This window comes from Varroa jacobsoni, unplaced genomic scaffold (assembly GCF_002532875.2).
Source record: "Varroa jacobsoni isolate VJ856 unplaced genomic scaffold, vjacob_1.0 scaffold_1410, whole genome shotgun sequence".
Classification (NCBI taxonomy): Eukaryota; Metazoa; Arthropoda; class Arachnida; order Mesostigmata; family Varroidae; genus Varroa; species Varroa jacobsoni.
Window position 1 is genome coordinate 64,261 of NW_019214312.1, and position 144,179 is coordinate 208,439.

At 43.8% G+C, this 144,179-nt stretch overlaps 1 protein-coding gene and 1 long non-coding RNA gene across 2 annotated transcripts; one reads left to right on the forward strand and one right to left on the reverse strand.

Annotated features, from left to right (window-relative positions):
• Positions 1-38,011: 38,011 nt before the first annotated feature.
• Positions 38,012-108,831, forward strand: LOC111269748 (homeobox protein SIX6). The gene is made up of 2 exons (XM_022849561.1): positions 38,012-38,928; positions 105,084-108,831. Exons 1-2 carry the CDS (start codon positions 38,021-38,023, stop codon positions 105,370-105,372), a joined length of 1,197 nt encoding a protein of 398 aa, XP_022705296.1. The 5' UTR covers positions 38,012-38,020; the 3' UTR covers positions 105,373-108,831.
• Positions 108,832-130,650: 21,819 nt separating this feature from the next.
• On the reverse strand, positions 130,651-134,535 carry LOC111269749 (uncharacterized). The gene is made up of 2 exons (XR_002685909.1): positions 134,391-134,535; positions 130,651-131,499 (listed from the first exon to the last, which is right to left on the reverse strand). It is a non-coding gene; the product is annotated as an uncharacterized LOC111269749 (long non-coding RNA).
• Positions 134,536-144,179: the final 9,644 nt, after the last annotated feature.

Below are 144,179 nucleotides of genomic sequence, written 5' to 3' on the forward strand. Positions count from 1 at the left end.
TCAAATAATTTTCGAGAATTAAAGAACTTCTAGTTCCTCCAGCGTGAACGCACTGTTTGTCATTTGTTATTCGAGGAATCGATATGCAGCATCACTTGAGGCCGGCAAAGTATGAAAGACTCTATGTCTCGTTGGAAAAACCCCAAAAGATTCACGTGAAAAAAATTGTCACTCAACAGCTCGATCAGCGTTCGATGATTGCACCGCGAATTATGTTGCTGGTTAAAAAAGGGATTGTTTATAGGGCACGACACCCCTCAATACCGATTCCTCGGCAATGGGCAATGAAGCCCGTGATACCGCATTATTAGAATCTACGTCAACTTACTGCCCGCCGACAGCGACAGAGTTTCCGAGTATTTTTTTTTTTAACGACGATTAAACAGTGAGTAAATTACATGGACCGAACAATGAAATTCGTCTTAGAAACGATATATCTCTATACATGCTCTAGGCCGTAAGTCTAACCAAAATAAACCATACTGTCGCAATAACTAGGAAGTTCAAGTGGTATTATGTGTAACTGCTCTTGATCTTCAAGAGTGCACATATTGGACGCTGTGTAGAAGTTACAACGATGACGATGCTGGTGAACGTGCCGATAATGGACGGATGAGCTCTTCAAGTTGCGGACGTGTGTCTGTTATTACTGAGAACTACTTGATATCGCTTCTTCTTGCAGGTACCATATGCACAATTGGTTTGAAGTAGTGCTACATAAAGAGTATAGAACTGAAGTATCAACTTAATTTTCAAGTAGCATGTAGAATATGCAATCAGCACGCCCGAAGCGATATTAAGCCGTCAACTGGCCGACATTACTGAGTGGGTGGACGATGAGGTCAGCGCTGAAAAATAACCGACCGCGCGTTGGGTCTACTGAATCTCTCCAGTTCTCGGAAGTTGTTAAGTACTTGAACGATTCCCATACCTGCAAAGGCTTCGAGCATAACCAGCTGATCGCAGTAATCAGCCGTGTTCCTCTGTCATATCTGTGCACTGAAGTAATTGATGTCTATTACTTCGAGCTCAAAAACGAGCCTTCTATTAGAACAACTGCCATTCAAAGGGCTCCTTACTATCGTGGAACTGTTATCTTTGAATGAAGTCGATTAATGGATCTGCCAAGTGGAAATGATTACACACTCAACGCTGCCCACCGGTCCCTTCTCTGCTTTAGGCGTCTTAGGAACTCGCTTTATTAGTAGCGTGTAATTGTTGGATATAAGGATCTAAACGGGTTAATTTAGCAAATAACTTGGTTACTTATGCAGCCGTGTAAGACTATGTTTGTTAATCGGATTACGGTACTTCCGTTCAAGTTGAAGTTAAGTCATGTTTTTCAGTTTATCTGACGGCCATTTTCTGGAAAAGAAAAAAAAAATGAAAATATATTTATGTAGGCTGCAGATACGTTTCTGCTATGAACATAGCTTTTTTTTTTAAATTTTCATTTGATCAGCCTCAACCAGTAGTAGTAGTAGTAGTAGTAGTAGTAGTAGTAGTAGTAAGAGCTAGTGAATGTTTAATTAGTAACAGCTAGCCGTATCTGTTCTATACGCTAACGACAGGCAGGTCGCCTCGTAGAGGGGTAGCAGACTCTTCTTACATATACAGGTACAAGTGTACATGTAGCGAAGTCTTGTTCCAAAGCTTTACTATGCACGCCTAGTTTAGACGAGGACCCTCAACTTTCATGCATACAGGAGCTTCCATTGCATTGCATGCCATCTATATATTGTGTTGCCAATGGCGAACCAGGTACTCAGGCCAGTTTTTCCCTGATATACCGACTCTACCCAGCCGGCTGGCGTGCGGGTCAGACCAGGAATGGAGGCTGATCGGAAGCCGGATTGGGTGTCGGATGTCTTCGGGAGCGGTCTATGCCTTTCTGTAATACGCGTCCAATGTCGGCTTTAGCTTTGCGTTGCTATGGCAACTCATAGGGCGGAGCTTGCGATTGTCTTGCTCGTCCGAGGTAGTGTACACCCATCGCTTCATACAGACCGAGATCCCCATCCCCTATCGGTCCCCCAAATTCAACTTTCTTTACACACACACGGACACTCAGTCACCAGCCTTACCCCGCAACAGGGATTGCCCGCTCGCTCACTCGTCGCCGCTGTTTTCGCTTAGAGAGGGAGCGCGAGATCGAGTATACGAAGACGAGTATGGAGGTGAGTATTGCGAAGTAATGCTATCTTGCACTTACTTCGCTTGAGACTATAAACCATTTTGAATCGATATAAGAACAGAGCGCAATAGATTAATCAGACATACAAATCCGAAATAGAATAGAATAAACTTATTTACGCAAACAATAACAACTACGACTCTGATGCGCGATATTTTTGTCTACGAGTTGAGTTTGTTTAAATCGGCCGTCGTTCATTATTGATGCGTGCTCGATCTTCAGTGAGAAGCGCTACGAAGATTCGCAGCTTTAGGTTATGCTACGCAGCTCTTTTTTAGTAAAATTCGAAGTGCCACTAGGGTCATTAATTCATAGATAAACTATTACTATAGCCTTTCATTGCTGAAGAGGAAACTATATTTGCTCTGCTCGAAAGTACACTATCTTTGTAAAAAAGGACGATCGGGATTTTCTGAACTGTACAAATACGATGTCATTGGCGCAGAGAAGCTCATCATCGTCCGCAATTACGATCCTAACGCGTTTGACAGATAGAATCTGATTGAGCTTCGCTAGACAGTCAGACGCGTAGCGAACTGATTCAAAATTCTAGCAAAGAAATAGTCCTATCCGCGAATTACTTCTAGCAAGGACCAAGGCAAAAAAAGGCCGATCTCGTAATCGGTTTTCACGAACCAGCACTGTGGCATTCGATGTTAGTCACCTTCGAGAGTGCACTATGGACTACGTAACAATGATAATGTGACGATATATGGATTGGATAAGGCCTAAGTGTAAAGCTATTATACAAACCCGCTCCACAGGTTCAAGGGTTTTATCTAAGATACACATCTAGAGTGAGGTAAGGGATAACGGTTTAGAGAAAAAGGACTGTTCTCAACCGTACTAGATACTCGAACGTACATTTAAAAGATGTCTGCGTGTCCAAACGTCTAGATGCCTCCAAACTAAAAAGAGACGACGACGACACTGGTAAGGACCTAGATTGCGCAAGCAAATCATCACTACTGTAATTATAGGTCATGTACTATTGCTGGCAAAAGATTATTTGACCAGGCCTTGTCCTTTTTAATTTATCTACGGGAGTATACATTGATCCCGGTGCCATTATTCACAAGACTAGTTCTATAATTTCCGCTCTATAGGCTGCCCACCTTAAATTTTTTTAGAAATTAAAAAATCAACGCTGAACAAATCAATGTCGGTAAGCTCTCTCCCTTCTATAAATAGAAATCTATCTACCGAGAAAGTCTGGGTCGTGTCGGTAGAATCACGTTATGCTGATGGTGTTCAAGATAGTTTTTTCAAAGACTATTAAGACTATCATTAGGCATATTATTGACCTTCATTTAAGACTGTTATTGACGTTGTATTGCTTCACATAGAAGTCGGACTCAAAACTACTATCTCTACAGATCGATCAGAGTCTACCTAACGGTAACCCCTATAAGGAACAACTATTAACTAGGCCAGATCACCAATAAAATTAATTTTAGCCTACAATCACGAGGGAATATTTGTTACCGTTAACCTAATAATAAACGAGCTGGCTAGAAGTTCTTCTTGACGTCTGCCATACTTTGAATTTGTCCTTGAAAATGAGCTATGCATTTCAGCCAAGGTAATATGCTCTGAAAAATGGGTTTGTCAATGGGCTGGTGGAGATGACAGGGCATTCCTCTAACGGAAAAGTTAATTTCGACTGAAGAAGAACAAAACTCTATAGAAAAATACTATTGACTAACAATTGCCGGAATTCGTTCTAAGAAGGTCAAGGGTGATAAAAGTGAACAAAATATCGATATGCTTTTGTAATATTTTTCATTGAAAATCGATTGGACAAACGTACGTTTATGTAACTGTGGGAGATATTCGGGAAGATAAGGACATGTAATGCTCTTGTGTTAAGTAAACCACAGAGATTGGGATACCGATTATGTCGTTTAGCTGCGGCATGTCGCTATGTAAGCTTAGATGAACGGGAGATATATTATAAGGACTCACAGGCCGGTCTATTGCAAGGGAATATAACGTCTCTGTCCGACGACAGACGTGGGGTAGAGCGACTAGTCCCAGGTCGTATGAGGTTTTCCCCATCTCCATTCACTTTTTCTTCTCTACACAGCTTGGACAGACAACGGTTTTCATGGGAAGGATAGCAACTGCTCGGAGAGCAGGGAAAGTGGGTGGGTAATTCTGAGTCACAGGGATTGGCGCAGCGGGGGGCATCGGGCCAACCAGCAGTCGACTTTGTCCGATTTGGGACCACAAGCTGAGGGGGCGCATGAGCAGATCGAGCAGACGACAAAGGCGACCGTCAGCTCAGTTGCGAAATCGGAGCAAGTGGGGTTTTGCGAGGCAACCAACTTGGGTATTGGGCTAAGGAAGAAAACTGACATGGCACAGTCTGGCTCTCAGAGACAGTACTAGCAGCCGCGCTGCGGGGTTGCCAAAGAACGAGGGAATAGGCGAGGAAAGTTAAGGGGCACAGGGTGTGGGCACCATCGACGAGTGAGATACAAAGGAATTGAATAGGGGCCCAAAGGTAGAGCAAGAGACAAGTCGGGTGTGCAGTCGCACTACATGATTCTTTTAGGTGCATCGGGTGGAAGTGTCGACTAAGGTTGAAGTCGGCCGGGGCGTAAGCGAGGAAAATGATGGCCTTACGAGGGTGCAGAATGCAGAGGTCTTCGAGGCGACGAAGCAATACGGAAGAATAGGCCACCCGCCCATCATTTGCTCTGACTGTTCTACTACCGGGAGGAAAGCGCAGGCAAAGACCACATCTAGATTGAGTGGAGGGACTTAAACAGGAAGCTTGGCCCTCGGGAAGTAGACGGGATCGACTACGAAATGCGCCCCTTTCTCCATATCCTCTCCATGGAAGTGGGCAGAGAACAGCGAATGAGGGAAAATAGAGATCTATCTACCGAGTCAGTAAGACATAACGGGAGATCGACTAAGCAAAGTGTCCCGACCGGCGGCACCGGCTGCAGGGGCATAAGGATGTATCTTTAAGCACTCCCCTCTGGGAGAACGTAATCGAGCAGTAGCTAGAATGATAATATTGTACACCCGTGCATTAAACACTGTAGAGGTATACGAAAAAGTCTTGTCGTAGCGGCGCAGATACAAAAACGTCAACAAACACTTTAATACAGCAACTGTCGTTGGAAGGTTTGGCTACTTTATCATAGCGATTTACCTCAGGATTTTGAGTACTAAAATAATCATTCAAACAGGATAACAGAAGGTCTTACTAAAATTGACTTTAACATTTAATTGAATAAACTACTGGCCCTTCTGTACGCTAGACTGACTGTTCAAGTTGAAATAATTTGCAATCTTTTATGAATGATGCCATACTGTAGATTTCTCGTATTTTATTCGGAACTGAACTCACGCGCCTCAACGACATCATGCACGCGTGACCTGCATAGAGAACATTAGCCCAATCAAAAAGAATACGAATTCGTAATGTAAATCTATTGCAGTAAACATTGCGACGTCCGATGGTGATGTTTTCCAACCAAGACCCTTTGTTACTCTTCGTGCAGTACTTCAAGGTGAATATATAGCTCCGCATTGGACGACGTTTTAAAATGAATGGATTCTGTACTCACAGATTTTGATTGTTAGGCTGAATGCTTAAGGCGAAACCGAAATTCTCGCTTAATGTAGGAGGGGCGCACTGTTCACCAAGAGAATACACCTTTAACTATAGAAAGGCCATGCAATTTTCCACTACTTGTTGAATTTCCGACGCTATTCTTTAAAGCGTTATACATATGAAGTCAAATGCCTTATAGGCGGTCGTCTTTACTAATCCCATCTGAGTAACGTTCACTCTGATGCCTTAAGACTGGAAATGGGAAGGTGAGGGACGTCACAGTGATTGAACAGACTTTCGTAATTTTCTATTCAGTCGACGTCGTTTCCGCAAGCAGGAGTGGACCCAATCAGTATAAACGTTTCTCTTTTGTTATCTGACCTCGAAAGGAAATGGTCACCCTTCGCTCACTAAGGTTCAGGATTCTTCCGTTCTATTATACGGAGCGCTTAATCGACAGTATCTGGACCCAGTGGGCGTCAACACTCGATCTTTGCGATAATGGCCTGCCCCACACACGGACGACATCGGCCCACTTTTAGCTATGGACGCTAAGGCCTATGAACCTATTTATTTGTCATTGGACGCGACCCAGTTTTATCTGGTTACTTTTCCCAATTTTGTCTAAAGCTATTTTGACCTTCTCGGCTTGAACCCAAGTTTTGAACCCGAACTCGTTGCAATTGCTCCATTACCGTGTTGGACCACCCCTATTATCCTATTGTAGTTATTCAGCACTGTGGGCCCATGGCAGGTCCTATACTCCTGGGTCAATTATTCCGTTCTATTGCAAGCCGTTATTATGCCAGCATTGAGCTTTTGTTGTTATTCCGCTATGGTAAAATGGAACTGACCCCAATTCTCGAAATTGGACGCAAATATATTCACCGCCTACAGTACCACCTAACAAAAGCGACCCATGTAATAACCCCGATATGCACTAGAAGTTTTCAACGATTTCCTGAAGCAAACATGTCCGAGTCTACGGCAGAGCATCAGACAAATCCTTGTCAACTTGATTTTGCGCTTACTGTGTTGAACTCGAAACCTCTGTAACCTTTGATCTGAAACATCTTTCAACTTCATTCTCGAGAAGACGTTCTCTAATTTAAGAAAAAGCTCCTCACATTTTCACGTGTCGTTTTCGTCAAGACTGCTCCATTTTAAAGATATCGGTGTTAAAAATCACTTTAAGAAATATAATGAACAGCGGTAGTTAAACGGTAAAAACGGTTGTGCAACCAACTAAAATAGTAATATTTTCGATTTAAGACGTATAAGGCAACATAGGACATAGATTTACCACTAAAATGCTGCAGAGAAAAATCGGTCCCGGGTGAGGTCAATACTTACTCATTAATATCATACAACTCTTATTTTTTTCGTTTACGTTATGGTTGGTTATATGAGGAGAAACACGGTTTCTACCGTGTCTCCCTACTGCCAAGGTGTCACTACCAGCAGACGTCTATACCATTAAATTTTCTGAATAGTTTTTTTTTTTTAGGAGAAGCAAAAAGTAGGACTAGTGCGGCAATTTCTTTCTTTCGAAAGGGTAGTTAAATTTACGTTAGACTAATAATAAATAGAAATCAATAATTTTATTATGTTTATCCCACAGAACTCAGAAGATCTAGTATCTTCACCGCCATCTATAGAGATTATCCGAGTACTCGTTGTTTACAACACTGCTTGCGCACTTTTTATGCGAAACATGCACACGTGTGCTGGAATACTATTCCGTTGTTCTGGTTACTTTTTTGAACACACTGAGTGCGTCGCGCGAATGGATGAATCGTAGCCATGTTTATATCATTGTTTATTTTCGTATCCTTTCATTTTTTTTCTATTATAAAACAGGTAGACTTCATAATAACGCACTTATAGCATTTTTACTACACTTCTTTGTTAGGCCTCATTCATACAATGAACATTTTTAACGGACAACTTCGTTTTTTTTTTTTTTTTGCAGTGCTAGCATATATAGCTCATCAACAACGTGGCATTTGCTGTTGATGATGTGCTGGTCCCCCATGCTTTCATATGGACATAAGGTTCATCAAGTTCAAGCATCAGCCATTACAACAATATAGTGAACCATCACGCCTATGCTGATCGCTTTGTGGCAGGTAAGCACCTCATTTTTGTCTTTCACGAGCGTTTTTATGAGGTAAGAGGTACGCACCACTATGCGTCCGCTGCGTGGCGTGGTTCGAGGTGTTGAATAGCGAATGGCGTGCAGCGTCTCCTCAAGAAGCGGACCGGTCCACACTCAAGGAAGAAATTTAGGAACTACTCCCGTGTTGGAAACCCCTTAAGCTAAGGCCAAAGTCCAGTAAGTAGAACGACACACAGTTTGCTATATACGGCTGTTCATCATGGTGTTCCCTACTTTACGCCAGCCACAAGGAGTCCTCATCAGTGCCCTTAAAGAGTTTGGACCCTTGGCCCCATGTGAAACACGAGGTTCTCGGGTTGCCTCTGCGGCAGCTTTGTAGCGATAACAACAACCACGACGACAGCAGCTACACATTCTGTGTTCATGAAGCAAAGTGCATGAAGTGCGTTGAAGAAAAAGGACGAAAAGGACAAAACCGGTAAAGCCGAATGAGCAGCAGTGCAGTAAGCCACCTGTGGTTAGCGGGGTGAGAATGAGACAGGACATAGGGCCGCTGCTGGTAAGCGGCAACGGGAGGTTACAATGAACGGTACGTGAGCAGCTGCAGTGTACAAAACGATGTACCTAAGAGCAAAGCGTGCAAAACGGAAGTAAAGCCTCTGAATAACGCTAGAGTTGGGAGAGAAAGGACAAGGTTTGGCTGTGGCCCAGTTCCTGGATGAACATTTGGGTAAAAACGGCGTCAAAACAATGAAAGATAAAAGACAATAGAGGGCCAGTGATAAGAGGTGGGAGGTATTCGCTATTGGGACAATGTAAGTTGTAGAGAGTTTCTGTGAAACTGCGCCATTCCTAAATCGCAAATCGGCGGGTTAGAATTTTTGTTTTTGTATCTGCAAGTTCATCATCGTCATTTTACCTTAACTTACTTACCGAAACCATTTGTTTGTAAGATGCTATGGGCCAATTTAAAATATAATCACTCAAATGATATAGCTTTCCGTGTCTGTGCTGTGATCTGACAGTTGATATAGGTTTGCAGTTAGGTACTGCAAAAGTAACTGTGCAATGGTTAGGTTAGAGCTAATTAACATTTACAACTGTTCTGCTTGAGTCGTGAAGTGTTATTGAGAAACTCCATCTAAACTGGAATAGGCATAGAAAGTTTACTGGCACCAATCAGTTTTCGAGCTTTCCTCTTGCATAATTTTATTATTGCTAATATGTCATATAATAGCTCCTTTTGCCTTAAGTTCCTTAAGGCTATTCCACACTTTATCCAGTCCTGTAAATATCGCGACCATCTATGACTTTTAACAATTATAGTATGTTGTTGTTCTGCACATATACTAGATTTCATTATGGTAGGATTATTTACGACATTTTTTTTTTTCGTTTTATGTGTTGAGCCATCCAACTTGTCACTAAACAAATCCATGAAATGCAAATGTACCGACTGATTGCCAAAGTAGTTATCATTAGAAGTTACTCCCCCGAACGTTCATGGATAGAATGACTAAGGCAGATCCTTTCTCCTTAGTAATTTTCTTTATTTTTTTCTCTCTAGTTTTCACTTGATCAAAATTGCTTTATAAATTGTCCTGCCTGGAAGCAATATCTGTTGATGATGCGTATTGTGTACACACCGTACTTACCCCAGGCTAATTGTTGTTTAAAGCCAGTGCTTAACAGATTATTTACGGCAATGAATGGACGGAGACTGTTTTTTTTTTTACTTGAACTATTGTGATCTAGCCCCTCTGTCCCAGAATGCTGACTGCTGTTTGGATTCGTACATTAGAATCGTTCATTTGTTACTGCAAGGACATTAAAATGCTTCATCAGTGTTATTTTAGGCTCAGGCTGCATACTGAAACGCTACTGCCTTTTCTAGCGCAGAAACCTTGAATGTTGATATAAGCATGCATTGGTGCAGTAGTATGTGCTCGCTCAATGCGTCGCGCTTTCTCAGCCTACTTCAGTGTTCCATACCTCCATATCTCCCTGTGAGATGTTCCACTTGCGGCCACACACGGATTTGTTGAGTTTACTCGTGCTCTATCGCGGTGCTCCACGATGGATCGGTAGGGCTTTTTTTTGTAAAAGCCTTGGAGATTGTATACCAGCGCACAATTCAATTGGTGGTTTGTCAGTGTCAGGTCGAACACCTTCGCGCGCCACAGCGATCGTCCGGTGCCCATTCTCGACCCCAGCTATTTCTCGCCTCTCTCACTCGGTATCGCGGCCTCTTGAGAGAAGAGGACTGACTTTGTCGGTTCCGGCGCCCGCTGTCGGCGTCGCTTGACTCCATCATAGGCAATTCTTGATTATGACTGGTACTAGCCGTGGCGTAAGCCCACATCACGAAGCTTAGCCAGAGAAGTGGTTGCTGGCGTTGCATTTCTCGCCTCTCTCTCTCTCTCTCTCTCCCTCCCTCTCCCTGCTCCCCCCGGTCACCCGTCGGCAGTCCCCTGCTCTCGGGAGCAACGATTCACCACACCTCTTCTAACTACATTGCGACTTCAAGTGCGAGCCTGTTCTCGGCTCTTAGCAGACGAGTCCGATATGAGGTATGAGGTGTGGGCTCTACCAGCTCTACACATATACAGGAGATAAAGCCGTACTTTGCCTTGGGCGGAGTTTGCCTGGCGCACTCGGTGATGGGAGGCGCTTAGCGGCCAGCGTGCGGGCCCGTGATCAGACGACAGCGACGACATATGGGCCCTATCTTGGGCTGGTGGGTTGCGTTGCACTGTCCCGACCTACGTGTCTTTCATCGATGCTGAGAGTCATACCTATGCTATTTTAACGAGTGTCATTTACGGAACCTTTATGCATATATACACAGAGACGCACACAAAAACGAACTAGAAAGACACAGCGACTGGTTTTATTCGTCAGCACAAACCCTGCATCACTTACAAGGATTGGATTTCACTTTCATGTTTTAGGTTCTGTACAGTGCCGTCGTGCAGGCGCATGATAGGTCTGTTTGTTGGCTTGTAGGATTCAGCAACTGGGGATTGAACAGGCATCGGTGCCACTCCGGTTATCTTCATCGAAGACATGTTGCAAGTTCGTTGGTTCATGTCGAAGCTCGGGTAACCGAAGCCACCCGCTTGTTTCAGTTTAGCGGTATATATATTCCTAAAGGTGTAGATATAAACAATATGTGTGCACTCTAATAGGACTGAGTGTTGTCACACGCAGTCGTTGAGAAGATTTTTATAAACAAGGGCTTAGTATACCGTAACCAGCTGCTCGAAGATTCGTCCTGTTCCATGATGCGGAGGTAGCGGAAGAGCCCTAAATAAAATAGCATGAATGAAATTAAAAAGATTAAATAGTATGAAAAAGTAATAGCCAAGCTTCTTTCACTGTTCTACAATATGTCGGTTACACTTTTTAGTTGAATAAATACGGTGCAGTAGCTGTTTAACGTTCTTCATGTCTCAGATTATAAGGTAGTGAAATTATAGAGATAGTGCTTGTTAATAATAATGTTTGATAACTTTCATCTTTAACAGCGAAGAATAAACCCAAGTCAAATTGATCGTATCCTTCTTGCCTTCCACTTTCTTCTTCTTCTTCTTCTTGTCAATCTGTACGAACTCTTCTCTTTTTGTTACCAATGGATGTCAAAAAAAAACCTATATTCCTTTGACGACCACTGAACAAAGCCATTCGGGTCTACTCGGTTTTCAGCCGATATTAGTTCGAGCCAAACACTCTGCCCGTTCGTATACATCGAACGTAAAATAATTTGCTACGTAAGGCTTTTAGGACTGATACCGTAATCCGTATGGACCCACATTTACGTTAGTGCAACTCCTGTTTGTACCCCGCTGCCGAAAACCTTAAGAAGCGATGAACGGTGTACCGTAAGTGCGGTAGTACCCGAAAGGGATAGAGTTCGCACAACGATTACAGGGCGCTGTAGACGACTGCCATAGAGAAATTGTTTACGGTGAGACGGCAATGGATGAATTTACTGAAAATACGACTGTCGCCGATCAACTTTACGACAAAGGGCTGTGTCAGTTAATTCATAATTCGAAGTCTCCGTTGGCGTCGTGAACGAATCTAATAGCTACTTTGTCTTAAGTACTAAAGAGACAACGGAATGTTGCAGGGATAGAAACTTGGTGACCTTTTTTTACGGCCCGCACCCGGGAAAGAGGGGGAAAAGCATGAAAGAACATACAAAGTGCGCCAATTTTTGTTCGTGAATTAAAAAAATTATTTGATTATAAATAGGATGGACGCGTACGACTAAATGGCTACGAACAAGTGAGTCGGCCATGGTGGAATCACCTCCTTGTACGCTTTGCCATGTTGATAAAATTGATTCTGTCGAAAGTGATAAGCTACATAAATCGCTTCGGTTAATTATATTACTATATAAACACGAATTTCTAAGGTCTAACGCTGATCGTTACTTCGTTGGTCAGTACAGGAACTGCCTTCAGAATAGGGGAAAAAATTACCTCTGGGCGACGTTAACTGGCTTTGAACCAGACGTAGCCTTGGTGAGCCTTAAGTATTTCACTTTAGGTTATATTTTTAAAACGGTACTGAGCACATCAGTATGTGATCGACTTGATTTCGATTTTTTTCAAAATCAGCTATGGGTAACACGCCAAAATTGAACCCCACAGGCGATATTTCTTAATTTTCTAACGCAATTTTATGAAGAACTGCAGGTGTTTAATCGATGTGAAGTATAAGGTACTCATCGTACGAGCAATAGTCATAAGCTAACGTCAAAGAGAGGGGCTCCGATAATTATAGCTTGATTGTTCTTCGAAAAATCAATTTTCTTTTAAAAAGCTTTCAACGCACACAATCTGCCTAAACAACCAGTACGGCGAACGATAGGTTAACATCGGCAGAACTGTAAAGTTAACCTACCACGGCCAGTTATTAGACGACCGATAACACTGCCGTCGGATGGTAACTGGCTACCCCCCAGCTCTCTCTATGTATATATATTTTTTTTTGGTTCAGTTTATTCGATCAACATTTGCTTGTTCACAATTGTTCATTTGTGACGCTGAAAGCCATTGTGCGATTGATTCGGGTTATTTTCGCTATAAATTACTTGCGATGTACACCACGACTTCGCGTGGTGCCTATGGCTAATAGTAACAATGTTGTTGCTCCTGTTATAAACGAGTTTCATTCTGTATATTTTTCGAGCGAGTGCGTCGTCGGGCGACACTCTATCGCTGATAAGCGATCCGTGCGCGTCGTCACTGGCACCGTCACCACTGAACGGACAACGGAAGTAACGATCGACTCAAGCGTTCCTGAACGCTTTGACATTCGTTGTTTCCGTGGCCCAATGGAACCAGAGCTCTTTGCGCTAGCCACATTTTTACGCGGCGTTCACCTGGGAGATTCACGGATGAGTGTTAGCGATGATGGCAAGTTTAGCATTGTAAAACGACTGAAAAAATAAAATTCAATAGCAAAACACGGTGCTGAATGGTCCAAGCGAACGAAGGACAGACGCGGGAGCAGACAAAGAACACAAAATCTAATAGCAAAAGCCCGCACCAACCACCATTGCCACCGGTACCGCTATTATTTTGTCGAGCTGATGGCACTAACAACGGCAGTAAAGAAAAAAAAATAACACGAAAATAATGAGTGGTCGGTCAAGCTACGGTGACCGACAGTGGCACCAAACAGATTTCTGATTTCCTCTTCCACGGGAAGGACAAGCAAAAGCACCAAGAGAAACCGGGCAGGGGGAGGGGGGTTATAGGGTAGAGAGAAAATTAAGCTTCACTCGCGTCAATTTTACGGGCGGCGCGTCGTCGCGCCGACGCTCAGCGCATGCACAGATGCGGCAGACGCAGCAGAAAGAACAAGGCCTGAGGGAGGAACACTCGCTGCTGCTGCTGCTGCTGTTTGTCAACAATAATGCATCTTTCTGCGAGCGTGCGTCCGTGTGTCATGACGATGACGCTACAGCAAGATAAACTGAGCAGCTATCGACTGTTCGAAGAGTCGGCGGTACTTCTCCACGCTGTACGGCCAGGTCTTAGTCGGCCATTTCAGATGCCTGACTGCTGTGTTGTGCTCGTTTACAGTGTCGCGGTCGGGCGCTATTTCTGCTAACGCCACTAGGCCCGCCAGATCCACGTGGAACTTACGGAGCGCGTGCCGTAACCGAAATATAGCCGTAAAGACAAAGCCGCAGCTCGCGACCGCCGACGTAAAGAACAACTAGGAACTCCCGTGGAGCTTTTGTGCTTCTAGCGTTGTTAAATTTTGAGACGCGTTGAAACATTCTGAACCGGCTCTGATCTCGCCTCGGCCGTACGTATCACTGGCGTGCTGCTCATACAGGCTTTATGGAGATATAATCATTATCTTGCTGAGCTAACTACAGGATAACTACAAGACCCAGCGACCCACCACTGCGAAACAAACAGGGCAGCTCTGATGCCACGTCTTCGCTAGGTAATGCGACGGCAACCGACAAATAGTTCGGGGAAAAATTAGTAAGCGAGCTAGAGAATGTTATAGATATAGATGTTCATAATTTATCGGCGTCGACGAGCAGCGGATTCCACGCGAAACATCTGATGATATGATATGATAACAGCTTTGATCTTCGACAGAAAAATATTTTAATTTGCTTTTGTTTTTCCTTTTTAATAAAGTATCTTTTTAAGTTTTCTTTTTAATAAAGCTGACTGAGGCTCACAAATTTGTTCTTTTGCCTGGCGCTATAAGTTACGGTCACGATAGTAGTACATCTAGTGACTAGTTCAACTAATTGCAGGGGATAAAGAGATCAGCTTTGTTGTGATCAGCAGTTGTAGCAGCAAACAATTATAAAATACTTACGGGGCCTTTAGCCACTCCATTTTGCGTCTCTATGCATCTTGCAGCCATTGCATTCCGTATTCAGGAGGGAACGTATACGGGACGTTACGATGTGGGTAGTTTCACAGCTCCCGATATTCGTGGCGTTTGATTGCGACTCATTGATAGAGAATGGAGCTCCCCAGTCGCGAAGTTCGTTCGTATACGATAGATCAAAACACAAATACACGTCCGCATTCCTGTCTGATATTTTACAATGATCGCGAGACATTTTTAATCTCTGCCAGCAATCGTTCCTCCACTAAAAAATGATTTCTTTAGGAATAGCGTGCAGCTCAAGGTGCCTTCAATTGGAAGGTACAGCTCCAGTCTTAGACCTTAAAAATAGTAACGTTAGCACATAGGATTTTACTAAAAAAAGCGAAACGAAATAAATAAATAGGATAAATACGTTCTAATGTAAAGACAAAGTGCTTCCATTAAAATTCTATCATAGAATATGAGTGTATTTCATCTGGATTATTCTACTTATATACTGTATTATACGGAATACTTAACTTTATAGGGCATAAACAGGGACCCGATGAACTTCCTTCTAGCCCGCTCTAGGGAATAGTATCCTTACATAATCGTAGTAATCCCATTTAAGGCAAGACATAGCATAGATAATATGTGATTTAAGTACATAAGCCAATACCCATCATTGATGTTAGCAAAAATCTAGCTATTTAGCAACTACGAGACTGTCAGTATTACGTCCTACTACACGCCAATGCAGCTTACGTGAGTAACAAACATCTTGCTGCGGCCTGGATAGTCAATTTCTGCACCCGTCTACTTTAGCAATGGGGTCTCTGAGGAGTCTCCATGCAAACTAACTGTTGTTTCTCTTAGGACGTGGCAGGTCGTCCGCTACCTTTGTTTCGCCACCGACAAATAATGATCACAGCATAACCGATACACGCCTGACTATCACGTCCAGGGCCTTGTTGGCCAAATGATATAACCCTTCCAATAATGGAACAGTCGTGCATAGCCATCGCATGCAGAAGCTAAAATCTTGGCTGATTAGTATTCTCACAACCTCTGAAGTTATATTTTCTCGCTGATTGTTTCGCGCGCCAGACGCACCTCTCACCTTTGAGCCACTACAATAGATGAAAAAAAAGGCCAGACAACGATCTTGACTGCAATAGAGGCACCAAACAACTGACCGAGCGAAGCAAACACGTAATCGTCGAACAGCCGCCATTTAAACTAGCTCCTCGGAGTACGAGTGCAACGTGAGTGGAGTTCGAATCGTCCCCTTACTACCGCCTAGCACTACTACTTGCTTTTCCAGTTGGGTGGACCTCTTTCGGAAACCTCTTTCTGTTTCGCCGTTTGACCATCTCGTCATATACTTCCAGTTCGTCTAGCTACATAGAGCAGTACCCTACAGTATTCCCTCCCCTTTATCTCTTAGATACACTTATACAAATGTATTCGTACACATCGATCTAGGTGCGCCCACTATCGCGCCCACTTGAACAGATGAAGCACATACGAGTAGACACGAATGCAGTCGTGTGATTTCGATCACACGCCCCATTGCACCAATAAAGCGAAACGACGTGCCTTCAGCTTCGCCGGACATGCGGAGACAGTAAGTGGAAGAAGAAGTGAACGGTGCGTTTGTTACTCTGGCGCTTATTTGCTCGTTTGTTGTTATTTGTTCAATTGTAGAAGGCTGCGGCATTGGCACATTTTGGCAAGGCGGCGACGATACAATGATAACTGGTTTAGTTGAGGTGGTTCAGCAACAGGACGCTGTTGACCGATGCGAGCGAGAATTGACAACATGATCAATATTGCAGCTACGATTGTGTAATAATCCATAGTACAGCTGACTCCTATAGCGCAGCCTGATTGATGTGGTGCTTTTGCTCTCCATCCTCCCACCCCGTCCACTCTGCATGAAGGCATCATCTGGTCTACGTGACGCCGGGATAGAATGGATAACTAGGCAAGGTCTAGGTTTCACGCCCGCCCATTCGACCTTTCAGAGACTACGTGATGTGAGGTGTGCGTGATGCATAATTGGTTTGTTGACGCATTCAGCTGTCTGATGTGGCGGCCTACGATGCGGAGGGGCATTGATTCGCCGATCGAAGCAACGGCCAGTTCCTTTGAGTAGCGCCAAGACTATCTCGCCGCATTTGCCCCGTCTCACCACTGTGTGACGCCATATTCCATACGTAGAGCCCTAGACAAGAGGGCCTAGTAAGGAGAGTGAATTTTGGGGCTAGCACCGGTATATATATTGTGTATGTATGTAGAATTGTAAGAGATATATGAGGCTCTCGATGGAGCGGCTTCCGTAATAGGCAGATGATTCTATTGGGTTACGTACGCTTTGCTACTCCCATTCAAATTGAGTCAAGGTTGACTAGGTTTGAAGCCGTCTTTTTAGAAATAGCTTTTTCAAAGCAGCATCATTCAGTTTGTCGCAAAACCCTGGGGCGTGGTAGTCTCGAACACCTCTCTGTACACCTCCACTATAGGCTGCTTCGCGCACTGCTACCCAGAACAAAAATTGAATTTCTACATGACAATGAGGGATTGTATATGGAGTCATTATGTCTGCCTAAATCGGTCGCTCGCATTTTCACACAGGCAGTCATCGATGACACTACTTTTCCCATTGTATAGCCTAGTGTGAACCATATTACGGGTCCCTATACCATTCATAGTAATCAATAGCAACACATAACTTTCTTTACTTTTAAGCGTTTCATGAGGTGAAGATAGTGTAAAGTGACTATTTGTTGTCGACACTTGAACGACGTTTGTGAACGACGGTGGAGAAGAACCTTTGCAAATTTTCGCATAATACAAGCTAGGCTAGAAGCTGCACGTTGAAGCCTATTCAACATAAACAACACTGATAGACGATATGTACGAACAAGGCTCCAGTTTAACCTCTGCTGAAGGGGAGTGAAAAAGTGTGTCAGCTGTACGTTGTTGCTGTGCTGTTAATAGTGGGCACGTGACTGAGAAGACCGGTTGGGTCCTTGCGTGTACCTTTCAGAGCGCTTCCTCGTAAGGCGGCCAGCGGTCGGTGATTCCCTGGCAGCGGGCAGCGGGTGAGCACTAAGCACGTGACACTGTTGGATCAACAACTTTAAGGCGGAGACAGTGAATCCTACTGAAAGCCTGATTTGCACAGCGAACTTATTCCATGCTTAATGCATAGACAAATATAGTAACATGTAGAGAGAATAAATGACGCTAAATAAATGTTTTCATAGTTCCCTAAAAATTTCCATCTGAAAATGTAACCGTTGCCGCTTCTTCCTGAGTTTATTTAGATGCATGGTACGTTAGGTGGGTGTCAAACGCAAGTAGTGGAAAGGGGTAACTTCCACGACTGGTCAATATGAACGGACGCCTAGTTGTTCTCAGCTAAGGAGCACTACTGGATAACAATATCTGTGCTACATCTACGAGAACCGCAAACCCGTCGTACATGGTGAGATCATTATGAAACGTGTTCTCGGAAAAAATTGTCAGCAGTCGAAAAGTTCCTTCAAATGTTGACCAACATGTACGCGAAAAACGTACGTCTGAAATTGTGAGATCAATACTTGATAGACATCGTAGGTTATTTTGTGTCTTGAGTTAGTATCACACGTTTGTACTACCATTCAATGGAATGTTATTACTGATCCACATGATAATGGCAACGGGACACGATTTTGTGACAAACTGGAGGATAATTTGATTCAGTTAAGGAAACAAGGGCGAAGCTGACCGCTGTCGCTCTATAGTCTCTACCGCCTTCCACTAGTCAGGACACGTGACGCTCTCGTGACGCGTGCGCCCTTCGCCAGCTCCCGTTCGAGCAACGATTGTAACGAAAGGCGCAACTTGTCACTGACGCAGGGCGTCGAGTGTGCCGCTACCTGACTATTGTCATAATCGGGATATAGGAGTTAGATGAATACCCCAACGGAGATACACTTCTTTAGGAGCGACATCATACGGACTCCATTGGTACCTCGACTTTTTCATTTCAGCCTGATATCACCTTCTATACTTAGTTCAATGCATAGACTAGGAATAGCGCTGGACTCGTGTTGCCATAACGCGTGCACGCCAAATCCCCCAAACAATACAACATAGATCGTAGAAGCCGCGTTCGCATGTATGCACAACCCTACGCCATCAATGATGTCTTCAGTGGGCGATTTTTAACGACGCTGCTTCAGTCAGTATATGGAGATATCGCGCATGAAGGCGCCACATAAGTCATAGGTCTGGAACCCCGGAGTGTAGCGATCAAGGGGAAATCCTTCAAAATAGGGAACATAGGGAAAAAGTCCCTGAGACAGATGAGTCAAATTATGGAGATGTCAAAACAATTGCAGCTGAGCTGTTAAGACTTCTGGTAATGAGCAAGTTCGGAGTCTCGCCTGAGAGGGAAGTGACATGGCGCCAACAACTCGAGGAGAATATCTGATCACTGATGAACTTCTGAAAACTAAGCAGAACTTTTCGTAGTACCTTCTCGGTTAAATAATACATTCCCATCTATGTGCGCACCATTCGTCATATACCCGTTTATGTCAAGCGGAACATATCTACTCATTGTAAGAGACCTATTATAATTGGGTCTTCCCATATGTCTTCATGTTTTGCGCACGCAATATCATCGTTGTGTTGCCATTGTGAATTCTGCATGACAAATCATACGGCGTTGTCATAAATCGAGAGAAGGCCAGGAGCCAATGTTGGGTCAAGGGCGAAAAGCTATTTAGGGAAGGTTACAAGGCTCTACGACGTCTGTTTCCTATATTGAATAGGTTATGGGGGATACTGAGAGAAAATAAAGTCGATAAGTCGGAAACCTTTGTGACGAGTTGAAACTTGATTTCTGGCATCGGAAGAGTGTAGATTTTTGTCTAATTAAATAGCGCAGAAAGGAAATGTGGTATTCGATAATTCTACAGCCGCCGCCCCATGCAACATCTCTGGCTGATAACATGCTAGTTCTTAAGCTATTTCTAAATTTTAATTATCATGTTACAAAACTACTAAAAAATTGCTAAGGATCTAAAGTCTTCAGATTTTTAACGGATACTATAAAGGCCATAAAACCCTTTACCCAATGCCTCACCCAAAAAACACGAGCAGGGACAAACAGGCTCAAGTTGGTTCTCTTTCACTCAAAAGCCTATTCTTTACGTTATTATCAACTACAACGCAGATGTGACTAACTCAAGCGACTATTTTGTGAGTAGTCCCATTGTGTACAGAATGGTTAACAACTCTACCAACGCCAGCTTGCATTTATCACACAACATCTAAAATATAGTTTACCGGAAACGTTTGATCGCGTTTCGCTCGTTTTCCAAATCCTCCAGGTACCCCCACTGTGTCCAGTTTCCTATTTAAGTATTCCTACTTACTCGTGCGTAATAAAAATCGCACAGGATTTAATCTTACTTCGTATACACATGTTAAGTAGTCTAGCTACATAGAAAATAGTGTCTTTCTGCTATTCTCCGACTTGTGCTTTCATCATCAGCGCATCGCTAACGAAGCCCACTTCTCTGGCTTCTTCCTCCGCATCTCGTTTCCCAGTCAGTTCCAGCACCGTCAAAGCGTCGTGCTAGTCCCAACAAGCGCGCAACGTTTGGTCGTCGCTCGCCACGAGCTCAGTGGGGAAACACTGCTCCTCGTGCCCTTACTAGGCAAATACGAATAAATAATCAACTAGTAGCTTTACGCCTTACAAGCTCGGCACCTGCAGCTGGTCGTTTTGTGACGCTGTCCAAGACGAGCTAATACCGCCGTCCCTCTTTCCTCCTTTTTCTCAGAGCGTCAGAATAACATCAGCTAATAAAAGGTACATACATTCAACTTGGGATTTGTGGGACTTTAGCGGGCTTTCACAGATGGGGGTCGGGCCGCTGGGTGGAAATCCGGTCAAGCGCGAATGGACGGACCTAGTTAACACTGCCACGGCGTGCGTGTCTCTTACGCATTTTTTCGTCGTCTCTCTCCCCCGATGAGTATACGGCAGCGCCCAGATTGACTCTTAGGCATATGATGATGGCGGCAGGGGGATTGCGTTGTTAGCAATGGACTTTTCGCACAATGAGTGGAAACTCCCCGCCGCTGTGGTCGAGTAAGCATGTCAAGCTGAATGTAGTGGATATAAAATGCGTGGAAGCGAGAAAGAACAGGGCGAGACCTGTTACTCTTTTGCGTCGATGAGAATAAGACACAAAGCTGTGTTACGCAGCCGCAGACGTGTCTTCTCAATGTACCGCGAGAAACGACAGGCAAAGACCCAGAAAGGAGAGCAGGTTACTGAAAGAGTGTCGAGGTTGTGTGGTAACAAGCACTGCTGGACAAACGAAAGTCGCAGTTACAAACGCCAAACAAGAAAGGGGAGCGGCTCTTTCTTCTTTGCAAAGGTGCTACTGCTGGCAGAAATAGTAGCAGCAGCTGTGTATGAGCGCGTTTGTCTATCGGCTGATCCCCCTGTCTTCTCTAAGAATGCGTGCATATAGACGTGTATGTAGGTGGCTATGTGTGGGGTGTGTGTGTTGCAATGTCTCGGGTGTCGCCATGCATTCAGGAGTAACGGCCAATCTGCAATGTAGATGACCTGTACGCGTAGTTAAAGACGCGACTCGGCTAGCGCGCCTGCCCCAATCATGCCTCTGCTGTAGTCGACATGTCCTGGGACGCGTTGGATTAGGCGAGATAGTAAAGAAGGACCAAAAGAGCGTGGTCCTCTCTTTAAGATCATGCTTCAACGAAGAATGCCGTGACGTGTCAGCACTACTCGAGGCGGAAAAGAGCACTTGAAGAGCCGGGAGCCCTTGAGAGACATTGGGGTTCTTGTCAGGCTAATTACTAGACCAGCCGGCCGGAAACCCCCGTCTTTTCGACCCCGACGCTGAGATCCAACATCAATTTCTCCTCGAACAGCCCCTATTAGAGAACGCTATTCGAAGCGTACGTCCCACTCGCAAAAACGTTTTTATGTGCACTACGGCCTACGAAGCTGCCGAGATTTGGACAGGTTCTTTACTTACTATACCAGGCCACCGCGTGGCAATATGCTATATTGGCGGTTGGGTGCGAGACTTTGGACAACACTTGTAGGTGTGCAGATGCAGATGCAGATGTAGGTCTGTACATGTTTTCAAGCATTGTACCACAATAACGGCGGCCGTAGGATGGCAGATATCGAAAATCAGAGCTTGGCAGTAAGAATTTAGAGATGGCATCTTTCTCATTACGAACTAACGTGCGGGTAGGTGGTTCAACTCTTAAAACCACCTACGCATACACCAATTTCAATAAAATAATAACGATTTCTGATTGAAGGTGTTACTGAGCAGTAACAACAGAAATGCTTTATTATACCTAAATGTTAACTTGTTTGACGCATGTCAAATTGTTTGCCCTGCCTCCATTCGACCGTTAGTCATCATAGGAGTTTCCACCGGCCCCTTGTAAGAGACCCATACATTTCGCATTGGACTTGACTTAGCTATAAAAACACTTGAAGCTTAGGTCTGTCTGTATAGCAAGCTACTTGAGCTTCGAAACATCTATATCGTAACGTTCTAATACCGATTTGTTCATTTCTACTGCCATACAATGGCCTGAATTGTGTGCGTTCAAATAACACCTTCCATCTAACTGAACGCAGACTGCTAAGGGACACAATAGCCCTTCCATGTTGTGCCAAGCATTCCGTCAACGGCGCAAGTGTTACTGTTAGTCAGAAAAATTGCACATAGTTTCTTTCATACTGTTACATGCGGAAGGTGGTACGTACATATGTGGTGTGGGACATGCGCTTCATAATTAAAAAAACGATCAAGATGCAATCGTAGACTATCCGAACGAAGACAACTGAAAAACTCAAGTAAACCCATAGAACCAGTCGAAGCTGAAACCGAATGACGGCAAACCACAACAAGGAAGCTGCAATGTATTAGCAAGCCTTAGCAGAGAGACGGGCTCAGGCCGACTAGGTCTGAACTAGGCTTTAGGTTAGATTGGAAAAATTAACGGACTTGAAGAGTTGTGCGCGTGTGTTTTTAAAATATGAAAACATGGCGAATACGCCTATATCGAGCCATTAGAAAACGGTTAACTTCAACGAGCGCAGTTGATTATATGTGCATAGGCAAAGTCGACAACTTTTTTTTATATATTCCCCTGAAGTTCTTCGAATCAGTGAAACAGAAGCATATCTATTATTGCGTTCTGCAAATATTAATACACTCTATTACGATTACCATGATTATTTCTATACGAAGGTTCTACCTTACTCGCTGGTAGTTCTTACTTCTCAAAACATATAATTTACTATAATTGTGGTCAAATCGTTTTGGAATCTGTAATTTGCCTTTCCGCTGTTGTCGGATTTTGTGCCATCAGACGTTGCCGGCCATGCAAACATTCGTATTAGCGTCGAACTCCGTAGCCCAAATGCATATTGTTCGCTGGCTCCGAGGGTAAAAACGTGTTGGTCCGACTATGCTGTCTGCTCTTCCAACAACGTCATGAAGGACTTCGACAGCCGCCAGCGCTGCTGCAGGAATACGCTGACATTTCTCCTGCGCGGTTACCTCGATGACTGCTTCTCCAAAATCGACAATCACACGGGCTGGCCAAGCGAGACGGCGGCCATTTACGAACAAAAATTATTACCATCTTTTTTGTTTCTTTCTCGCAAACAATCCTCTACGCAGCAGATTAAGAAGTAATATGGATTTGTGTATATATTTGTCGTATATAGGAACAGATGCGAACACGAACACGCGCGTGCGTCCGTAGACATAGCAGCGCCGGCACGTCGTTGCTACTGCTAGTACAAGCGTTAACGTCAACAGTACTGACTAGAAGGCCACCAGTCACTGAACGGCGCCGCAGACGCGACCACGCTTGTCTTCTATAGAGCGATTGTGAACAGGAGCGCTTTATGTAATAGAAAAATGGAGTATGAAATGACTGAGTTTGTCGACGCGGGAAAATACCGATCCACTGCGTAAAGAGAACTGTAAAAATAATGTCTATTATTAAAAAGGTATATTTACTTAGAGGCTAAAACCGATATTTAAGCATGGGGATGCTTATTTAAATTATTTTTTGTGCATTCTCCTAATAGATCGTAGCAGTATTCTGGAAATACCTGACGGGTCTTGCTATCATTGCGCAGGGATTTAATGATTAAATTTAATTGGTCCTTGTGGCTTGAAATTAAGCTTACTGACTGAGCGGATAGTGACGAGCTTTTTCTGTACAATTGCATTAAACAAAAGTAAAGCGTTGAACCGTCTATTGCGTTTACGCAATGATACCTACATGAACCTATTTCAAGCCGTATTTCTTAGGCCATTTACACTAGTCGTAATTTTGGCCATACGAAAAAGTGCAGGGCACGTTAATGGCACGCTTCACAGCGACATATTAAACAGCGCGTAGCATTTCTTTATTCAAACGTATCAGGAAACGACGTACTTTACGAGTAGCGGACGTCAAAAGAATTCCAGGATAAGAAGGAGGAATTGCGAAGAATTTAAATAGTATTTAACGTTCCTTGTGTTTATCATTCCTTGTTCTCAGTTCCTTGTTTATACCATTACAGTATCGTGCTGTGAGAAGGCTTCTTACAGGACGATACTATAATGGTACTCATGAAGAAACTTATAACGAAAATGATTTCTCTTTAATTCTACTGGCACCTAGTGTACCTCATTGACAACCTCAGTTATGATTACTTGTCTCAAGCGAAAGTTAAACCGCTAAACCAACTTGCAATACAAATCTTGCCCAGCATTAACCAGTCCCTAATGGCGTCAATCAGTACCTATTTAACATCGTAATACTCTGTATGGATTCGGATGTATTATGTCCCACTAACTGTGCGGATCCTGAAATTAAAAAGCAATCCAGACAGGGAAAATGAGTACCTGAACTGGAAATAGACTAAATGTTCCTCTAGCTTTCTAACTGCTTTCGATCTGAGATTTCTTTTTGTTTTCAATTAAAAACAAATCTCGGCCACACAGTCAGAAATTGTACGATCATTGAAGGGTACATTTCATAAGTTAAGTGACTATTTTTTTAACCCCATTATCAGAACTATTTGAGACATTACCATTAGGCAATAGTTGTACCGAAAACCAGGCTCCAGGTAGACATAAACCTGTGTTTTTTTGAATCGTATTCAGAGAAAGCCTCAAAAATGCATTACTCGTCCCGTATAATTTGGGAAATTGCGCGCAAATATTATGGGCAGTATATTCTAATACTTTAAACATTCGAAAGCATGTTATGATCCCGTTCAATATCTCACTATTGAGATACATTTTCAGAAATTTTCCTCGGAAGCGATCCAGCTAACGTTAGCAGTAACGTAAAACTGAAATATCGCACACTATGTCTGAAGATCAGACAGTCCAATAATAGTGATCGGAAGGTTTCTGTTGATGATGTCAGACGTCCACGTATATTGGATCGAGTCGAACAGAGCAATGTCTATTTAGCTGGGGCCGATAAGTGCGGGGTTCGGTCCCGAGTCGATAATTTGACTGTTTGACTGTTTGAGGAGCGTGGCTAGCAACACCGGTTTATTTATTATTTGCGAACTAAAATTAGGTTGGGGCAACAGAACTCCTAAGCGTCTCATAAACAGTAATTTTTCTCTCCGTTTGAAGGGCCTTTGATTCTCTGGGTCGTCAGTAAAAAGTCTATATGGATTACACATGCTAGGTTATTATTGTTACACCGTAGGGAAGTTATGATGAATTGGGTCCTTAAAAAACTAAATTGAAATACACTTTCAGACTGGCAGTAATGTTTATTATATGCTGTTAGTTAGGGTCAATGTGGCATTGCTTGACTGACGCACTACATCAAACGGACATGCACAAATAACGCAAATAGGCCAACACAGATTTTATCGACAATCGTATTTGTATAACTCGTAGAGTCTTTTATTGCATTGTTACATGCTAGGTCCTGGGGCAAACAAAAGGTATCTGCTAATTTATGTGCATAAAAAATTAAATATGCACATAGTCTAATTCTGTCCAAATCTGAACATTTTTTTTTTGAATTTTTGCAGAATTACCTATACAACATTTATCTTGTTACCTAATTAATTAAACTTGTCCTTTAATTCATTCTTTTTTTACTCCTTCTTGGAATATGCAAGCCTTGCTGGTGGGCCAGCCCTTATTTAAGGTATTTCCGTAGTTGTACGGGGTTTCGACCAGCATTTTCTATCTGGAGCTGTACCTCGTAAAACTATGCAGTTTGGGTTCGAACATCCTCCGGTTACCTACTTCAACTAGGCTTATCTCTGAGCCAATTGATGACTATAAAGGGTAAAAGCTTGGAAACCCTATGGCACCCTAAGGGCTATTGCAAATCTACGGATTCGTCTATATACCATAAAGAGACTAATGAATTAATTACCCTCTTATAAAAATCCCTCTGTATAAACGGATAACACCACCTTCAGCTTCCTTCTAGAGGACAGGATCATGGAAGGAACGCGTGCAGGCACCGAATCCACAGTTGTACAGTTCTGGAAGCCGGGATCCATGGGAACATGTGTTTACTCCAGCCCCAGCAATATTACGGAGACTTAGCGAATCTTGGCCACAAGAGAGCCGTTTGCAATTAACGACGCGACAGGTTTAAATTTGGAGGTAATATATTGCAATGATACGTATGCTTTCACTGTATTTTTAATCGCACGATGATGATGATGATGATGATGATGATCTGATTACATAGTGACTGTTTTATTCACACTTTGTCATTCGTGATATCTAAATTATACTTTAATAACGTTCTATTTTTCTGTTTCCTATTTATCTCACTAGAGGTTGTCTGCACAGCGTTATTTTGTCCGCCAAAGCTCATGTATAAATGTTAGCACACATGGTAGATTATGACATTCTTCGAGAATATGACGAGTCATTGTCTGTTATCTGTTGCTAACTATAATTATCAGCAATTCTGTATCATGTGCGTTTTACCTAAGTTGACATGAAGGCACCTTTATCGGCCGGATGCGCTCCCGCGCGAACCGCCAGTTCGTCGATCCACCACAGATGGCGCCACCAGTAACAGCCGTGCCGTTGTGATCCCGTAGTTGTTTCGTCGCTGTTCTGATTCCAGAGCCCGATGGCAGAGTCATTTGCAAGACATAGGGCGTTGCTTTCGGATGTCGCTGATGTAGCGAGGCGATGAGTGAACAGCGCGTCACAGAGAGTAGTTAAGCAATATGCCCTATGGCGGCCCAATAGATGCCATTGAGACGATCTGTTAGGGGGTGGGAATAGTGGACCAGGATAGGTAAATAGTATATCTGAGAATCAAATGTCAAGAGAAAATCGATCAGTAAGATTACGATGTCTTATCCATGAGGTACTCGTTTAAAACTGCCGATGAACGACAGGTAATCTGAAAATGACTAATAGAAGCTAAGTGAACATTTGGCCTTGGCAATAACCGCACAGATGGTCCATTAGCTATTTCATGATACATTTTGTGCCCCTTTTAGTATCAGTTTACTCGTCCGACTTGACTCAATCCCACACGCTGATATCTCCAGCATACACAACAGCATTCGAATGATCCTGGTAGTTGTTGTTACATTATATCATAGTATTACTATTACGAACTAGTATTAAAGCGCCCTTTGTTGCACAGGTAAACAAAGTTTTATATATTTTCTTTTGTTTTGTTCAGCAGATGTAAACATGAAGACTTCGCAAAAGGTCTGGAGATTTTTCGAATTTTTTAAGGAGTTTTAGCCCAATCGGTGTGCTATAATACGGTGCTAGTATCGTATGTGGTTATTAAAGGTCATGGACGAGTTGATGTTACATTATTGCCCCATTAGTAACTGTCAACATACGTTATACGCAATTGTTTCACCATAAAACTAGGCACAAACTACAGTGTCTCCTTTTAATATCATACCTATATTTAGAAGATATCCTCAGGAGCCTCCTGATGTGGTACGAGATCGCTGCAGCGTTGAAACGAACTGCTATAACCCCGCTAAGAAGATAACCATTTGTCAGCATTCGGCTATTTACTAGGTACGAAACGAGGCGACCCGAAACGAGGACGTATTGTCTATTTTATACGTTTGCGCCCTAAAAAAGCGGATCTGTATGAAAAGTACAGCTAACGTCCACTTCACGTATATTAGAATGCTCTGTCTGCTTAATTTGGGGGGTCTGTCGTCTAACTAGCTTCATATAGGCGTCACTCTCAAGCACAACGAAAACTATAGCATCTATCGTGCTACATTCAACCCCGTCGCCCCCGACGAGTACGCATATCGAGTTTTTGATTTCATACATTTTCGCGCCAACAGACACGTTTAAGCTGCGTCAAATTTTATCGTTTTGACAAAACAAAAAAAAATCCTCCCGTCGTGTTTATACGCCATATGAAAACAAGTGGAAAATACTAATTATTGTTATTGAGTGCTTGACTCAAATTGAATCTTCATAATCTTTGACTTACAGACGGTACACGCTATTCGGGTCACGTTTGATTTAGAGGTGTTCTAGTCATCCGCACTTACCTATAAAATAGCTAGAAAGGCTGATGAACGAGTGATGTTATCATAATGAAGAAGAATTATCGAGAATCGACTGTTCCGCCAAACCTGTATCCTTCCGTATGATCTGAAAATCTTTACAAGGGGTCCAGTTAATTGTATACCGATCGTTGTCGTTGCTACTGAGATTTATCTGTGCAAATTCTACTTCTAGGTAAACTAATAATAATCTATTGACTCGTAAAGCCTATCTATCCCAAATAGTAATTTTGGAAATAATGTTCTTCTGTGTTCCTTCCTTATCACTTTACGACATTTGAAAGTTGCACGCCCAAACAATAACGTCTTTGCTGCATTCGTTGCTGGGTCACGTAATGTAATATCAGTGTTTTTTTGCCGCTTATCGTAGGCTAACATTTTATTTGCTATAGTGATTATATCTAATCGTAAAGTAGATGACGAGCGGCTCATTTATCGGAGTGTTAGAACAAAAACGCTCTTATAAAATAGTGTGCTGTTGACGAATCTATATAGGTACGTAGAGTGAGTGGTGAGTGCTCAAGCAATGTACGTATCATACAGCCTTGTGGCAAAGGTATTATTTATGTGGACCACGAGGGTATTTTCGCGATTGCAATTGACCCGCAGCGACGGCCAGAAGGCCCTGTGCAGACAGGCATCAACAAAAACCGTCCCATAGACGCACCGAAGTCCGCACTATTACACGCAGCCAAAATGTTTAGCTAATGTATGCGCGTCGATCTCATGCGAGACGGTCTAAAACGGACACGTTTATATATACATACATACATATGGAACAATCACCAACTTTGTATGACGCGCTTGCGAACGTTCACGCCGCCCGCTGACCCGCGGCAGGTACATTGCGACGCGTCCTGTAAGCAACGGCAGCAGCAGTCTGTGCGGCGTATCTTAAACGATGATGGTATACATAAAACTAAATACACGCGATACGTGCTTAAGACGACCTTGCAAGACGGATGGAACCGAGTTACGGTGTACTTGAACTTCATTTCAGAGGTCATTTCAAAGACGCGGGTCGAAGTGTCAACAAATAGAAGTCAACAAATAAGTACAACTTACAAGACATTTGAAAAACTTTCCTTAGCTCGAATCGCTTTCCTTTTTCTTCTATTTATTTTTGACACTATGAATATGTCATAAATGCATGTATCTATCGATAAGATGGTTGTACATCTATGAAATATCCATCTAGGTGTGGTCTAGTCGTGCCGTCGGTGATGGTATTGACGCCAAACGCGACGCCAATTCCGGCAGTGTTTTTGTAGTCTCTTGGCATCATAAACGAGTCAAATGTGTTTTTCAAAAATTTTCGTTAATCCTCTGCTTAGTCTAGGAGGAGGCGGTGGAAGGAAACTGAGCATGGTGATAGTTGATTGGAACGTAAATATTCTGTCCATATCCACTACCTCGTTATTTTATTCTGTTCGTTGTTTGTGACGCTTTCAATAAAATGAAATCAGCTTAGAACTTCAAAACGATTGAAGACCTAACTTGATCAATAGCTGAAAAATGAATTTACTTGGACAAATTGGCCATTAAGACTGAACACAACATTCAATCATAGTGCAGATGAACTTTAATAAAGATTCAACTATCATAACATGGGAATATTTTTTAATGGTTTACATGTCAGAGATACAAAATTGGTCGTGTTTGGCCATTGATTCTTTAACGTCAGTTAGAATACAGGCAGACCTGTACGGTATTAGGGTCGCGTGAAGAACCTTCGTGTAACTTAGAAGTCTCGAGGTAAGCTGCACAAACGGTAAGTTTGATAGCTAAAGGTTACAATTTTATATGCAATATCGACAAGCTCTTTACGTAACGTGAATGGAGTTAAAGTACGTAAGCACGTTTAACTAGAAATCTATAGACGTCGTAGAAAGTTTTCACCCAAGAGAAGGAAGATCCACTTAAATATATGATACCCAACATAGTACCAACTCAAGAATTCCCCCACGCGATCATAAACAGACCCTCAAACTTAACTAAATACGTGTGGTATTCACTCTCCCTTCATACAAGTCGCATTCCCCTCCGTTTTCAGGCTACCCATACATCATCTCTAATAAAGGTAAACCTTCCTATCTGACACGCTCGATAACGATAACTAATACGTGTTTGTCACAGTTTCCGATGGGCTACTAGCATCATGCAATGCACTAAATCAGCCCACGTTCCCGTGGCTCTCGGGCTCTACCGCTTCATTTCCCTGTCGCTTAAAACGAAGCCATCCAGTGCTCCGAGCTCGCAGCACCCGACGATCCTTCTATCATTGTATGATGAAGAGTTTCTCGCCAGCTACTCGCTTCAGCCGAGTGATTGCACACAGGGCGGTACTTCACGAGCTGACTACCGGGGTCCAACATTTAATTTCAACTTTCGACGTCTTATCCATTGGCATCACGCTCATCGCCATCATCGAACGAGCGCTGGGAACTCGCCGACAACAACGACCATATCCCAGCCCCAGCAGCAGCAGCAACAATAACAACACGACCGATAATAATAAAAACCACAACAATTACCATAAGGATACTTGCAGTGGCGCGGTCATCAAACATAAGTTGTTCGAGGACCGACATCCTGGGTGGTCTTCGTTTTCTTTTTCTTCACGATTTCTAGGGGATTTGGTCGTCAACTCTCGCTTTATCGCGTTGATCGACAACGTCACGGATCGGTCCACCGACCAGTGGGCCTGTTTGTCGTCCCATTAGCTCAGGGTGCTCGATCCCTCGTCGGACCGTCAGTTGAATTGTACGTGCTTCGGAAATCTTGGGAGAAGCTGCAGAAAATCCTGTTTTTGTTCCTATTTTCTATGTGTACTGGATGAATCCTACAATAATGTAGGCTGGTTCCTAATCATGGATAGATAGTGCCATCTTTTCTTTGGGCATCTTGAGGCTAAGCGGGGCTAAGCTTCACCGTTCGCTGACCGTTAAGTGATGCTGTGTTGTTTACGTTGATGTAGATGAATAGAGTGATGTAAACTCGCAAAGATTTTTTTGGCAGCTTGTAACCAAATTTCGTTACCGCCCAGTCCGACCGGTTCAACTATGCTAACGACGAGACGATTTGTCAGCTGCTCCACAAACGTCGAGGCTTCACGACGAGACAATAAGAACGTGTGAGAAAGTCATATATAGTTTATTAAAGTGCGGATGCGCGTTGCTATCATCTATGCATATATATATCAGGGTTACACTGCAGTAGCAGAGAGGTAGCGAGCTCATCCTAACCGACGCCTGCGATCGTTCAATGTAGAAATGTAGCTTGAAGGCTATCGCAAAATAACGGGGCACGTTCTCTGCCCGCGCACCTGGACAGCCATAGCGGCACCAGCGGTCGCTGAAAAGTCGCGCCTTCTGTTAATTAGAAGGCACAAGTAATTACCTCGGTTGCACTTCGCACACTTACGTTTCTACCTGCAGTCGTCATGGAGCAAGTTAATAGCTTAAACTGTATGAAAACATTAGCGTCTTTGTGTTTGGATGTTTCCGAGAAGAGATGGCGCCAGTGGCACACGCGTAAACGATTTCGGGGGTGGAACATGAACGATATGTTAGGTAGACATATAGCTCCAGCAAGATGTGTATATACACGTCGCATAGCTTGAAATGAATATGTAGGTTCTTCAAAGAGCGTCTGCTAACTTACGCTACAACAGGAAAATGACATCGGATGTCCTATAATACAATTTTTGTAAAAAGGTACCATCGAATGTTATTCCTTAAAACCTGCCCTTAGTGCAGATATTGCGTTTGTGAAGCTTCAGCTCTCGTACTATGAAAAGGATATACATTCGACTAGTTCATTAGCAGGTCAGAACCACATCCACGTGCTGCCACGGGGACGACTCTATGCACCAATAATGATACTCAGCGAAAAAAAAACGCACCTCTACTCTTATAAAAATGTCTCGAAATCAAAAGAAAACTGCCTTCTTTATGTACGCTATGATTTGTGCTATTAAATTATACACGCATCTTCTACGTTGAATGGCGAAGATGAAAGTATTAAAAGTCGAATTTTTTTTCGAATTTTTGAGTTCGGCTGTTTTCTGCAGTGTTGCTTCGTAGACTGCACTTCTTGTGCTAACCATTTCGTTCTGTTATTGGCTATTTGGACCCGCCTCCAAGCTGGGGCTAAGGGGTTTAAAACTCGGTATGGGGGTTACTGGCAGTCTCGGGAATATCCAGACAGGTTGCTGTCACTGCAGCTGCTGCTGTTGCCTAGCAGTATTCACAACGCTTTTGGGTCTTCTTGCGAGGAAATCGATCGCACGTTGCCTAAGGCAGAGGGGGATGAGTCGTAGGCAGACGTCAGGACACGAAACATCATGCCCCTTTCGCCCTAACCGACCCGGCAGCTTTCTCTTATGCGATGGCTCGCGACTCCTGCCTGCCGCAATTTCTCTCCAGCTACGCTATTCTTTCCTTGTACCACTCATCCGTTGCCTAGTTTTGTACCCCTTCTCTTAGAAAAGACCTTAGAAGTTCTTTGACTCTAGCGCTCTGTCGGTCGTGGCAATCTTTCTTCAAAAAAAAAAAAGTTTCGTTTTCATTTTATAGCCACATGTATGCACTGGAATATATGGTACGACTGGCCTAGGTAGGCAGGTGTTAGTACAGTCAGAGAAGTTAGGCCACATAACTTATGTGATTTATGAGAAGACATTTTTGGGTTGTAGAGCTGTAACACCTGCAGCAGTAGAAATTAATTTACCGGCTTTCTCAGTACATTTCGTCGCGAATTATATTTGAAATCCATCCACATAAGTCACCTCAACTGAACAGGTTGATTGAAAGCTTAATTAACGGAAATTTGCAAACACCCCTTATGGACTTCAATCGAGGAACATTTTCTTCTGCGATGTATACGATTCAACAATAGTGTAAATAATCGAATTGGATCTGAAATCGTTTATTTGCATTAGTGACATTTGCGTATTTTCAAGGTACACATTTATCCATGTCCGCAGTATTCGTGCATTATCTAGGTTACCTAAATAGATGGCCTATTTGGTCCTCAACTGTACTGGCAATAGGATTGCTAGTTCGATACCTAAGCCATAATAATCATCTTACGTGATTCCAGAATAAAGTGAGACTGCTGCGAGCATATATCCACCTATCTATTAAAAAACCTTAAATTCTATATTAAAGACCCGCTTTCTTATGAACGGGATCACAGCAGAAAGCCCCCAAAGCAGGCAATCGCTTGGTGGAGAACAAAGGACGTTATTTCCCGTTTGCTCTGCCAGTTTGTATCTGGTAGTTATTTTAGTCTTTCGTACATGTGGTTATTTATAGCCTGGTGAATTCGCATGATAGTGGGCTATACTGTTTATTCTAGCGTAAACTTTATTAATAAACGTGTTGCTTTATTAACATCTATGCTACAATCGGACACAATATGACGCCATCTTCCTACGTCTGTTTACTTTAGTTGAAGACACCGGTTGGAGTCGCGCCAATATACCTTAGTGCCCTGTGTATTCTGCGAAGAATATCAGGACACGTTGCAGACGGAATCACGGATCTGGCAGGTCCGGGCTATGCAGGCCAACGAGCACAAGCCGCTAAAACGCCTTATTCCACCAACAACGGTCTGCTTAGAGTGTCAACTAGTTGTGCCTAATCGACACAGCAGACACGGCTTCACATCCCGAGCTCATCTAAAATCTGATTTGGCATCGTTCTTAAACATATTGACAAGCAACGTCAATGCCCCGTCGGCAAAACACCCAACGCAATCTATTTTCCACTCGTCAAACGACCTTCTTCACACGAATAGGCCGATGTCTGATAATGGCTGTGCAGTTGCAAGCAACGCTGTACAATAGCACCAGCGCTGGATAGCATAAGATCCGCGTTGCGGTTTTTGCCCAAGAGCCAAAGGGAAAGCATGCCAATGAAGCACTAGAGGAATGGCAACAGCGTCCTGTCGTGGAGGTTGTTCTCTGTTGCGGGTGTTGGGTGGAGGATGAAAGCAGGCTCTTTCGTCAGTGTCACTATGCGAGTCTGTAACTGGACCTCTGCGTGCGGGTGAGCGACCAAGCCTATGCCCGGGTGCGCGGTTGTAGTGCGGCCGCGGCAGCCGCCGCCGCGACCTGTATGGGTCTGTCTATCTATCTATCTATATGAGTGAGCGGGTGTATGAACGTTGTCCCAACGCTTCCAGCATCGTCGTCCCACGACCGATCCAGTTGCAGACAGCGGCACCGTTGTTCCCCTCGTCGATCCTGCCTGCCATCCGCCACCCCACTCTCGACGCTTTATCGGTACGGCTGGTCCCTGCTCACTAGTCGGCTCAAGGCTCCTTCGGCCTGTCCGGCTGTATGCGTGCATCACTCTGTTGTATATGCCTGTGTACATGTGTGTGTGTGTGTGTGCATGTGACTGTTAGACTTCGGGTTGTACTATCTGCGTCTCAGCTATTCTGCTGCAGCTCTGTGCCGCCTATGTCATCTCCCTTTCTCCTGGCCGGCGCAGCGGTTCGGGCGGAGCTTGCTTAAGGGCGGCGATTGGCGGCGTCCGTCTGGGCGGGCTCAGGATGTAGCTATCATGGTCGGCCTATCGGATTGCTGTGTCTTTAATGCTGTTTTATCCCCCTTATCCCCCCCATCCCTCGGACTGCTGAGTGTGTCTGTCCGTGTGCATGAGACGTGGAGTGAGACGGCGTCCGCCGCCTTGTTTCTTCCTGCCAGCTCGCCCTGGATCATTCGGTCGGTCGGTCGGTCGGTCTGCCTGCCTGCGCGTGAGTGTGTATTGGATTCCTTGGTTGGGCGATTGGCGCTGCAATAGCACTACTAACGGCAGGCGGGGGGGGGGGGGGGTTGCGCGACTCTATGCCCGCCGAGTAGGAACAGAGGCCGAGAGAACTTGGGACTCGATTCGACTGCTAGCTATAGTCGGGGCACGGCACCGTTTTGTCCGCTTCTCTCCTCCGTGTTTCAGCTCGAGAAGGCCCACTACTTCGGGCTGAGACGTTGCGGTGTTCGGGAAGAGGCCGTGTTGTGCTGCTGCCACTGCCGTCCTGTCCGATTGTAACGGGTCCAACTGCTTTGGTCGACTCACTGTCCGCAGACTCAGAACCGACTGCTACTCACTACTGCTATTACAACGAATACGACCGCTGCTTTTGCTGCTGCTGCCGCTGGAGGAAAGGAAGGCACCAGTCGGCCGTCCGACCGGCCGCATTCTGAAGGAGAGGAGAGAAGGGATCGTTCGTCCCCCAGCCGGCGTCGCTCGCACGTTCGTAGTCAAGCTAAGTTAGGCTGAGCCGAGCCGAACGGCCTGCTGCTGCTACTGCCGCTGGTGCCGCAGCAGTCGCCGCCGCCGCCGCCGCCGCCGCCGTCGCCGCTGCTGCGGCGACCACGAACGCCGCCATCACTACCACCGATAGACGACCGCTACAGCAACGGCAGCAGCCAAGAAGACCATCCTCTCGTTCTCGCTAGCAAGCGGCGAGGCGAACGCAGGCACACAGAGAGGCAGGCAAGCAACAGCCGTACGCATCAGCCAGCCAGCGAACGAAAGAATTGACGGGCGGACTGACTGGGTTGCTGCTTGTGCTGCTGCCGCTGGGGAGAGCCTAGCTGCTGCTGCCTCTGCTTTAGCTGGCCCGCTACGGCCGCTGCTGCTGTTGAGCTGCCGGCTGAACTGTCTCTGTTGGGAGATAGTTTTCATGGGGCTCCATTTCACCACTGGTCGCTGGCGCCGCCGGGCCACTGCAGCCGCTCCGCCACGGGCAGCAGCAGCAACTAGAACAACTAGCACGGCAGGACGACAAACGCGACGGCAACAACAGCAACGGCACTTCAATCACTGCCGCCCCCGCTGATTTGTTTCTGTCTTCATTCGACGACGAGGAAACAAACCAATGATACCACGACAAGCATCAGTGGTACGAAGACACTCAGAGAATAGGTCACTTCGGAGTGGAAACAACAACGGCGGATTGCTTCCTGCGTAGAAACGTACCGCTTGTACAGTAGCAATGACGACATGTAACTGCAACTGTCCTCGCCCGAAGTCACACTGAAAAAGTGTCGCGTTAGCTTGACAGAGGGCCCCAGTTGTGGTGCTGCTCACTGGAGGGACGCCGTTGGCAAAAACTTTACGCGAATCCCCAGCTGCTACGCCAGCACGTACCACAGCAGCGTGAATTAGATAGCAAAGGACGGGACGTACTGAAGGACTAGACACCGCACTAAATGCTTGCCACTTCGATAGCGGCTTTAACGTTAATGACGTGACGGCAACGTGTTTCTGCTCAGTCATTGGGCGAGTGTATATGTGTGTTGGTGTGAATGCTCGATTTAATTGACGTCCATCTGATTGGGTCGACGAACAGATATCCTCTGGCCGCGACGCACGATATCGTGATCGTCGTAGTCGTTGTTAATTTCGCAAGAACACAGAATGGTATAATCCGGGTGCTGTTGCTGCAACGGCTACTATTTGATGACACCATGCCGATGCTGTTGATGCTGCTGCTGCTGCTGCTGCTGCCGCCGCTCCCGCAGCTGTCCTGCCCAGTGATCCTGCTGACCAGTACTAGTGATAAGTATATGGTATCGTTGTGTCATATCGGTTATTGATAGCGGTGTGTATATGTAAGGTTATACCAATGATTCATTGCCGTAAGCAGACCACTGCTATACGAACTACGAAGGCAGTTCAACTATCCCAGTGACGACGGCTATCGTAGCAGTTAAGCAACCTTTTACGCCGTTTTCTTAACTGTTTAACATCGACGTATGAACGAACATTCAACGAATAAGGAAATTCGAGGCGTTTCCTGAGATCGCATGTCGATCCGCACCCGAAATTCTCACGCAAGTCCTTTTTACATCCTCAATATTCGTGAGCCATCGACAACCTCCAGCGTATTTTCCAGTCGCTGACGTCAGCTAGGGAGAGTTGGACTGGAGGTGTTTAAAGGAAGCTACAGCAGTAGCATTGAATTCAAGTTAAGATGTGTTTCACGAGTTTCAGAATCAGAGAACATGCCCGACCTGATGGACTAGTGCGGATCAGTGTGTGATATCAGTTGTTACGTTGCGGTGGGTAGCCTTTCGTGTGCCCCCCGCTGAGTGCTGCAAAGGGTTTTCAATAGTTCGTTTTTCTTCACCTTTTTTTTTTTTTTTATATTTCGTTCTGTTTCTGTACTCAGAAAACAGTGTCTATGTGTTTTCAGTGCTGTTGGGGTAAAATTAAAAGAGAGTAAGAGGTGCGATTGTGTGTTGACAACTTGTATCCACAACCAGCTAGAAATCGTGCGACTACTAATCTCAGGACTACCCTCCTACGTAGACCTTCAGGCTTCATAATTGATTTTATCATCATCGTTAACGAACCCTTTTTCACCATCCATATCTCGTTCAATCATTATTCTGTAACGAGACTTCAAGCGGACCCTAACTAAAACTACTGAACAACATCTGTTTGTCAAGAAGAACTGCTTCCGAACCCGTTCCCGGTTTCATCAGTGTCAATGGAACCTCCCCGGAGTCCTACCCGGGCAGGCCTGACACCCGGTGGGCTCGTGCTCTCTCCTGGGGTGCATCCAGGTCTAGGGCCCGCAGGCCTTTCCCCGGGCCTGAGCGTTAACGGAGTGAACCTGGCCAACGTGAACGCAATGATGTGCGCGGCCCTACAGGGGTCCGCCGCGCAGCTGGCCCTCGCGGCCCTAAACGCCCACTCGCATACGACGACGACAACGCCCCCTTTAGCGCCCGCCTCGCCGCCCAGCGCGGCCCCCGGGGCCCCTAGCGGGGGCTCAGCCGGGGGCCTAACCCAGCCGCCTTCGCAACAGACGCCGTTAAGGCAAAGTACTAACAGTAACAATAACAACAACAGCAACAACAGTAACAATAATAGCAACGCAAGCAATAACGGCGGAAGCAGCACCGGCTCAGTACCAAGCGGCACGCCGAGTGCGCCCGGCTCGCCTGGCTCACGAGGCTCCCCGGCCTCCGCTGGCCTGCCAACGCTCAATTTCTCGGTGTCACAAGTGGCAGCGGTGTGCGAAACGCTGGAGGAGAGTGGCGATCTCGAACGCCTAGCTCGATTCCTCTGGTCGCTGCCCGTCGCGCATCCGAACTGCGCCGAACTGCAGCGAGACGAGGCGGTCCTGCGCGCCCGAGCGCTCGTTGCCTTCCATGCGGGCAATTTCCGCGAACTGTACGCGATCCTCGAGAGCCACCGCTTCACCAAGTCGTCGCACGCGAAGCTGCAGGCAATGTGGCTAGAGGCACATTACCAGGAAGCAGAGAAGCTGCGCGGCAGGCCCCTGGGGCCCGTGGACAAGTACCGCGTGCGCAAGAAGTTCCCACTGCCGCGCACAATCTGGGACGGGGAGCAGAAAACGCACTGCTTCAAGGAGCGTACGCGCAGCCTCTTGCGCGAATGGTACCTCCAGGACCCGTACCCAAATCCCGGCAAGAAACGGGAGCTGGCGCAAGCCACTGGTCTAACCCCCACTCAGGTCGGCAACTGGTTCAAGAACCGAAGACAACGAGACCGAGCAGCCGCAGCTAAGAACAGGTAAGAAAAAACAGTTTATAATACATTCCCCACAATGGACAATTGGCTAGAATGATACGATAACCGCTGTCTGTTTAACGACAGAATGTGACTGTACATGCACGAGTGGCATCGTATATTGAAGGTTCTGGATCTAAACTTCATTACAGAACGCTTTTATAAACAAAGGTAAACTCATGTATTGGGCCCTATAGATCTTCCCGCATAACGACTGCTCGATTTGGTACGGCAAAGATACCATGATGACCTGTGTATGTAAAGCCCAACAACAGCAAACGACCGAATCGGCATCGGCTGATTTAGAACGGCATCATCATTTCTATTGCAATAGACAATGTTTTCACTATTCCCGTTCGTATAGACTCTTATCTTATTTTATTTAGATCCACCTCCGCCATCGCTGTTCTTGTTCGCTTTGAGACTTTTTGGTCGTCGTCGCCTTTTTGTTGAAAGCACCACCGTCCATTCATAATGGCATCGTCCAATTCGTTGGTTATCCATACTGGTAGCAGCAGCAGCTGTAGTTAGTACTGGTGATGAAAAGATATCAAATCAACGATATGTTTGTACAATAACGTATAGATGCATCGCGGATCGAAGTTCTTTTTTTTTCCTACTAATGCTATTCGATTTGGTTGGTCGGCATTGTCGACACAAAATGTCTGCACAATATGTCTGCTATCAGCATGGCCCACACAGGATATCCTCTCTGTCCGTTTCCCTGTCTCTCGAATGCGATTCGGCCTGAGCGATATGGCGACCAGACAGCGTACTATCTGAAAGCTAAAGATAGATAGCATCTCTTCAGCGCATGCTTGTCCTCGGCTCTCTGAAAGGCGGAGTACTATCTCGCAAGTTTCCCCACCGTCCGTAAGTCTATGTCAGACAGTACCAACATTCACTGAACTTTTACGAACACAGAAGCATAGGGACGTAGACGGTAAAGGCCATACATTTAACTGTTTTATTAGGCTTGATCCAGTCATACTTTGTCCGTTTGATGGGCGGTACAGCCTAAAATCGCAAGTCTACACCAGCCGACCAAGCAAAGCGACAGAGAGTTCAACGGCTGGCTACTAACAAATGGCAAATACCTATCTCAGATAGAGCTTTCGAAATTTGACGAATCTGTGGACCGAGACGTTTCTTTAAGGCCGAAGCGACTTCGAGTAGGGTTTTTTTCGCAACCTTACGTGGTTATTAAATATGGGTCCATAGCAGATAGTAAAAAGCCACGAAAAGCACGAACGACCATCACGACGTGAATGTGAGAATAGCTCTATTGGACTACTATATGCTTCAAGTATTGATTTCAATGGTCAGTTTGTCAAATAGTCAAAAATGCGGCGCTGAAATCGTTCAAGAAAAGGACTCATTTTTTAATAATATCAGATAGTTTTTTTTTGCCCAGCCGTTTATATATGGGCCTCGACTGGACATGCAGTAAGTGAAGGCGCATCTACGCTTTGGACTCACATCTTCTTTATTCGAACTATAGTGCAGACCTATTAATAATCAAACTGCTAACAGCAAAAGCTATTGGAGTTTGCATGCTCGTGAAGGGGCATTAAGCTGATATAAAGTAATCATCTTACAGCTGCTCAAAAAATGAAAGGCAAACATTGTCGCTATTGTTGCATTCTGATACAGGAGGAACGGGGCTGCTGACTAGGTGGCCAGATTCGCCAGAATTTCAAACATGTCTGAAGGCTCGCGGTTAACGACACAAGCTAAATAAACCGCTGAGCAAAAAGTCCGTGCTCCATCAGCAAGCTAGTAAGATGCCCAAAGAATAATCGGGAAACCTAGATAGCAAATCTATGAATATTGACGAAAAGCACTCACACAGGTACAATCGTAGGTTAGCACATTCGGACAGTTATACATAGCCGTCTGTCGATGGCAGCGGCGAGGTACCTCAGTGGCAGCACGAATAATAGGACGGGTCGAGTTTTTCACGCCTTTTTTTCTTCATCAGTTCTCGATCCGGTGTGATTTGCTTGTCCTATTATCATCCGTTCTACTAGATTCTGCTTCAAACAATCATAAGGTGATCTCGTCGTGCGGTTCTAAGGTGGTTATTTGTCGTTCTTTTTCAACGGTAGAACTTGAGGTGCTATCGATACTTGTTACACGACGCTCACCTCGACCCCACCTCCTCGTTCAACGGGGGATCCGGGCTGAACACCAGTTGGTCGGACGACCTGTGCCTGTCTGGTCGTAGCAAGCACATGGTGCACTGTGTGGAGGTGGACCGTACGATTTGGTGGCGTGGTTAACATTTGTGACAACGGTGATGATCGTAATTGTACATACAAACAGTAAGCAATTTGAGCATCCTGCGTCTCCTGTGATCAGTAACCACTGTCATTATTTGTCACATGCATACGTCCTCGAAAAAGACGCATCTCTGGGTTTGGGCACGCCTAGTCACACAGTGTTTGGTAAGCAAGGCATACTCACGTGAATGCATTTATTCAACAGCAGCAAAAATGACGAAGACAGCGACGATCAACTTCTGATCTGTGCAATTGCAGTTCAGGTGTTTTTCAGGCATACACATATGAACGGTGGCCACGGCTGGCGGCCGCTGCCACAAACGATACGATAAAGGATGATGATCAAAAGCTTCATCAGATTTTTGTTTAGGTACTCCGATTTGTCTTCTGCGTCTGGTATTGTTGTTATCGTCGTGATGACAAAAACTCATCATACATCGCTGAGCCCGTCTACAGTGAATCATGGTCGGGCAGATTTGGGTGTTCGGTCGGATCTCACGAAAGGTGCGCATTCATGTCAGTTGCTGGCTGAATTGGTGTCCTTCATCTTGATCTCCCGCCCTATGACGATACAAAAGGTTACTACTGCCGTTATGACATGAACATATGCATATGTGCGAAGGAACAAAAGTAACATGTTTATATTATATTAACAGAAACATCGTACAAGGGGGAAGTGTGTGTTGGCAAAGACATTCTTCAGTGACCATGAATAACTCCTACGGACTTAAGCAAAGTACAGATGGTGGTAGAATGGTACAGATCTCTGAAGACAAACAGGTCCTAACAACAAACGATTCTTGGGGGCATATTCTACACCGTACGCTCTTTTCCTGATGATTGCGATTACCGTGCCTATTAGCGCTTCTGTCGGCAATTAGTTCTCGTTTAACATTCATGTATTATGGCCGGGCTAGCTTTTCTAGCTGAGCTCTGCGCGAGTGCCGGTTAGAGTGCGAACACTCTTCGTGGGCAGAAATGCGTACAAAAGAGCGTCAGCGCGTACCGGTCGCTTACTCAGTGTCAGCGGCTCACTTAGTCAGTGTGTACTACTGGCTAAACTCGTTATTCTGTGGTGGCCTATGGCGTGTGACGTCGGCGGAGTGGTTTGATTTCAAGATGGCGTGATTTCCACTAGAGTCTATGCTCACAAATCATGACTGCCGACATCGTAATCCGTGCTGCCGTTAACCAACCTATGCTGTAAATTATTTGCTGGCTTACGAACGACAACACCGCTGATCGGTCAAGTGAGTGTCATACAAAGTATAATAGCCGCAACAGCAGTAATAGGGGAATGAGCAAAGAAAGAACAGGCTTTTGTCCCAAACCCGGCACCGACAAAAGGCCTGCTGTTTACCTGTCAGCCATTGCACTCACAACTAGCGGCGAACGCCGGCCGGCCGGCCGGCCGGCCACAACTGGCCACAGATGAACACAGCCTTCGTAAGGAAAAAAACACAGCCCAAGAACACAAGGATGTTTTCAAGAAATGAAAAACCTTATCACTTTTTACCTACAAGTTTTTCTTTACAAAATTCTTGAACACAGAAAACTTGTATTGATGCTGTCATACGTTCTGCCATTATGTCGGAATGTCTCATTATATCAAAACGACATATCATTATCATTATCACTAAATATTCAACTCTATTGATAGAAATGGCGAAAACACTAAAAATCCAAACAGGATTTGATTTCTATCACTTGTTAATAATTATCTACCAGGACAAAAAGCCTTGCCAAACTTTTCATCGATTGCAATATGGACTTCACAAGCACAAAATATTCTAAAAAGACGGCCAATTCCTTCAGTAGCGGTGTCCGGCTCCACTCGGCCTCAAGCTACCGCAATCACCTGTCTTCATCGCTCCTTCGGGTCAAAATAAAATACATCAAATAGAGAAATGAGCATGAGATGACTTACAAATTTAATTCAATGTGTTTGTAACAGCTTTGTTATATTTAACCGAAGGGTGAATGAAGGAAACGCCTTCGTTGTGGGCGCTTGGCAAACGAAAATCTTTGTTAGCGGTCGTGAGTGATATGCACAGCTCCGTCTGTAATTGCGCTTTTGCGTGGAGCTATCCCTGGTGCTGCCATAGGTTGATCATTACAGATTATATGTACGAATCGCTAGAAGACAGAGAGGCAGGCAGGTCAACTATTTTACCTGACTACGCCAAACGTCACAGTGGCTGCTATATCATTGATTCTATTCGTTCAGACGATTATGTCATGCTCTTACTGTCTCATATACAGTAGCTGTTGAAGCTCTCAAAGGGACACGGGAGCTCCTGGAAAATGTCTAGTCGTATTTCTGCCTATATAGTGATCCAGTCACACATACAATTTAACCGATCAGTTCAATCGCACAACGACGCTGCGAGGTTTACTTGCTAGCCCATTTGACATGGGTCGCCATCCCTCGCCTCGAGCCCACAACTGGACAACTGTCGCTTCGACTTACACGTCATATACTCTTGTGGTTCAGCCGATTATCATGACAAGTCAATTTAGGAAACGAATTTTGCCTGATAATTAGAACTATATTAAAATATGATTCCAAAATGGCTGTGAGCGCCATCTTGGTACAGTACGGTAGTCACAGCCATTCGGGCCTAGCGCTACTCGAAGAGGTTCGTTAAGCGTTGATCTGACATAGCGATAATAGAGGAATTCCATGAAGTGTATGTGATCAGCTCTAGATGTTGCAGATCTTTACGGTTCCATGAGTTCCATACTAGATCCCCCCCCCCCCCCAGCAGTCGTTGGTGTCACAGTTTTACGCGGAAAAAAGACCATTGCGTGACGCAGCTGTCATGAATTATTTTACAGACCAGGTCTGCTGCATTGTCGCGGTAAGCTGGCTGTTCTGTTTGGCAAGCGAAAAGCAGATCAGTGAACGAAGAAGCAGGCTAGATCCCCGCACTACTAACGCGAACAATACGAAAATATCGCCCATTGTAGAAACTAAAAGATTACCAACAGCCTCCAATCGGTCCGAAACACATTCTTAAATATCAACCGAGTTTGAATCAAAAACGTTAAATTACGTCTTGTTACACTCGCTGAACTTTCTTCCAAAAACAGTTTACTAAAAAGAAGTGTGCTAACAAAAAGCAGGTGTTTGCCCTGTTCATCAACGAGTTCCATTAGCTGACCTGGCCGCTGGAAACAACGCGGCCATTACTAGGACGGCACGTCAGCACACGCGTTTCCTTCCTAAAACGGAACAGGTTCGCCAGCTTGTTTCTAGCTTTTCTGTGCTCCGTGTATGCATCATACTGCCGTGCCTATCAACACTCGTCCCTTTCTCTCTGGGCACGTGTGTGCACGCGTACACGTAGTTACTATTTTCGCCGTTAGTGATGCTATTTTACTTACCTTTACTCCTACTGATATTACTGCAAATTGTCTACTGTCTGTCTGTCGTCGCTGGACAGCAGAGATTCCTGATAGTCGCGGCAGCCTCTCAACAGCGGTGTCCAGAGAGACTGGCACGGATGAATCGAAATATTAGCACGCGTACGGCATTCCGTAGCAGTAGTGCACTGAATATACGACCGTCTGCAATGGCCCATCACAGCCATTACTATCATCACTAAATTTGGCGAGCTTAACAGTGCCCCGGTCACCTAGCGCTCGCCGGCCATTTAAGGTCCTGCTTATTATTATTGCAATTGTTATCGTTCAATGTGCCGCCTTCACAAGTAAGATACTTAACAAGTAAGATAATTACGAGTTAATGTCTACTCGTTGGTCAGCTTGACAACAGGCCAACTATCCAGATGTTTGATTGTCAAAAGGCTAGTACATGTTCTGGCAGGGAACTAATTGTGATGTTGAAGAGTGTCAAGGAAAGGATTGTATGGTAAACAGTAAACGATACTCTACCCTAGTACGGTAGACACAAGCCTAAGCCAAGAGTCTAAATTGATCTGTTCGTATCGTGGATCGTTTTAGATATCTGTATTTTTGCGTTAGCAATAATAACGATCAATTAGCTATATGAGCGTATCGATTCTCAAGGCCTTCATTGTCCGTAAAGTTCTACTATACAATGCAAAGCATGCATGAAACCCCCTGTTCCTGGCACAGTATTTACTGCAATTTAATCGCAACACATCGACATGGACGGTGTGAAAATGCATTTGACCCAACCAGCTAGCCAAGGGTATCACTTTCGGCCCGGTAGGGTATTTACTCTACCGCGAGATGATCCCATCTACACTCCAGGTTATTGGGGTGTTACCGATGTATCTGTTCAGGCTATCGTTAACAAGAGAAGGGGGACGTCTATCCTTTGCCGGTCGAAGGGGATTTAGGCCGATAAATACGGCACCATTTACATTAGCTGCCACCACGTACACTATTGCTAGCAGTACTAGAATACATATTGCTGATCGCGTTCACACCTCAGATAGCAACAATGATCTCTGAAATCCACACCTCGAGTTCAACACCGAACCGGCGACTGAGGCAGGCCAGCAACGAGTGAGATCTTGAGTGAGGCTGTTTTGACCGTGAAGAGTGTAGTCTAAAATGATCCGCTCGCACGTCTTGCTACTGAAACCGTATCTAGGAAGACTAAGCGACATGAAGTATTTTCTTTACAGCAAGTAATTGTCGTAGCGTTATATAGGTTTGGATTCAAAAAACGGGCAGAGGCTTGACTGTAGCGTTCCGCAGCAAAAGGCTGTCCGATGATCGTCCTTCTGCGCACCCAGTCACTACACCTTTCTAGGATCTATGTTAAGGCACATCGTAGGATTCGTGTGTATTTGTGCGCCCGAGTGGATGTGTTCGTCGAATCCTCTAAACTATTAACAGTAGTGTTTACTAGTTTTGTAGAGTATAATGCAGTAATGCACCCGCCTCGGTCGTTGTGGCACCCCTTCTCCTTTGTCGTCCTTCAAGGTAGCGATGATGATGATAATCATCGCCGCTTGATCTGCTCATCAACCGGCGAACGACAGCCGTTTAAAACGAGTGCAGCGGTACATTCTGCGCTATCCTATGCGACGCACTTTGATACAGTACGGTAGATTTGCGCGTTTCTCGCCGCTGCATTTACTACTGGTCGGGTGTCGATAATCTTGAATCGGTCAGACAATAATTCCCGCGGCCGCCTTTCGAATCGTCGCTGCCGTCGTCAGCCTAATCCGGATGTCGTTTAAATAGCACAGGGGAGTGTAGGGAATACGACAGTGTTAGCAGACGAGTACAAGCCACTCAATTACATACATACATACATACATACAATCGCCGCCAACGATAGACACTAACGCCGCTACAACTGGTACGCTCCTCCTCACCGATTAGAGCATACGCACTCACATTGATACAGTGCTATGGCCCAGCAAACTCGTCTGCAGCGACAATTGAACGCTGAAACTATTGCTTTGACGACTGCTAGTCCGATGACCGTCCACTAGCTTCTAGCACCTCTTGTTTGCACTGCCTTCGGGTAGGATCACGGCTGTGAGGAGAAGACGGTTGCGGCCGCCGCCGCCGCCGCCGCCGCCGCCGCCGCCGCCGCCGCTACATTACAACCACCACGAGCTACTTCTCGGCTAACGAATAACACGTACTTAAGTACTTCACTCAGTGGAGTGAACGAAACAGGCGGTTAAGAGGCAGACAGCGCTCAGTCGACTTAGTCGTCAGACTTCACTTGCTCTCTCTCCTTCTGAAGAGACTAGCATAGTTTCTTCCGTTCTATCTCACTGTTGCTTTTGTGCAGGAACGTAGGCAGCAGTGCAGGCAGTAACAGTAAAAGCTAGCTAGGTAGATACACAGATAGCTCGCTTCCATGCACTCGAGTGCTTTCTGTCAGGCCTTGCCTATACAGACGGCAATACAATAGCGTATACATGTTCTACAACGATGTCTATGAATCGACCATTGGCGATCATCGACTGTATACGAGTGCTTGCCATTCGAGTACCCTTCCAGGTATGAAGTACAAAATAACCTTGCTACTTACGACAACAATGGCTATATGGTAAAAACACCGGACCAATAGCAATGGTGCAGAAGTCGTGACAATGACTCTGTCTATGTAGCTTTCGGTAGTTTCAACATCACTCGAGGATAATTGGCAGAAGCGACCCGTATACGAGCGGCAATAGCATAAGCGATCAGTTTGTTTCGAGGATTTAATCAAGCTCAACGTGGCTCCTAATCTTCAAGTGGAAACCCCAAAAAGCTCTTAAAACTAACAAGTCAGCGTGATATCGCAGGGGAGAAAATAGTCTGACCTGTTTCCAGTAGCAGCCACCGTTCGAAGTGGACAAGCCGGATGGCGCTGGTTCATTGTTCAATGCAAGCTCGACGCCACGGATGCTGACACCAATTCGTATTCAAATACATGCCATAGGTTAGGCATAGGTACTCGTCATAGTAAACTGACGCTCGACACTGCTGTTATCGTTGCAATTTACCATACAGATATTCCGTTAGGTGAAAATCTATAGCGTTCAAACGTGGAGCCATAGTGTCACAATGCGTATCCATGTCGAAAAAAACGCGCCGATAAATTTCGTTTACGGATGGGATCAATTATGGTGATTTACTCTATTTACGCCTACGTAATATGTACAATTTGCTTGCCTGTAGTATCTGGACAAGTCTTTGAAATCAACAAGGATCTCTTCGAACCGCTCTTCAGCCGAATACTATTACCTGTATTTTGCATAAAAATGGCGACCTCATAGGTTAATAGTTTTACTCCTATAGCCTCTTACCCAGCCTTCGGGTCCTATCGGAGCTCAGACAAATAGGGGCTCGCGTGCGCACTTACCGCGGCAGCCGTGGCGCCTTCAGCGTGTTTTAAGCGTTAATATTAATAAAGAAGAAGAAATGAAATGACGTTGTATTATCTCGTCGCATCGTATGCAGATTAAGAGCTGTGGTCGGCCATTCCTGCCCCGACAATGAATCTTTCAATTCATTCCCGCCTCCGAAGCAGGGATGATGTGAGGACTCGTTTGAGACAGACGACTCCTTACATTCTTATTGGTACTGCTAAAATCGTTGGCGCTGAAACTCGTGGGAACCAGCACACATCACATCTTCGTGGGTAAAACGTGCAGCAGAGGTCCTGTGGCAATGCGTTACTTGGAGGCGTATATATCACCGAGCGGACACCGTATGCACGCACACTTAATCGAGCTCAACATCGACCTCGACATATTTTTGTGCTTCTTAAATATAGATCAATGGACAAGTTAGTGTTGAAGGAACAACGGGAAATATATGGAGGACTGAAATAAGAAGGGGTGTGACACAGCTATTGACTAGGAAAACTCTTAGACGGATCGAATAAGTACATAGTATGCTTCTGCTAGTCTTCTATAGCTTCTGTTGACAATACGAAATGAAGTTTTCGGACGCTTATCTGCTACAATATGTAGGTGCAAATCGCGTGAGCTACCGTTGACGTTTGAGCTCGATCATCAGCTGAAAATGATGACGTTCCATCGCTCAGCCAGGATGAGAAACGCACAAAATGCAACAGTAATTTTACGATCTTTCTGTCGTTTCTGAATTTTCCGATTGCTCACCCATCTAGAAGGGGCTCAGTCGGCTGTGAATACACACAGAAACATAATCCATCCGCTTTAGATTTGTCTTGGTATTGTTGACCATCTTTTCTGATGACATTATAGTAACAAAGATACCCGTTTGCATGGCAAAGGAGAACACAGAATCGATTTGGTCGTGTGTTACTGTTGTTCAAAGGAATATATTCTAACAGATTCAACTTCTCTCAAATAATACTTCTTGTACAGATTGATAAAACGTTACTTCAGGACGCCGTAAGCCGATAAACGGCTTTTGGGAATAGTCCTTATGAGGCAGCGTTTAATCTCTTCTTCACTTTTTTCCCTCAGCGTAGGTTAGCATGCCATAGGAATGTCGAGTGTCTCAACTCGTTTATAATTGTGTACCTTAGACGCCCTGGTGTCGTTGCGCTGCGATATGTAACATTTTGCGGTATTCCCGTAAGCCAGTATGCATTTGTAAATATGCACGGATTGGTATAGACGAATCTCGTAAATTTCTTTTCGCAAAATCCTATGGAAGACGTGCATCTTCTAGATTGAAGACGATGACACCTTCGTCATGACGACAACAACGACGAAGCATCTGCAGCGTCCGACAGGGTCGAACATCGACCGTTCAAAGGATACGGTGCGCTAAGGGCAATTATCGCCCCGAAGTACAATGGCAATAAATCGCCAAGGTACTTCGGGGTAAGTAGCTGCTGTTCGTCCTCCGAGTAATGGCTTACTGACGCTATCGTTGCAATCAATGGCCTCTTCCCCATCGTGGCAGGGATACGTTGTCTTTCTTGCATTACATTTTCCTGCGTGCGTCTGCTATGGGTTTAGTGCCCTAAAATAATCAAAATAGTACTTCGGCTCCTACAGCTTCTGCAGCCCCAACGGCAACTGCCGCTGGCACCATTAGAAAAAATATCAGAATTACGCTGTAGTGGTACCATTCAAATATTATATCGACAACGACAGTAACAACTCTTACGCTCGGGCACTTGGCCGGCTGGTTGCTCTTCGAAACTTTTTCATGCGTTCATTTGCCTTCGTTCTTTTTTTATCCTCATCTTATTCCCCTTCAGTTTCCTGGCGCAAATTTGCTTTTCTCTCTTCTTTCTGTTCTTTGACTTTTGCGGCATCAATGCCATTTCCCAGTAGCAGCGACGGCCACTTCTGCACGTTGGTTCAGCCGTCAATCCACTTGTGCACGCCAATAGTACTTGTGTATCTCGGCGTGCTTTTTTCTGCCGCCTCTTGCCTTATTGCTAATTCTGCAATGGGACAACGATCGAACGAGACGGACTTTCATTCTGTCATCGGCATTTTCACAATCACGCCCGTGTCCTTTCTCGTTCTTTTACATGATGGCCCGCTAGCTCGCACACTCACTCACTCACTGGCGCCTGGTGATAATGTCATTCTAGTATACCCAGTGCTATAAAGCGAGCGTTCTTGTTGCGGTATCTGCATTACGGGGCTCCAGCAACGATCGGTTTAACCAGTAAGAATGATATCACGTATCGTTTTGCTTGCATTCTAATGGCTGTCTTAATTGGACGCGTGTTCATAACTTCATCCCGTCTATAACTACGTCGACGCTTGTTTCCAATAATGTAACAATAATAATGCTATCAGCAAAAGAACCTAAATGCCAAACGCCGGACCGCGACGCGATGAAAGCGTTGCTGACACGTAAGTCCAGTAATACAAATTATGGAAATTATTAAAATAATTATTACAAAATATACAATCGAATCTAAAACGAGCCATTGGTCGACCATTGCTTTTACTGCTGACAGCCCCCTCATCGTCGTCGTCTTAAAGGTGGGAGGATCTACAACGTAAACGCATATGTGTATACAAACACGTATGGTACAAATTCGTACGTAGATCAATACCATCAAACATGGGCCATCGAGTGCGCCTCCGTTAAATCTAATCCGAAATTTCCTTCATCAGTCTATTTGTCAAACTGCTGTGCCGGGCTATTTATTTCGACTATCTTGTACTTCAGAAGTAACAGAAATAGAGTTATCTGATGCCACTTACTCACTCTTCACTTTCAACGGCACCGCCGGCGCCATCGTTGCCGCTGCCACGGATGTTCCTCTCGTTCATGCCGCTAACTTTCAAAACCAACAGCAGCACCACTTGAGCAACGACACGCGGATACTGATGCTAAAGCTGCCGCCGAATAACGTAGCTTCGCCATTGCCAAAATCATCACTGCCACTATCGCCGCCTGAGTAAACAAAAGTTTCAAATGTTTCGGTAGGCGTCTTCCTGCTGTATCAAAACAGGATGCAAAAAGTATGGACGTGAGCAACTGACAGAACGAATCGTCGGCTGTCGAACGCAAGACAGCGTCGACGGACGCAAAAGACGTTACGCGAATCGACAAGGGTGAATTTCACCGGCCGACAAGTACATTGGATGCCGTGGTGTTTAGCGTTGAAGGAAAGCGGTTGGATGCGTCCTGAAAGTCGAGAGCCTTCGAGGGGTCAACAAAATGGCAATGAAGTCCTTGGCGCTTTCCATTGACCGCTCAGTTTACGTCACAGTTTTTGTAGCCTGTTTATAAATATGATTGTAGTATAATGTAGAGATCAGATAGATTAACGGACAGAGGCAGGAACACACGACTGCGTACACACACACACACGCACACACACACACACACACGCACACGAACCACAAACACTCACAGATCTATGTTTGAAAGCTTAAAAAAACTGTTCAACGAACAAACGCAAAAGAAGAAGAAGAAGAAGAAGGTCACAATAACGAAATATCGACAAAGTGACTTCAGAAAACCCTTCAGACGCAATTATATATGTACGTACATATGGACTTATACATGTGTGCAAAACTTTGCCGGTGTGGGGAATATCAATGAAACGCAAAGACTACGACAATACAGACTAGATGTACAGTTAATATGATGACGCCTGTTTGACAAGTGGACAGATATAGATATTCAGATGCCGAGAAAATTGTGCCGCTAAACAAACGCCATTGAAAAAAAGCGTAGGATACGGCGAGGAACACGAGGAAATAGCACAGCTGATCTTGAAAATGATAGTAGGCTTCCACACAAACTCGATTCTATTCCAAACTGACAATAAACCGTTATTGATTGTAACCTGCTACCGATCATCGCAGCTAAAACTAAACAGATAGATAGGCACTATAATATATACAGTCATATCGTCTATCCGCATACGTACAGTCGTGTGTGCGATGATCTGTGCATACACGTACTGTTGCAAGACACACGCTGCAGGCGTGTCTGGCAATTCTATCTGAAACATACAGGTCCTGCCCCTAAATGTACATGTAGATGTAAGATAGCAAATAACAAGAATCTTGATGGAAATAGCGCACAAATTGCCCCAGTGCGACAAAGTATCTTTTTTTGAAACAAACACCGAACGGTTCGTTTGTCTATCGGCGTCCTGAAATTAATGAATCACAGCGTCTGCGAAATACTCCAGCATCGTTCATTGTCTTTGCTAGCGGGTTGAAAGCATTCACTTAACGAATTAAGTATCTCACGAGAGACATTGTTAGTGTACATTTATGCAAGATGAGTCTACTATTGTCTACATCGTACCTCTATGGCCTATTACTACCGGGTGTACTATATATGCATGAGGTAACTGCCTTCTACTGCCCCCTCCTGAACTGATCGTTCTCCCTTCAAAGCGTACTTCTGCGTACTGGATCTAAGTGAGGGCTTTTAAAAGCTCAATACACCACATTGAAAGTGTTTCGCGCGACTAAGTCACGCTATATTCAATGAAGGTGGTCATGCTGCTAGTCGTATGTTGTTCAGTAGGACGTTCTCTCTGTCTATCACTGTGCCTGGCTGGTTCTCGGCCGTATATTCTTGCAGGTCTGCACGCTGCGGGAGAGCTTTAAATTCATCTTGTATTCGATCAATCACAATTCGGGTCTCTCGTAAACCGCAGCGGCTAGCCACCACCGCAAATTGCGTCAGTTCCCTTGGAATCCCCTTCTCCCCAAAAAACAAAACTGAATCAGCCGGAGATGGTAGCGGCAGTGCGCAGCGTCAGGGTTGCTCGCGCTGGTATCACTATATTCTAAGGAACAAGATAGCAGATTCATATAGGCCATAGAAAACAGAGAACGTAGACACCTTCATGCATCGAAGATGACGGCTTATAGCTTACGAGCTATTTTTCAGCGACTTATAAGCCACTTATCAACGTTGACCGCTAGACTTTGCCATAGTCAATAAAGTCGAATGTTTGAGATGCTCTGGGGGAAACAAACAGACCGTTTACATCCGTCGCGTCCAACGCTATATGAAAGGCTTTGAAAGGACATCGTCGGCGGCGTAACTACAAATACGTGCACTTAATCTTGTTATTTCTGCCGTGATGCCACGTCCGCCGCGAACCGGACGTCATAATGGTATATATACATAGGAAAATTTAGACCTTCGTACACGTACCACGGCTGGTTTACAACGAATGCCGCAGGTAGACGGTTCAGCGATGCTCACCTTCTAGGTTACTTCTAATACCCTGGACCGACTGGTACTTGATTAAGTGTGAGCTGTCGAAAATTGAATGTAGCGCCTGTCTGGCAAGCCCCCAATGGTCTACTAGACTAGACACAACTATCGGAGGAGGGAAACCACTTCACTGTTTCGAAGAATTACAAATGGCCGAGGATCTGATAGAGGAGGAGGCAGTCGTTTTGATTACGACCGTGCACTCGTCCGAGGTTACCCTCAGCCGCGTACATCAGGAGAATCGTCGTTGCTGCCGCTGTTGATGCTCATTTACGTGCCATTGCCACAAACAGACGATTGGCCTTTTCCCAATTCATTCTGATCTTCACTGATGTTGTTTCTATCTCTGCCGAATGTTTCGTCTGTCTCGGCTTTTTGGCGTTTGCACGATGCACTGGAACAAAAATCAATGGCGGCAATTTTTCATTATTTTATTTCTCGTAATGCGATCGGTGTCTGTTCGTCGTACAATGTACGAACGCATTGGACGGGACGATCATCAGCATCGGGGCCGGCGACAAGTTGAAAAAGAAACAGGCTCTCATAGAGACAACAGTTTGATCACCGCAATAGCACCTCCAATCATGCGTTGCTGTGTACAGTCTAAGGTATTTGTTTCGGCATTTGGGACTTGATCCGGCTTTTTTTTTGCTGCAGCTACGGCAGCTGTACGACGACGTTTACGTATTTACACTCAGTCGACCACTGCGTACGATACCCACATTGTGGCTCTTTATTTTATGCCGATTTTACTGCTGTCGTCGGCGTAACGTGCCGGGCTCTGTCATCATTCGTACGCTGCTATTACTTATATTTACGTTTGTATGACATACGCTTGTCGGAGAAGATTCTAGTAGTAACACCCGGTGATTTGTGTTTATTGTATTACGAACTGTTAATATTTTCACGTGCAGTAACAACTTTCAACGCTATATGATATAACTTGGAATTTGTTTATAGACAAACAAAAACTAAGAATTTACTGATCGACCTCAGAGTTCACGTGCATAGAAATGATTGCGGTGAACGATTAAGATCAAGATCAGCATATAGCACGCAGAGCCTGAATGTTTTGATCCAGGCTCTGCGTGCTAATTCACTTTACTCTTCAGCACTAAAGAAAAAAACAAATGAGTGAAGAACTAGGCCATGTAAATAAGACGCACGCACGAGTACTACGCCGCAATCGTATACGAAAAGAACATTACCTTCCATCTGCATTAGTAATACCATGTTTATCTCTTGAAATATCTTGAATACGTTCATTTATTCGCAGTAACCATCCATTTACCCACTTAATCTATCTCATGCCGGTATATATACATAAACATCATATTTTGAAATTGGAAAAGCGGTCAAAACGTGTTTTCTTCGAATGATGCGACCAGCGTCTTGGGGTCCGGTCGTCGCTGGGTCATTGCTCATGTCGTTTGTGAAGGAGCTTTTATTCTTGGCAAACATTTTAATTTTATCGGTTTCGTCGAGGGTGGGATGGGTCGGTGCCTAGGGCTTGCATGACGTTCCAAGTGTCTGCAGCAAGCAGACTAGCAATGCCGTTGACACACGAAACATTGTTGACTAGGTTATCCGTGAACTTTGGGAGGGGTACATTTTTAGTCGTATGCATTTAGGACCAAGCAGATACCGTAACCTACGACCAGCAATATTATGTATGGTTTTATGGCTTCGTGGTTATTACCTTTTTTTTTTGGATATCTGTTGTTGGGTTTTTTCTTCGCTAGCTGTTCATTTGAGTGCCATTTATTAATCCGAAAAAGAATTAAGTGGAAAAAAACGCATTTTCTACAGGCGGATTTCACTATATATTCCTTGTTCCTGATTTCCTGAATTGCTAATAGAGCATGATGAATTTCGATAGCGTCAGTATGACGAAAGCTAGCACATATGCGCGCAACAAGCCGTGCTATTTTTGTTTGTTTACGTCTCAGAAGCTTGGCCCATCGAATCACTCTTAGCGGGCAGAGAAGATCCGACAAAAATTTATTGGCGTTAACCGTTTACAGGCGTAACTATATCATATTGACACAATTCGATACCGTCGAACATTACGTCAGAGAACACCGAGATAGAAAGGTGTTGAGTAGTAAGCAGCGGCTCAGAAAACGTGCAGACTGACAACGGCAGTCTCGTCATTTACTATTATTACACGTATGCATGAATTTATCATGGCACGCCACAGTCAACGTCTGCGTCGAGTTCTTATAGCCAATTATATTCTCTAGAAAGCAGAAGTTCGTCAGTGCCTTTGGCGTAGCCCCGCGTCCACGGACATTAACCGATCCTGCCTTCTGCCAGTCGGCTCTCGATACGCGCGTCTAGTTAACGAAACACAATCGAAGTGGGATCGGCCGCACCCATATCTACCGCCCAAACCACTACCATTTACCGCCAGATCGGTCGGTAAAATAGAAAATGCTGCTGGCTGTGGCATAACGAGTTGGCGACGGCCCACGGAGCATAAATTCATCGAATTATTGAAGCAATAGTCAGGGCGATATATGGCTATACATGTTCTGACATCTGTATCAGCATAGAGTAGACGTGTCGTATCTGTTGCCAGCTGTAACATCATATGTCAAAGACAAGTCTCGCTGGCTGGCACCGAAGGGGGCGCTAAATGCTGAAAAACAGTAATTCTACGCAGGTGGCATGTGTTATGCGGAGATGGGATGCGCATAATCATACTAAGTAGGCAAACGTTTTGATTCATCTACCTAGCCATATGGCCCAACAGACTAGCTTTGACAGGTCGACCCTGTCCTGAAACGACACTATATCTGGGGGCTTTTCGATTAAAAAATTAAACCTCATGCCATCAGTACAAGTGAGAGATTCGAAAATGTCCAACGACACTCACTACAGCCAAGTAGATTAGAGAGCTCCTTTATTTAGGGAACGAGTAGGTGCTAGGGGCGACGAGCACGTTGGCTAAATGCGCGACCAAATTGCTGAAGTAACATTTATGCGATTTAGCAGTAATTATTAAAGCTAGCTTCTGCTAATTCGATCATTTTACACGAATTGTGTCCATGATGCCACGCAATGCTTGGATATATATACAAGGAGCTAGGACAACGGTGAAAGGGTCATACCGTTCCTGTCAACGGGACTAGTTGATTGTTCTTTGATAACGTGATACTGGCGTATCTCGCCGAAGCTACCGCGAGGGAGAACGAAAATCGACAACAACTTAAATCAGGCGCCAACGAGATGCGCGCACGAACTAACAACGTCGAACTAAGCACGACAAACGATGACCAACAAGATCTCTACGTTAGTACTTAAAAAAAAATTTAAAAGACAACGCGTCTTTTCTAGTTCAGCTCGTTAAATTGTCTATGTTTGCCTACGTAAGCTTCATAATTCCGTTCAGTGCATATACAAGCTGTTAGTCGTAGACGTTAGTTCACGCAACAAACGTAAGCGTAGTCTTTAAGTCGACTTCCTACTGAAAGCTGCAGGCTCATCGAGATCTAATTTCCAATCAGTGACCGTTTCTTGATCCGTGACAGAAGTGCTAGTGTTATGCGAATATATGAGTGTAGTATCGGCTTAGACTGCAGGGATGCATGGAGAAAGTATATCTAGATCCCTATTGCTTTATCGATCTATTCACGGCCATCGAATGCTGCTACGCCTTGGTAGCTGCTCACATCTTCCACGGTCGTTTCCTACAAGCAAAAAGAAGCAGCCATACAGGCCAGGTCACACACGTGTGACTTTTAAGCGAAGTTGGTTTGGCGCTCCGCAGGGAACTACGAGAGCTGGAAGCAGCCGAGGCGTGGGGGCATATCATTGCTATCAAAAAAAAGGGCGGGCCGGAAGTGGAGCACTTAAGGCATAGCACATCCACAACTACGGACCGGTCGACCGGAATCGAACACTGCGCGTCAGCTGCGTCCATCCTGTCTTCCACCACCACTATCTCCTCCACCCCCGCCTTTATTGTACATCGAGCTAGCTAGGCAGGTAGACGGACATGCAACCAAGCGAGACGTAGCGCGCTTTGTTCCACAACGGGCGGGAGGATAGGCCTTTTCCTCCTCCGTAACAAGAGATGGGTACACGTACACAAAAGGTGTCATGGCCATATTGAAATGGTAGCATTCTGCAGGACCGGTGAAGTCACAAAGCCTACCTAGGTTTAAATAGATCAATTGCTGGCAGAGCACTTTGGTACGATACGCTCGTGAGATGACAAATCTTTTCAGGAGAAAAGAGGAAAAAGGAGACGGAGAAAGGACCAAAGGAATCTGCTGCCGACTGAGCGAAGCAAATATAATTTGTCTTCCGATAAGTAGACTGCTGGTGTAAAAGTGGTGATAGTAGTAGCGGTGCTACTGAATACCACTAGGAGTCGAGATTGGGCCGTTAACGGAACTGGGCGAAGTGCACATTACGAAAACTGGGTAAAGCGAACCAAAGAGTCCGATCCGAACTTATCGTCCTTTGATCTAGCAATTCCAAGTTAAATCAACACTATAGGTGTCCCAGGAACGCTAAACGTATTAGGAAACTTATTTGATGCATCCGTAGCACGTCTTATTAAATCATAATAACAGTGGTACCTATAATAATGGAGCGATCTTAGTAGAGCATTATTATTTATTGAAATTTGCCGAATAGCTATGATTTACCCCGCAGTGGTTTACTTTAGCGTTTCGGGACAAATATACCTCATAATCAGAAATTTAGACGCATCTTACGCCACTCAGAAATGATCTGGATCATCTTCGTGTTCTTCTTTTGTTCGCTCTTGTTTAAACTTGTGTTGGCGGATCGCGTTATAAGGTCCCCATTTATGTTGCGTCAAAATATATTGGACAAGTTATAATTAGGCGATGTCGGCATATAATCGTGAAACATCTATCTGCACCAACCGAACAACAAAAAGATTATGTTTTGAGTAACATTCAAAAGGAGGCGCCAAATAGTAAATGAATACTTTTGGCCTGTTGGTGGCAGGGTCGTCTGCCGACTTTTACTGAGGGTCTGAATATCCTGCTACATGCCGCAGACTGACACGGTCGTCACTGCCGGCCATTTCGGTCAACAACTTTAGCAGCAGAAGCAGATCGGGTCAGACAAAATGATTGCTTCTAACGATCAATAGTAATCCCTTTCGAGTATCACCTTGAACGTTGAGGGCTACAAGAGGTCTATCCTGGATCGTTGATCAAAGGGACGAGTCCTGCCTCGTCTCTAGTGTCAAACTGAAAAAAGGTATGATCGATAAATCGAAAGCGTGGGCTTGTGCGGGTCTAGATATGTACGTGTCCCGTTAATGTGACCAATTCTTGTGTTATATTTATGCCTGCTTTATATGAAGGCATTTTATCCCATTCAATTTGTATAGCAGCATGCCACTGGTGTGTGGCGACCGACGTGGTCCATGGAGGTCACGGTTTCAACACATGCATGCAGACCTATGAACTTATGCATATAGGTTATAATACAGTACTAAATTAACCCACAATGAGGCTGAACCATCGAGATGGGACAATTCGAACGAGTCAAAGATGCCTAAATATATGCATAAATGAAGTATGACGCTTTCGCCATGTTCCGTGCATTTGAACGCATGACGAAAGTGCACATGATTATGACGACTTACATCAACTTTCTGTCAAACAACGGCTCAGGGTATGCCAAGGGACTGTCGTATACACTATAAAACAAATCTTCGTATACACTTCGTCGTATACACTATAAAACAAGCTTGCATAGTAATATGCTTCAATAAAAAAAAAAAAGGATATATATTTATTTTACGAACGTACTGTATTCACCCTTATATTCAATATTTTTACATTAATCAGTGAGGAAACATCTCATTAGGTGTTGAATTCAGGTAAGGCTCTATTGCTCTTGGCGCTATTAGAAGGCCCTGAAAATAACAAAAAGCGTTTGTTGTCTGTGAAAGTTGTTTCTAACATTTCTACTGCATAAAATTATTCAGATGGGAAAGTAATGAATTCTATGTGCTTAATCGTAAGAATGTAACGCACATGCTCGCGTTCCGTCAGTAACAAACTGTTAACCACTGTTGGAGCACGCAGCTTGCTAAACTGATGGTAGTAATAGCATCTCAATTATACTTATACATATATATATATATATCATAAAGCATTATTGGGCTGGTTCGCAGCACGTAGTGCTTAATAATCCCCTTCCTGTCGACGCTATATCTGTGTATAAATGTTGGTATTCATTTGTTCGATCCTTTTTTTTCATTGTTGCCGTCCATTTCCTTCATCTTCATGACAATAGTCAGTAGTCAGCTAGTCGATGTGTTTATCTGTCTCTGTACTGGGCACAATCCAACCCAACTGGTAGCGCTTGGCCTTCTGTTGTTCTAATGTGACTCATGACCAGCCGCTAGGTGAACTAGAGGTGGGCGGTCTTCATGGGCTTCGCCGTCCACCACCACAGCGTCGCCACCATCGGCGAAAACACAACCCTCCCTGTTATCCGAAGCAGAGACGCGACGCTGACCGATGAAAGCCAAAAATTAGAGTCAAGTAGGTGGGCGTCTACAAGGTGTTCGACCGCCTGTGCTAGCAACAGCAAGAGCGAAGATAACTGGCGGCAGCATCTTACCGTTGGGCCGTACTACTACTACTACTACTACTGCTGCTGCTGCTGCTGGCCGTCGGCTCCGTGCATCTATATATTCAACTAACAATCCATCTATGCATCAGTCAAATGCTTGACGTAATCGTCGTCCCAAATCGAAAGAGGTGTTTCGGCGCCAGCGGCATAACGGCGGAGAATACGCTGCCGTTTTGCTGTTGCTGTTGCAATAGGAAACACATTCATCCGTACATGTTAAAAACCGGTGGAAAAACGCTTATTTGACCGCATGGTCAGTTGAGGGCGGGTCTCTATCTCCCTTGCAAACGAGAGAAAACCTACTAGGTTGAGCTAGGGATGCTGGCGTGTGTTATCGGGGGGCGTATATCTGTGATTTAGTCAGTACAAATAGAATTCAATTGCTTGAAAAGGCTGTGATCAGAATCTCATCATGGTAATGACGGCTATCGTTGCCGATGCTGCGCTTCCATTGCCATTAAATAGGAGAAAACATTGTTGTTACTGTTATCGCCAGTAACAAGAAAGTGAACCCAATGACGACATGTGGAAGTAATGTTTTTTAGCTATTTGATAACGTGATGGCACGAAAACCAGTAAACAGAGAAACGTATTGAACGATCTGACTATCGATCTATCGGACAGGGGTGTGCCCGCTAAATAATTAAGAAACGCGTAGTAACTGCTTTTTGTTATATTCGTTATGCCATTGCAGCACTTAGTCCCGACACTTGTTACGACAAAGTAAGTTTAGCTACTTCAGACTTTTTTGGCCGTTTCGTCGGTTTGACCCAACGTTGGGCATAATGATAGATCATTCAGATCTTTTAGGCAGATCTTTCAGATCAAAGTTGTCGTGAAGCTTTTCTCCTATAAGGTCCTATTTGTGACAACGATGAAAAATGCAAGTAAAATTCGACAAGTCAGTTACATAGTCCTCGTTCCGAGCAATTCCTTTAATTTTTTTTTCCTTAATATTCGGTCTAAATCTGGCCACATATTACTTGCATATATCTCCAACCTTCATCACACCAAATTCTGAATAGAGCCATTCACTACAAGCATCAGAAAAGTTTGTCACTAACGCGTAGCAGACGAGGGAGCCATGAACGCTTAAAATGATCCGCGAATGTAGCCGATGGGGTGAGCGAACGGAAGGGAGGGGATGAAACTATTTCGATTAAGATTACGTTCATATATATATATATATATATGGCAGAAGGCCAACTGAAGGTATTCGACTCGCGTAACTACTGCAGCTGTGAAAGTGGCATGCACCGTAATATCATCTGTTACGCGACGTGTAAGTCTTCAATGGATAGATGAGGGCAGAATTCGATGAGATTTTGCCGGGACAAGACAGGCGAATGATCAAGGGCGCGAGACTCGAAGCCAGCAACGAATCCCGATCGTCTGAGTAACGCAGCATTCGATTACGTTTTTCGGTACGCACACCTCTCGACCCACTCGCATACGTTTGTCGTAGCGCTATTTAGTAATGGTAAGCAATAGTTATAGGAGAAGACGATGTCGAGAGCGTTGCTAGCAATGGCTTTATTGGCTTCTGCGACAGACGCGACTTCTTCGCGCCGTTGAGCCGATCAGGGCTCCAGAGGGAAGTGCGACGATAACGATGCAAAGACCCCGCCTATTTCTTTCTGTGAACTTCTTTTTGTTTTCCTGCCGTCGCCATTTTTCGTTTCGAAGCCAACTCCGAATGATGGCGGATCACTTTAGATATTCTACCTGTTGTGAAATCGTCTCATGAGGACGCTGCCGTATTCCTCACTCTATCGGGTAGGATTATGTTTGTAGCGTGCCGATGTACACTCTTCCCCGATCGTTGTGGCCTCCCCACTAGCACAGTCGCGGGTTTGATTCGTTGTTTGTGTTTTGCTTGACAGTGAAAAAAAAAAGGCTGAAGAACAGAAGTGAGGAATGAAGCATTGCGATTCACCCGAAACGCAAAAGAAAGCTTGAGGTTTTGCGTCTATACTCCCCCTTTCCCAATCCCCTCTTGCTTTTTACTTTCGCTCGTTTCGTTTACATGAATGAAACTTCTCAGTGCGCCGTTTCATTATTGTGTAATAAGCGAGATGAATCTCTTTGGACAGCGAATGAAGCAATATATCTGTACCAATGTACATATACATATGTAATGTACTGCGCGTATCTCATGTGAGGGATTTCGTGCGAGCACGTTTCCGTGCCGATTGCTAGCGCCTGATTTTTCTAAGTCAGCTTTCTCTAGTTCCATATGAAGCCTGCCTAACGCCTTTGGCCACTACAAATATATTCAACTTGCACAGCTACGCCCTTCGCGTCTCAATATGTCTCAGTAAGTGGCGCTCACTGCGATGATGCCATTTAAATCAATCGTTTATGCCATGCACATCTTTCCGTATACGACGAAAACTCGATTTTGCCGTGTGCAGCAGCCTAAACCACTACAAACTTTGTAACAAAACGAGCCAAAGTAAAAGGAAAATGGAAATTGGTAAAAATCAGATTTTTTTGTGGTTGTGAAGATGACGATTATCATGTTGAAGCGGACTAAGGACAGAAATGAGAGAGATCAATAGTTCGATTACTACACAATACGCTAACGCAATATCATAATCTTTGGCATAGCGGAGTAATCGATTACTAGACCCCGGTTATCAGCCAACCAACGAATAAGCAAGCAATTGCCTGAGGACCTTTCTCTGAAAGCAGATTTAATTCTTATTGTATTATTGGTAGATCTTACCCACCGTTAGTAGCGGGAACCATTGTCGTTTTTCTGTCGTTGTGCAATCCTCAGACTAAGGAAAGCAGGTACCTTTGAAGGCTGTTACGTCAGAATGTCTCAGCTGTCCCAACGTCATCCATCGATAAGAGCAACGAGTTTCATCGTTGGATACGAAAATGCACCAGGGCATAAATTCGAATCCACAATAGTAGGCAGGCAGAGGACAATTCAAGGGGTGCCACATGCTTATATTCAGTGAAAACCTATTGAGGTTGTTGATAAAACGGCGATTTTTTAGCTATTTATCTTTAGACGATTGTCTAATGGAAGATGGAGAACATTTGATAAACCAAATCACACTAACTCTTTAATCCCACTTACATCGTATCGCCAAAACACGACACACGAGGTAAAAATTAAGCGAATATATAACTATAAATTATAACTATATTATCAGATCAGAAGGATCTTTCGGTCCAACAGTAGTTCACTCCTAATAGATGTCTCTAATGGCTAGAATATGGTTTTATATAATGATGCAATGAAACGATGAAAGATCCCTCCCGGCACAGGTCGCTTGCCTAGTCCCGATCACAATCATAACGACAACTTCGACTCACGATGAAGTATTCGAGAAGATGAAGTCTTTGTGTTGAATTGCTGAATGATCTTCGTTGACGAAATGCTAATTCGATTTGGGAGACCCGAAAAAATTACTGCTGCTTCTGCTGTTCAGTACCCATTCATTTTCCTACTTCTTCGCCAGCACCTATACATATATATATATATATATGTATGTATGTGTATATGTATATATAGGTAGAATAGATAGGCATATGTGTCTGTCTCTCTCTGTCTAGTTAAAAAGAAATAACTTAGAACTGCTGAATCATCGCTGAGTAGATAGTCGTCATTGGACAAAGAAAGGTAGGTTTGCTTTTAGGATGTTTCCTAAAAAAGAAAAAAAGGACGAAACTCGACCTCGAGTTTCGTCTTAAACTGTAAGAGTAACAGCCTCCTTCCTCGCCCCTTCCCCACGTGCCCTCCGTGCAATATGAAGCCTCTCGTTTCGATCGTGGAGATGACGACGAAACGCTCATGGCTACAATGGTGGTGACGATGAAATATTTGGACCTGTTTCTAGGCTTTTATGGCTTTACTTGTCTTCTGGCTTTAGCTGACCGCGCACCTAACGGCCTTAAACTTGAACTTGAGACCGCTACCGGTCCTCGTTGCGACATGCGGCGAGACAGACGGTAAAAGGTTCACTCGCATGACGGTTGACGTCCCATCAACAGATTTCATATATTGAATTATGTACATGCTCGGAGTGAGTGTACAGCCCCTACAAGCTCAACATGGTTAATATAGAATAGAGAGGTTAAGCCATTTTAGTGTACAATGAGAAGCTGTGAAACTTTTCGAGTCTCTGCTGTAGTTATTGATAATGGGCATGTTTGACCTTTGAACAGCTTTATTCATTACTAGGCTCGCATTGAACGCTCACAAGGAAATGTTGTCCCGTTAAAGAATGCCACAGCTACGGCGGCAGGAATCCATTGGCCGGCTGCGTCAACGAACACGAAACGTAACTCCTATTTTCACTTGCTGCGCAAACTCATGATCTCAGTAGGACTCCTATTGGCGCTGGTCAATTCGCAGTTGATAAAGCTGTTTGGCCCTGTCAGAACATTGGGATGTCTTAATCGTCCTTTTCTCTCCCTGTCTAGCCCTGCCTATCTACCTACCTACCTGCTGCTCGAAACGATACGGCCAATAACAGCTTGTTGCTGCATGCCGCAACGCCCGTCTTGTTACGTCAGATTCTAGTGCTCTAGCTCTCTCTTAAGAAGGGGGCAAACTCGCCCAAGGGGCGAGGTGGCATCGTTCGCTGTAAGTTCGCCCGTGCACTGTGCTCAGTCGCGTCGATGAGCATCAAAGAAGGTCCTAGAACCCCCGGTCAACTGATCCGGCACGGTCTAAAGCGCTCCAGTTCCATTGCCCTGCCGAACCATCGATTAGTTGGGCAAAAGCAGGTACACTTACCGAGGTGGCTGGTAACTGTTGGTCCAAGAGACGACTAGGGCCAGTTGGAATCGCACGTCATCGTTATAGTGCTGGTAGTTTGTTACCTCTTCGTCCTTCTCGTTGGAAGCGAATGTGAGGATGGGAAGAGATCGATCGTAGGCAGCGCGCCGAAACGTCATGGGAGTGATTGGTACGACCCCTTGTGGCGTGATTTATTATTAGGGAGCCGCGCGCGATGAGGAGCTATCCAGTAGAGCTAGCTAGCCAGTCAGCGAACGAGTCTATGGATCGCCCAATACAATCAGGGCTTGAACTGACCCTGGCAGGCACCGGACCGACAGATATCGATAATAAGGCTCGAACATGGAGTGAGAAAGCTCACGCTGGCCGGTTATGCGGCATCGTTTGCGGTTGGACGTCAGAAAGAGAGCTAGCATCAAAAGCAACAGCAGCAAGTACATCTCGAATGAGCAATAAGCAACGAAGCCGACGGTGATGAAGCTAAAACGAGGGGCGAATTCGGTTTAGTTCGGCCGAGTGAAACATTTGTACACAGAGAACAGTAGGGTGGAACAGAAGTGGAGTGGAGTATAATGCTGGATCTGGGTATAGGCGAAGTATTAACCGCAGACCGGTCAGTGTAGATCAGTCAGTGTATTCGAAGACAGAGATAAACGCCAACACGAGACCGAAACAGAGGGGCACTATAGATATGCCACAACTATGTACTACAACAACTACCATTAGTACTTCGGCGCGGTTCTGCGGAACACGATGGCGCTAGCAGCGGCGGCGGCGGCGGCGGCGGCAGCGGCAGCAGCAGCAGCAACGGAAAAAGAAGTCATAGAAGGCTAACCTTGGCGTCAACTGCGTATGGCCACAACAGCGTACAAAGCGACGACGTCACCACTTGACTCCAAATTCAAGCGGGGATAGAGCAACAGCAGCAGAAAAGAAATAGATTGAGCAGATAGGTGAACGTACCGACAGATAGAGAAACTGACTATCGACTGCTGCCGCTGCCGACGCCGCCGCCGCCGCCGACGCCGCCGCCGCCGCCGCCGCCGCCGCCGTCGTCGTTACAAGTGGCCAACGGCAAAAATACGAATACAGCGTCAATCTATATATACATACAGAGGATGGCGTATGCGAAAATACATCGAAAGACAAAGAGAAATTGAACGTAACAGCGTTATCTTCTCAAACACGGTCGCTCCCGCGCTCCTTGCATGCGGCTAACAGTCGATTGGTACGACGATGGCGGATTCGTCGATAAAGGGGACGACAGAGCTCGCGCTGGTTCATAAGCCTGATCGCGGAACAATGATGGCTAGGGTGACGTCTCTATTTCAGAAGCAATAAGCGCACGCCACATGGTATATCTTGATTCAGGACAGCTATCAACAAGTGGTCACATCAGTATTAGAAATTACGCTGCCGCTATCGAAGGTGTAGTCGCTTCAAAATCTGTGAGTCGCCGGCGTAGCTGATGGCGTACCGAATCCCAGGAAACACAAAGAAAATTTTTCATCATTCAATGCACATAGCCGCACCCGCTGCGTCGGCACTTTACGAAAAAGGAACCTGCTCTTTCTTCCTCTCCCCTTGACGCACGCACACAGACGTACAGCAGAACCAGGTAGAGTAGAGAAACGCCAACAGTCACGCTGATATTGTCACAATAAACAAAGTCCCCTGGGGGTCCGTAGATGACGTATATACGAACGACTAACCTTAAGCGCTAGAAACTGGAAACAAAAGCAATTCGTTTTGTGCTGGAGGTCAGTAACGCCTAGTTCCCGTTGCAACCTAATGCTATGGCAAGCGTAGCGTTTACTCAACAACATAGAAATGTTATCGTGCAACCTATCATTGCACTGGCCCACTCGTTCTCTTAGTCTCCTGTACATATCGCTCGTCTTACAGCTAATTGTGACTCGACAACAACCGCGCCGCATTAACAAATAGCCATTGCGCAAGAACACCGAGGCAGGTAAATTTGTTTTTGTCGGCTCGTTGGATTGTGCAAACAGGACAACCCAATTTTAGGAAAGCCAATATAATTATGCGGCGCTAGATTGGCACAGAAAACCAATCGTACAGAATGATAAAATAGACATGACTGCAGATGGCTCTAATGTAGTCTTTCTTTACCTTTATCAGCCTGTGCATTGATCTCTACCGACATGGAGGGAAAACCTCAGGCTGGTGCCTCCGCCCCCGTTGCTACCGACTAACTTGGTTAACCAGTGTCAGAGAATGTCGTCAACGCTGGGCAGACGGCAGTTGTTTGGGCTGGGCGCAGAAGTAACCGTTGCGAAGGTTACCAGAGCAAAGTAGACCTGCTCGATTCTAGATAAGGGCTTACTTCACTTCGGTCACAAAGAAGCAAACGGGCACTTCGCTCGCGATTGTCCCTTCCTCCCGCTCGCTGTGCAGCAGTAACGACGAACTCTCGCTCGCTGCCCCTTTTACAGCGGCCCAGGAGAATAGAGCGGAAACGCGCAGTCGAGAGCTGCCTCTACCAAGAACACACTCGTTCTGCAACGAGCATCAATGAACAAAGCTAAAAAAAAGACAAGGCTATGTTTGCGTTCGAAGTTACAATAAAACATTGTCACCATCGATGGGATTGTGCTAGCTATCCGGCTATGTCATACTAAAGTGAACGCCCAACACGCCGGCACGAACCAGATGAACCTAAGCAGGCTTCAGGCACACTGGTAACTGCTACTGGCCTAAACAATTCAACAGCCTTGATGATAGGCTATCCCGAGCTTAGCATCGGTAGCCTGACCTCGTCTATTCTTCAGCTTCGAGCTTCACTGACTTCGATCTACGTCCTACTACCACTTCTCTATCGGCCTACATGTAACGTATACATGATGTTGCGGCCGTGAGACTGACCTCCCATATTGCTCACTTATTGGTTTAGAGTGTTGTAGTCTATCAACAGCACGTGTTGCCCCTACTTCATCGGTTGCACATCGAGCCGGTCGTGTTTAAAGCATGTTACTCGAAAACGGAAGGTGCTACGAAGGTGTAACTTAGGCTTCTGGAACGCATAACACTTGAACAGTACAAAGCAAAAGTACAGCATAATTGCAGATAGATATATCAACAAAAGAAATGCTATAGTTTGGGACGATAGCATTGGCTAAAGGGGCCAAAGAAAGATGATGTTTGAATAGCTTCCGCGTGGGAGTTTTGATGTCTTTGCGCGAGCGGGTGGGCGGACGCTAGGTGGGGGGCTTTTAGACAGACGAATGGTCGCAATGAGATTAACGACCCACGAGGGAGTGTACTGCCGTTGCATTGTAGCGGTTAGTTCCAGCGGTAGGCCCCCAGCGTCCGAGGCAAAGCTGTATGTTTCGATCAACTCAGCACCGATGAGCGAAAGTTTCACGAAGTGTGTCACTCTGATGGAGGAAGCCAGATACAGTGTGCGACTAGATTTCTTTAACCCCTTATAGCTCTGTGAAGGGCTCCTTTAGTGAGAAACACTATGAGAAACACTATAGTGCGTTTAAATTGCACTGGCATTTTTCTTTTAGATGGGTGCTTTGAAAAAAAGTGTATTGGATAATTTAACGACGTTTGGCATCGTATACTTAATCCCGTTACAATCAAGTACCTGTCCTTCACTCCTCTGTCTGCGATAGCTTGTGGCCGCTTTCCGAAAACTTTAGTCTCTTCTTTAACCCTTTTGGTCGAACGATCCACAGTCGCATTGTGTGGCTCAAGCACAGTTGGTCCCTGAGGAGTACTCAGAGACCAACTGCGGTTGCATAGTATGTTAAAGGCCGGACGGCTTTAGAGAACTTGAATTTGGCTTGTTTTTCCAATTTGCTAGTGTAAATATGTAGATACGTCATAATAAACCCCGAAGACTTCGTGGTCGGTGTCTCTCTTCAACGAATACTTTTAGCATCTATCTCATCTTTTCTTTTTCTCGACATCGCTACGCTATTCCCGTCTGTCAATAACAATATAATTGTCCCGTTTATCCACCTAATCAGCTCTTGTTCATCCACTGTCGAATGTTGGATAGATCATAAGAATCCTAATAGTGCACACTCTGGCCTAATTCATTTGTGGGCCTGGCTTCGCTATACTGACCTTTCCCCACGGCATACGTATCAGCTATGGTTATTCGCAAGTCTTCACGAGGTTAAAAATTACCTGCACCTTGCCTTTCGGCTTCGTTTAAACTTTTCAACCAACAACAATCACCATACGGTTCTGTGCCAGAAATTCACCTCTCTGAGAGAAGGCTTACTTTTTTTGTCGTATGATATGTTCGTCTAACGAACGGAGTATTTCAACCTAAACGACATTTTTCTTTTTCTCCCTTTTTTTTCCTCACAGGTAAAAAAAAAAAGCGCTTATGAGCTGTTTATGTTATCTATTCAAAGATATCAACAATTGCATCTGAAAATTGCCACCATCGAAAACTGTCGCCGTCGTACTTATCGCTATGGAAATCGTATAGTTGTCTCGAGATTTATGTATTGATAATTTGGTTGAATTGGGCCATCCTTAAAATTCCGGCTGCCTCCGCGGAGCATAGGTTTTTATCTGAAGTTCTGAGTTTTGAACGTGTAGCCGTGCTTCAATCAAAGCCACCCGTATGTCACTGTTTTACATGTCCTTTCTACATGGCTATAAGATATAATTGTTTCAAGTTAAGTAAATATGTCCATCACAGTCACTGCTGCTAATACTACTGCTTTACAGACATGTAAACTTGTATACATAGACCCCCCTTTATCGTCGTCGTCGTCGTCCCCCCGTGAAGATTCGCTGTTTGCGATCAAGTACTGTGGCTGAACTGTTGCTAAACTCTATTATTGAGTGATGGATGTCGCACAGCCGATGTCCTTGCTGCCAGTCCTCCAATAGTGTATCTGTGTCGGCTCCCGCACGCTGAAGTGGCGTATAGAGTAGCGCAGGCGATCTTCTCTTAGCAATGGTTGGAGAGCGCTTCGCTCAGTTGGGCTCCATCCACTTAGTTTTACGTTCTCTTCCATCTCCGACCCAAATACCCGCTGCATGCTTCTCCAACTGCTTTTGCCGCTGTTAGCGACTGGTTTCTATTGCTATCCAAATGTGCGCGCTGATGTACTCAGGTAGATGATGAGTGCGGCTCTATAGAAACGCTACTTGATGCACTGAAGGGCGTATTGGTATGTACGTGGTATAGTATAGGGGTAGCCATTGCAAGTCTCGAACGTCTTTCGACTATCGGGTGGTCTTGAAGGCCAATGCATTTGGGCATGAACAATACAAGAACCGTAACAGAATAGTTGCGCACCGTAAATCATTCACATTTATGGAGTTCAAAATATCCGACATCCAGCTAGCTATATGCGCCAAGGGGCAGTATCTTGGCCTGGTTCCATCATTGATCTCTATATACGTATGCCTTTCTCATAGGTCCCACAGCCGGTGTAGAGGACTGTGTTGAAGGGCACTAACATGTGCCTGTCATCTCACCCTACTCTTCCTTATTTGTCTAGAAACAGCAATCACAACGGTGATGACACTCGTGCCTCTGAACATGTGTCCGAATCGTCGACGGATCAAGCCAGAATATAAGTAGTAGCATTCACAGCCGATACGGGAGAAGAACTAAGACTAGTCAGTGGTAACTGTTGAACCTCAAGCTCTCGCCTTCTGATCGCTGTTGATCTTCCGCTTGTTGAGGAGCAAATTGACTGCGATTGAGGGACAATGTGTTTATCGTCAATGTTTGTAGGTATCCTAGTAATAGAAACGTACACATACAGTTTGTGTACAACAAAGAGCACCATCGATATATATGAGAGGTCTGCAGATACTGGCAAACTACTATAAATATCAAAAAAGAAAAATCAAAATGGAGGCATTATATCTTGACGTAATAATTGTTTAGTCACTTCGTCTACCCGCTCGAATAAGGTGCGCTGGGTAAATCGGCCAAATGCGATATCTAGAGGACAACAACAATAATAACATTTCCTATTAGTAATTACCCCGTAATTATCGAATCAGTTGACTGGATATTACCTTGAACGTTGCAAGCTATGCTTTTCCAACTTTTTACTGTATTCTCAGGATAAACTCAAAGCTAGTTCCGTCAGGAAGTGACTGAATGTCGGCCACTGATATATATCGATCAAGACCTTCTTCCCAACCGAAAACAAGCAGGTTGAAAGCTCTGGCTTGCCTGCCATAGGTGGCGTTTAATCCTCACCACATTGTCAAAACACAGTGCGCTACTTTCTTGCTTCTGGAAGCACCTTCTCGCTGCTTTTGGCCTGACGGTTTTTGTCCCTGAAACCTCAATGGCCAGTGGCAGCAGTCTCCCCTAGGTTTCTTTACCAGTGTAAGGGTACTCTACTGATCTTTCGCGGTAGCGAAAGTTGAAAGCTGATTGTTGTTTGATGTACCAGCGTAGTGAAGCAGGTTGAACCTAGATATCTTTTGTCACATCGTTCGTACGCCATGCCACTCTCGTCTAGTCACTCGTTCAGCATCAACGGCTCGGTCTAGTACGGCCTAGTTGTAGGCTTCTCCAATGTCATCGTAATATGGCTCCCTGGATTTTTGAAGCCTGGGTCACAGATCACCAAAAATAAGCAGACATCGACTTAGGTGAATCGCGTCTCTCTGAAGTAGAGACTCGATGTGTGTACTACGCGGCTGTCTCGAAAACTTAGGCCAGACGCGCTGTCGAGGCCCGGGTCAGGAGTACGCCCAACTCTTAGGCGAAACATAGATGGCATGCACCCTACCTGCCAGTCCGAGACGTTTCGTCCACTACCAATAATAATATTTGCATTCGCTTTTCCGTTTACAACGACGAGAACTCCTACCATTAGGCCACACCAGGGTCGGCTCTTGTCGCAGGTCAAGTGAGCAATTTTTCGTCCTGTGTATACATGCATATCGTCAAACGTAAGACCGAGCATAGGCTTCTGTGTTGGCCAGTACAAAGGTGTGGTTTTGTGCGACAGAACAAGTATAATGCAAATATTGTTTGACGGGATCTATTAAGTAATTATTGTAGCAATAGTTGAAATTCCTGGCAGTCGAGTGTCTCCCATTACCAACGATCGGATCCTAATTTTCTTCTAATCTTCTAATGATAGCATCTCGGTGGTGATCCGCCCATCCGCGCTGTAGTGACATCAACAATGTAGATTTCGATCCCTCCAGTGACTGGCCGGTGATATCGAGCCGTTTTTTTTCTGACAAGTATCTTCAACTGAGTCTAGCTTGCGATGCTGTCGACAGGTCCGCTAACTACGTTTTATTGCTTGTCTTATGTCACTTTATCATCAAGTACCCGTTTGAAACAGTGAGGTAAATAAGATGACCTCAGATCCTTTACATGTCCCCCGTCCAATCTCGTTGACTTGCTTGCCTTCTTGTACTATGCATTATATATGTATGTACGGAGCCTGATCGTTGCTGTTCTGCTGAATGTGACTGACTACTTGTGTGATCCCGGCAATCAGGACTGACTGACTGACTGACTGACTGACTGACTGACTGACTGTTCTACCCTACTCTGTTTTGTGTGCGTCTGCACGCGGCGTCTCGCAAAGTTCGCCAATCGCGCCTATGCACCGCGACTCGACAGTTCGGTTCCCAGCACGCGAGGTCCACTTGCTTGTTCAACGGCATCGCTCTCTTTTCGAACTGCAACAACAGCGTATCGAGCTTGCTCCGCTGTCGCTTCTCTGGCCGGCGGCTGAAAGCGGTCTGGCGAACGAATTGACAATTACAATAGTCTATTACACATTCATCGCGCTGCCTGATCTCGTGTCGACTTTGTTTCATCGTCTGACTCCGGTATAATTCCGACACCGTACTTCATCCCGGCTCATTGCTAAGAACAACGGCAGCAGCTGGTTAATCTGTTCTTGGCTGACGACGTCATCCATGTTCTGTCTGTCTCCAGCAAGCGGTCGTCGCTTTCCGAAATCATCTCATATGGAATAGGTAAATGGTCAACGTGGGCTTCATGAAGACACACAGACCAAGCTAGGAAAATTTTCGCTCAATGTAAGTTCAGGTCGGATGGATCTGATGCATTTACTTTAAACGTTTGAGCGGTTTGACCTTTCTCAGCTTGTCGTCTCTGTTCGTCCGTTGGTAACTTCCAGATAGATTGACCAAGTAAATTATTCTGCCGGGTTGCACTGCGACGGGAAATCCAGAAACGAACATCAGCTGATGGTGCGAACAGCAATGAAGCTATACCTTTGTTACTCTGTGTTCTTCTTGTGTACGTCTAAGAAAAACGTAGATATTTGCCGGCGCAGTCCACTAGGGATAGACGATAACAATCAGAGCCTGCAATAACTAATCGTGAGCACTATCGTATCACTGGACGTTTGCAATGGTCCTTACTCATATCGACGTATGCCAAACCGAAATAAACCAAATTCGAAAGAATTCTCGTCAGTCAGACGTCCTAACCAAATAGAGTGCTAATTGACTTCGGCACGCCAACGGGATCGGCGACTTCTTGATGGCGGGCAATTCATCAGCTGGGCTAAGGCCGTTAGGCAGTTCCGCCTGCAGCCCAGAAAACAAGAGGATTCTTGTCAATGGACAACAAACCATCATTCTATACCATCTTCTTTCGTTGACGCTGCCAGTTGCTGAGGGGAAGCGCGAACCAAATCCAAAACGACTCAGTTTATTATTATATGTCCCCGGTTGAACCTATCGCCCGATCGTTAATCCAGAGCGTGCCCTGGCAGCGCATAGTAAATACCGTACGAATCGGGGGGATCGTATCATAAGATAAGGAAGTATAGGCATACGATAACGTGCCGGATCACGACTACCAATTGATGGGGGTATCAATGATTATTATATTTGCTCACTACTGGCTCTATATGATCTCAGCAGAGATATTATTGAAGCATTCGCATTGGAACGGTGAAGTCGTACGGTGACGCACGCACTGTAATAAGAAACGAATGAACACTGGTCAATGGCCAAAATAATAATTATTCCTTTTTGGTAGGAATCAAAACTAATGGTTTCGGCCTTTTCGAATTTCCGAACGAGTTAGCTGGTCGCCTGGTGAGCCAGCATTACCCGCTGAGCGACTGCTATCCGATTACGATGGTATGACAATGGTCGGAGCTTGCCATTGTCGGCCGAACTTCAAGTTGATACCGAATCCAGCTCTACGTTTTTCTCTAACCTCGTCTTGACTATTTCACCGTTCCTCTATTAAGAAACTGTAGCTGTCGATTTTTCAAAAGCGAGTTGAATAAATCAAATGTCAGTAGTTGAAAGCCTCGGGTCTGACGACCTAATCGACCTGGTGGGTAGGATATAAAATTCCCAACGCCAAAATATTCGTTAAAAGTCAATTACGACCTCGTACACACTACCAATTTCTCAAGGAACTAAATAGGTTTCAGATTTAATAATTCTGATACAATGCGACTGTAGGGACATTAAAAACAGGACATCTCTTATTTCAGCGATTAAACAAAAACAGCTACCTATCTATCTAAGGCAGAAGTTCCACTTGTAAAGGCTAACGCCGAAGATGATGACTTTATTCACGGTTCAACAATACGACAACACACGACATTTCAATGTCGATCAGATGGGTCATTTTTTTCTCATGGATAACCAAATTTAGATTTGTCAAAACGATCATTCTTATATATATGTCAGGTGCGACTGCCAAATCATATGTGTGTGCTCGATTGTCTTCATCATTACGTCGATCGACTGACTGTAAGGCCACAAAGAGCCGATAAACGTTATGAACACAGGCCCTGTTCAGCCTCAACAACTCACTCAGACAAGAGTAGCTGAAACAGTGGCGGTAGCGCTGTCCGATGCAGAAGTTCAGCCGGAGAAGCTACGGGGAGCACGAAGACGAAAAGGAAGTTAATTGAAGAAGCAGTCCTACTTAGTGGCCTAGTCGGTATTTCTGCTGTCGTGTGTCTTAGCATCAAGTTCAAATGGCGAATGTTGCCGATTCCCAGCCGATATCATGGAACATGAACTGGTCGTGCAGCCGAAACTCTCACACGCACTTACAGACGCACCAGGAACTCGGGTGCACCGAGAGGCACGCAAGTTTTCAATTGACGCCTGCTTCCGTAACTGCCTTTTCTGTCCCAGAGCCTACCTACTATAGCAATAACAGCTGCCAGTGCTATTACTAAGTGTTGTTGTCGCCGAAATTGGTATCGATACGGCTTTACGTGGTCTTGGACCCTCTACCCTGTTGTGTGTTGCCATGCGGCGGCTGATCACGAAATGAAGCGTCTATCAAAGGCTGTCTGAATTTGATTCATATATTCAAGACTTCTAGTTTGTGTGTAGAGGATGAAATTTCGATGAATGCTTAAAGTGTTCAAGGAAGAAATGAGTTACATGGGGTAAAACCATTTACTGTACTAATTGTATGACGACGACGTGTCCTACAAGGCGTTGTTTATTTGATAATTATGACAATTATGATTTGACAAATTCGTTTTTTACTGCGATTAAAATCTAGGCATAAACATCCTTAGAGGAAGCACCTTGTTCGTAATACACAGTAACTGCTCACTGGCTTTTGAACGACGCATAAAGGCCATACCTTTTTCTTCTGATGTAGATCCTCAATGGGTATTTAGCATCGCATCACAGCGGTGGACAGCTGAAAGAAACTTGTCCTGGACGGCCCTGGATTCAGGCGCTAAGTTACCTTCTGTGATAGAGAGCGAAAGAAATCGCAACTGAATTACATATGTGTTGGGCACTTTACATTGACATATGGACGAAATATTGGCGCATGTTCTCTGTCAAGCAAAAAATACCAGCCCAAAATCACTACGGATGTTTAAACCGCATGCAGACCCAGGGTTGCGCTCTGCCTGCGATTAGGCTCAATGCTAGGCTGCACTGAAGCCTTAGTATGACGGTAATGCTAATCCGCAATATGTGATTTGTAAGTTGTACCAGCAGCACCAAAGTGTCTTCGTACAACTCGATTTGAATTGAATCGTACTCATTCGCGCTGACTCTCATTAGAAATTTGCGATTTCATCACCGCCTCTCTGATGCGAGGGGATTAAAACCTCAACTTGGTTGACTGGAGATGGGGAAAGCTTGTTATGTTCTAACGCAATTCAGTTGTAGCGCGCGGCGCTTTGAACACTTCTTGGTATTTCTGCAAACTGTGAAAGTATACAAGCGTACACGTGCAGATGACTGCATGTTTGTGGCACGATGCATAGCGTTCCCGAAGTTTTGCGTCAAGCTAATATCTATAGCAGAAGAAGTATTATAATTAAATGCTGCATTTTTCATCGTTACAAACTATATATATATATATATATATATATGTGTTAGTTAAACAAAAATAATTACTGGAGGTTGTAAGCACCTGTTTAGATATTTATTGGATTTTTTAAATAGTAGTTGCCTGCGGTGACTTTGAATCAATCCAGCGATCCTTACACAACTCGATACGAGTTGTTTACGTTAGTCGATGAATTTTTCGAACGAGCTCAGGAGTGCATCTCGAGCAGGCCATAACAAGCCCTTCAATAGAGATGTATTAGTTAATTGTTTTGGTGAAGAGTCGAGCACCCATGCACCCGCTCTCTAAATAGGAGCTCTGTTCTCTTTTTGTGGAAACTAAGCCCGACACAAGTGCAACAGCATAGGATCTGTAAATCTATGTAATGATTATAAATACAGCGACAATGATTGGCCGAACCGTTATCCATTTGATTTATTCAATCTTAGTCCGCATGCAAGAAGAATGATGGATCATGAATTATATAATAGTCATAGTAACTGGCGACATCCCTTAACCACTGTTACCGAGTTATTACATAGCACTACTATTGTGGCACCGAGCTACATATATTGTACTACCTTCAACGAGGTCTTCGTTGACGGCGGGAGGTCTCAAGAGTTCGTGGCCTCGTATAGCAACAGCAGACGCGATATCCACAGAGAAATGTTTCTGAGTTTAACTTTCGCGAAATCCGCCGTCCTACCACTGGTGGCGATGGCGACGCTGGCTGTTCCCGCTGCTGCTGCAGAACTCTTATGGGCGGCTACTATGAACAAATGTCGTAATGGCGGCGACGGTGACAGCGATAGCATCTCTCTTCCTTGGTCGTCGTGTATCCATCGTTGCGTCTTCGGCGTACGGTCTTCACTAATGGCTAACGACATGCGAACAAAATAGTAGCATGCGCGACGAGGCGACGCGGTGTATCCATCTGGCTTTAGTTGTCTTTCGGCTCTATTTTACCTCTCTGGTCTCGACCTGAGAAACGATCTGACATGTTGCTGTTGCTGACAGCGTCAAACCTTGTTGAACAAAATGCCTACATTGTAGTTCATGCTGTTACTGCTGCTGCTGCACCTACTGCAATACCCAACGGACTGCTCGACAGAGGCAAGGAGCGTTGCAGTAAGAGTGTCCGGTGAAAGAACGCGACCCAACCGGCGGCCGCTGTTGTAGGGGTCTGATCGCTCAAAAGCGATCACTTAGCTAGTTCGCGATAGACTGGTAAAACTGTGTAGCTAATCAACTGAGACAAGGGCACAACCCCTCCAAACTTCGAACAAAGCACCCCATATTTTCGTGATCGGTATCCTTCTTTATTCCTCTTGATTTTTCCCATTCATTTTTCGCACCGTCTCTAGCACAGTGTCACAGTCACCAGTTAGGCCGTCACCGATATATAAGGATTTTGCTAGTTGTATAGTTGGCTGCATTCAACGTACGCGATAAGATACCGCAAGAATAGTGGTGAGTGATGGGGACAAGATTCGCTTCGGCGGCTGACGGTTTCATTCGACGAAGACCGAAACGAGAATCTTCTGTAGAATGAGACGTTGAATCCGCGCCACGAAGAGACTAGGCGCTATCATCTTTTTCCTGCTATCCAAGACATTATACCATGAGCAGTACAGATGTCGCTAATGACAATGTTGTCAAACACTAAAGTAAAGACGACTTGGTAATAGACAACGCGTGATGAACATGGCCGCGTTGAATACAATATATATATACAGAGCAGAGCAGACAAAAAAGCTCGTTCCGCTGCTGCAGCAACGAGGCGTCAAACACGGTCATAAAGACGCCCGTTTGTTGTAGCCTGAGTGCTAAGTTGAAGGGGCAACGCTGGTAGCAGTGACACTGACGATGATGCCGACGACGTGAATCACACCATCGCTACTCCATTGGCACCTGGTCACCGGATCGATTGCAGACTACTACGATTTTACTGATTTGCGTTGTAAAGGTTTGTAGAATCGCTATTTATACTGCAGGCAGACACAATACATAACCACCATTGAATCGGCACAAATAAATGTCCACAAAAGATGCAGGTTATAATTTTTTGATACGGAAACAAAGGTGAGTGGTTGTACATGTCACCATGTGGGCTTGCGCAAAATTTTGCTTACAAGATGGAGGTTTGTTTATAAATAACTGTTACCTGTATACTCGGCTTATATATTGTCGCCGTATCGTATAAATATGACCCAGTGGCTTTTCTGGCGTCCGTTACTTTCCATGAGACCGTATTTTTTATGTATTCGTATAACCCATGAAGTGGTATCTTACACCTATGTATTTGTTGCATGTATAAATGGATTTTAGGTCTGATATCAGATCACCTTAAACCGAGTCGGCATGGGTGATGCCGGGTTATAATGATGAAACTATATATTTTGTTTTAGGCGAACGAAAACGTATAGTAACTATATTTATTATTGTACGCAGCCAAAATAGGGGAACCAAATACAAAATGCCAATTTCTTGGAAAACTATCTCTGACATGATACTGGCCATGTATAAGGTTTTACTATTATACGGTATATTCCATGGCCTTCTTTGGTTTTCAATAGGTACAAGCGTATCTGTATTTCGTACTGTTATAGGTCGATCGTACCTGGGGCATACGGATTTTCGACTCTACTAACTCAATTTACGGACTCTGTATATTAAAAGTATATTAAGATTATTATTCTACCGTGTCACCGGGTAGTTGTCGCAGTGCACTGGGATAAAGCCAAACGGGGTACGAAGCTTGTCCACGCTTGTCAACGAACTTCTCCCCGCTCCATCGCCTGTTGACCTACAATGTATGTGGTGCACCCAAGACGCTTACAATAAATAGTGCACGCTAACCATGTGAGGTAGCCTCCTTTCTATTTGGCCGCTTCCGACTCCCGACTAACAAGTTGCAACAACCCCACAGGCTAAAGAGAGGACAGCCTGTTCTCGGTGAGCATCGTGCGATCTGCGGTCGACCGCCCCGTGCCCTTCTATATCTGACTTTCAATTCTTCCCCTGTTCGAGGGGAGGTCAGACCAATTTGGGTCTGTCGCCGCCGCTGGCGCATGTAATGTCGACCTCATCTTATGGATGAGGAACGAATGAATTTTAATGAGAAGCGATAGAGAGCGGACAAGTTACCTGCCTTTGTGTACAGGCTGGTTGATGTTCCGTTGTCGTGTCATGCTTTCGTCTCTCATTTCGCGGCTCGCCTTGGTGGTCGTGATGACGGTGCCAGCGACCTGTGTCGTAGGCAAATAGGTACGCAGTTGCCGACTCGGACAAAAGGGCGGCTAGCAGTTTGTGTGAGCGTGTGTATGTGTGTCTGGACGCGTATGCTTACGAGTTAGTTGAAATCCTTTTAAACTCGACGACATCATCGCCCCTGGCTTTGACATCCCAGTTCATGGAACGGCTTCGCTCGAGGCAGCAGCCGTGTGCACGAATTTCTCCAACCTTCAATCTAGCTCCCGCGTTGCCTTAAAGTACTAGCAGGTCGCTGCACCGACCACGACAAGCCAGGAGTGAACATTGGGCCACCTCCCGCGACCCTGTTGCCCGCCAACGAGAAATAGGACAGGTTGAATCAAGCCCATGGGCGATTATTCACTAGATATCGCTATAGGAGCTCAGGAGTCTCCATTTAACAGCGAATGTAGTCCAGGAGTCTAAAAGCCGTCAAAGGACTTTTGTCGTTTGGTAAACATGCCTACATTATTGACACTGTCCAAAGGTGTTGCAGTTTTCTAGCGCTGCATGCAAAATACACTGAAAGCATCGTCTGCTATTTGTATGCAGCAAAATTCTATAGCGATAACATTGGTCTTGCCATTGTTATTACCCTCAAATGCCACAAAAACAATTGCAGTCGTTGAAATGAAATCGTTTTTACGAGAGGCCACACAAAATGGTACTGTATTTACCTTTTTATGGCAGTTACTTATATGCGTCCATGAGCGTAGCATGCGAGAATCGGTCTTCAGATAATCTAAGCTCAAGATGCATGTAACATGGCGGCATCTTGGCATCTGCACTAGATAGTCTTGATCTAGTATATCATCAACAAATATAACTCAGTAATCTGAAAGGTGAAACTCGATGCAAACACATGATTACTACTGAACTTCATCAGTATTCTAATATTAAACATAATATGATACGGCGCGAAAGACTAGTGTTTTGTTTGACTGACCATTTTTACACTCGTTACCAATCGACACATCTACTGAAATCGTGTTCCGTTTAGGTTTTCCGGGTGTTTCAGGAGGCCAAGGTCTAGCGAGGTTAGCAGGGGCGAGGCTGTCTCTGTTTCTGCGTCACGTCCACAATTGCGCCCACTATGGTCGCAATACCTGAACCCTCCCAGACACCCCACTGCACGGGCCCGCTGTTTTCTCGGGCCAGTGAGGTTGTCGTTTGCTATTACCCATTACGTCTTCCTCTTTGGTAGAAGCGTTTTGTTCAGGCTATCTTCTCTCTCCAGGCAGCTTCCTTCTTGTTGTTTCCCTAAGGCAGAGCCCCCAACACCGACATGATGAACAGTGGGGTGGCGATGTCGTAACAATGTGTCAAATTGCCGCGATCATCGTGCCCCGTGCATTCGCTTCTCCCTTCCTGCAAAGCACACTTGCGAGGGAGTAATGGCAAGTGTCTCTCGCGGTCGCGAAAGGACGATGTGCCAAGGAACAGACTCACATTGTCCCTCCGCAAACAAGACGAAGTGGTACCACTATTGCGCTTTGCACAGCATATACTTCCCTCTCTGTTGCCTGCGTCGGCTTTCTTTATTGCTTTCGGACGAATTCGCGAAGACTTGAGAAGCTCGTGATCAACGATTGAATAGCCGACCCTTCCTTCATCCTAGGCTAGCTTTTACAGGTTGGTAGGATGATGGCAGTAATCGTTAAAACATGAAGGGACCTAGTTCGGAGCTCCGCAAGGTTGTCAACCTGTTCAAAATTCGTCCGGCCCATAATGAGCGCGTGTGTATCTGTGTGCGTGCTTGCATATGCTACAGATGTATTGCTCTTTCTCTCCATAACTACTGCGTATAACGCGCGAAATAGCTACGCTGGCTGAAAAGGTTGCTGAATCCTTCAATCGACAAGGACCAATTACACATTGCGAGGAACAACTATCTCTTCATTGTCTACAATAGCGGCTCTGTCACCACTTCATCGAATTCCTAGTGAGCTAGCGCCGTAGCATATAGACGGAGGGCTATAGCGGGGATCAAACCGACAAGAATGGCCAAGGTTGAGAGTTCAAACGTTGTCAAAATATGGACTTTTTCTATAGGGTAGATAAGATCATTGAGTAGGGAAGGTTGGTACTCTTCTTTTTCTGAAGAGCAGCATGATGCTTCAGGGAGCTGGAAAAGAGGAAAAGCTTTTGGGACTTCACTTGACCTAACCTGTGTGACTTGAGCGACATGAAGGCGTGGAAGGCGAGAGATGATGGCGGATGTCAGATGTTTGAAATGGCACGACAGGCGCCTCTGCCCTTTACAAACCCGGTTTCTCGCACCCGAGCGAGCCGAAGCTATCCTCAACCCTCTTCAATTCTTGAGCTGTCACAATGGCACAAGCGATTGCTTGCCAACGAGAGCTTGCCACTTCCTCTGAACTACGAGTAGTGCATGCAGTGTCTGTATATAAGTACGTGTGCGTCTTATAAACAGTGTACCTTAATGGGCTGTACAGCTTTGGCATATGCTGAAAATTTTGAAAACATCTGCTCACTTGGGAGAACAAAACGTAGTAAATACCGACTTCAAGAGCAGAGAGCACATGCAGATAGAAGTGTTTACCACCTCATTGATATCTGATGGCTTCTCTCTGAACAGAAGACAGTTCTTAAAAAAAGCAGTTTGTTGATAATATGATTAACGGAAAATTAGGGACAGGCAGCTTAGAACAGATCGTTAGTACGCTACTTTCGTAATATGAAATATACATCTCCTACAATGGTGTGACATTCGACATGGATTCAGGCAAAATTCGTATAGCATTATTTTTTCTGAACACCTTAATCCTTGTTAACTAAATTTGATGTTGGGACGCGAATATTAGATTAGTAGTCTCTAGTGGAATGCTTAATCGTTAACAATCCTTGCTACAAGGGCATTCGCTCGACCTTTTTACTGTACCTTTGCGCTATTAATAGCTACTCATCTCTAATAGCCGATGTAACGTTTGCAGTAGTATATAATGACTGTAATACGGTTGCATTTCTACTGGTCGAATCAGCCTGTGGCTGGCGTCTGTGAAACCTCCCGAGTCGCTACGATCGCTGTTAGCGTCGCTACGATCGCTGTTAGCGTCGCTACGATCGCTGTTAGCGTCGCTACTGTCGCCATTGACACCGCAAAACGAGACGAGATCTTAGAGCACGCTAACAAGTGATTTCGCGCTCCTGCGTCCGTCTTTTACATCGGATCGGAGCGTTCCTCGACAATTGTCGAACAACCTTGTTATTGGACCGTGAGCAGCAGGCATTCCGTCGTTGCCGTAGACGTCTGCACGTCTCTCGTTCGCCGCTGTCTTCTTCTGTATCTTTTTCTGTGTTAACACACTCACCAGTACTGCTTGCCGGTATTGGCTGCCATTCTGTTAGCAGCATCGGCAACTGAGCAGCGAGCGAAACTGAAAACTCAATCGCCACTCCGAGCCGTTCGTTATATAGGAGAAAATGAAAGACAGCGCTACTGTTTAATGATGCCAATACAATTATATGTGTGTGTACGTAATAGCAAGGTTCGATTCGCGTATCTTTTTTATTATACGAAACGTGTTGAAACGATGAGGTAAAACAAATATATTTTATACTGAAAACGTCCGCAGTCTCCGAGCGAGCACAAGGCTGCTAATACTGCAAAACCATTGAAACGTATCAGAAGCTAATCGGGGTTTTTCGTCTGATCATATTTTTTATCGCGTCATGATTGTGCGGAGCAATTTTGTTTATTCGCAATAACACCATAGATATATGCAGCAAAAAACCGATCTCGAATACAGAGGCATTATTTATTTGCCCCATTGACATCACGGCTTCCCATCATCATCGATTGTGCTAATCGTTGTCTGATCACAACACAATGGTGAAATCGTCGCAAAGCCTATATTTAGCAGGACGGCGGTAGCTAATGCAAGTGACGCGAGCACCCCACAATGAAAAAGAACGGATGGACATTTAATGACAGTTCGTGCTGTCCGGTAAACATTGAATTGTCTCGCCATGTTTCGAAATAACAGTATTTTATAACAGGGTTCTTTGCAAATAGCCTTTATCAGTTTCTAGCTATTTCGTATTCCTTGCGCGAGTATTATACAGTTTCACTTAGAATAACAATACATTTTTCCTGTCCTCGTCGAGCTCTGTTTGCCGTCGATGTAGGCACCCCAGTTAACTAGTTGTAGGATAAAATAGCAGCGAATGCATGTTTAATTGTTACATTGTCTATAGACTGAACGGCTGTTAGTTCACACGTTCCTTGTAGCTGGCTGTATTGTATGATAGCCACTATTATAGTGATACGCATCTAGACTCTCGTGCGCCGACACTGAACTTTACGCTTATTTAGACGGCAAGCGTAGAATATTTGAATACGCATCAATTCTAGCTACTGTACAAGTTTGATAGTGGTCGGACGCAATCCTTGGCGGAACATGTGATACGCTGGCCGTTCCTTGCGCATATGCTGTCCTATATCGCACAGCTATCCGACATACGTGCGGTATAGGACAAAAAACAAGTCGTAAAACAAATGTCGCTTGTTTTACGACTCCTAGGAGTTTTTTTTGTGGCGAATGATTGCGCGCTGCAGGCGCGGAGAACAAGAACTCAGCCATCGTGGTTGTCGCTGCAGCAGAAACGTCGTGTGGCATTATACATTGCTTAGTCTAACAACAAGCTCCCACTACTGTTGATGGCAAAAAGGAATACCTCGTAGCTTTCCGTCTGTCGACTTCTAGCATAGCCATTGGCGCTACCGTTGATGCTGCCCCCGCTCGTATTAGTTGGTATCCGCCATTACAAACGGCGGCCGCAGAGGCTTACGCCGCCCCCATCGCCGTGAGTGCGTAACTGGAAGCGTAACGGGTGTGTGTGCCCACTTACCTTTACCACCCATCGTTTTAAGTTATCGCACTGTAGAGAAGCCTAAAAGAACGGAATGGTACTAGCAACAAACATGTCGACAGCGCCAGCATTAAAAGTCAATGATCCGTTTCTACTGATTATATTAACAGCATTAACGGCGACAACAACGGCAATGACGAGACTACTCTATTATTTACATTAGCTCAGAAACAGTAAAAGGGAGTGGCGTCGAAACGAGGGCTGCAGGACTACAAAAGCAAGCTGACTGATGTGACTACAGCTGATAAACTGAACAAGACAGCAGAAAGTGTTAATAGCACATATATGTGTCCTGGTGATACACACAAATTGTACAGGACCGAGATTTAATCAGCACAGTTTACCTGGTCTGTAATATTAGCAGAAATACATAGAAAACGTAAATGCTAGCACATTTGATATGGGAACAAGGTTTATTAGTTATATCGCTGTTGAGCCCTTCACTTTATTACTACGACCAGCAAATTTTAGCTTATATTTTCCTACGAGTTGAATCGAAGTTAGATTCTGGCCTCGAGTTAGGATTATTAACGAAGGATATTCAAATTGTTCGTCCATATTTATTTGAATATTGTCTAATGTGTGTGCTAGATTTGCGTAAACAACGTCTTCGGTGGTCCTTTTGAAGGTTACGTGTGATAAGCCCTCATAGCCGATTCTCACTTCTTCGACTTCGGTTGACCTCATCTCACCTGCTACTGCCGACCGCCAGTTAAAGCAAGACAGCACTTCACATTCGACGAAGCAATTATTCATTTTAGCATTTGCAGCTCCGCTCAAAGGCATCTGTGCGGCCCTATGATCGAGTAGCTGAGCGAGTGAGTGATGTTAATCAAACAAAGAATGATGACTATGATAATGCCCATAGTGACAAAGATCATTAAAAGGACATGTACGTCAACTGGCCACCCTCGGCGGACGTCCTTAAATCATGTTAGAGAACACATCGAAACCCCCGCGTACATAGTTCAGCACCCCCGAGTACTCGGAACATCGTTGAACACCTTTCAGCTTCGATTATCAGCGGTCTATCAGTAGCATGGTGCTAGGCAAACACACAAGCACATGTTCGGATCTGTTATCACGTCCCTGGATCACCATCGTCGCTGTTGTTAAATCATCAACTGATACAAGCAATTTCGTTAAAATCGCCATCTTGATTGGTCGGGTGACCTATTAATGCAGTCTTCACAGGTACTACTTTGGGTACCTGCCCGCTAGTGTCGCTCGATCATTAGCCGTATTATCGATGCGTTCCTTGTTTTGGATCTAACCGCGAAAAAACAGATGCCTTACCTTCAACGCACGCAAAATTTGTTTCGCGTGACGACACGATGGACGATCGTCCGAGGTGTCTGAAGACGCTGATTTTGCTATTGTTTGGAAGAGTTTCCTGCATCCAGTACGAGTGACACATACAGGTTACACTATGAGCCAGCAGTTGCAAATGAAGCTTCCTATAAAGTATACTCTGATACGCAGCAGCTCGTCATAGCTTTTATCGTCGGTAAAAATAATCACGGCGCACCACGCACGGAAAGATTCTCGGCTCGTTGTTAAGCGAAGTGTAAGTACATGAACACAATGCCCTTATAGTAAGTGTTCTGGGTGTCTATGTGTGTTGTTGATTGTGTATATTGACTTAGTAGGGGAAAGCAACAAGGATGGTGACGATTGAAACAGCAAGGAAGGATAGCGAAGGAAGGCAGATCGAGGCGCGAAAAGAACACGATGAACAAGAAGAATATGTATAATTTGAAGCATCTACCCCCTACCCACGGCTTCCCATGGTAGCTCATATTATCTATCAATGGAAGCGTTTAGTAGCTGCTGACGCTGAAGGGACATAAACAGTCGCGCCGACAGAGGATGCGATTGTGCCGGTAGAAGTACGATGCGGGTATAGGCGTCTTATCCTCACCTCACATGGTGCTTGTCACCGTGCATATTTAAAGGTTTCACTTTGTAACGTACCAACGCAACGACTTCCCTTCGTTTTTTTCTTTCACTGATTGTTTTCTTCTACCCACTTTTATTTTATTTCAATGTTTAACTACTGCTATAGCTACTCATTCTTGCGGACATATTGTGTGCCTTGTGGTTGTATCGTAGTATTTGTGTTTGGCGACATTTTTAATCTATGCATTCGCTCGGAGGACATGCAGGCAGTGGCGGCATTCACAAATACTGCCAACGAAATCCGTAGCGGCAGGGGTACGAATGCCCAGTGGCGAGTGAATAACCGGCCAAGCGTCACGTGATGCGGGCGGTCGAGTGCGGACAAATACCTTTGGCCTGAAGTCCTAAACATGTTGCTTATACAAATGGGCGGCGCTTACGTAATCGTATATAACGGAGTCTGTCCTCACACCTGGACAGTCCCGCAAAGACTATAAATGTCTTATAACGCCTATGGCGTAAACGGCAAAAACAAACGCTATCAGATGCTAATCTTATGTAAACAACCAAGTAAATAAGTAGACATGTTTCTGGGCGACTCAACATGGACCCCCCTAATTGATTCTAGGCACTTGAATAAATTAGTAAAGGAATCTCAGTCAAATTATCGAAGTCCCCTGACAAATCTAACAGTTGGAAACAGTTGGAGCTAGAGGACGGTGCAGTGTCCGGCCACGTTCAATACCTTTTTCATTTTATTGTTACAGTCCCGACAAATCTCTTCATCAAATCAACACACGCCGTTGGTCTTTGATGATAAAAGCATTACATATTTAGTTCGTTCATAATATATGTGTAGTTTCGTCATACTTTCTGGCGATGCTTGACTGAGCTTTTCGATAGTATCAAACCCATTGAACGCTTAAGGCAAAACTTACTATCGGCTTTGCGACATTCGAAATGATCAGAAAATTATTGTTTACATGTAATACAATGTGGATACCCTTTATTCAGAACAGCAAAGAGGTGTTGTCAGGGTATTTAGCTGAAAGGAGGAACGCCAAACAACCATGTCGCTTCTATAGGTTTTCGTTGCTGCTTTTTTAGCCGCATGTTCAGTGCGCTTTTGTCCTGATTTTAGCCTGTCGTTATCATACGCTGGCCAAATAAGTTAAAATTGACTACATACGTAGTTATCAATAACTATGGGTAACCTAACAGACTGTAAACGATAAGTTAAATCTGATCTGTGGACGATTCTAAATAATGAAGCCAGCTGTCGCTGATTGATAACTGTTTGCAGGCGTATGTTCGGGGCGCGATCACAAGCTCTAGCTATGTATGACTAAAGAAGCGACGGACAACCAGCTACAACTAAAACCCTTAAACCATACAAAAGCCTTCGTGCGATCATATCCCATTAGTCGTATATGGTAGGACTAATTTAAGGAGCCGCCGCCGCCGCCGCCTTCGCAACTGGCCACTGGCCAAGATAGCCGTAACGACTATGTAACCATAATTAACATATCATGCTACATTCATTTGGAACTTTTTTTGCCTGTACCTAACGTCAGAGTAGTTAGAGAGGAGCCATACTGGCTTGTAGAAATTGTGCGATTCTTTACTTTTCGAAATGCCCGAGATGTTCTGCAGCGATAGGAAAAAAAGTCACTGAACACCTTCACCAATTCTTCGCCTCCGGCAAGATAATTGTTGTTGGACATGAACCATGTTGTTCGACTAACGTACAGGCCGACATACAGGGTATCTTCATGGCGCCTTTGCTGCTCATATGACGCTCGCAGGGTAGAAATAGGCGGCGGACTTAGCCGCAAGGAACGAACTCTATACGAACATTGACACACGCACATTCTATATAGAGTATGCACGCCTTCGGTCCCGCCAGCAATGGTCTTGAGAAGAGCTTGACAGTAGTTCCGTCCACTGAAACCATTCGTTCGAGGGAGAAAGCGAGCTTGCTTAGTCAACGGACGTCCAGCGTCGGGCCAAGCTTTATAGGTGCACATAGCACCCGATATGCCCACTATATTTCAAGGAGCGATTTCCTACGAGCTGGCAGGCGGGTCGTGAAATTGTAGCGATCTCGTGCTAAACGCTATCTGAAACGATACCTCCCTTTCTTTGTTTTCCTTTCGTCGAGGCAAAACTAGAGTATATGAGGATACATCATTGAAACACCGTGCATTGCCCTGAATGCTGGGGGGTGCGTATCTGACGGGTACTCAAGGAAGGCCATCATCGAGAATAAATGTTCTTGCCGTTGTGAAAACTGTACACGGACTCACACATATAGCCGCACACACACATACGTACATAGATACATGTATGTATACTATACTATAACTATGCGATAGGTATAAGAACGAGTAAGCGAGCCAGCGAATAAACGACAAGCTCGTTTCTTCGACCGCGATACAAATGAGTTTCTTAGACAGGAAAAGAAGGGACGAGATTAAAACAGGCAATATACATATACGCTCGTATATAGTACAGTAGAGTATATGGACGCGTGAACTAGGCTAATAACAAAGGAAGACGAGGGAAAACGACACGCCAGGTAGGGCGGGAGTGATCGGTGCTTCCATATACGCCATGAAGGTGAAATGATTTAATGCAGCGCGAAGTTGTTGGTGTTGCAAATCGACGCCCTTTTAGATGCTCACTTTGGAGATGATCAGTATCTAGCAGTACCAGCATTCTTACTAATATCAGACGAGGAAATTCTGAGAGAAGGAATCACAAGGAATTGATCGTGACCAGCGCGCTTTCATGATAGGGTATCACTTCATGTATACGCAGCATATAAAGTGTGCATAACACTCTTTCTTTGAATTTATATAGCGGAAGCGACACTTAAGCCAACATTATCATTATAAAGTACTATTATTATTACTTAAGCATGTCTGCACTGATACATAATTCATTTACAATGCTCATAATAATAAACATAATGGTATTAATTAGCATTCCAATGTAAAGGATCATTTCATTTAACATAAGGTAATAATGTAGAAGTACTGCGTAAAGGGCGAGAGAGGGGAAAACGGGACTAGAGTAAAGGTAGTGGGGTTCTGGACTGAATCTGAATCAACGCAATGCTCGTCAACAAGCGAAGCGCATCTCCTTTTTTTTTTTTTTTTTTTTTTCTATGACGCTGATGACGATACAGTCACACACGATGTCCGAGACGCCATTGTGGCTATAAGTGCCAGCGTCAGAAGAGAGGAATGGCTTGTGAACCTTTTGATCAAAAAAATTCATCAAAGATCATTTCGGCGATTACCGGCAATATAAGTGAGCGGTACTAGGCCCTACATAGATATTGCGCCTTAGCAGTAGGAGCAAACTATCATAGCGCTAGAATTATTACGGTAACCTGAATCAGCTGCTAGCAATTCAACAATAATAGCTACAAGCGGGTCCAGTAATTCGTCGAAAAGCGCATAGAACGAGCAAGCGGACTGGTAAGCGGAACTTTCGAAAGCGTTCTGTTCAAGTTGTTATCTGTTTGTTGGACCGTCCACTATGCCCCATAATGTGAATGTAGAGGGGGTGCTTCGGGCTTCCCCAGAATCACAGCGTCAGTGTGCTAGTGATCATGAGCAGAAATCAAACCGTGTAGTAAATAAACCGATCATGTAGTGCTTGAAAAAACACAGCAGATATTCATATAATACGCATAGCCAATAAAGCTGAGAGTATGGTAAAAGAAATAGAGCAAAAATCACATAGAGTCATTGTCTAACCAGCGCATGACCGCCGAGAAAAATTTAGCATTAAGCGAGTTAATCGATATAAAATCTGCAAAGTAAGGTGAGAGTTCTTCAGTCTTCTCTTAGTTTTTTTTTAGCGTATCAATATCAAACATGAAGAAAATAACCTGCGCAAGTGCAGTAATGTAGGGTGTCTATGAGTCCATCGTTGCTTAAAATCAAGCAGAATATTTCCTTGAAATCTTGCGAGATTATCTAGCTAGGGTGTCATTGGCGGTACATCGTCTTTGAGCCTCAGCAATCTGGAGATCACAATCACACACTGCCTTCGCTTCAGGAGGCTTCCATCTAACCGTTCTTCCTGTCGATCGGTGGCTTGTTGTACAATCGAGATCAGATCGTTGAGGCCACCCAGGTTTTCTAAACGCAGGGAGACTGAAAATGTTGGGGACGTCAGCGTTTACTTGAGCAGTAGAAGCAGCGTCACCGAGCTTCATCTTATGACAGCAAACGACCACTTAACAGGTCCTCTTTTCCATTGAGCAACCTTTTAGGTTTGTACCAGCCTGAAGGCAGACTATTTTGGCAGACATCGAACTCCAGCTGCACCCTGCAAATCACTGTTGGTCGTGTCGTTCTTCTTTTTCTCAGGCTGTTGCTTTTCCTTTACCATATCGTATTATCTTTCGTCCGTTCCGACTAATGCGATTGCTGTCGTTTTGGCTGTGGCCGATCTGGATGTTGGTCCGTTGCCCGTGTGTGCCGTCAGTATGCGTATCCCTTATAAGTGCTTCCATGCTACAGCGAACTTTTGGCTCTATGCTGCTAAGAGCGACGAATCTGCCTGGTTTTCAGTGCGTCAGAGCTTCACCATATTCGTTCAGGCCTGAAGCGGCGGCGCTAACGGCTGCTGCCACTGCCACCATGTCTTCTGCGTCACTCATCGCAACATCAGGAACGGCATGCGTGCTCAGGAGCACTTAGTGCGATATGCATCTCGTTGTCCTCCGCCCGGTGCGCTGACGGCTGGTTCATTGTGGTCGGCGTCGTCGCGAACGAGGCCTGCAGCGTCTTCGTTAACCTGCCTGTGATTCACCAATGTCTCGTACTGTTATAACTACTGCTCTATACGTACGTGCGTATAAATATGTACCCGCTGTCTATTGGTGCATGCGCGCCAATCGCAACTCATCTGTTCTCGCTTGTCGTAACTAGTTGATCTCAGTGAACGTTCCATAGAAAACTACGTATAGTGAAGTATAGTAACGCTTCTGTTACGACCCATTTCTTTCTGATAGCACCGACGATACTCAAGTTTGCTGCCTTTTTATCTGGCGCAGCGACGCGTAAATGCCGCCAAAATCTTCATGCTGACGTTTCTGCATATATCCCGTCGACAGATACGCTTGGCCCCGCAGTCTCGACAAGTCGATGTGACTGAAACGAGGAACGACGCGGTTCTGCAATGGTTCAGTCCTGAGACGCTGGTGAGGCTGGATACTAGATGCTTGTTTCGTGCGTTATAGGCAGTCCATGCGTTGCCTGATTGGGTAAACTATTACTTAACAATGGTTAATAGTCGCAACAGCTAGCAAACATATATCGGCCGCAGGAAAAACAAATTGTATGCGGTATCGGCACATCCGAACGATGTTCTAAGCTTTTAGGGAACATTGCTATTGTCAAACGTTGACAAAAGGAAGACGAAATAATGCTAACGGGAGCGTACGCTACATAGTAATTAGTCGAAATGGCGGCAAAATTTGAAAAAGTTTATCTTCACTTATTTGTCTGTCTGATTATTTTCGTCAATAATCGGAGGCTACGCGGTCGCTTGTGTAAGTGGCACTTTTACTGATCACAGTACCTAGTATGAAATTGAACGAACGTTGGACTGCTGCAAGACCTACCACTTTTGTGGTTGTTAATCTAACAACGTATTGTGTTATGGACGCTCCACATAAAATCGTTATCAATAATGGTATGCTAGTTATATACGCTAGCGGCTATCGCCGTCATCATTACTGCCATCCATAATAATCTTCTATCAAACGTAAGCCACCACTAACTGCCGCTAGTGGTGGACCCCCGACGAAGAAACGCATGTGGCGGTCCGGAAGAGGCGTGACGCCGCAGACGGAACATTGACCAATCGGTTACTGCTGGACTAGCGCAGTGCCTTCCATACTGCACAGTGGGCACGGCGCCCGAATCAAATTGTCCTATGTATTATTATTATTATATCTGGCCGTTCGTCTGTCTATGTATGCGAGGAAGTCCGTCTAATGGATGTGCTTACACAATTTTCATAATTATCATCCTCTTCGGTGCAATACGCACACTTCGTTCCGCCATCCCGTTTCGTACGGAAGCCTTCGCTCAGGGGGGCTGGCGGTTTCATAACGCACGACTGGCTACAGTATACGTAGATATCATAGATAAGATATCCGCGGCAAGCGTCTGTCGTGATGTGACCAGCCTTCTATTATCTCTTGACTCGACGCTGCCGCCGCCGCCGCTGTTACGTGGCGTGAGCGAATGCTTCTTTCTGACCGAGGCATACTGTCGCCCGTGCCCCATGAGACAGTCCTATTCGACGCATATATCTATTCATCATCGCTGATGTCATTGTATAAATGAATGTACCAAAATCATTGTGACAAAATAATGTGTATCAACACCGTTCACCTGCTTTAGGTCGCCCAGTATGGTCTACCATCTACTGTTACCACCATCACGTATAGTTATCGATGGGCTATTGCCTTTTATCGATGGCTGACGGAGTTACTTACTAAAGCAGGCTAGCAGGTAGTTTCTTACGATACATTGGGAATAGAGAAATGACACCTTTGGTTATCATATAGTTTTCCCTAACGCTAGAAGAGACTACCTGGAAAACAAATACAACAGAGGAAAAATTGTTAGCCCTTACTAAGAAAAAAATACCGTTTACGGCGATTGAAAATGCGGGCCATTCAACCAAAATGAATTAGATTCACCGTAAAATTCAGAGCTTTTTTTATAATGTATCAGGACGTGACTGCCACTTCTGATTATTTTTGGGTTAGTGAAATCAGTAGCCTTTTCAGTGTTTATGCACAGATAGTTACATACATAAGTGGGCGTGTGTGTGAACACTAGTTCGATGTACGTGGGTGTTCTGTCGCTCGACCTAATGCGCTACTATGCCCGTTGGTCCTATTCGCACCTTTTTCGCCATCGTGGACGACTTCTTTGAGCCTTTGTCGCCTGTAGTTGTGCTGTTGACGATTGTAAAGTACCGGCAGTAGCGAGTTGTCGATCTTTCGTCAGTTACGCGTACCTACGGGTGTTGTTCATGCCAAATCGTGTATTTATGCCTTTTATGTCATCTCGATTATCGTCTATAGAACAACAATGGCAGCCATCGTTTGTACGGGGGCTACACTTGCCGAAAGCCGCGAAAGACCCGCCCACTAAATCTTGTTCTATTGGTGTTATACAAAACGAGCTGGGTACCACTTTGTATAGGCCCTGTATCGTACTCATTGGCGAGGACGCTGTTACACGCTTTTCAGATGCTATGGACTATTATCAAGCTGCCATAAGCCTCTCTGTCGACGATCGTGATTGGACGGGGCAAACGGACGACAGACTTCCTCTGTAAATCGTGGCGCTTATCGCAAAATCATATTTTAAGCTATGGATGACCATATTAGGTCAGTTGTTGTTTAGATCCACTTTTAGCAAAAAGATGACTTCTCTAGAAAATCGAAAATATACAACCTTTTTGCATAATCGTTACCGGTTTTCGTGAAGTGATAGTCGGTTTTTTTTGTTTCTACTTTTCATGACGATACACACATTTGCCATTCGTCAGCGTATTGCATCGGTAGATTATGAACTGAGCTATATCGTCTGGGGTAAAGACTGGTATGGATGCTTCCTGTACTTATTATGAGAGCAAATACTGAACAATGCCTCTGTGTGCATGGTGCACTATTTTTGCGTTCGCACTTTCTATCTGATACTTCCAGAAGCGGACCCAGATTTCTCGACACTAATCAGTCACCCACACTTACCGTAAAGATCGCGGTAACGTACGAGTTTAGAGTCTTGAGACAAGATGGGCCTAGACAACACAACGCAGGAAGTTACCTATGAAATAAGCGAGCTGAGTATGCTTGAACCGCCTTTTCGGGGAAATCTTTCAGTTGCAACGAATTTCTGACTTAGATGTGACAGTGAGATTATCAAACGCGATCTCGAAAGGGCTTGAATCATTTGCATATCTGCGACGGTCGTACTTCGGTTGAGGATAGTGCTTCTATTTATCTTATGAGGAAGCGCTGATGCAACGTGAATCTGTTGCTGACTCGTGAGCTCCATTTCCTCCGTCTCGGTTGTGACGGAGGTGTTTCGACAATCTATAATGAAAAACTATATTTACAAAGTAAATAAATGTTACATCGGGTTATGAAACCGCTAGTCATTGCTCCAGACCTCTGACTCCTAGCACGGAATGAAGCCTGTCTACGCATGGATTCGAACCAATGTCCTAATCCATCCCTAATATTAGTAGGCAAATACGTTACCATTGCATGATCCGGGAATATACGTACAAAATGCTATGGATTAAATATGCTATGTTGAAAAGAAGACGACAAAATGAGCAGCTACGATAGAATAAAATTTTCTTGTTATATAGTGGCTGATTATGCACGCAGCAACCGTGTTATTTACTGCGTATATGGCCAAGATAACTTTTAACTACGGCCGTCTTTGAAATAAGTATAGGGCGATAAATCATTGCAACATATATATTAAGAGTCAACCGTGAGCGTATTAGGAAATAATGGACGAATACATGGAATAACTAAATCGACGAAAATCACAATCTCCAGTGACTGCATGGAGCGGCGGTGGACGTGGTAGCAGGGGCGAGAGAAGGTAAATCAGGGCTCCGATAATCTCGGGTTAGTTGAGTTGTCATAATACTATTATAGGTCGTGCTGCCCATATTATACGTTTGTTCTTGCTTCTCCCTGTTTTTTTGCCATACAATTATCTCTTTTGCGAGACGCAGACTGTGAAAAGCACGTGTAACGGTAGCTTGAGCAGTTGGAAGGAATGATATTGTAGTTAAGTTGCAACAGTGGGTGGTTTGGCCAGTAACTAACTGCCCGGGCGAATTGCGAGAAGCAACCGTATGCCAATAGCCAAGCCCAGAATGACAGACGGTGGGCGTATATGCTGCTCTGTTATAAACCAACGACTATGTATGCAAAGCTATAACCCGGGACCAATAAAAATAATAAGGAAGTCGATACATAACGCCAAGTCTAGCCGTGCCTCACCGAGTGGATTACCGGTCAACGTGCGTACGCAGAACTCGCTGTACTCGAGAAAAAGAGGCTGGCCAACCACAGCAGTGGGATCAGCACGGGGGCAAACCACATGCGAAACCTACTGCAACATTACTTTGCAGCTAGTCAAACACTGTCTGAACGCTATAGATTCTGCAAAAAAGTACAAATATCGAAATTAGACATTTTTTTTTGGCCAAAAAATCCTCTGTCACGTGACATCTCCCACCGGCTGGTACCTCGTGAATTCGATTTCTATCAAATCTGGGATTCTAAGATCTGAGTCCCTTGCGCTGTCATATCCTACAGCGTGCAGTGAGTCCTACTTGCGCAGGGTTCAATGGTGCTCGCGATCCAGTGAGCCCGTCGAACAAAATAACCTGCGGCTTATTGCAGAAGCATTACTGTGATGTTATCTGGATGATCTGCTGCGACGCTCCGGAGACGAATCCATATATCAATCTTCTCACTCCTGCCTGTCTATGATATTTGTAGCTGGCCTCTTAGACAAGATGCCCTCTCTTTGTGTGCGCGTGCAAGTTCAATGAGTCGTAGTCATGTGTGGACGTCGCGCAGGGTCGCCCGGCCACAGTTGCGCAGGATCAAGAGCTAAGACATACGCGTGGATATGAGGTTAGGGATGATGGCTTCTCATGAGCAATGCGTTCCATCCCATTCGTGACCTCGAGTGTCGTTCGCGCCCTCAAACGCGCCTACATGTGGAGAAGGGCACATCACTACGCGAAGTCAATAGCAAATATGTGCGTCCGTTCCATTGTCATGTGGAGTGTGTGCGCACTGCAACACAGCTCCGTATAGATATAGAACACACGGAGGGAACGAGCGCAGTTCCTTTCCCATCGCATCGCGGATGGTAGTCGCGGATCACAGATCTCTGCAATATCAGCTCGGCCGCTGTATGAGTAGTTGTAATGCACGAATGCAACTAGGCACGAGGGCGCTGGGTGCGAGGATTAGCTAGCTGTGGGCTTCTTCTAGAGATTACGAGCCTCACCTATATCTCGGTGAATAGACGTTGGTGACGAGGGGAAAAAATATGGTGTAAGGGGCAAAGGGACTTAATCGTGATTGCTTGTAGCTAAATATACGTGCATTTCACGTACACATATACGAATTCCGACACTGACTAACGTTACGAGATTCCATCAATGATGTAAATGTCACAGGTGAAGTTTATGGCATGATCAGTACGGCTAGAGAAAATCTTTTAGATGGTATGATTAATCACTTAATAGAAATGCCCCATGCCGACTCCAATTACGAGGCAGTTGTTTAGTCTGAGCGTTCGACCGTAATGCGATGAAATAATAACACGATGCTAAGATCGGTCGCTGTTTTTCGTGTCTGCTCGTGTATGTACTCGTGCCAAATTGTCACTGTTATACTCTTCAGCGGCTGTTTCGGAACGACGCTGTTTTCATCGACATCGATTAGCAGTAATAGCCTTAAACATCAGGTTATAATGACCTAAATATGGCTTCTTTACTGCCAATAAATGAATAAATAAAGAATATACTGGTCCTCGCCACATCTTAGCATTTCTCAAGCGTCACATTCAGATCTGTAAAGCTGTCTTAACAATGGAGAGCTTCGCACCTCTTCATATCGCTTCGTGTAGCATATGTATGTAGCCAGTAGCGACAGGATGGAAAACGGCCCTCTGATGGATATTCTGTTTAGTGTTACCTCCAACACCTGCCAGTCACCATCTGTGTATCCATGCGTATGTAATACGGTGTATGGTGTACCTGCACACCTACTTTCAAAGCATGAACAAGTGGCCTGAGAGTTCAGACTAATCAACTTTCGTCATACATTTCGGCTACGATGAGTTGTCAGTTGGTACTTACTTAGCTTATGTCAGAGGGGCAAGTGTTATCCGATTGAATGAGCAGGTGGCGCGCAGGTCGCGTTTCTACGCGCTGCCATAGGGGCTGCACCGTGTATCGGGTATTATAGGTAAATTGTAAACTACTGTGACAGTGCGAGAGATGCTCGTCGGGAACATAGCGGAACGTGTCACTTAGCCGCAGCGTATATAATATTTAGATCGTCTTTGCTAAACGTGAGTGGACCAGAGATCGCTAGCAAAGAGTGCCGATTGTTACTCCTGCTCGCTACAAGTCAATTCGAGTTCGTTCGAAGGATCGATTTGAGCTGGGCGAGCAACTACCGCCAATAATCTGCTCCCATCGAAGTCGATAGCGTGGCACCTAAATGAAAGCGTTCGTTGCTCACCTTTCCCCGTTGATTGTCGTATGATTACATAGTTGCTTAGGTCTACCAAGTCGATGTACTTCTCGCTGGTAAATCGATGCGTCCACCTTCGACTGACGATAAGAGACAGGACGAGCGGGAAGGGAAGCAAATCTACGATGTCCAGGTCAGGAAGTGTGCCATCGTGCAATCGAGTTTGAAGTATGCTCGTATCCGAATTGAAGTTCCAATAGATTCGTCTTAAGCCGCTACACTATCTTCCTATACAGTACGATAACGCTCTCAAAACACTTTGTATTAGTGCTTAATTGTTGATAGGTGTATATATGAATTGCTACTTATCGCAATCTACCGGAGAAAACGCCAGTGATCAGGAAAGGCACGCGTTCCGGACTTGATTCCACAGTGGCGCAATGGTACAAATTTATTTTTATGATGAAATACCCATTCAAAATATCGGCAAATATCGTCCGTGTCCCAGACTTCTTTTCCGCGTTGTACAACGTAAATTCGCTCACCGGCAAAAATACCCGCCATTTCAATAGCAGCAATACATTTTGTTTGTATGCGGCGTGTAAATACAACAGGGTTCCGAGGGGCAAAATGATTTGAAGGGATCAAATTGATGAAACCAATTCTGCCAAATGGAAAACAATGTCGATCACCGCCGAGGACTGCTGAAGCGCCAGGTGCTTCTTCAACCCCAGCGCATACGATCTGTAACACAACGATCGCGCAATACCACGCCTTCTTCTAATTGGCGATTAAGTATCTAGTTTCCACTGCTGTCGTTGCCACCAGCGTAATCACCGCCTTTATCTGCGGCAAGCGCATGCGGTGCCCCGAATAAGCACTCCGTCAGGCAGATAAGCCATCGCAGCTAGGACGAACCTAGCTACGTCTAGATGTCGGTTCTTTCTCCCATCTCCACTCATATATATATATATATATATATATATATATATATATATATATATATATATGAGTGAAGAGCGCCAAACTTATTTAGCCACCTCGGAACGCGTAGCGGACGAAGGGAAGAATAGCGCGGCAGGCGTCGGTGTGGGTTCTTTGATTCCCAATCGGTTTTGCTGCGGTCTTGCTCCCCGTTTATCTGACCCACTGATGGTACAGCTCTGTCGATCTGTGCTTGTGGTCTTACAGTTTGTGAATCGCGCGAAACTCAAGTACAGCACAGATCCCCGCTCCCAACCTAAGAGAGAGCTTGAGGAGGGCGGGGCCTACCCAGGTGGCTCTTTTCCCAGCGTAATGATTTAAAGGGCCGTTCTATCGGCCGCTTGTGACTGTCGCAGTTGTTGTTGTTGTTGTTGTGGCTGTTGTCTGTCCCGTCGTTATCGTCAGTTCTTCGAGTAATGCGCGAGCTCGCGCTACCGACTGGTCAGCCGGGCAGCTCCCTGAGAAAGAACTGATCGTACCTGAATGTAGTTGTAACCTCCAACAGAGGAGTATAGCTTCACGTGCTTCTGCACGAGCTAAACAACAATGATGTAGCGTGCACATCTTTCAGGAGCTGTAGTCTTTACGTTGTATGCTATATAAAATAGTCTGACACTGCAGCTGCGTCGGCGACGGCACCTGGACCCGAAACAACAACGACGACGGCGGCCGCGGCTTATCTATAAAATTACACACAAAACGTCCGGACGCCCAGAATCAGAGAAGTACTCGAAGCATACGTACGACATACTAGTGAATTTGGCCCACCCTCACAAAGGCTGGTGCCCAATGTTAAGCACATATTATATATAGCAAGATAGGTTGCTGGTGTGAAATTGGGCCTAGCGTTTTGGGGCCCGAGCATTTCGGACGCGGGGGTGACTTCTGTTACCACCTAGAAACAAGGAAAACTAAATGCCTTTATGAAGATAAAGACCGAGGAAAACTGAGAATGTAAGATGGAAACAAAAACCTCAGAGTCCATCGACACAGTTGCGTATGAATATAAACAAATAAACATATGTGTATAGTATACAAAGACAGGGGCTTATGCTAAAGCGACCGTGACAGTACATATTTGGGATTGTAATGAGTCATCTAAGAGTGAACAAACAGGCAGATGATGTAAAGACGAGGAATTTGCCATTCCTTCCAGCATCATCTGGAACATGTCAAAGCGACTGCATTACGCAAGAGCGCTTTATACTTCGAGGCAAGTTTAGTTTTACGATGTTGTATTAAAAAAACTGACGAAAAATAAATCCAAGCACCTCAACAATCTTAAAAACAGTTATAGCTAAGAGCTATAGTTAGTTAAAGGAAAATCAACCGAGGTTCTCTGCTTGGTAGACAGTAAGCAGGAAAGGGCTCTTGAAGGGTGCGAAGATCGCGCTATTGTGCGCACTATTTCAAAACGGCGGAAGCGTGAAAAGCGGAAACGGAAATGATCCGTTCCTGCACTGACCGTTCGCTGCTGGGTCAGGCTCAGGTTGTGAGGCCGGGCTAAAGTAACGTCGACAAGCGAACAACACTCTTAGCAAGACGGAGAGAGACAGAGGAAGGATGCAGCCGCCTGATCCCTTAAAATCCCCCTCAAAGACTCAACCATTGCATGGACGCTGTGTCCGCTGTTAGGATTTACTGCTTCAACTTAGCATCTAAACTGCACTAAATACAACTCATCACATTGTAGATAGTGCGATGAAATACCAACAAACGAGTTCGTACCCACTTTCTACTCAGTGATACATATACGACAAAAAAACAGCCGAATGGCGGTACTGACGACTGTCAAAGGGGCTGATACGGATAGCATGATCGAAAGCGGTAGCTTGATTTGTGGATAATGGTTTTTAGTCGATCAAATTGATTGCACAGCAACACTGGCGATAAATTAGTTTGTTATTTTAGCTCTAATCGCCCCTGATTTTCAATGTACATCATTTGCCCTTCTACATTTGGACTTCTACTCGATGAGTGCGTACGGAATTACGGAAACCGTGATCGCCGGGTATTACGGTATTTTTATAGGTGACTGGCCATTGCACATTTGGGGCTCTGCTATGTTTCAGAGTTTGCATGTGAGCGTATAGATAGCAGTGTTTCTTTTGTTCGCTCATTACCTACAAGTTACTTCGTTCCGGTTTCGCTGTCATGATGAGCGACAGTTACATTGGTTAGAGATAATATATAGGAGAGTGATATAGGTGGTTATTTTTTCTTGAGGTAAGTCCTGCGCTTCGTCTTCTCTATCGGGAAGCGAGGGGTCATCACTCATATGAGAAAATTTCAAGACTACCTCACTAGATGGAGCACATCGGATTTGCTGCTATCAAAAGGCAAAAGACCACACCGAACTAAGTTCAATACCGCATGGCTATGGTAGACTAGCAAGCTTAATCGATTGCTTATAACAGTATATTGTATTGTTCAAGTCGTGGCAGATTTGCTTCTTGCGGTTTAGCCGATACCGCAGAGCGACACTCAAGAACATATTACACATAGAGAACGGGCGGGCAAGCGGTCGGGAAGGCGAGTGAACGAACGGGAGAGTCCCGCGTGGGAGTTTGCTCGTGGTGGTGAAGAAGTGGTCCGCGAAACGAGAGGGGTGAAGCACGAACGGGTCAGGATTGAGGAGCCGACCGGGATGAATAGAAATGACGATGATGAAGTTGGATACGTTTGTGCTATGCGTATGGAAGAGCTTGCCTCTCTAGAACTCATAGCGGTGGCTAGATGAGAGCTTTCGTACTGTCTCTTTTTACTTTGGCAGCGATGTCTATCCCATTGGCGAAGTACCGAACGAGGGCGTCGGTGAAGGATTACTTCTCGGAACCGAAATGCCCACAAGCAACTTACGCTCCATGACTAGTATTTGATGAGTCAATGAACGAGTATAAATGGTTCATATAGACACATGCTGTTTATTTGAACCGGCGACCCTTGTGGTAGGGATGAGTGACAAAGGTTTTTGTTGGTTACTGCTAGCACAGGTATGGAAACGTTGGCAGGTAACTAGCTGTGCGTTTGAAAGATTGCATGTTTGTCTAAGTTAATCACGTTTAGTTTAAGTGGGCCAGCGAAATCATATTTGTATTTTCGATAGTTCGGGAACACTTCGCTCAAAAAATTATGATCACTCAGTAGTAATATATTATCGATTATTACCATGTTGCTTCTTCAAAGAAATGTATATAAAACGAATGTAATAATATTCTCCACCTTTTTTGTGCAATAGTTACACATGATTACCTTTGCTGTTCCATGTAGAAAATCTCAAATGGAATTTTTTCTCACGAACTACGAGTGCCACTGAGATTGATCGTATAATCCAATGCTGGCAGGTTGCCATATGCCTGTACGTTGTTTGAGCCTACCTGTATTATGGATTTGTCTAGTGTTTTACCAGGGATCGTTATCATAACCAACAGGAGCGTCAGAGCGACGTTTATGTAAAGGACATTACTTTTGTATAGAAACGCAAGTCAAACCCAGCGAAGAACGGTAGGTGTTTCGTAAGCCAACGTTGATAATGTGGGGGGCTGCGTAGCGTTCTCCACCTGATTATCGAACAGGAGCAATCTTGCTTGCTTCGGAGATGAAAGCTTCTTGTACGCAAACGTTCAGATCGCTGACTCACTACGTTATTCGGCAATTCCGCGTGTCCTTGTCCGTTATCATATAGTGGAGTGACGTCCTCTTCTTTAGCGGACACAGAAGGGGCACTTATAGAAAGGTATATGTACATTAGGCAAATTGCGAACGTTCCGCGTACCACTGATATGCAATTGCCATTTGATCGAACTGGATTGTTACAAATGCAGCTGAGTCTGGCATTCCGTAGCCCGCACCGACGACCGTTGACTATTGCCTTCACTAAAGGACTATATGGCCAATATTTTCTATATCAGCAGCGGCCACCTACAGTATTATACACGCACACAACTGTACATAGATCCTCATGGATACACAGATATGTATGTATGCGTGTGTTTACCGCATACGTACTCAGAACTTTCGGTCTTCCAGCAAAACCCTGTGGAGCTGTGGTAGAAAGAAAAGAGCAAAAAGCCACTGTCGAAAGTCTGAAACGGAACAATATTAAGTAACCTTACATGCTCGATAATTTATGCAGTCTTATATTTGCGAACTTGTAAATAGAATGTGTTATTATTATCAAGTATGTCATACACGAACACTCATGTACATTTGAGCATATCTTTATGTCCATGCTATTATATAGTACATAGAGGTTTGTCAGAAATCGCCAGGAAACTCCGCCTAGCGTTGTTTCGTTTTGTTATCGCTGATTCCCGTGGCCGTGCTGGTGCTGTCAGTCCTTCGGCGAAATGGAGACTGCAAGATGAAGCAAGCAAAAGAGAGTGGTCCGCGACTTCGAAGAGGAAGTCCAGAGACATCATCCAACTGTTTCACATGACCAAGCAATCAGCTATAGTCACATCAGTCGAAACACTGAATCCGTCGAACGCGGCGGTGGCAACATGAGAATGTATTATGAAGTTCCGGCGTCTTTGTTATCGTAGAGAAAGAACAAGACCAGCCCGCATAAACGTTAGCGTCAGTCGTCAGTGGTTGCAAAGCAGCAATCGTAGGACGCATCGTCTGACCGCGAACGTTTCAGTAGCAATCTACATAAACTAGTCAACAACTGCCAACGGAAATTTCGCCAGCCATCGTTTTAGATATAATTAAATAGCTACATATCGCAATGAGTACGAGAAGAGTACGAGAAAAAGAGAGAAGGGGGGGGGGGGGGTAATACTGGTCGTGTCTTTTCGCCGCTTTTGTGAAAACTCATTCCACAAACGTGTCTGGGCTGGCGTAAATGCTCCACATTGGCGATTCGCATTCGGCCACTATCTACCATGCTTCATGGTGTTAATTTAGCAATTTGTTACTTCGGCATTTCTGCGAGGTTTTATACATGTCAATGCAGGCAATGTAAAGGTACTTGCAATGGTAGGTTGGTAAGCTTAGCATTGCAACAGTTGCGTAGACTAGGGGGTCGTCCCGGTCTGGATTTCCTTTTTCGCTAAAGAAGCAGATGAACAGCGGTCTCTGGATGGGGTCACTGACTCCTGCCGCTACATGCCTCGTTCAGGGGGTCTCGCAATCACTGATGTCGCTTCGCGTTTTTTGCTCCCGTCTAGTCCTCCTCCATATGTAACTGATTTCGAGGATCTGCGTTTGCCGTTTGTTAGCAGCGGCGCTCGTGCTTGTTGGTAATTGCGTACGAATAAGTTGATGCAGCAACAGTAGAGGCTTGATCTATGCAGACTGTTAGATCAAGTTAAAGCTGGCTGAATCGAGTATCAGATGGCGGATGGAGTCGTTGACCATCAAACCTGAAATGGAAAAATGTGTCGTCCAAAAGAACGAGCTTCACAAAAAAAAGGGAAACACAACAAACGAAAAATCGATAACCATAGAATTCCCCTTCCATTTTCCTGCTTTTGTTCGTTCTTGAAAACCGGCACCACCCCCCCAGCAGCAGCAAAAAGGCTACAACAAGAGGTATCCTATCCATCAATCAAAGATCTTTGCGCTTCAAAGTTTTGTGTTAGCCATGCGACGTGTTCTTCTCCGTCGGTCGAGTCATCAGCGGTATCAGGTCAAAATTTTTTTCCTACACGAAACCGGTATGGAGTTGAATAAGCAATACCAACTACGCCACATGTGCGTTTCATGTGGCCTAGAGCCGCAATTACTGGACAGACAACGTTGGGCCGGAAAACACGCAGGCAGTGACGCAAAAAAGTGGCGAACAACAGAGCTGCAGGAGTAATAACAACTGGCCGAGTTGTAAGTGGCATGATGTGTGTAAGATCATTCAAAAGATCAGCTGAGCTTGCCGCAAAAACGCGTAGCAATTTCGCGTGTTCTGAGAAATACAGTAGTTTTAATGGCAGAAACGAACTGCATCAAATCAGTAGAGTTATCGCTGTTGCTGACGCCATTTTTTTTTTTGTTCTTTTGCCGTGTTCGCTAGTTTGTCCAATTTAGATTGTGCAGGATGTGACGCCGGCAGCACAGCACTCCCCCGCCATATCATCAGATATGCAACCTATTTCATGTCTTGTCACTGCCGATGCTGACGCTGAAACGTTGCAATGATTATATGGATGCTAGCATCGACCTATTGGCATATACTTCGCCGTGAGACGCTGCTGCTATTCGATGGTCGAGAAAAGAACACGGCTGACCATCGAAATCTTGATTGTATCAGCATCGCTCTATGCTTATGTAGTCGAAGAATGATCTCTAGCCACGAATTACTACTGACGGACGAACTAAATCACTCTAAATATTATGATGATCGTTGACCGAACACAGGTGTTAGCCTCTATACTTCAGCAGTGGAAGTCGAAATATGTGTAACCTGTTTGTCAATGGTCAAAAACGTTTGAAAAACATTGAATTTGTACGTTTAGAAGGTGATTTAGTCAACAATCAACTATTGATATTAGTGAATAAATGGTTCGGTAATAAAAGCATTGAAAAGTTCGAATATTACTAACCTTCTATATTGCATCTGTGATACCCTTTCTACGTTACTTGAAGTTAATGCTTCAGCTGCGTGACGCGTTTACATAGGTTTAGTGTGCATATATCTATATTTAATATATCCGTATATATATACACCGTGTGTTTAACATATCGGTATGTTTGTCGTACGGCCTACCTAAATACAAACTAATTTGACTCTTTTTTTTTTCATTCTATTGTGCCATTGGTCTACCCTTTCAGACTACTCCAGCAGCAGATCTCGCAACATCAAATCAACTCTCTACCCGGCGGTCCGGGTTCGAGGTCGTCGAATGGGCTGAATAAAAGATCGCCGGCGGAATCCCTCGGCCTGCCCGGCGCAACCTCTCTCGCGGACGATGCTTTATCTTCTTGCGAGGGCGACGGTTCGATGGACGATGCAACGTCGCGGCCAACATCGCCGTGCGGAGCGCTAAGCAGCTCGAGCGGGTCGCCCGCCCCGTCCCGCAGCCCTAGCCCGAATCCAGGCGGAGGGCCTCCGATCACCTGACGGTCCGGGAGCCCTGCGTCGGCTGCGCAGGGTCTTCCCGCCTCTGGGCCTGCTGCCACCCATCCCGGCCTGTCTCTGCCGAGTTCATTGTCCTCCCTATCGGGTCAGCCTCTTGGCCTCCCATTCGCACCTACGCCCCGCTTCCCATCGGGCCTGTCACCCTTCGGGGCGGTCACAGCCCCAAACCCGTCAGAGGCGTCCTCGCTTGTTCCGTCGTTCGAGCAATATCTGCAATACCTCTTCATGCAACTGCCGCCGCCACCCGGCGGTATGCCAGTCCCGTCCGCAATGCCCCCCGGCACTGTACACCCTGTGACGGCAGCAGCGACCAGCCTCAACGCGGCAGTCGCTGTCAACGGCCACAGCCTGCATGGCCTTCCCGCGCCCAAATTCCTGCCCAGCTCACTCTCGATCACGCCCGTCAACCACGGCGGTCCGCTATCGGGACTACCAAACAAAACGGAATACAAGACAGAATCGTCGGATGTGCATTCGCCAGACTCGACAAACCCTCCACAGACGACCGTCCTGCCCTCGGAAACTACCAAAGTGGAGGACACTGAAACGATTGTGCAATAGAACTTAATCGAAGCAATGAGTATGAGACAAACGCGGCTGCGAAATGCTGTAACATGAGAGATATGAAAAAGAGAAAACATGTGCTACGAAGTTGGACTACTACGTTTCTGGCCAAAAAGGATTCCATGCAACTCGGGCAGTGAGGCCCGGTTCAGCTTATTTAACCCATCTCATTACTCTCGTTTTTGTCACACATTCTCGTTTCGATATATGTATAAATATCGGCTTCTCCAGTAGTGTGTTTCTGTTTTCAAGGACATAAACACACATACGTAATGATTAATAAGTGGCTCGAAATAATAATAATAAAACGAATTAAAATAGGGTGGACTTTATATAGAATCGATTCGACGACGCCGCATTTCATTGCAACGTGTTCGCGTGCCACATAGAGAGCTAGTGGGGCATGCCGCGAGTGGCCAGTATGTAAACAGAAGCCTTCTTCCACTCACCGTTCGCTCCGCTATACAATGGATACCAGCGCGAATGTGATGTACGAACGCCAAAGAAAAAATTTGACGAACTGGACCCATCTGGCGTATAGACTTTCTCTATCAAAGAAGGGGGCATCGTTGAATGAAGGCCGAAAAAAACCTATGAGACCGGGGAAAAGTGATGGGCAAGATGTTTAGATGGCCTCCGGGGCTTCCTTGTAAACAACGTCCATTTCACTGGTCAGCAGTCCACGGACGGTCTCCGAAAAATCTACGATTTCACGACAACAAGTCCTCTGCCAGTGCACAACCTATCCTTGCGTGTTACGTGGAAGGCTGTAAGAGCTTCGACAGCCGCCGAACAGAAATGAAGTGCCGCTTGGGTAACTCTTTGATAAGAACAATATGGAGCAACAAAAGTAGTCGACATGATGTGGAGCGTTATCCAGTTTAGCACCGAATAACGACACACTTTCGTTGATAATGAATCCACCACGACGTACACAAAGATCCTGTTGGCAAGAGGGACTCAAGTTCGGAGCGCCTCCCTTTATCATAACATTATTATTAAGTAATACAAGGGAAACGCGTGATCAAGCCACACCAATGTAAATATCCTGTAGCATATTCTTATGGAGTACTTCAATGATTGGTCAATCATTAATTGGTAATATATATATATGTGTGTGTGTGTGTGTATTGTATCATGGCTATTATGATACAAAGAATTGTGCTTATTACATTACAAGCTATATGGAGACAAATATATTAAACGATGATAAAATATAATGAGTGATGGTGATGATGCCAATACATATATATATATATATATATATATAAAGTGAATAAAATGGCCACATCTCTGGTTTTACTTTCTAGTCGCATAATCTTTAAATGGCTCGCATGGGCACTTTTCACAGGAAGTAACCATCTGCATATAAATACACACAAAGAAAGATGAGAATACATTATTATATGAAAAGTCGAAGTGGAAACACGAAATCAAGTAAGCAAAACACACACGCTTGGACAAAGCATATAATGCATTATGTGTATATATACATATATATACACACACACGTATTCTAGTTGTACATATCAGGTCTCAACATCATGCGAAGAAAAAATGTTGAGTGGACTTGAGCGATTGGGTGTGCAAAGCAGACGACGGACGCCGGACACGGAGACGAAAAAATTCAGGCACTCTTCAACCCGTTATGCATCCAAACATTCATTCAAACATTCACATATGGTATACTATGAGAGTATCGATTATCGATGTTTGTGAGCACGGCAACCCTAGCCAGTCCCTCGGGGGTTCATCTATGAGCGCTCGCAGGTGTCATCGGGCTCGTTGGATGCGCCACCAACGTGTATGTACACATGCAATAAAAGCGCGCCCTTTTTTGAAAAAAAAAAAGGTCTTTGTCACAGAAGAGTTGGATGATGAGAAAAGGGAACGACATATGATTATAATAGTAATAATAATAATGATAAGTGAACTAGGCAAGGGATAGGTGGAATTAGAAGCATTTTCTATGGTGGTGTATAACCAACCATCTTTTTCCCTCATACACACAACAAGTAACAGTAATATGAAGAAACGAAACTCAGCGTTAGAAAAGGCAGCAGATGGACAGACGGCTGAACGATAGGATGACAATTAACTGTGGGACGGAAGACAGACTCAACTGAACAATGATAATAAAAAATAATGCAAAGGAAAATAATTATGATTGCGATGATGATGATGATGATGATGATGATGATAATAATAAAACCTGATTGCGAGCCCCTCTCCGCACTTTTAACAAACGAGTTAAGTTTAAGTTGTGAAGAACCAGACAGATAAACAGGCCGACCATAATAATAAGCTCACCGTCATTAACACGAGCGCATGTAAAGGAAATCACCCTGTTACAGTGTTAACGAAAAAGATGATGAGGAAGAGACATCTCCATAATTCTAAATCATGGTATTACCAATCACAAGTTCTCCCATTTACTTAATTCAATCACACGACACGAAGTAGTGTATAATAACTAATTAAGTATAATGATATTAATAATTATAATCCTTAATAGTGACGGATGTATAACGAGATAATTACTATTATAAATACACATCAATTTATTTACATACACACACATACACGCTGTACGTAATAAGAAAGAGATATCATTATAATAAATAGCAACGTATTCTGACGGAGCGGGGAAGCGAAAATCACACGTGTAGGTTATTATTATTATTATTCTATTCCAATTTACACCGGTATACATTCGCCGCCAATAGGACTATGTGCTATCAGGGAAGTGGAGCAAAGACTCTGACGACGCACACGAGGCGGCCATTTCGAAAAAAAAAAAGGAAAGGAAGAAGGAGAGAGGGTCACGGATGGAGGCAAAGGACGCTGAGATCAATAAATAGACAATTTAGAGTTGAACCCGATGAGTGTGCTTTTTTGGCAAACGAAAGATCAGGGCAGAAGGAACTTCCGAGGTAGAGAGTTTGCAAAGGGTAGATACATGGGATAGTCGGAAGTAGCCAGGGAGGCGAAGCTAAAAGTAACGGAGCAGTTGAGAAATACATGAAAGTCTTGGACAGAATTCAAGGCTGTCCGAGCGGCCTGTAGCAAAGAAGATTGCGGGGGCCAATAGAAACGCGGCCGAATAGACGAACGATACAGGGATACTATTCGGCGAAATGGAATATAATACAGAAGAACGGAGCGGCAGCGTGACAACACGATTTAGTACAGAATTGAGTAATCTCATCTAGCCAAACAATTTGACTTCGTAGGTTTGCTAATGGCGGCGAGGCCTGGTCGATGAATAGATGAAACGTGTGTGGAGAATCCACTGATAAAGTGATTTATCCCATGATTATTGTGTAAATCTTTTGTGATCCATTGACATCTGCATAAACAAGAGCAAATATATATATATATATACATGTATATAAAACTTGAACTTATGAGGCTTAGTGTATCTTGGGATATAAATAAATGTAGCAGGATAATTTTCCACTCGTTCTGACCTAGCAAAAGGCTGAAACAAGGAAAAGCAGACTCAAATGTTCCTTTCAAGATCGATTCTTTTTCATAAAATACATACAAAGTAAGAGAATACTATACAAAGTATAGATGCGATCGAGTAGTCACACATGTTTCGTCACATAGAAATTAATATGCAGGTAAAAATGGACAGGGTTTACTTGAGATCCGATATGTTCAGCTAAGTATCGGCAACTTCATGGCTGTGGGAGCAATCAGCATATAAACGAAGGATCTATTGAAAAGTAGTTCAATTCACTAAGTATCAACTGAGGACTTCCCGAAGTGGGGCTCACCAGGCGAGAAATGAGGTCTATGCTCTGGAGTGGCGATGTACTTGGTATTATAAAGGACCTGTTGGTTCTTATGCCCTCAGGGCGCTCATGTCATCAGCTACCCGAGGTGCTTGACTAGCGTGGCTGTTATTGCAAATAGTGGTCTGCGACAAAGCAGCTACTCCTTACTGCTATTATCTGCATTATCCGGTCTCTGATGGCAGGGCCTGTCCTTCTAATTTAGATGCAAGTTTCACGCGGCCTGGGGTTACTTATCGTTGTAAGCGCAGTTATTTCTGATTCTAAAATTAATATCATTTAAGCCAGGTGTTGATTGCTATTTAGTCTGTTCTTTGTTAAAACGGTATAAGGGCTAAAAATACAGCCGCAACTGTTTTCACCTATAACCTGCAATTGGAAAAGATTGAGCTATTAACCAAATAAAATATACCAGTGTGCCTTTAATAATAATAATAATAATAAAGAATTTTGCGCCCTAAGCAGAAGTAACGAGTAAGATTTTATACAGTTTCTTATTAGTGTACTCGACCGGGTAAGTATCGAAAACCCAAGTGATAGCTCTTGGTTATCTCTTACTAAGTACCAAAGTGGGTGAAAAAATGATATAGACATTTTTAGAAAAGCAATAATTCTGGCAGCTTATAGCTTATTATAATTAACATAATAATTTTGGTGACTGTGTGTCTATCCATGCACATATTTAGCTGGTAGAAAAAGCAACGGCAATTTTTTAGGAGTTTTCTTTACCCTATATTTTCTCATTGTTTATGTATTCCTATTGGCCACTCGATGTCGTAAGTGTTATATGCGAGTTATAATTTTGTTATTTGGTACGGTTCATCTCGTAACGGATATTTGGGTGAACAAACGGGGTTTTCATTACTTGTTTCACTTCGCCCTTTGCCCTATCGCAATAGCCCAGCATATCTGTGCCCCGTGCAGTGTGGAGGGTACTTCTAAGCTCAAAAATGGCATCTTGGCTTGGAAGATTCACTTCGCTTTAGCCATCCGGGAGCTGATGAAGACTACCTAAAGACAGAATTATTGCGGGTAACAAGAAGTGGTTTTGTTTCAATCAATGTGGTTTAGAAGAGAAAAAAAGGTGACTCCGCGAAACGTATACAAGCCCAGAACTAAATAATAACCCCAAAAAAAATCCACATGATACTCTTGGTGTGTGGGTATAAAAACTCCCCGATTTTAATGGAGATTTATTTATAAAGTTAGCAAATGCTAACAAACAACATTTTATTATTTACAAGAAACAATAGCAGAGATGAGATTGCTCGAATGGTTGCTGCATCAGCAAGTTCACATGTTCCCTTCAAATGACCAGCGTATTTCTAGATTTCGTCCCTTTGGGAGTAACTGTCCTGTTGGACGTCTATTCGTTTATGGCATCAAGAGCTCTTAAAAATCTCTCTCAGCTAATTATCATAGCAGAGATTTATTATATGAATAAAAATAAAAATGTAGCTTGTTGTGTATTGATTTATAATAGCAAAGTCTGTTGAATTTTACGGGTCAAGCTCATTAGTCGCACTAGTCACATGTTTTAATAACTCTGTAACAATTTTGAAAATATAATTTGGCTTTGCGAACTTTTTTTCTAAATTATTACAACTTTGTTTGATATTTTATCTATGAATCCCGGACACGTCTCTGCTTATCTGAATTATCAAACGTCTTTTTAAAAGCAAAAAATGACTTCCTTTAATACGATCCTCATCTCAATGTTAAGTTGTTTTGGAGAAGGATTAACAAGGCTTAAAAGTTAAGTCCATCGATGTTTATGCTGATGCGCTATTTTACTCCGACGCAATCTATTGATGATGACTTCGATAACAATATCGCTAAGCTTCTGCGGAAGGGGGAACAGCACCCACCAGGAAAAGAGCTGTTTTTTGTTGTCATCAAGTCTTTGCCGTCTTTTTAGTCATTTGCAACCGAAAATTTCGAATTTCGCGGGTCGCGTATTGGTCGACCGACCCCCTGCGTGTTCACTAGCTTTACTTAGACGGAAGCGCGGAGCAGTTTCCATAGCGAACAATGCAGTAAACCAGTTAACATTAAAGTTATCACGTCATAAATGCACCGGAAAAGTTGTCGATTGCCAATGGTGTCTATAATGTGATGGGTGATTCTAATCCGCTTTGGGTGGTGTGTGTTTATTGAGATAGCGATGGTTAAACGTTCAGCAGCTGTAATTGCACGTTGATGCGTTTCATGGTCGTTGAACCTGAATGTCCAATGAGAGCTATGTTGGTATTTCATCGACGAAGAAGCTACAGGTCGATACATGGTCAGCGTATACGTGACGCATAGAAGCCGAAATTGTTTATGAGCTTCGAAGTTTAACATTATGCCAACACATCAGCTCGAAGTATTATATTGTTATTGCAATGACAATGGTGGCTGTTATTATTGTTGACTGGGTCAAGTATTTCTCACAGACTAAATAGGAGTGTTGTCTGTAAACTTGTTCCAGAAAGAACTCTCATTGGCTTCGGTGGAGATATTTATCGGCTGAAAAATTTGTATAACTTTGAAACTCTGCATCATCACCAGGAAAATTTGGTCCATATATATCCAAATATATCCGGTCTTTAGTTATCTACGCTTGGAATCTGATTGAGCATCATCAGAAACTAAATAGTGGGTTTAAACGTAAAATGTCACTTAGCGCAGAAAATCAGCGCTCAGCAAGTAGGTTTTTGTTTTTCGAAATTGAGCGTGATGGAATCCCTTGAAGTTTGGTTTTTTAAAAAACGACAATTCGTTCTTTTTAGTGGGATCGTTTGAAAAACGTAAATCGGTGAGTCGAATGCCACAGAAGACGTAATCACACTACCAGACAGGAGAATAAGTTGTCATGATTAGGAAAACATTTTGGTAAAACAAAGCAGGTACAAAACGCTACCTATCAGCTCAATAGGGTCGCCTTCAGAGCACGTGTTATGAAGATGGAAAAACATAAGTGACAAGTGGGCTTCATGGAAGTTGAGTTCAAAACGGGTAAACTCATATGTGATGCGTTCGAAAGAGACCTTGCACAATTATTACGTGCCGAAAAATATGTGTGGAGCATATCGTTGCCATAAACGAGGCATGGGTCAGTTTGTGTCAATACAAGGAAAGGGTTAAATGAGAAGATGGTGCCGAACGTAAAAAAAGCGGCTTTAGGAAAATACAGAACGGATTCTGACGTAAGCGGATGCTTGAACTTGTAATAAAGGCTAGAGAATTTCTTATTATGAAATCTTGCCCGAAAAAAAATGGCCTCGATCGAAAAAAACAGAACCAAGTAATGAGTGCAGTCTTCATTTCAAGTTGCCCGTTTGCTTTAAAGAAGACGATAGGTGGCATAGCCTGTCTTACTATTGATTCTCTTAAGCAAGCCGTCGACAACGAGATTATACAGGGTACTGCAAATCAAAAGTATAAAGCTGTTGAGATGCTCCCAGGACGCTGGCTTCAATAAAAAAGAGAGTACGTGTAACGTATATCAAAGTATCGTTATTCCAACTTATATGATTTAAGAATTATACTGAACAGTTAAATAATAGCTCTGGACACGCTATATATTCAAAACATTCAAAATTGAAAAGTTTTGTGGGTTATTTGTTGTAATGGGCATGCGTTTGTCCGTTGCGCCTGGTATTAGACAAAATCCAATTGTTCTTAGAACGTACTACAATAAACAATACTTATACATAGCACACGTTATTGATAAATTACATTTTTCTTAGAAAATCGTTTTCTTAGAAATCATAATGAGATAAAGAATAGTAAGGCAAACCAGCCTCAATAGAGTTCAGTTTAAGAATGTTTGAAAATAATAAAAATAAAATTTTTTAGGCCATTAAACGGAAATTATTAGCTATCATGGACAGGAAAGTATCAACTGCTAGTAGGGTCGTTCAGATAAGCTTTAACGGTTTCTGTAACCTTTTGTGCTTTTTTAACATTTTGCTCGTTTTAAGACCTTGACCTTTCGAGATCCTTGATCTGGTGTCAAAAAAAAAATTCAACTTAGTTGGAACTTTTTATTTAGCGTATTTGAGAGGTAGTTCAACGAGTTCGCATCTATCAATATCGCAATACGGACCCGCAAGTGCTATACAAAAGTTATTTGCGGATTAAAGAGGAACTTATTGAAAATGACGTAATGATTTGATAAATCGGCGATTTGTACTGTTACTGCTAACGAAAAACTATTGCAACTTCGAAGAGATATTTAACTTAGACTAGTTTCCTTATTTTATTTTTTTGTAAAACTACAGGTACATTTTGTGTTTTGCTAATTCATGTCTGTTTCGATTAGAGTCGAAAGTTTAGTCCTGTCGCAGTTTAGGTTTCGACTTGGAAAAATTTGGTACCGCTAGGAATTGCTCTTTTCAGAAGATGGATAAGTTATGGAACTACATGAGCACAATTTGACGTGTGTATGTGTATCTGAAAATTTTGTACACGTGTTCACAGTGGGTAGCTCACTCGACATCCGTGTCATCACCAATTGTTTATTCGAAGTAAGATTCTGTTGTTTCTCGGTTACGCGTGTGCCCCCTGCAGCGGAGGCAGTGTTGTAAAGATTAGAAATAAAAAAGAACTTATTACACATCGACCGCTGTCAAACGCTGTCAGACAAGTTGAACTTCTGTAGCGAATAGCCCATTTCCCGTTTCAATCGACAACTTTGCAGCCAGGCCAACTTCAAAATTCCTCACTTTTCTGTGTCCCGAACTCACCTGTCCAATGAGCGCGTATAACCATCAGCAGCTACTGAAGTGAAGGAGGCCGGTGTTTACCGTTAGCTAACCATGTCACGCCGCTGTATTTCTATATACTTAAGTCTTTTTATTACAGCTATCAACGCAGTTATCTATGAAGATACGAACTGTCGAAAAGCTAGGTAAAACAGACTTGGAGGAGGAAGATATTACAAAACATGGCAAACTGAAATTTTCTTGGCATGAATATTAGCTTTTACTCCAATCGGTAACAACTTGTTTAGAAAGAAAAACTCGGACAAGATTCAAGCAATGAGAAAAGGGTCAGTATTACGGTCAACTTCAACCTTTGCACATTTTCAGCTTATCAATACATCATCCTATAGTAAATATGAAACGGATCGACAAGCAGTAGAAATATTACCCTTTGACTCTGCCTAAACAAAGTACTGCGATAAAAACTTAAACGAAAACTTCTGATCCCCGTTTTTTTTAACAACACAGAAGGAAAGCCACTACAGAGCTCTACTTACGTTGCTGCAATCGTCTCCATTCAAAGCTCATTTAAAAAATTTCCGATTCTACCTAATCCTTCGTTCGTAATTGCATAACTATACTTCATACTAATATCCAATTTAACCTAATCGCCATCTATGTCAAAGATTACATATCGAGGCAAGCAAAGTATTCAAATGTCAGGAAATATATATACATATAGCACATCGATAAATACGCAGCGTCTATGATTATCAGTAGAATGTCAAAGGCAGCTAACTGTAAGTTGATCACTTAACAGGTAACTAATTTGGGTTTATGGTGGGGCTGAACTAGCGGTCAAAGGACAGCACAAGATCAAGCTCTCCAAGTAAACGCACCATATGCAAGCCCGTCAATATTATGTTATATATATTCATTATTTAAGTGTATTAACGACACGAGATCTAATCTCGATTAACTTTTCGCTGTTCTGTCCTGATACAAGCCCTGACCGCGACAAATGTGACAGGAACTGTGATGATTGCTTTGAATTGTGGTTGGGTTTGCCGCCCACATGTAACCACATTTACAACGAATAACCATATTGTAGAATTATAGAATTTTGCACTTTTTGGTGCTGTCAATTCCTAAGTTTCAAAATCAGTATTTTTACCGTTTCGGATAGCTGTTTTGTTGGTTAGCCAACTAATGTTAATTCTTTAAAAATAACGACTCGAAAATAGCGTGTGCCCATAACCTGTCTCCGGCGAAGCCACCCAATCAAATTGAATGTCGATAACCTCGTAAACGCGTGTGCTTGGGGTGATCGTTTGTCTCTATCTGCGCGATTTATGCGCAGATATCTTACAACGAAAGTGTATTTGTTTTCGCGGGGCGCAATTGACTTACCAACCGAACACTTGTGTTTGGCGCGCGTTTCGAATTGTATGTAACAATAATAACAGAGAATACCCAGGATATGATGGTAATTTCATCATTGACGGATTGTTGACGCGCGGTGTCTCAACAAATCACACAACCGGATCTGGTTTCGCTCAACAGTCAAGTGTCATTTATGGCGAGCTAGAAAAAATGGACAAACTGTATACGGCTACACCTTTCATCACGAAATTCATAAACAAGTTCAAGTTCCACACTTACAAAATGAACCGATGCCTATAGCAACGTAGCAAGCGAGCCATAAAACCGAGTTGAAGGCAACAGTTTTGATAGACAGAGCTCGGAAGAAATATACATATATCAAATTTTAGTAGATATGCCAAGTCAAATATGGCGTCGTTAGAAAAACAGTGTCTTGTCATTATAGTCAGGTACCGTCAAATATAAATATTAATACTATCTCTAATTTACAAGTTTTCTCTTCAGGCAATCGTTTCATTGGACGCTGTGAAGCAGTTTCTACTAGATCATTTAAAGATAGCTTGGTACTATTGAGTAGGGCATATCAGTCTTTTGGGGCTCACGTAAGGGCGCGACTATATTTTCCCGTTCGCTTTTCGTTATTCAAACAAATGCAATCAGCTACGCGAAGAAAAGCTGGTAGTATATACAGTCTGCCCTGTAGTTGATGAAACAAATAGAAAGGCTGCTAAAACAATTCAATTATAACTCGTAATAAAAGCATAGTTATCTATGTATTATACTTGAAAGATTTTTTTTGTATTCAGCTAGGATCCCGTAAGACTAATTACCTCGTCATATTCTCTTGTCTATCCCTTCGTTCATTTAGTATTCTGTACACACGCACGCACACAGTGAGAGACACTCATCTGACTCTCATTCATCACAACCGCTACTCGTTTTTATCACGAAGTAATCCTTTTTGCGATGTTCAGACTTTGTCGTTCTGTCCATCCGATCCTCATTTGCTTCAATCTCTTCATTCCCTTCTGTTTTCTTGGCATTCTTATTTCTGATTTTCAGGCGTCGATTGAGGAAGCGTCGCCCCCAATAAGGCGAGAGCTCAACCGCTGAAAGACGTCAAGTTCCGACAGTTCCGAACCAACAACGATATTCGCTATTTTCTCATTTGTTTGCCTTGCCGCTGCTTTTTGTCGGCTCTATTGTGAAAGCCATTGTCGTGTTCGAGCACGTTCAACAGATGTGTGTTTGTGATACAAGAAAAGCTGCTTGCTGTCGGCGATATACGCATGCCTCTATGTCTGAGTTTATTCTGCATGAGTGTGTGCTCCTGGGTTAGCGATCGCCACAGACCGACGACAACGGCACCGGTGGTTCGGTCGATCCTCAAATGACTTTAGGTCTCTTCGGACTTCGCAGCTCGGATACTTTTCAAGACGTCGGGTAACGGAGGTGATCGCGTCCTTATAGTATCACTTGGGCCACACTGGCTTTTCGATCGTCCGAGTGTGTCCAAAGTTAAAACTTATTGATTTGCTCAATTCAATTTAAATAATGACATTTCATTTTCTCCGCTAGTGTCTTCATTTTTGTGCTACGGCGGCTAAGATCTTTGTCGGCAATGGCGCTTTTCTGCCGCCGGATGACTATCGAAGGCGACGATACCGGCAACAAAAGATCTCTGCATCATTCTTCTATATTGTCCTAACCTGGTACAACATGTAGTTGCTGACAAATCATATCACTCACTAGATAAAACGAATACAGAACGCAATGCTGTTGTTGTCGGTATGTTCTTTGCCTTTACCGATCTAATCTCAGTAATTATGAGATCATCAATGTCACAAATATCCTAACTATTACGGCGTACAATAGGAAGATTGGTTTTTCTACGTGCCACCAATCCGGACCCAACACCGATCGACTGGCTGCGCAGACGCTTCCGTTACGATCCGGTCGAAACGCAAATGCCGTTGCTGCTCATGAAACACATTCGATATAATCTAGGCAAAACGAAGCGAAATTAGGTAAGCGGCAACAACGATAAATGACGCCTACAAAGGATAAGTTCCATCTCGAAATTGCTGCTCATTTAACCAATCGCTCGTTTGTCAGCTACTTTGGGCGAAGACAATCTTATAGCACTGCTGTTTTAATTACAAATCTTCAAAATGCGATTGAAGTCCGTAACTAAGGTTCGTCACGCTTTCTTCCGGCCTCTGTTGGTACTTTTATTGAACATCGATCAGATACAATAGGGAATTGTTGTAGTTTGGCTAGGTCAGGGAAACGTGTGTCATATTGACTTTGAGATAAATCATAGCTATATACAGTGGAAAGCGGCGAACACTGAAAGAAGGTTTTAAGCTATTGTCAATAGTATGAATTTCTTATAAATGTGCACCTTGCTACCCCTTAATAGTTCATCTAATGATCTCCAATTCCTGCGCTGCGCTCCCCCAATATGTGCATGCTTATGGAATGTATCACTTCTTATTAATGTGAATCAACGCGCCGAGATAACAGAACCATCTAAAGAAGAACGTTCCTTACCAATTCGCTTATTATAGCCACTGTGATCGTTCCTACGTTGAGGCTAGTACGACCTTACGAAAACTCTTGAAGTCGAAGTTGGCGTCACCTCGAGCAGCAGCAGAAGCAATACAGGCCGAGCTAGCAGCCGTTACAATAGCGCTCTATGGGATCGGCCGAGATCTAAATCTGCACTTTTGTCGTTGTCCAGTCGTCCGGATCGGTGATGTCACTAGCGGTGTTGCGCCTAAAGTCGGTATGACGCGACGCGACGCGACCCGACCCTTCGAGGCGGTGGTTGATCGAGCAGGAGTCGTGTGAAGTAGTCAAAAGTCGGATGAGATAAATACTGCTTCATGCCAGTGACATAAGCAAAATATTCTCAATTCGATTCGATTTATTCTTGTTGCTTTTGATGCTGCTACGCTGACTATTGGCTCTTGGTCGCACTCGCGCTTACGCTTACGCTTGCTCTCCTACCACAGCACGGTCGTCAAAGTAACTCTATTCACTGCTGTTAACAAACGAACGTCGCGCTACGCTCACTGCCGTTGGCATCGCTGGTGCTGAACCACAGAGGAATTCGGCTTCAACTTTTCGGCTGCTGGGAGGAAAAACAACTAACCCAAGACGAACCCACGACATCTCAATCGTTCGTTCAGCTTGAGTTTTGTCGGCTCAACGCCGCTTATCCAACGCCTTCCCCGACGCTATTGTGTTCCGATGCGACCGCTGCGACAAACTCTGTTGCTCAATGACGAGGCTGATGAAGCTCGATACATTTGCTGAAGGTGCATAGCGCCAGTGTGCAGTTGTACATACAGATGCAGACACACAAATGAAAACGAAGAGCAACAATAATAACATGTGAATGTTCACCTGACCATAGCCGGCGTCGAGCTCACTAGATCGCTGCGCCCAGCGACTGATGATGACGAGTTTGCCCCGCTCTTAAACTTTCGAAGAGTGAATGCGTGGCTCTATCGTAGCTTTCATCGTTCGTTTCATCGATTGGAACACCAGCTAGCATACGCAACGAGTGCGCCACCGTGACAGATATCGCACTTCCAATAGCCTTGGTACAGCGATAGCCATAGCATGCGAATGACATATTCGGCTCAACTTAATTTTAGGGTTCTCTTCCTCGGGGTATGTAATCGTTTCCTTTTTCGAGTGAACAGCAAAAAAGTAATGATAAAAGAACTCGATTGTGCTAATGTTCAGTCGCAGTTTTTCTGACGGCACAATTTGCATAGAAAAGTGGATAAAAGCTTGATGTGGAACGGCTTTTCAATTTCCAGTCACAGTTCATGTCTCAAGCACTTTTAAGAGCGGTTCTTACCCAGCCCAAATAGAGAGGCTGTGACCATAGCTTTATTGTGGTAGAGGTGTCTCCAGAAGTTCGGTTCTCTCAAGAAGTACTGACAACTTGTCAAATATCAATATTCCTGGTTTTCTAGACTAATTTTCAGAGAGTTCTCGGATCCACCGCCCCATATAGATATAGTTACAAATATAGAAGTTACACGACTAAGCAGAACGCATCCGGTGATGGTGGTAGCAAACCTATCATCCTGGTCGCTAGCTCGAATCTGGACACCGCTCAAAAAATGGGGCTCCGTTCCTAAATCTATTACTCCATATCATAACTGCCACAATAAGGAGCTGGGCTACCCGGGTAGCGTGCAGAGACAACCGAATCCTAATGAACACTGGCTTGGAGTTGCCATTAGTGACAAAGCCAGATGTTGATAACGCGCACACACGAGAAGAGTTCACAAGCGTCGAAATATTTAATAGATTATATTGCTTTATAGAACTTGTACTAACGAACAATGATTTACTGTATTGATTAAATTTTGTATAAATGTTTATATTATACATATTTAATGAAACAAAGATTTTTATTAAAAACAGCGGGGATGAGAAGACTTTAGATGAGAGAAGAATTTCGCGCTTGAACGAGTTGTCAGGTGTGTGCGTTAACAATTCGAAAGTGTTTAACAGGTTTGCGTTTATACTGCTGTTTAAAAAATAATTGCATCAACAAACATTCGAATGGCTGGCACCGCATTACGCTATCAATGTTTGACGTTATTACTTCAACATATATTCATCCTAAATCAGAACTTTGGCCTTCCAAAACAGCTATATGTTTCTACGATGGTTCAATCTCGCAAAGAGCCGAGCTTCTCGAAAAGTTTAATACCTACCATTAGTCAACCCGGACACCACAATTAAGACCGATACGCCGTCAACAAGATACGACGAATGGAAGTAAACAAGGTTCGTATTTTTCATTGATCCGTGTAAGGGTTTTTGTTCATATCAGTGGTTAACCGTTGGCGTAGGCTAAGAAAGGCGTATGGGAGCTGCGCTGTTGCTGAAGCTTAACCAGTGCGAAGAAACGCTCACCCGCCGAGCTGTGGGGCTGTGCCTTTTCAGTATTTTTTCTTGTCTTGTTTTCGCCTTCTCTGTTTTGCCCAATAGGGCGCGCAAAAGCCCACTGCCAAGAAGTACGATGATGGTCTTGGTGCTCCGTAAGCAGCGGCGCACAGTTGCCGAGCCATTGGCGTTAAATTTCCCGCCTGACCTCCCGTGGCGTTGTGCCGTCCTCTCGCCGATACATCGCCGAACGCAGGCGACACTGTGCGGCCAGTAGAAGAAGCTGTACAGAACTATCATCAGCCGCTTACTTCGTTTGTAGCTGCGTATCTGAATAGTACGGCAAGGACGTGGAGATGCCATTTGGTAGCGTATGCTATGTCATGGTAGCGAAACTAGGCAAAAATATACTGTCCGTTCGATGTTCTTTTTTTCCTACAGTCGGTTTCTTACCATGTTCTTTCTGCAAAACGTTTTGCACTGCTCGCGTTCGCAGGTTTGTGTACTCCACAATCATCTTGGATATCATTCCGCGAAACCCTCTAAACGAAAAAATCTGAAGACCACCAGTTTGTTGGTTGATCGGCTTGTCGGGGCGTTCGACGTTTTGGGCTAGACCATAATGCCATAAGTGTTCTTTCTGACTATTGGCTTTAGCAAAGCACACAACCGAGGCCATTGGCGGCACTCGTACTTCCACTACGTCTGGATGACGTTGCCGTCGTCTCAGATAAAGCTTTGTGGCAGCAAAGATGACGGAGTACGTGATCCATTGTCGCGTCGACATTGACTTGACTTGGTAGCTGATGCATGAACCTTGGCGGTGCTTGCTTGGTACGCGGCTCCGTAACAGCAGGAGTACTGAAGTGTTTAGTTGGAATAAGGCAAAATATAGTAAAAGATGATCGGCTTTCTCCGCCGCGCTTTGCTTTGAGAGAAGAACAGCAACGACCCCGAACCCAAAACGGTCGAATTGCACTGCTTTATTTTGGCTGTTGGTGGCCATTATTGTCGTGGTTGTTGCTGCCTCTGCCGTTGCTGCTCCCCGCGCATGGGTTTTTCGGTTTCGCGTTTGATCGCTGCGCGCATTTGACCGCAGACACATTCGAACTACGAATAGTTGCGCGAACAATCGGCCCACTAGATTCAACTAATGTACTCTTTTGAAAGTTCGCGACTTACGCGGCTCCGTTAATCATCTAATCGTCAAGATCATGCTCGTGCGCTGTGAAGAAGCTCCCTCAGCATTAGGATGAGTTGATGTCGCAGTGGGGCGGTAGTGGTAATCCAAGATCATGGAGAACGGGCGGACGGAGCGGCAGGCAGAGAATTTACTTGACCGGTCAGAAGGGGCGCTACGGTATTCAGCGAGGCACTTCTTAATGGAGCAATCCCAGCTGACGGCGCGCTACGGACGGTCAGTGCCGTCGGTCGTAAGGTTGAGTGGAGGATTTTTAAAAGCTGGAGGCGTCAAGATGGAGTACCCACAATCAAGCCTAGCTACAGTATAGCTTCGACTAGATATGACACCAATTGTGCTGCAGAAATACGTCACTGTCCAACGATAATCAGCGCGATTTGTCCGCCGGCAGTCTCATATGCGTAGCGGACAGAACGGTGCCCTTTAATTTCAGAAGTAATTCAGAGTTGGGGTAGTAGACTATAGTGTATCAAGCCTGTAGTAGCAAAAATTAAACAACAAACATGGTTTCGCGTGAGGGATCATCATATAGTTGCATACATACAACCATTATTATATATGTATATGTGGATTATGTATTAATTGTTGCTCTACCGTTTAAAAATCATATACAGTTTTACTGTAGATGCACCGCTAATAATTTAATTTCTTAGCAAGAATTCGAAATGGGCATTAGTATAAAACAAGGCAATATACTTAACTTGTAAAATGTTAAGTAAGCCGAGGATTCTCAGAAAATGATTACCCATTTGCTGATTAAATTTGAATGTATGCGTCTAATGTATACAGCCTAGCACGTTTACGTAAGCATCTAACGTACTGAGTAGACTAAGGGTAGATTATTAATTATAGCAGCAGAACGCATCACGTCGAGAAATGGAAGCTGTATGGGTTACGCGTTCCAGGGAACATAAGGTTATATTTAGGTTGATAGCGTGGTCAAATGCTAAAATGAAGAAGTGAACCAGTGACGTATTAGGCAGAATCCAGGAAAAATATGGCTGTCAAGTGATTCTTGTTGGAACGGCTACTAAAATCCTTCCCTTATCAAAACCGGTCTGTCTACACCGAAATGAGAGACACACACCTCTACATATAGTTGTGCTTGCACACTAGAACATATGATAGTTATAATGTCGCTTGATCACCAATCAGATGACATGGCAACAACGGGGTAGACTTGAAAGCCTGACAATAGCTGTTAGGCGTGTCTGTACGGATGCTCTCAATTAGTCAGTGAGTCGAGCTACAAGCCACCGTGCAAGCGAGATATGCTGGCAGGAGACGGAAAAAAGGAACCGGCCGACGACGAATATTAGGAAAAGTGGCCACAGCACAGGCTTTGTGGACGACGCACACGTTGCGATAGGATAGGCCAAACGAAAAGATCATGTCTCCTCGGATGATAGGAAGATGATGACTAACGGTGATCTCCTGAGAAAGGTTGGCATAATACATGGACTGCGGACCGGAGACATGGATCGCAGATTCGATCAGTTTGTGTTTTTGTATGCTGACCGACCCGCATAGGTTTGTTCCTAAGGGAAACCTGAGAGGTTGTTTTTCTCCTAAGCCATACTTCGACTGAGGGCGGGAACGCGGCAGATCGTAGGCTATCTTGTCTCCTAGTTAGCCTAACGAGTGCGTGGGCCTCTAGGATTTTGTACGGTATAAAAAGGATGCGATGACACTTTACCACATCGCAAGTGTCATTCGTAACCTTTACGAAGCAATGGATGAGCACATATCGAAGTAGCTTTTGGTCTTTGTCAATAATTGGGGTTATGTTTTATTGAGAAATATACATTGCTGGTCCACCTCAGTCAGAAGCACACGCTAAAAGCTTTGACTCAAAAAGGAAAATCACATTTAAAAATGCTTTATGGTTATAAGTCTTTATGGTGCAAACATAATAACCGATTTTCTCGTTTACTATATGGTACAAGCAGTGTTTTTCCAACAACTCTCTAATTAATTCTAGTCGTTTAAGCTTATCCAGGATACTCTTGATACCCAAAAAAAATCGCTGAGCGTCTGTTTTCAAAAAATGTAAAGTCCGAATGAAGTTCTAAAAGTATCAAACCTTCGAACAAAAACTTAGGAAGATGTAGTCAACTTGCAGGCTAGGAAATGAGACTCTTCCAATTTAACTGGTGTCCTGTCGATCGATTTTTGCGAAAAACCTACATTTAAGCAGCTATAGCTTTTGCATAAAATAACCATGTAATTTTCCTTTGGAGTCTGTAATTAAAGGACTCCTTTTGCCGACTTGAACGTATTCAAATTCACTTCGTGTGAAATAGATTTATTATTGAGAAACTGATGACCTTGAAATTTCAACTATACTGTACAAGGCTCCGAGGCTAAATAAATCCTAGGTAAGACAAGGTATCGGATGCGACCTGTACGAACGATCTGCTTTTTGCTTTGAGGCCCTAAATTAGGGGTATTTCTTTTTCTTTTTTAATAAAAAAAATTGAAACACATAAGTGTACGCATTTTCATAAACTTGCACGGTTATCATCTGTAATAGACGAGTAACAAAAACAGATTAAGGCGAAAAAAAGATCCTACACTGGCTCTAACGGAATAATGCCGTTTTTACGGAAAACTTCTTTTTACAATATGGATTGGGTGTCCCGGTATAGCGTACGTATACCTAAGTTGCAATAAATGGCTATAGCTGGATAATGAAATATGCATGTATGTATTATATGTCTTTACTTAATTCAAAAATTGTTTGTTACCGATGGATTGCAGCATAAACTCTGCGAAGGCCGTGTTTTACTTCCTATGAGCAGCTTTATAATAGGCACGTAATCTCATTTGCTAGGAGCGTATGTCCTTCAAAATCTCTTTGATATTACAACTTTGTTGAAATTACAATGTAACTTAATAGATTAGTAACACACGCTTCGTTAATTACTTACAGACAAAATGTCTCAGAAGAAATTTAGACCGTTTCGGAAGAAAATCATCAACTTTATCTAAGTTTTTTCATATCACATATGACATGCATACGAAGACTTCAGTTTATATGGAAAAATGAACAGTAAATATTTCTCAATAATAATAATTATTTATATATTGAATACTATAGCCGCAAGCTGGGTCTCAGCAGTTCACTAGTCGGTATAACTGACCAATATTTTATGAATCAAATTAAAATAGGAATTATTCATACTAACCAGCAGTAAAATGACGAATAGCTTCAATTGTCAGATCTACAGAAGTAAACAATAGCTACTTTGAATCGGTACATAAATATCAGTATGAATGGAGAAGTTACAGCCTTAGGTGGTAGAACGTAAGCCCCTACTTGTACAAGGTTATTAGATAGCAGTACGTAGTAGCATACGATCGGCTTAGGACAGGTTTATTTTAGTACTATATACCTTTTAAGCCATCGCTGCCCTTGAACACCGAGGAATATTCGGTATTGGCCAATGAGTGAGCATTTAGCCGAGTGACAGGCAGGTCTAAGCTCGTCTCCCTATATCTTCTCAATGCAGTTTTTGATGTAACATTGTTGAGATGATTCTTGTTGCATCTCGTAGCACATCTATCTGGGGGTCCCATCGAAGCGGAAGGCTATTGTGTCGCGAATAGATCCGCGCCACAGAACGCGATCGCGTTTGCTGTACTGTTGGTCCCAGCTCCTCTAACGGCGAAGGGTTACGACGTGGATCTGGTTAGGATACGTATATTTAGCCAGGAGATCCGCAGTGATCAACAACAAAGAGAATTAATTTCTGGTTACATATCGGATTGTGCGGGCACCCATGTCTCAGAGTTGCCACGACAATAACAGCAGCAGTCAAATTTGGACCGCTTAAAAAAATTAGATTGGGTTAGGTAGCCTCTTCAGGAATAGGGCGATGTCTAACGACACACAGACGCCATAGTAATAGATCGATGGCATTCATGCAACAGCGTCGTGACTTCAGATGTATTATGCATGTATCATCTTCATATTAGCCTCTTATGGCATACAAAACACGCTGACTTAGCAGCGGGATGGCGAGGCAGACGACAGAGACGCGGGAAATCGGAGTGAGCCGCTGAGATCGAAAAATCCGAAAGCAGATGACATCGGTCCGATCGAATCGACTACCGAGAACCTGAATAGCCTGAAAAAAACTGACAAGTGATTGGCGGAAGGACAATTGGTCCCATTGAAATATTGTACGCTTATTATATAGAAAGAAAAGTCTGACATTGTCATTTGTATGGTTTGGGCTGCTATAGGATATTAGAGGTTAGTGTACGTCGCTCTATCGTAGATCTTACAGTGAAGCATTTCGGGTGCATCCGATAAGTTAAGTTCCAGGAATAGTTAGAGATGTGAAGTTTAAAACTATCAGAAGGGAACACTGATCAAAAATCGTTGTTGCACATATGCTACGAAAGTTCAAGTTTATTTCGAGAATTTGTGAAAAGGATCTTATCATTGGATAAGGTAAGTTGCCCGATACCCGGTTACTAAATTTGATATGATCAATTTAATGTCATAAGACATTGTTTTTGGAGTAATTGCTCGCATAGATCAATCAATTTACCGCGGACTGCTCGAGATTATGTAGCAACCGGTGTTTTTAAATAGGCTCGTATGTTTATTTGAGCCTGTGAATTTGTTAGCTGAATCCTACAATTCGATAAACTCCCACAGACAACTTCTGTGACTCTTCAAACAATTCTAGTATTGTAGTTAGAATATGTACAATAAGTAATGGTTTACATGACGTCACATTAAACAAAAACAGGCTAGTACACTTAGTGTTAGAGCAACTGCAATTGGAGCAAATAACAGTAGATAGTCTTAGTGTGGGATTATTTTTAAAATTCAAGGGCTACCAGTTAAAACTTTTGTCCTTTCCACAAATATCACAGCAATCGCTCGAGCCTTTTTAAAGGTCATAGTAGGAAAACAGCGCCCCCGGATCAGTATGAGCTCAGCATGGTGCCACACACACACAGTATCAAGAGCAAATCATCTCGGTTACTGATTCAGACCGGAGCAATTTTATCTGCACGACGTGCAATTCAATAGCAGCCAGCCAGACTGACAACCATTAATATCTTCCTGTTCATGAAGAGCTGTAATAAAAAAATGATGAAAATCTTGATGAAGTAAACTTAATGAATTCACGATCCGATGCATCGGAACGAAAACCAATAGTAAGTTCAAATGGTCAACCTTTTCTTACATTTTTCGTGTAATCGCTTGCATTGTTATGCGTTCAAAGTCTAGCGACTTCTTTCTGTTCGCAAAGCTCGACTGATACATACTGGTAGGGTTTCCGATCTTGCGAGATATAGGAGACTGCTGATGCGTTAGTTTCCTCAACCATTGAGGTACCTCTGCGATGTGAACTTAAGCCTCGTTATATTAGTCCTTTTAATATAAGTAACATCATGATCGTCATTATTGATATAGGTTTATGTGTACCTTGGAAAAGCGAATTGTATTCGGGCACTCCTTCTGGTATAAGTAGAGCTACATTAATACCCATATGGGCCACATGAGTCCCAACTCGTGTGCTCCTATTAGATGAAGTGCTTCTATACAAACGAACCGTAACTCGTCCGTGTGTTGTGTTCAGAGCTAACGGGCCGTAAAGCGTATGGGCGTTCCTTGCAGAGGGGATTATCGCGGCTGCATGTAACACTTCTAACGGAGTTTGCAGCCTCACGCATCAATCTCATGTCTATAACTGAAGTAAAATTAACGCTAGCTTTTGGCGGTCTATTTGCTGAGAAGCACTGACATCAATTTTAAAGCTGATAAGCCTAGTTTCGATCTCGGCTCCTAAACGGGAGTGAAGTTCTGCTATGAGTCACTGTGAGTGAGGCCAAGGAACGTTTTACCAACAAGAAATGGCAAACAAAGTTGACTTCCATTGGACGTTCATTCAATTCGAAGGACAACGTATGGTTCTCAAGTATGTTGTATTGGCCAAAAAAAAATTCCAACGTATCACAAACTTATAATTAGACGGTCTTAGAATATTATATCAAATACAGTGTGAGTTTGCTAATGTTAGCGAGCTAGACTGTGATTCTCGACAGCTGTCAGTTGAGTGTTTGATGTCTTTCCCTGAATCTGAAGTAATCATAATGAGTAATATTAGACTAATGTGACATCTCTCTGTAAGGACGATGTACGAACGTTATTACGTTATGTTCTTCCTTTGGGGCATCGTGAAAATGAGTCCGTTCGATTGTTGACTTGTTGCGCGTGTGCACGATATAATGAAATTTCCGTTTCGCCCATTAACGAGCCATAGTGATCTCGTGAATAGTAAATGAGAAATGAGCAAGTACTTGAATAGTGAATTAGAGGGTCACAAATCGCTCGTCTAAAGCTATAGATTTATTGAACTGGTTGCTGAACAAAATTCCCAAGCCGCTTCAGCCAGCCGAAGGCTACGCTCAACTTTTTCCATTGTTGTGACGTAGCCATATTTCTTGCGTACTGGATTTCAGCATACGCTTTCCTTCGTACATATCTTTCTTATGCTTATTCCAGTCTTAGTGCTCTAGCTCTACTAAATGACGCAAGTAATCAACCATAAAAGGTACGTAAAGGAAATATGCAGCTTGGAGAGCCTCTGCACTTAAGCTACTTGAGTCGGCCTTATCGTATTACATAGAGATATTGTATATCTGTGGCCTAAATGCCCTAATGACTTGTAATTTACCAACTGATCTTTTACTCAATCTGTTGTTTTTCTCGAGTGAACTAGCACATATCATACCTCCTATAAGTTAATGAATAAATCACACCTCTTTTTGTATTCGATGTAGCAGATTTGTATTCGAGCATCGAAGTTATTATTAAAGAAACGTGCTCTCAAATTCGTCTCGGCGCTAATATTTCTTAGTTCCCGCTAATTCAGTTCCTCGTGACGTTACCGCCTTGGTGCTAATGTATGCTAGCACCAAAGATCATCTCCATTCCCCTTTAAAAGTTAAGTTAATGTTTAAAAGAGAACTCATGTTAGATGCTTGAGGCATTACTCCACGAGAAACAGTATTACGTCTGCGCCATTGTTGGTCCTATAATTGTTGGTTGGTTCAGGTACCTGATAAAAACATACGTGACTGGAACTTGATGAATTATTACAATGATACTCAAGGCTTTACTACAGCTTTTGGGCATTTTCAACTAAATTGATTCGTATAACGTTATTCAACTTGGAAGGAACCTTGAAAGAGGCGTATGACTATTCTAACTGTATGCCATAGCCGACACCTACTTACTTCGAACGATTTCTTTGACGTGTTACCAGTTAAATATTGATTTGTCAACCCGCCGGTATTCTTGATAAATTATAGAAAAACGTATCTACTACTTAGTTCAAAAGTCAAGGATTAACCGAATGAAATGACTACTTATGAAAGCAAACCTCGCTAAGAACTTATTTTTAAAAAACCTAATGGTGCTCTGATAGGCTTTGAGCTCCCTGAGAAAAGAGTCTCAAAAAAGGCACCTGAACATCCCATGCAAAAGTATTTGATGCAAATTTTGTCCCACTATTACATTATCGAGCCATGACTGTCCTGTTACAATTTGAACATCGACTTATAAATGTACGTTTTTTTTTTGCGTTACTTAGGAGGAGAGATTATTATAGATTTAATAGCCGAAATCTGGACACATTGATTTTGCTGTGCTGTACAGTTTGGAGGACCTGCAAGGTCTTTAAAGCGACTCTACATATGCACATCGATACGAAAGTCTCTTTCAAGATGAAGATACCGGGGAGACAAATGCGAAAAATCCCCTTAAGTATGGCACAATTTCAAATATAATATGATTCAAAATGACAATATTCGATAAGTACCCTCGTCGTGTCCTACTACATTGGAACCTATCTGACCGGAAATTACACCTCCTTAGTAATGTCATATCAGTGAGTAATGACGGTACAAAAGTCTCTAGAACGTAGTAACGGAACCTTGATAAATTTCTTGTTATTTAATTGAATACTGAGACAGCACATTGCTGCTTGTTAAAACAAATGCGATTTTCTGGAATAGAGAAACTGTAGAGAAACTATCGATAGTCGGGCTGCGACCCTATGCATGGATAACTATGTGGCAAAGTGGACCGATCTAACGAGGCTATGATATAGGTTCCATTGTAGGCTTTTAAAATTAGACAGGCTTTTCCCGTGTGTGTAAAGCAAATGGCATTCTCGTTTCTGCTATTCGGAACGATGCCTTGGACAAGGAACGCTTTTCATACCAACAAAATACGCTATGACATGAATGCGAAATGAAAAAAAGACTTATCTTTAATATCGAAGGTCACGACGTGCACTCGGGTCCTATTCCAAGGGCAATTTGCCTCTAGAGCACCGGTCTCTGGTTTCACATCACGTCCCTTATCTACCGTACACCTTACCGTACAAAGTAAGACTGTGCGAGGAAAAGTCGATGTTTGCCCTGAAATTACCAGCTAACATGTTATGTATTCTCCTCCGTATCTATTCTTCTTACTTAAGTAATTTCTATGATCATTTGTACGAAAAAAGCATTACAGCAGTGAGAATTTTCCAGACTAGCACGTTGTATAATTGGTTTTCAATGAATGAGCAAAAGGTTGTCTTTACTCATCATCACTAACCCTGTTTAATAATTTCTTGCTGGCTATGACGATCTAGATTGCCACAGGTCATAACATAAGAGAAAACATAAGAAGCAGATGGAAACACACATAGCATACTCATTATGTAGCTTTTCGACGAGTTTTTAGTGAAATTCTTACATTATAATATAACATGAATAGATTTGTTCTATAAACTCCAGTGTACGGGGAACTTGTTTTCCGTGTTCGCTGGTAATAAGTCAATATTTATGTTCGTCGACGATTTCCTTTTCTGCCTCTTGTTTGACGTATTAAGCTTTAAACTATCGTAATTATGTCCTTATAATACTGCACACGCGACGTGTTCGTTGCTGAACTTCGAAACAAGAGATGGCTTAAGTTCGAAACCGGGCACAGACATATTTCACTTCGTGTTCGGAGCCAGCCGTCTGACGCAATACTTCACGTCTCAATTACCGGACGTCAAGGTCGAAACATTTATTTTTCCAACTAATATACTAAGTGCATCCTCACCATCTCGACCGTTGAGCCTGTTCCGGCCGTGGAAAGTAGTAATAATCATTCGTGACACCCGCATCTCCTTGTCTAATATCTACATAATACCGCCGTCTATTACGCGTTAACCCTACGCAACCCAACGCGTCCGATCAGTCCTCTCGAATGCCTAGGAAAAGCCTGCTTTGACGCAATAGTCTTCCTCGGATCTGTGTCTAGTTACGACAAATAATAAAATAAGGTCAGATGGTTACTAGAAGTGACTAATAGTTGGCCGTGATGCGTCACTCCACAAAAAAGCATCTAGTATATTTTCTGGGCAGGCCATTGAAGGCTTGAAGTGCTTCACAACTTCCGAACCTGAAGCGCCTATAGACACTGTCTACTGCGGCATCCGTCACCATAGTCACGAGTGTCCACGTGTCGCGCATAGACAACGTCAAGTGCCTGGAATATATTGTATTAAATATTCGGTTAGAAATTGAACTAAGACGCACAGCACTATCGTGGATAGCTCGACAATTCATTTTAGCTCAATACATCCCAAGCATTGCATGTATTGGTAATGGGTGATGCCAAATGGCCCATGATGACGCTTTACTTTTGCTCCGGTCAGTTAACAGACGCCGTTTGCTTATGCTTGTTTTTACGGCTGGTCCTTTTCCTCGTATAAAGGTACAAATATGAACTCATAAGTTTAAGCTACTTACAGAGTAATAGCACTTAAAATTAACTTCTCAGCCCAACGCAACCCAAAAAAAATATCATAAATTTTAAAAGAAAAAAAAATTCTGCCTCAGCGTAATTTTCCAACGTCATTCAATTAAGTCTAAATTGTTATTAAGATGTAATTCTTTTTCCCCTATTATGTCAGGAACATAAAAAAGACAAAGTTTAATAACAATATAGGTACACTACGGTAGAAAGTTGAAACGTAAACATGTAAATATTCTTTGCATATGGTACCATAAACGTAACAAGATACAATGTAATGTCCTGAAAAGCTAGGAAAATTTAATCTGGCAAAATAACCCAACAGTAATCTTTTCATCAGTAATCTCGCCATGTATGTAAATACTTGTATCGTAATCAAACATGGCTCGCAAAACAACTGCCCGTAGAAAGTTGTTAGAAAACTGGTTTTTCAAATTTATTTTGAAAAAAAAAGTGCAAGAATATAATTTAGCTACTATACCGAAGCGCAAATAATACTAGCCAATTAACTTAAGAAAAAAATACTTAACGCAAATAGAAGGGCTAAACAGAGTGACGTCAGTTACCGTTGGCGTTTGCACGCGTAAATGCGCCCTTAAATAAATACTAAAGCTATATTTCTACGCTTTCCTTTGCATATGCCATCATTGTCGATTTAAATCCGAAAAACCATTTGAGTAATCTACCTATATATATATATATATAGTAAAGGATATATGGGTTTTTAGAAAATTAACGATTCTTCATCTTTTAGATTACAAGACTGCGAAAGCTTGAAGGACATACTGGTCTATTTTTTATGTGGTACCACTGCCGTTAGTTAAATATCGGTCCATCGTCCGTATCCTCTCGTTCACCAACCTCCGTAATCAATAAGGACACGGTAAGGTTAGGAGCAGTTTCGTAAGGGTTACGCTTGAATGAATGTAGGTGATCGGTAGACTAAGCACCATCCTCATGTCAAACAAATTGAATTGGCAACAAACAACCATTACGGTGTTCTCCTGTGATGGCATTACAATACTGATTTTCTTAACGAATAGGCAGAGCTTCTACTAATTTCGCAGGACACAATCTGTGACGTCAGCTGTCGGCCTTAAAGTGTGAAATATGCAACAGCTAAGCTAGATAAATCATGTGGCACCCTGATACATTATTCTAACTGGAACCCTGTGGCATGAGTGTCAACTTCTACGAGCGAATATAGGTATCGAATAAGTTTGGGCAAAATAAATCAAGACAACTCCGCCATTTCGAGCTCCCAGCAGTAGCTGGAGCTGGAAAAGCTCTTTAACGTCAGGCCTGATGATTTCTGGCGAGACGGATTAAGTGCTTCGATGGCGGCGACGGACACTGATAACAAACACGTAATAAATACATGTTTCATTTCTGTTACGTGAAAAACTCTCTTTAGAGCTTATAAAGTATAGGGTAATAGATAGTTTCAGAGAGGGCATCCGTCGCGTAATCACCATTTTAATGCGTATTCGTCGTGTTGCCCGCCTTTTTATCTACATGTATTATTTGTCTCATAAGTATGATGCGCTAACGAAACTATTTCTTTCGCGCCCTCGATCGGCTACGAAGCTATCGTATATAGCTCTTCCTGAAGGAATTGCCGTCACGCCAATGAGTGTGTCAGTTAAGCGATCGATGACACAGTGGTACGCAGCTAACTCCAGTACTTCTCACCTATCTACCGTCGCGGCAAACGCTTTGTCCTTGCTGCGCATCAGGAACGAAACAAGGACCTATCTTTTTTGCGAAAGTAGATGTGTGGGTTTCGCATACTCTTGTACAGTAGCCCAACGTAGCCAATATTGCAACAACAAACGATTGTCCAATTTGTAGCCGTACTATTTTTATTGTGACAGCTATTATCACGTAGCGCGATACCAGACTCAGTCGTTTGCGTGGAAGGCAGGCACGTTCACTGAGTGACGTTACGTCCCCCCATCGATGCAATGCAGACGGATCACTGACTGATTGGTGGCTAACAACGCCGATTTGACAGTTATTCTATTAATTTCGTTATCGTCTTAATCGATGCACCCTTTCCGGTATTCGACAGAAAAATGCAAGTATGTAAACGCGTATGGTTAACTAGGCCTCTGCTGGAAAAGAGCTTTTTTGCAAACGTATGCTATTTATAAAGCTAACGTTTCAGATATATGAGAGCAGTGGGATGTGAAGAGCTCAAGCAACACGTGTGTAAATCTGAAGATATTTGAATAAAGCAAATTAATTTATCAAAAACGTATGCCGTAAAAAAAGACACCTCTTCGGCATCGATACAAAAATAAGTACGAGCTTTTCGCGTTTGTATTCGCACAGTATGTCCCCTTCTTTTCCGTAGTACGTAACACAGGCACGAAGTGTTAACGATTCTAAAAAAATCATCAATTCTAGCTAGTGCCCGTTGGATTGACGCTATGGTGCTCGTAATTGCCAAAAATTATCGCTAACGATACTCACAGTAGTGCCCGTGACGCCCAACATAAGTTAATATGCTAGCCTTTACGTTTGATCATTTTCGTTGCAGTAGATGTTCGTATAAGGCTAAATAGTAGTTACCAGATTTGGCTTGTGGCATCGCTAGAATCATCAGCATTTATAATGCCTACCTATTTTTTTAGCACGTTTTCTGAGTCATCAACCAGACGCACCGCTCTGCTTTCGTTCACTGGTGACGTCATGATGCGTCAGATCTGACCGTCGTATTTTATGGAAGGGTTTTTCTCGTTGCTGTGGTCTTACTAATCGCATCGAATCTTGCGCTACAGAAGGACACGCCAATAATATCTGCTACAGCAAACTTACGTTATAAGATCATTCTACGTAAAAAAGCAACTGTTACGTTAATTAAATAAGATCAAATAACTCAACATTGACTAAGCTCATAGAACAGCTAAATTCGAAATATTTCGACATTCTATAAAGCTCTTAGTGGTACAGATTAGCTGGTCAGTAGAACTTGTTAGAAAAATGCGAAATGACTTCTAAGGGTGTAGATTAAAATGGTGAAAAATCCCACAGCAAAATGTGTTGGTCCAGAATTACCTGCAAACAACATCGATTTGAAGCCGTGCCTTAGGCATGATTTTCTATATGTAAAAGCCAATCACTCATGTTTAAATGTCGATACAGAACATGCCGTATATACTGCTTAAACAAATCGGCTTTCTCACTTTTTTTTTGAACTTTTGCACTCACCGTTCCATGCGGGCGCAAACAGCTACTGTTGTCGCTCTATCTGGGTACAGCGTATTTCGCTGCTAACGGTACTCCGAGATATTGGCTAGCGATACTGAAGCGGCGCTTCTTACTCTACGGTAATAGATGTCATAAGGCGATGCACGTAAAAACTGCACGACCTATTCACGCCAACCGTGGTATTTTTAGCGGTGGCCATCGCGAAGAAGGGTCGTCGTAGTCGGCCGTTCGTTCATTCGTTGTAATATTTGTGTATGCTGACCGCCCATAACCGCCTGGCACTGCGTCGCATGGTCGTTCGCTCGTTTGAACGTCGGCGCCACGCGATCTTCGGCCGCCGACGATGATGATGATGGCCTTCCATCTCACTGTTCTGGTAAATACAACCACATTACGACCAATCGCATTGTAAATACTGTGACGCACGCTCTCGTGGTGTAAGGGGATTCTCTCTCCCTGTTACGGGCGCGGAGTCTCGCTTGCGTCTTGCCCGACGTCAATCGCTGCTACTACCGGTATTAGTCTGGCCTACATAGGCAACCGGGTCTGGTGAAAGAGTTCACATCACCGCACGTTTTGAGAGGGGCAGGCGTGTCGTAGTAAGAGTAGGGTACATTCATTTGTGCCTCCGCACTCAACTCCATCGATATCACCCTACCAACACCTAAGCGCTTCAGGAAAGGCCGACTAGGCTTGCCACCAGCCCCATAGATTTCACCAGAAAGTCAATAGGAGCTGTCCTATAAATAGTTCAGTTACGATGAAACTACTTCGGATGTTTGTGTTGGTAGGGATTACCATTTCAAGCGCCGTATCACGTCATGTCTATCCGTTCCGGTACATCGGTGCTATGCCGGATATGGTTCGCATGGTGGATGATCCACGCCAGGTCGGAGTAGACGAAGCCCTCATTGAACCACCGCGATACGTCGCGAAACAACGAGACCTCAAGACGCACGATTTCTACTCTCACGATCCACAGGATAGCACAGATGTCAATTATCCCGCTGATAAAGGTATTCGTGACCAGGAAGATCACAGGGGTTATCCGGCACCAGCTGTTATCCCCACAGGCACAGATAACGCTGTCCCTCAAGCTACGCTTCATCAATACCCCGGACCAGAGTACCCCCAAAATCAGTACATTCCAGCAATTTTTCCGCAATTTCAGCTCGGTAACGTTGCACCACGCCAAAGTCATAGACAGGTACTGAGTCGAACTGGCACCCAGTTGGTGTATCCCCAACATCAGCTCCATAGTAAACTGCAGTGCTTTTCTGTTGGCAGCTTGCGCAATGAGGCGATGGACGCGTGGTGTGTTATCAACTGCAATCATACGCCATCGTTCTGTCCGCTAAGCCACTGTGCTTGCAGTGCATACGAAAAAAAATAGTACATATGGCCGATAACGAAAAGTGATTAAAAAGGAGCCAAGGAGTAGCGTTCTCCTGAGAAGCAAAAAAGTTTTTTGCCTTGTTTTGAAATCAAGAAACGACGATTTGGAAACTCTATGGTCATAATTCCTCTCGATGCTATATTGAAATGCTGAATACGGCTGGCTATGTACACTCGTAAAGCCCGTGGCTTCACACTGTTTCACGTCATCCACTTTATCGCGGTGATACAGAAAAAAAAGACTATAAAATATTGTCTTGTTGTATACATTCAAAAATAGCCACGAACCTTTTCTCCAGTGGCTTGAGTAATTAACATTTAATTCAAATTCAAGGATGCAATGGCAAGAAAAAGTGTCATTTTGTAATTCTAGCAGTCACTGTTTGTACAAATCATATCCTATTTAATGGGAGCTTTTCATCACTGATGAGAACCTCGCTGTTGTTAGCTTGTAGACCTTTTTATATATATGGGAAAACGGTTAAAATAAATGTGCAGATTATATTGTTGACCGAGACCGTTAATTGTAGACTATTTAAATAGATGTACATATGATATTACACCGAAGTTGGAGCAACGAACGAAAAGTAGGAATAGTGTACTTTTTAGAAGGGTATAGAATCGGGCGGAGCAATGCAACATCACTGAAGGCAAATTTGTAGAAAAGTAAAGATGGACTAGTCGTAGTTTGTGTTAGGTAAATGGAACTGCATCAGAAATAGCAATAGAGCACAATGTTACGCAGGCCTGCAGGCCTATGAACATTTTCATGACAGGAAGGCATTGGGTCGCAACTACTATGACCATTTGTATAAACGCTTTTTTATAGACAATGGTTACTTCTTACTTATTTCATAGACACACATCTCTTCATGAACAGACACCCGTACAACAGAGCAAGGCAATGAAAATAGTGTATGATATAACATGTTTAAATATATGGCGGGTCATATCGTGCGCCATACGGTCGCCCGCAACTTGTATGCCCACATATTAGGCATACAAGTTGCGGCTGCCAGACAACACGTTCTGAGATCAGCCGAGCAGCACTATCAGTGTCATGGGCCAAGTTGCAAGATATCCTGCGATCTCATCTGACCATGAACCCTTTCGACTGGCTTGAGGGCAACGTTATAGCAATTTGCGATCCTCATTCAGTCTTTGTTCAGAAGTTGTGCTTACTCGCTCTTTTTAACCAGATTCCTTCTTCGTGCTGCAACACTCCCATTGCAGTTCTGATGATTCAGCAACCGGAATTTGCTGTTCGAACACTAGTTGGACCCCTCATCGACAATGTTGATCTTGACAAATAATGTATCGTCTGGAGTAACTTACAAAAAAGGAGTTTACCTTGCAAAAATGAATGGAAAAGTAATTTTAACGTGTTTGGTTAGCTATTATTAGTAGGTTCAGCTACTAACAATCTATTGCCCCAAGCGGTATCAAAAAGCTAGCAACGGTACGAAGGCTAAAACTACTTAATATGTATCGAAATAGTCCTGTGATGGGAATCTTTCGGCATTGTTCGAATACAAAATACGATGTTAGAATAATAGAACTGGCCAAGGAATAATCAAGCTGTGTACTGTTATTACACAAGCAGAACCAGTACGCTTCGTATATGCGAAAAAAAATATCAGCAAAACAGAACCTCTATTGATTCCTTGATTTATCCGCTGCTTACGTGCCGTTTGGAACAATGTTAGTGGCACCGTCATAATCGTGACCCAACACAGATCACCATGGGTCAGCGACCCTGCCCCTCTACGTGATCGCAGAAAAGCCTCGCAACGTGTGCATTCAGTGCTAATATTACATAGTTTTTTTGGACAAATTCAACTTACTTTCAGACTCTTTAATTCTATTATTGACGGACCAGCTAAGAATCTATCTTCAAAGTAATGATCCCACTTCTTTTTGGCCCGTACTGTTATCATGGCTGATGCGGAAGTCATATGTATCATTGACATATTGCATTTATTTCTTTCGGTATTACCGATCCAGTATCCGGTTTAAATGAATGGCCCAACGGCGACATTCGAATACTCAAACGTATCACTCGGCCATCCGAGTTAGAAACCTAGACCTAGCTAGCATGTAGCCTATATGTACATTTACGATTATGAAGAGAGCAGAGCTGAGGCATGATGCTCATCATGTCCTTCATTTATGGCGACGTGAGCCTACCTTGCTGACAGCTCGGTAGTCGAAATAGAAGGCAAACACAGATAACCAATTTCGAGGCCGTTCGGCGAACGTCAGCCAACACTATAGTACATAGTGTTACAGATGCTACGTCGATAGCTCAATGAGCGATATAGATCATCGGCAAGCTGCAAAAAGCCAACTGAAGTAGAAATGGTAGGCTTTCACGTTTAGTAAAATATATTTCTCTTAGCGCGTATAGGCAGAAAGAGACACAATATCGATTTTGAGGGGCAAGGCTATATAAAGCTCGCTCCGAGGGCGGAAAGGGTTTGTTGAAACAGCTGATGCGTATCGTATCTATAAGAAAAATGCGAATAGTAGAAGTAGTACTAGTTGCCAGCGGCTTATTGGTTGTGTGTCTATTCGAGCGAATATTTAAGTGAGTGACTCGATAATGCGGACAAAGGGGCAGCTGTGGACGTCCGACTATCTTTTTTACACGCCCTTTACTTAGAAACTATAATGAACGTTACCATTGTACCCATTCGTAGAACTCGATGGATTAAGATCAAACGAAGCGCTGGAAAGACGACTGATTTACTGGACTGAGCATTGTTAACGACCGGAAATGGTCTACGTGTAAGCAGAAAAAAAGCGAGTATCACGACAAGCACAATAAATATAGTGTTTACATAACGAATGCCCTCTGTAAAGTTAACTCTTCTATTACTGAGAGAGAAAGCGATTCGTGCAGTTAGTGTACCTGAGAAAAAAATAATAACGAAGTTAAAGTTACTTAGAAAATGTTGTAAGCCTATGTTCAAGGCAAAAAGTAAACTTTTGAACTGACTCAAGCTTGATATGTATTGACTATCCGCCAGCGTAACGGTGAAACTTCTGAATAACGCAGATACAACAAACGAAAGGAAAATTTGATTGGTTAAAAATTAATACAACAATTTTGTCCAGTTCTTTAGTGTCTCTGCATGGCTTTTTCGGGCATTTTGCTCAAAAATGGCCATTAGATCTACACCTGCTGGTACACGGGCCGGTAGCTAGCTTTGGACGCTATTGATTTAACGCGGCATTTTTAAAAGCATTCTGCTCGAAGTTTTCTCATTTAGACTGGAATTTTCGCTAGACGTAAGAAACGGTTACGGCATCATAGAACAAAGATGTGTCAAGCAGTACAGTGTGGTATCTCTGAATCACGTGGCTGATGGTGATAGTTTTGAATAGTGTACGGAACCGTATAGCCACTGATCCATAGCTCATTTGTCTTAGATATCGGAGAAGCTTGAACAGTCAGCAGGAGGTCTTAAGATGTACTCGCTTCTGTAGTACAATCGAACCAGGCAGACAGCAAGGCTACAGTACCTCGAACTACTCGATCAAATCGGGAATTTTTCGCGCCTCGAAAGTGATAGATCCCCGATAGACCGAGCCAACGACAAACTGAAGCCTAGAGCTGGTTTTAGAGGAATAAGAAGCGCTCGTTCAGCTTATAGAGGGAGCATCGGCAGTAAGCAGGGTGCAAAAACGTATTCCTTTTTTTCAAATTAGGATTCCGATTGGGTTTCGTGGTGCAGTATAAAGTAGTAAATGATACTACGGGCATTCGGGCCATTGTTTATAGGTGACAGGTTTTCAAAAGCTAATTAAAGTTTTATAGCGATTTTCAACAATAATCCGTTCAGTTCTAACTTAAACCAATGCGCATAACGAACGAAATAGGTACGAAGTAAACACGACACAGTGCAATCGAACACAAACGTTGGCGCATTTTATAATACATCTCTAGTTAGCAATATATATATATAAAGATCAATAAAGGAAAAATTCTACATAAAAGTTATCCTACAACTACGGGACTTGATGACTCATGGTACGCTTGCAGCCTTTTTGGCCAATCTAAACTTCCAGCAATTTCCTGCCTTCTATATGCTATAACCTAGCAAACGATTTAAATACGTTCTAATATATTCTCTAGCCACTCTTACCGTATCGTTGTCGCTACTAATGACAGGCGATGTTCAATCTAATTATTATTATCTCAGTTATCAATGTTCAAAATCAGCTGGGGACCTGTTCGGAATGTGGCCCTATGTTAAATAACAGACATGGAAAATCGTAAATACGGAAGCGGGGCTAAAGGAGCACTCTAAAAGGAAATATGGTATTTGTTTTGATTAATTTGAGGATAGAAATGAACTACGTAGGGTAAACGCTCAAAAACAGCGCACAACTCCTTTTGGACTTGGATAGCTAGGCATAATTTCGAATAAAGGAGATGCGATCAAATCCTGAGCATAGTCGAACTTATAGACGTATATGCCAAGTTGAAAGCTTTTAAAACCCGAGCAAATTTTATTTCAACTGTTTGAGATAAGAAATCAACTAAAGCATTCAATTATTTGACATTTTTAGGTAGTGATGTTTACAAAATGAACCGCCGGCTTTTCGAATGAGTGTTTTTTTTTACTGAACATGAATCTTGAATCATGGCTTGAATCACCCGGTAATTAGATCATTTTCAGTCACTGATGTATATCGTACGTACAAGCACAGCGTAAAATATCCATTTAAAATATTCAAGGTATCAACAGATCTTTGACGCAAGCTCCTTCCTCATGGGTATGACGCCTTACTTGGGTAGAAGTTCTGTTGGCGCAGTCATCTATCTGCTCGTGTGATTATTCAGCATTACGCACAGTTTGAGCTTACCGAACGGAGATGATACAGCGATAGCGTAATCATCACTGGAATGTATTCTCTTCAATCTTACTTTTAATCAACGTATCATTTGAACGGACACCGACGTGACTAAATCCTGCGTGGCAAGCCCTGCCCTGTAGGACTCATTCTCAAAATCGTCCGCCATTGTTTGATGGCAAATGAGCATTGCGTACGTAATAATCGTTGTCTTGTTTAATGGGCCTGACTATACAATGGCTTGAAAAAAAGAATGAGTTCATTATTAAATGCAAGTCGTCCTATGAGAATCTGCTTTTTGGAAGCAGATCTCTGCTAAAATTGTTTTTATCTCTGCTGAAAAGTTTAATATATTCTTTAGAATGTAGTGCATTTCCTCCTTGTGCTAAAAATTATGTGCTGTCGTTCATTAAACAGTTTTCATGTAATATCGCTGCTGACGTCTTTAGAATTTTCGGCAGAGTCCACAAGTTAGACAGTAGTTTTCAGATGTTTCAGCTTTTTCCAAAATCTCAAACGCATTAGGTATACAATTGTTACTGTCAAATTTTTTAGGCTCCACCGCTCCGTTTTAGCTTCCTTTTATGTTTAGTTCAATGCCAACCTAATGTGTGTGTTGACCACGTGGATCGTTGACTGTAAAAGTAATTTAGCAACGCAGATAAAAATACCAAAATTCCTCAAAAATACTAAGAGAGACAGGATACGATGTTGGGTCGTCAAAAATAATTTTAATCTAGACGTTAATTTCAAATGAGCCTATGATTCTGATATTGATGTATATAACACGTACGGTTTATATAGCACAATTGAATTTACTGATTAGTAGCAGTAAAATGTGTCGACAAGTAATCCGTTTTTAATATGTGTAAAAAAAAATGCAATTCTGCGACATGCAAAATTGTAATGGAAGAAAGCCGACTGTCCTGAATAAGGCCGTCTTATTAAGTTTCGTCGTTTTTCGAAGATGTACAACGAACCAAGCATAATCGACGTCCGCATGGACAGGTGCGTTGAAGATTAAGGTAGTGCGATAGCATTGATTTCCAAAAGAAATGTTTTCCTTTAAAGGTCTGCCTTTCCATTTGCCCTACCTTGTCCTATATTGTCCTATAATTTACTTGTTCAATAAACGAGGAGGCGCGGGCCTTTCCAATACACTTTTTTGCTGGTGACTGAGAAGCTGAATTCGATATGACAGGATAGCAAAAAGCTCGCATTCGCTGGCCTGCCATTGTGTGCGCGAACTTTACTGAAAGATAGTGTCCAACGGAAAATCCTGTACCGTTTTGCATCAGTCTTTTCTCTACGCCTGTATCGTATATGGAACATGATGCAAAGCGTTTAGTTACATTTTTTTTTTTTTTTTAAATTTTACTGGCACACTTTTGGTAAAACACAGCCAGCTAAAAATAGTCGGCAATAGTAGTTCTAATAGGTACGCTAGCAAGGATTCTTAAATGTTTTAATAGGGCGATATAATAAATCTGTTATCAACACATGTGGACATACTTATGATTTTCCTTTGTTCTCGGAATATCGCCAGGGAAACGTAGGTTCTTCTTATCGCCCCGCCGATTTAGGGGATAAAAAAAAAAGAGCAGAGGAAAGGTAAGTTCTCTTGACTGAATTTCTCATCTGCCAAGGCCGCGAGGACGCGCCATAACGACGCGTTCCACCGACGCAGCGCTGAAGTCATGTCAGACATAGAACATTGTTTATCTGCAGACACAATATTCTAGCTGGCCAATTTTACCGTTCATGATGGAAATAAAAATTTAAAGACGGCCAGTCGCACAGACAACACTCGCTAGGGGCCAGTGATATGATAGCGCTTAATAACTAATCGTTATTCATGAACATACGTCGTTAAAGTACCTTCGATATAAGCATGAAGGAAGGGAATTCGGCGTTGTCCTAGGTACGTACAAAAACGGCGAGAAAATAAATTTTCGCCATCGGCGATTTTGACCAGCCATTGTTTGTTTCGAAGATACTGATAGAAATATTTCATCTAGGCCCTGAGTGATAAAAAGGCTGGCATTAATGTTACAACTAAATGTAGTTGAAACACCGTTTACATCACATCTATCTCTAAATATACCTAACGAATAGATTTCTATGGCGGCTACGTACACAGTTTACAGAAAATCACCTAAAAACATTATCCTGTAATATATAGATTTGTGTTCGAGTAAGGCCTCAGCTTAGCCAGCGAACCTGAGCCCAATAAAGGCTAGAAGTAACTAAAAACCTTTAAATTAAAATGATTCAAATCAAGGTTGAAGGTTTCACTTCGGGACCAATTACTAGTCCTAGTTAAAGAACTCACGAGCAGAACCTAATGAAAGACGTCCTGGTTGTGCTAAGTCAGCTAGCACTGCCACATGTGATTTCATTCGAGAATATGAGCGTGCATGAACTGCAGCCAGGATAACTGCAGCAGTAAAAACTTCTGTATCAGTTTTTGTGATTACCTCGATCTGCTTGCGACCCTCCATGTTGTACAGAGAGCATCATCTAGACTTTGCAAATTCTTCGCATGATTGTCTGTTTTTTATGGCTGATAGTATCGTTTAGCGAACATTCGACCGTCTTTCCAGTGTTCAGTAGCATTTATTATTATTTTTGCATTTTATTATTATTATATATGTTACTATTATTGCATTTAAATGATAACCACTTCATGTTACGACCAACCCGCGAATTATCAAACCTTTGCCGGAAACAAAAGGCTTGAATTAGGCTGGTCCTTGTCACACAGGTTACCTCTAGTCTCGTTGTGTTTATGTAATTGTACACAAAGCGAAAGTCACGTTGTCAATAGTAGGTCATTATACATTAAAATTGTCCGACTTTGCCTTATCGTTTCGTAACAGTTTAAACGATGCTATTATATAAGTGAGTCCTAGAGACTTCGTGGTTTCGATGGGGCTTCTGGTATG

Coding starts and splice junctions, on each gene's coding strand:
- LOC111269748 (XM_022849561.1), top strand. CDS start 38,021: ATGATGTGCGCGGCCCTACAGGGGTCCGCCGCGCAGCTGGCCCTCGCG. Junction 38,929..105,083: donor GCAGCCGCAGCTAAGAACAG/GTAAGAAAAAAC, acceptor CTACCCTTTCAG/ACTACTCCAGCAGCAGATCT.